Here is a 144,179-nt window from a genome sequence, read left to right as displayed (position 1 = left end):
TCCGGTTCAAGAAATCTTTGAACCTGAACCGAACCGCCCAAGGCCGGTTTGGGACGGTTCGGTTCCGGTTCCGGTTCCGGTTCGTGCCGGTTCGGTCAACGGTTTGGACCGGTTCGGTCAACGGTTTGAGCCAGTTCGGTCAACGGTTCCGGTTCCGGTTCAAACCGAATTTTTTTAATTTTTTTTAAATATTGTTGTATTCAATTTTGGTCCTTGTTCCGTTGTTCGGTTCGGTTTGGTTTCGATTTTTAATTGTTAAATGTAATTGTAAATATAAATATTCTCAACCATATTTTTAATAAAAAAACACTACTAAAAATTGAAGAAATATAAGTAATAATTTCATTAAAAATAATTAAAACAACTAAACAAGTATGTAATATAAGTAATTAATTTTTACAAATGTGAAAAATAAAAAATAAAAAATAGAATTAGACTTAATTTCATTAAAAAATAATTACAACAAAAATGTAATACAAGTAATTAATTTTTACAAATGTGAAAAAAAATAAAATATGGACTTGGATCCTACGCATCTTCATTGGAGTCGGAAGTCGCCGTTGCTGAACCATCATTAACCCATTCGTCAGATGATGATGAATGGATAAGTTCTTCTTGACGTCGCATGTTAGCTCTTTCCCAATCATCGAGGCAAACTTGAGCTTCCAATGATTCTGGAGCCAATCTTGATCTTCTTTCGTCCAAAATGTTGCCTCCACTACTGAATGTTTGTTCAACGGCTACAGTTGAAGCTGGAACTGCAAGAAGTTGACTTGCAATAATTGCAAGAGTTGGAAATGTCTCCTTGTGCCTTTTCCACCACTCCAAAATTTCAAAATTTAAACCTGTATCATCACCAAACTCAAAAACTGTGGTTAGATAAGTTTCGAGCTCCGAATGTGAGCTCGATCTAGGTTTTTTCCTCCTTTGATCTAAAAATTTATGACCCCATTTCATTGGTTGGGAGGAAGAGGAATGCGGAGCCATGGATGAAAATGATTCTTCACTACTAGGAGCAATAACATATGCTTCATATAATTGATTGCATAAAGTTCTAACCTTAGAAATTATAATATTCACATCAATTTCTTCATTATTTTCTAATCCTAACAACGAATAATAGTTAGACAAACACTCAATTAAACCATCAAATTTACACCTAGGATCAAATACCATAGTAACAAGAAAAATTTCAGGAATAAATTGATAATAACGTAACCATTTTTCTCTCATTTCTAAAACAGCATGACAAATTTCTTCAACATTAATTCCTTCCATTAATACACCGGCCACATTCATTGCTTCTATTAAAAATTGATGTGAAGTTGGTTTATAAACACTACTAAGTGTATGAGTAGCATCATTAAAAATTCGTAAAATATTCAAAATTGAACTACAAACATTCCACATAGTTGGAAAAATAGGATATTGTGGAATATAATTTGCTGCAAAAGAACACAATAAATCTTTATATTCAAAAGATTGATTAAGTAATTTAAAAGTTGAGTTCCAACGAGTAGGGACATCTTTTGAAAAACGTTTTGGGGTTTGACCATTGGAGGTGCAAAAATGTGCCCATGCTTTTGCAGTTCGAGGGTGTACCCAAATATAAGAAATAACATTTCTAATTGGATCTAAATAAGAATTAAGTGACTTAATACCATCTTGAACACATAAATTTAAAACATGACATGCACATCTAACATGAAAAAATCTTCCACCAAAATTTGGTTGGCAAATTCTTTTCAATTCATTAATAGAAGCAGTATTAGCCGATGCATTATCAAAAGAAATTGAAAAAATTCTATTAACTAATCTATATTCTTGTTAAATTTGTTGAATTAATCTACAAATATTTTCAGCATTATGACTTTCATCAAAACATCGATACGCAAGAATTCTTTTTTGTAAAACATAATTTTCATCAACCCAATGACAAGTAATACCCATATATGAATGAGTTTGCCAATGATCACTCCAAATATCACTACAAATAGAAACATTAATATTATTGTTTTGAAAATATGTTATCAATTCAATTTTTGAGTTTTTAAACAATTTTAACAAATTCCTTTTCAAAGTATTTCTAGGAATTGATTTAAAACTAGGATTAACAAAGTTTTGACAAAATCGAGTAAAACCTAATTTTTCACCAAAACTAAAAGATAAATGATCAATTACTACCATTTCAGCTAAACCAGACCTACAATTAGCTTCATTATAATGAAATAATTGAGGAGAGTTTGAAGAGGTAGCAAACCCGGATATTTGTGTTTGATCGCGGCTCAATCCAACCTTGAGCGGGTGCTTTGTTTGCAAATGTCGGGCGAAAGTACCATATCCACCTCCTTGCTTGAATTTGTATACTTGATTACAATAATTACAAGATACATCAAATTTACCATCTCCTTTTGGTGTTTTCTTGAAATGAATATTAAAAATATCAGAAGTAGAAATTTTTCCACCTCCCTTTTGTTGAGTTTCACTCTCTTGTGTTTGAAAATTTTGAGCTTCAAACTCAACATTTTCAACATTTCTACCTTCACTTGCCATTTTTTTGAAAAAAGTATGATAATAAAAAAATATAATAATGATAAAATAATATAGTAACAAGTAATAAATAATTAACAATATAATTGAATAAATTGATAAATAACAAAATGAGAAGATTGAAGAAATTGAAATTAAAATATTAAATGAGAGACAAAATTGAGAGAATAATAGCTTGAGACTTGAGAGAGAGAGAGAGAGAGAGAGTGTGAAAAATGAGTGGGGGAGGGAGGGGTATATATAGATAGGAATTATAAAATTTAAAAAAAAAAAAAAAAAGTTGGGGGGGGGGTCCAACGGTCCAATCCAAATTGGACCGTTGGGGGGGGGGGGTGTCCAACGGTCCAATTTGGACCGTTGGGGGAGGGGAGGGGGGTCCAACGGTCCAATTTGGACCGTTGGGGGGGGGGGGGGAGGGGGGGTGCACCGTGCGCGGCGGCACGCGCACCGGGGGGGGGAGGGGAGGGGGGCCGGTTTCGCGGAACCGGAACCGGCGGTTCCGGTTCTCCAGAACCTTGAACCAGAACCGGACCGAATTTCGCCGGTTCGGTCCGGTTCCGGTTCCGGTTCCGGTTCGGCCGGTTCCGGGTCCGGTTCCGGTTCGAACCGCCGGTCCGGTTCAATTTTGGCCATGTCTATTTGTAGGTAGGCTTTTTTATTTTTTTTATTAATTTTTAATTAATTAATTATTAATTAAATTTGAATATTTTTTAAACTGTTTTTTTATAAAAAAAAATTTATAAGAAATATTATATTTTAAAATTTTAACAAAATATTAATACATATTTTATATTAAAAAATATTTTATTATTTTGAGAGTACCAGTGAGGGTAATAGGCTTGCAAGGGAGGGGGATGTGTTGCCTGGGAGGGAAAAAATTTTCGGGGGGCGGGGGGTTGGGTGCGGTTCATAATTTAGTACATATTTTAAGTTATGAAAATATTTCATTATTTTATTAATATTTTTTTATATATCTAAAACTTATTATAAAAATACTGTAATAAAATTAAAAAAAATATTCATATGCACACATTTTTCCTTTCATGTTTTATAAGAAATAAAATTTGATGGTTTATTATTTGTATTTATAAATAAATTAAAATTAAATAAATATTTGTAAATTATAAAAATTAAAATAACGTAATTTTGTAATTTAAGTATAACATTATAAATACATGGATACTCATACATATATAACATTTGTAATTATGTGTGGATAATTTATAAATAATTACTCACATATTTGTAACATTTGAAAAGTGTAATTTTATATGTTAAAAGGTAACATATTTAAAATATTATATATTGATATGTTATTTATTTATAAACTTATAACTTATTTATAGGCTTATTTAAAAATTACAATTTCTTAAATTTATTTTTTAAGTACACTATTCATATTATTATGAATAATAATTAAATATATGTGTTTGTTCTACTAATTGGATATAAATAAAAAGGATAATAATAGTATCAAAATTAACTGTCTAACTTGTTTGTTGAATTAATAAAAAATTAAAATATCAAAATACATTATTACATAAATGTACAAGCTGATTATGTTTGATATATATAAAGTATACTATTAATTCAAAATCTTAATACAACATTCAAAGTATATTGATATAAGATCAAAATATAAACACATGCACCTGAGGAAAAAAATATTAGAATAATTTTAAATTATAAAAATATTATATTAGGATAATAATATACTATAGTCAATCAATTAATTAAAATGCTATACTAAAAGAATAATATATATGTGCTATACTAGTATACAAATTGATATGAATAATTGAGAAATTTCATGAAATTAAGATCAATAATTTATATAATTAAATTACTGGATCAAATAAATCTGTTAAGTAACTAATTATAATCTTGTTGTACAGAAAAAATATAGTTATCATTCTATTTTCTAACGAATTATTTACTTTTTCTATTTCAATGACTAATAAGATTATTAAATAAATTATAATTAGGTTTAAATCGTTCCAATAGAATAAATCAACGAGTAGAGTGCTAGCCTAGCCTAATTAAATTGTTATGTAATCTTTTAATTCTATAATGTATAATATTTAATGATATTAGTTAAATATATTCAATATGAATTAAGTATTTATAATTAAAAAATTATTTTATTATTTTAGATATTAATTAAAATAAACATATATTAGTAATGTACCTCGACCATATGAATTTCATTTACTTATTGTTTAGGATTACTTCGAAACCAAATTATTCTAAAAGAATTTTTAAAAGAAAATTGATTAAACAAACAGAAATTATATTTAATATATTAATGTCATTCTATTATATAATTAAGTAAGACAAGTATATAATCAATTGACACCTTAAATGTTTATGTTTTATTTCATTTCAAATAAAACATTAATCAAGTACAATAAAGTCATGCATTAGTTGATTAATTTTAAGTCATAACGGAAGAACGAGTATCAATATATATATTTACTGGCTGCTTTTTATGCAAAAAAGAGAAAACGGGATGAAATTTCCACTCATAAGGAAGGAAGGTTAGATATCTTTGACAGGGTTGTATTTTTGATTGAAATGGGATGGTTTTCAAACTCCTGAAATGCAGTCTAGACAACGGGCCCTCCCCTTTCTGACTGGACTGACTTGGGGAAGGGTCAATCTCCTTCGGAGCATGCTTCACAGCCCGTCCTGACTAGAATCTATCTCTCAGCAATTCTTTTCTCCACATTTCACCCCTTCCCAACCAGCCCGCCTGTGTAAGATCGACTAATTCAAAGGGATTCATCTGGTTCGAAGTTGTCGGAACGAATCGTTTGCTTTATCGAACAAAACTTTATTAGGGGGTCTTGGTTGGCCCATATTTTTATCAACACAAATTAATGATATATTGATATTATTTAATAATATCAAGTTTGATTCTTTTATATTTTTTAAGATAAGGGATAAAATTATGGATCATTTTATTAATATATTTATAAAAAAATATATTCAAACTTATGAATTGTTTTCTTAATGTGGTTATAAAAAAATATATTTAAAATTATGTATAATTTGATGAGTAATCAAGATCATGCATGTTCGATATATACTACATAGACATTAATTTATAGGAAAATGTACAGTCTCATTATGTTTGTTTGATATATATATATATATATATTGTTAATCTTACTTTAAAATGTTATTACAAAATTCAAAATAAATACTAAAAATATATGCATGTAGTTTAAAAATAGAAACATATGCATGTAATTTAAAAATAGAAACATATGTATGTGAAGTGCTACTAAACTATAGTGGACGAAAAAATAAAAAACTAGTATTTCATATTTTTAAGCAAATGATTAATTAATTATGCCAAAACTCAAAGTTATTGAGTGAAATGACAAATATTAATTAATATATGCTAAATAAATACTTATGTAAAATTTAAAAAAATTATCATTAACTACTAAATCTATGTTAGAAATAGTTTTAAGTTTAAATATTATTAACAATAGATTATTTATTTTATATGTAAAATATATACAAATTATCTTTTAAACAATTACTTTATTTATTGAGTTTTATAATATTAAAATATAATTTTTTTTACATTTAATAAATATTACCGATAGTTAACTATTGCATAGTTCATATATTTTTTATTTTTTATACACATAAATATAAATTAATATTTTGGGTTCATCTTAACTTAATATATTTATATCAATTATTTATTTATTTATTTATATTTAATTTTTTTAACTTAATATATTGTTAATCTTAATATATATATATATATATATTAAATTTGTTATATATTTTGGAGTTTTTTAGTTTTGTAGTTTCTTTTATTTTGTCACTTAACATATTTTTTATATATTTTTAATTAGAGACGGATTTATAGAGGGAAAAAACTCCGTCTCTAATTTGAGACGGATTTAGAGAGGAAAAAAACTCCATCTCTAATTTGAGACGGATTTAGAGAGGGAAAAAATTCCATCTCTAATTTGAGACGGATTAATATCCGTGTCTAAATCTGTCTCAAAATTCGTCTCTAATTTAAGACGGATTTTGAGACGGAAATTAATCATTCTCTAATTAGAGACGGATTTTAATCCGTCTCTAAATCCGTCTCAAATTAGAGACGGATTTTCTTCCCTCTCTAAATTCGTCTCAAATTAGAGACGGATTAATTTTTGTCTCAAAGTCCGTTTCAAAATAATCCGTCTCAAATTTGAGACGGAAAAAATCCGTCTCAAAAATCCGTCTCTAAATTGTTGTTTTCTTGTAGTGAATTAGCGTCATTTTATTGTCGCTTCATTCCGCACTTCAGTAGCATTATGGCTCTTATTACTGACTGCATGAAGGGAGGCAAATTTCAGTGGACTGATGAAGCAAATAATGCATTCCACCAAATCAAGATGCGTCTTACTTCTGCCCCAATCTTGGTGCTGCCCGATTTCACACAACCTTTTGAGTTGCATTGTGATGCTTCTAAAGTAGGCATTGGAGCAGTTTTGAACCAAAATAGCCGACCTGTTGCATATTTTAGCGAGAAATTATTAGGTTCTAAGTTGTGGTATAGCACTTATGATGTGGAGTTCTATGCTGTGGTGCAAGCAGTCAAACATTGACGACATTACCTTTTCCAAAAGGAATTTATATTGTACACTGATCATGAGGCACTAAAACATTACATTGGCAGGATAAGGTGGCTCTGAGGCATGCTCCTTGGGTGGCATATTTGCAGCGTTTCACTTTTGTGGTGAAACATAAGGAAGTGGTGACTAATCGCGTTGCAGATGCATTGAGCCGTTGACGCAATTTGTTGACCACCATGCAAGTTGAGGTACCTGGGTTTGACTCATTTCGTGATTTACTTGTTTCTGATCCCTATTTTTCTGTTGTCATGGAAAAGATTCAAGCTGGAGAAAAATCAGATTTTATGGTCATGATAGGTTTTTATTTCGAGGCACCTAGCTTTGTATTCCAGATTGCAGTTTGCGATTGCAAATAATTAAGGAGTTGCATGGGGAAGGTCACGTGGGTAGAGACAAGACTTTGCAATTGGTTCAGGCTTCTTATTTCTGGCCTACTATTCGCAAAGAAGTGGAGCGGTATGTGAGTCACTGTCGGATTTGTCAAGTATCTAAGGGAACAGCCACAAACTCGGGGTTGTATATGCCTTTACCTATTCCTTCTCAACCTTGGACTGTTGTGAGCATGGACTTTGTGTTGGGTTGCCACGAACACAGCGAGGTAATGATTCCATCTTTGTTGTTGTTAATCGTTTTTCTAAGATGGTTCATTTTATTCCTTACAAAAAGACCACAGATGTTAATGTGGCACAATTGTTTTTTCGTGATGTATATTGTCTTCATGGACTGCCTACATCCATTGTGTCCGATAGAGATATTCAGTTCCTTAGTCATTTGTGGCACAGCTTGTGGAAGATGGTGGGTACTCAGCTTAATTTTAGTAGTGCTTACCTTCCTCAAACCGATGAGCAAACTGATGTGGTGAACCGTTCTTTGGGTAATTTGTTGCGATGCTTGGTTGGTGACCATGTGAAAAGTTGGGACCAGAAATTATGTCAAGAAGAATTTGCACATAATCATACTGTTCATCGTAGTTCTAGTTTTAGTCCTTTTCAAGTTGTATATTCTGTTGTTCCGAGAAGGCCATTGGATTTGCTTCCCTTGCCTAGCAAAACCAGAGTTCATGGGAAAGCTACAGATTTTGTTGTTGGATTGCAAGATGATCATCAGGTTGTTCATGATAATTTAGTGCAGGCATCTTCTCGGTATAAATAGGTGGTAGACAAGACGCGCAGGCATGTCGAGTTTGTTGTTGGTGATTTTGTTTGTGCTGTCCTCACCAAGGATTGATTTTCAGCTGGGGATTACAACAAACTGTCTACTAGGAAGATTGGTCCCGTGGAAATTATTGAAAAAATTAATCCTAATTCCTATCGCCTCAAGTTACCTAGTCATATTCGCACCGCTGATGTGTTCAATGTGGAAGCATCTCACTCCTTTTCATGGTGACTCATCTAATGACGATATTGCTGCCAATTTGAGGGTGAATTTTGTATTATCTCGAAATTTAAAAATAAATAATAATTATTCAAACTGGTGTTTGAGGACATTATTGAATATTTGGAAATTTAAGAGGAGGTATTTATTTATGTGGTTTTGAGGAAAATAAGGAATTAAAGATAATTAATTAAATTATTTGGAAATGGTTAATAATTATTAATTATTGTATTTGTGGTAATTATTGAATATTTGTGGGTTAAAAGGAAATATTAATTTATTTGGGTATTTGGAGAATTAAGAAAAAAGTTTATTTATGTAATTTTGAGGAAATAAGAAATTTAGGTATTTAATTAAATTATTTGGGAGATTTTTGGAAATTTCGGGGTGGAAGTGAAATAAACAGGAATGTTAAGCGGGGGTGTAAATGAAATTTCCAGAAGTTCTGGGGGACACTGGTGCCATTTCCAAAAGAGGACCGATGGCCCCTTAAATACAATCGCGCGCACTATATGGGTAAAGGTGAGCTCGGGCGTGGGCGGTCGCTCGCGAGGGCGGTGTGCGGCAGGTCACTGGGTTCGATTCCGCGTAGGGGCTACGTGTGCGAGGAAAATGGTTGAATTTTTCAACCAAAGGGGAGGGCCGAAACGACGTCGTTTTGGCCTAAGGCGGTGGTAGCCATGCGCGACTGCTGGCGTGCCACGTGGCGTACGCTGGGCCCTCCGATTGCCATTGCCGCTAAGCTTCGTTTTTACTTCATTTTAAGGCCAATTTTGGCCATTTTGATGTCCAAACAGAGAGCAAAATGAGAAGAAATAAAGGAGAAAAAAAAGGAGCTGCTTGGCAGCTGGAAAATGGAAGAAAAGAGAAGGAAATAAGAAAAATTAAGGGGATTTTGGGATTAATTGGTGTCTAAAATTTCTAGGTAAGTGGGTAAAATTAATATTAGTGTTATATGTTCAAATTATAGCTTTTATACGGTTAAATTATGAATTTTATGCGATTATATTAATTAAATTGAGCTGCCATGTTATTGCTTCCTATAGAACGTTTTACTTCGCATCGAGAGCGTAGAGTAGTCAAGAATCAACCTCTTTCAGGCAAACTCTTAACCCTCTCTTCATGTTCTTCATTTCCTATGAAAGTCTTCGTTATTTTTCATATTTTAAACTACCTCTCACCGTGATTCGGTTTCACGCATTAATAATAATAATCTGCGTGGTAACCACCCTATGACTTATATTTTATTAATGAGTTTATTGTTAGAGGAATAAACCAAGTAATGATGTCTTGGTGTTTTTCATTTCGACCATCATGGAGCTTCGTATCGCTCCGCTTTCCTTGGGAATGATGCCGAACCCGTTGGGGTTAGATTCTTAGAAAATGGCTATAGTCAAGATTATGGAGTTTATTAATAATTTATTATGGATGTGGAGATGGTTTCTTCTGTATGAGAATAGATGAGAACGTGAATGACATAATGAAGTCTATGTTGATATGGATAGAGTGTGCGAAATGATAAGTTTAAGTGACTAAGTTTAATGTCGTCTATGTGTGTCTAAGGGTATGGGGTACAAAGCCATTGACTGTCGATCGTGGGTCGTGGTAGTTGATGGTTGGATGTATGGGCGCCAGTCATCGGCTATTACGATAAGTGCTAGACGGGCCAGAAGAGCTAGTACTGCCAGATTTTTGCCTTAGTTTGTGCATATCATGATGTGTGCTACATAGGGCTTGGGTTGCATTCACTGTTGGGACATGCTTTGTGTGTGACGGAGTGTGTGAGCATTTGCATAACCCGGTCAGTCCAAGAGCCAACTTGGGTTCCCTAGGTGAGCCGGTGCATTTAGAGCATATTGCATGTGTGTATTCCTATGTGGGCGTAACATAGCCTGATGTTTGGTTTATGGGGGCCTTGTCATCACGTTTATGCTGCAAAAGCCGTTGCATTTCCTAATTGTTGCACTGCATGGTGAGAATGTGTGGCTATAGGTGATGAGTATGGGTGGTAGGTGTGGCCCACGGTAAGACCTTGGGAGTGAGACCCACAGCGGCGTAGCCCATGGAAAGACCTTGGTATGAGACCCACGGCGACAATAAGACCCTGGGGTGAGACCCACGACAACATAAAGATCTTGGGGTGAGACCCACTGCAACAGATTATGATGTGAGCGACAGAAATGGACATGTAAGGGAAATGGTATGGAGGTAGCTTATAAAAGACTGCTAACAAGTTTGTGTGTTGGACTTGGGTGCCAGTGTGTGTTTTATGTGGGCCCCAAGAACCGTTTATGTGAAATTTATTATATATTTGTGTATTTAGAAATAAGGAAGGTATTGGGCATGGCATGACATGACGTTGTTTTGGCATGAATTACATGGGGTGTTATGGGAATAGTCCTGTCTGTACCCTTCAGCCTTTCTTTCATGAGCTAGCTGAGTCTCGCGACTCACGTTTGCTTTCCATCATTCCAGGTAAGAATATCCTGAGATCGCAGGTACGCTCGGCAAAGTTGGGTCCATCATTCCAGGTAAGAATATCCTAAGATCGCAGGTACGCTCGGCAAAGTTGGGTCTAGATTATCGAGTCATGATAGCAAGTGTAGAGCTCTCCCGAGACTAGATCCTGGGTGGCGTGTGTCTGAGTCAGAGTAATGCTTTTATGTTTTTTGAGTCAAGTGTATGTTATATAAGCCCAGGTGAGCCTAAGTGGTGAATGGTTATGTAAAGATGATTAAGACATGATATAATAAAGAAAGAATATGATTTTAAAAAGGGTTGTGTGGGAGGAGTAGTTGTGTTATTATTTGATATCATTTTAGTAATGACCCTCTCACGGATTCTCTTGATGTACGAGGGTTTCGGGAGGCGGGCCGTTACAAATTTTCCTTCCTAGGGAGGAATGATGCAGGGCAGTAAGCAATGGAGAAAGAATTGGATTTCATGGAGCAATGGGATAGGAGGAATTTGGCATTATGGCTTTTGGTAATTAAATTCTTGTTATAACTTTTGCTAGGAAACTCAGATTAAGGCGCCATTTGTGGCATTCTTTTTGTATGAAAAGGTAGCCTGATTCTATTGCATTCATTTTGATTTTTTCCTTTTTTTGGCAATTAGGGCTGGATTTGGATTTCCTATATATATTCTATGTTTTGGAGTTTAGAGGGGGATGAATAAGATCTACCAGAGACTACTTTCTCTGTTTTGTCCAATTTTCGGCATTCTTTAAGAATCAACGAATTTTGGTTTTGTCCAATTTTTGGCATTCTTTAAGAATCAACGAATTTTGGTGCCTATTTTCCTGGTATTCATGCACGAATCAATAGGCTTATAGGTGGTCGTCTTACTGTTCATTGCAAGGTTTTTTGCCCCATAGCTTTTGCTACATCAAATTAATTTTTATATTTTTAAATAAAAATTATAATAGGTCAAAATCGGGTCAAGCTGTCAGGATTGAGTTAAAAAACGGGGTCAAGTAAAAGTTTTTCTGGGTCATTAAATCGGATCGGCTTTAGGTTAGGTCGGGCCTCGAAAGCCCTCGTCCTGGTACGTCTTCCCCGGCCAACACCGGTGGTTGTAGCAAGACCAAGGAAAAGAAGAATGAGATAATTAAAGGAAAACGAGAAATAAAAGGGTTTTCCTCAGTCAAATTAAAGTAAATAACAAGAGAAGGAAAAAGAAGCCACCTACGGCCGGCGAGATGATGGCCGACGTTACAAAGTTGATCCTATATATCCTCTCCGCTTCCTGTCTTCTTCCCATCTGCTGGTCCAATTTTAAAATTATTGCCCAAAATTCCAAATAGATCCTATGTGTAAGTAAATCCCTGATTAAGCTCACTTGCAATTATTGATTGCCTGGGCGAGACACTATTCAAGCCTCAATTTATCAAAATTTTATTTAACTCTCAGTCTCGGCTATTTATTAAAATTTTATATATAGATGCATTCACCGATGAATAAAAGTTTACGCTGTTGATGATCACTTATGTGTGTATATATCTGCTCATGGTTTTATTACAAATGTCGCCTGCTTAGCAGTGCCAAACATACATATATATGATAAAACTCAGTGAAATAGAGACGGAGGCGCTGGCGGCGGGGAAGGAGGGATGATGTCGGCCGCTCCTTGGCAGTACTCATCGAGAACGTGGCCTTCCTCGGCGGTGAAGCCAAGCCAGTCGAGCATGGAGGGCCTGCAGTCGTGGACTATGGTCTCAACAGCGGCGCAGCAGCCGGGGCCGATGTAAGTCTCGCCGTTGAGTAGCAGCATCACGATCTCGCCTATGCAGGAGTGGATCTCCAGCATGGAGCTCAAGCAGTTGGACGACTCCGCCAACTGCAGCCGCTCCGCCAGGCTCAGACTGGGGGGCGGCGGAGACGCCATTGACGGGAGGATCCCTGCAGCTGCTAGAAGAACAACTGTGAAGAATAAGAGCTTGGGAGCAAAAGCCATCGTGGAAGGCATTGATGGGAAGTATGGGTGGCAAATGTTTGATATATATATATATATATAGACAGACAAGTGTGAGAGTTTTCGTTCGTGCATGGGGGAATTCCGAGAGTTTTTGGGTGATTATTTATTCTTCATGTGATTTAATTATGGCAGTCATGATCATTCATCTCTTGAGTTGGAGACGTTTTCTTAAATTATCTTCAATGTCATATACATACATCTATTTATATATATTGATTTTGGGGAATTCAGAGAGTTTTCGGGTAACTATTTATGTTTCATGTGATTTAAGGCAGTCACTGATCCCACAGGTTGGAGATGAAGATGCCTTGTTAAATTCTATCTCCAATCTCACTTACATTTACTTGAGAATCAAAGGTTGCGCGGGTGAAAATCGTCAAAATATTTATAAAGATGATGTTAGAGTATGACAGAATTAGAGTTTGAATTATGGGAGATTTGAATTAGAATTATTATTTAATTAATTGTTATCTAGTTAATTATATTTATTTAGCTAGTTATAGCAAATGTATGGGTTAGTTTGAGTTAAAATTTTTATTAGTCTCAATTCAAACTAAATGATTTTTTTTTTTAAAGTTCAAACCAACCCAAATTAAAGTAAAAAACCAAACCCATCCACTAGTGGATTTTATGTGGGTTTTGTGGGGACAAAATGATCGATTTACATATAATTTGTTAATAGCAAGAGTAGTCAAGATTTTTCATATATATATATATATATAAGTAATCCATATGTGATAAAAACCATAATTTACATTTCTTATGTGACATCCTATTTTTTTGGCATGTTATTACACTGGAAATTAGGAAAAAAATTATTAAAAAATAATTAATTCAATTTTTACTATTAATTTCCTTCACCCTGGTCTCATTTAGTAAATTCATTTAAAAATCCAATCATTTATTCTGAAATTATGATTAAGGGTAATAGTTAGAGGTTTAACACATTTAAATGTGTACAATTCACTAAAAAATGATTTTAGAGATAAATTTTAAAGAGAATTTATTTTTATTTCTATTAGAGACGGAATTGTAAAAAATGTTATAGAAACAAATTTAGAGGCAAAAATTAGACATCTTTGCCTTACACTTTTGAAAGTCTACATTCTTTCTCTTCAATGCTACTATTGAAGGTTTCATTTTTGTTGTTGTATATTTTTCTTATTATTGATAAAAGGTTTATTTTTGAAATATTGGATCAAGTTTCAAGACATTGATTAAGAATTTCGAAACATGTGTTTTTTAGGCATGTTTTGAAACTTTTCTATGAATATGTCAAAACCTGTTGATGTGTTTAAGATGTTCCAAAACCTACTCTAAATGTTTTGAAAATATTATTAGAAAAAATAATAAAATTCTCCTAAAAGATTTTGTATAAATTTATTTATTTATCTAATTTTTAAATTTTAAAACAAAAACATACAAATTTAGGTATTTCTTTTTGGTTCGTGTAATTACATTAACGAGTGATTGACCAATCAAATCCTTACATGTCATCACTTGCTTCAAGCAAGACAATTTTAAAACATGTTTGTCAATGTTTCAAAACATATAACATAAAATTAGTTTATGTCATTTTCTTTCACTCCAAATGGCTAGTTTTACTCTTAATTGTTGTCAAAGCTTATAAATAACAATTTTTGAAGACTTTTTAAGAGGATGATGAAATTTCAATCTTAAAAACATTTTCTAAAGAATTAAAAGGAGAGATACAAGCTCTTCAAGCTCTTAATTTTTCAAAACTTCCCAAGAAGGGTCAACCATTGTTTCTTTCATCCAATTGGAAAAGTAAGATCCTACTTGAACACTCATCTTTTGGTGTGAGACTAAAAGGCTTGAAAGTGAGTGTTCAAGTGTTCCTTATTGTTGTTTATAAGGTCTCTTTGTCAACACATGACCCTTGGAGTGAGAGACAAGTGTTCATCAAGTTTGATATTCAAAAAAGTGATGAATTAGTTAAAAGAGGAGGCTTTATAAAAGAAAAGTAAGCATATTCTTTGAGAAAATTATGTGAAATTTTTAAAGAATATGAGTATAAAAATAAGTCATATGGATGATTATGGTTTCATTTCAAGTTATCAAGTGTAGATTAAAACATCTTTACAGAGAATTGAGATGATCTGGCAATTTTTGATTGACTATAAGAGATGCCTTCAGACATGTTTTTATTCATAAAGAAATAATAATGTCAAACTTCAATTGGTGAGCTCTAATCGATTGAACATGCTTTCAAAGTAATAAGCTAACATTCTAGTTAATTTCGATTGACTAATTGAGAGACACTAATTGATTAAACATGACTTCAAGGAAAAGGGCCAAGGTTTTGCATGGCTTCAGTTAACTAGTCTAGCAATACTAGTTGTTTGGGCACTCTAAAATTTGTTCTTCAAGACCTTTTTCAAACCACTTATTTTCTTTTGAATTTAGAAATTTTGGGACATCTTCGGAATATTTAAATGTTTTGCCATACGATTATGTTCCTAAAATATACTAAAAATATTGTTTTGTTATTATAAAAACGTGTATTTTACTCTTGAGTCTAGCAGAGAGTATTTTTTTCTTTACCCTAATAGGTGCAATGAGATGTCTTATACCTGTGCTAATCTTGTGATTAAAACAAAAGTTAAGATATTATTCTCAAAATTGAGGCAAGTTTATCATAAGCAAGTAAAATAGAAGTTTATTAAAAATTAATCAATTAATTAATAAATTATTTTTACCCGAACCCATTTATGCCTGAGCATATTTGGGTCGGGTTTAGGGTCAAGCCCACCCCATATGCCATCCCTTGCACTAACAGAACTATGATTAACAAATTTTATAAAGATAACAACATAAATTATAAATAGCAGTAGTGAGGAGATATTTCACTAAGGGTAAATTTACTCTACTACCCTTGGAGACTACCAGTCTGGTGCCGCCACGTGTCTATCTCAAGAAAGCATCACGCGTCCTCCGGATCTCCATCCTAGATTTGATTTGAATGAGAGAGACCCGGTCAATCGAGATTTTCTCCAATGTCCTCTTTCAGGGGTTATCTTATCTCTTTGGAGGGAGTTTTACGCCATCTACAAATGGAGGTCAACTTCTACAGGTATAGGCATCTGACTACTAAGTGACTTTCCATTTTAGGTATCTTTTTCTACTGATTTGAGTGTCAGAGTCCTTTTGGGGGATTAAAGCCCCGCCCTTGCAGGTACTTGGTTCGAGGCAGATCTCAGTGATCGGTCTAGTATCATCATTCGGTGCCTACTATGGGGTCGGTTGCTCTATCTACTCTTGTTCGTCAAGTACTTTGGATGAGCTCAAGTTCCCCCCATCCCCATTATGGCGACAAGAAGAAATCCACCATGAGCTACTAATACTCAACCTATCCCAGATCAGAGTCAACACCAACCATCGGAGAGTGGCCTCGTAGGGGGTCATCCCTCGAATCCCTCGCCACCACACGATCGCGTCGCCCAGTTAAAGGGACAGGTCCAACGCTTGACGGAATTGCTCAACACCTTTTTGACCCAACAACAGCCTCTAGAGGTGAGACAAGGGGAGCACTCCAACCATGACAGTCAGCACTAGGGGGACCGCCACTCTAGTCATAGAGAATTCTAAGGTGGAAGATCCCCCTGCGTTGGGAAGGAGTCCTACCGGGATGAGAGACGGAGTGGACCCTCCAGGCGTGGCGAGTATGAGAGGTCGAGCTCAGAGGAGGAGGAGGAGTCATCTAGTCCCGATTATGCCCGGGCACGAGGGGCTTGGCGAGAAAAACGTTTGTGACATTTGGAGAGGGAGGTTGAAGAGTTGGGACGGAGGGAGGAAGATCCACATGACATTGTTTCTAATAAGCCATTACGTCGAGAGATCATGGCAATTATTCCATCCGAGCGCCTTCGAATCCCAGCCATTAAGCCATATGGAGTCACAACCAACCCAGCTGACCACTTGAATCTTTTCGCCTCTCACATGATGGTCCAGGCGGCACCTGATGCTATGTGGTGTAGAGTTTTCCCGACCACTTTAGAATGACATGGACGGGACCGGTATTCAAGTCTAACACACTAGTTGATTGCTAACTTCGAACAGCTTCAGAACAAGTTCTTGGCTCATTTCACTCCCCTCCGAAGGTATCGAAGGTCAACCATGACCCTTGTGAATCTCAAGCAGAACCAAAGGGAGTCATTAAGAGATTTTGTGGCCAGATTTAATATGAAGGCATTGAGCATTGAGAATGTTGATCAGAGTATTGCTATGGTGGCTTTTCAGAATGCCTTGAGGGCTGGCCCTTTTACCCAGTCACTGGCTAAAAGGCCTCCCCAAATGTTCACGGAGATCTTAAGTCGAGCCACCAAGTACATTAATGCCGAGGAGGTAATGCGGGCCAAGAGAATTGAGTACTCGGATAAGAAAGAGAAGAAAAGTCAGAATAGGGAGCAGAAGCCTGAAGATAAACTGGGCCCACGGGGGGAAAGGTCGGGCCCCTATGGAGTCCGGTCAGGTTCACCCTACTTAATACCCCTCAGGCTGAGATCCTAGCTACAATTGAGAATAAGGATTATTTGAAAAAACTGAGACCTATGAAGGCCCCGGCTAACAAAAGGAGTAAAGACAAGTATTGTCAATTCCATTGAGATCATGGACATGACACGGAGGAGTGCCATCAACTGAAAGAAGAGATTCAGGAGCTCATCAATCGGGGTTTCCTGAGGAGGTTCGTAGCTAAGGATACTGAGCCACAAAGGGGCGAGCGCCAGAGATCAAGGAGCCCCATTCGTAGATGTGGTAGATCCCAAGAAAGGCACAGGACCAGAACCCCACCTAGGAGAGAGAGTTGCCAGGGGGAGGGGAGTCCCCTACAACATTTAATTTTTCATACTTTAGTGGCTGGGGTGGTACTAGGCAAAGAGTCAGGGGAAAGTTTTAATTTGCATCGAAACGCGGGAGTCAAGAGGGCTCGACCAGGGGACGTTATCTCCTTTACGGATGACAACTTACTTGGGTATCCAATTTCTAATGATCCACTAGTCATCACAGCAAAATTGGGAAAATGGGAGCTTCGGCGGATCCTCGTGGACCCTAAGAGCTCATTTGAGGTTTTATATCGACAGGCTTTCTTGGGCATGGGATACAAGATGGAACAGTTGAAGCCAGCTCGTGTCCCTTTGATTGGATTCGACGAGGAAGTGGTATTGCGGATGGTATGTTCTAGCTCTCATTAACTCTTGGAAAGGGTTCTCGGTTTGCCCAGGTCATGTTAGACATTTTGGTAGCAGAGGTCCCCTCGGCCTACAATATGATCCTGGGGAGATCAGGATTAAATGCTCTACGGGTTGTGCCAAGTACTTACCACATGATGCTTAAGTTCCCTACTGTAGTGAGCGTTAGAGAAGTCAGAGGAGACCTAAGGTCTGCCCGAGAGTGCTACATGGCATCCATTAATGTAGCTAGGGGTATCGTGCAAGAGCAGTCAGAACCCCAGGAAGATTCAGGACAGGGACAAGGCCCCAATGTGAAAGAGGTCGAAATTTTCCCTCCTGCCATTGTCAGTTTTTTGTTGGAGGGTCCAGAGGACCCGAAGATTGCTGAGCTGGTGGATGAGCTCGTAGAGGTACCATTGGACCTGGACCGTCTCGATAGATGCGTGAGGGTGAGCGCCCAATTGAAGGACCCTCTTTGGACCCGGATTGTATCCCTTCTTTGCCAATATGCAGATATTTTCGCATGGTCGGTCCAGACATTCCTAGCATAGACCCGGAAGTGATGACGCACCGTTTGGGAGTGATACAACAACTCTCATGTTGACGTGACAGAGGATACTATTCCAATTGGTTCCTTTTTATTAGGGGTGGTCCTTTGGGGTCACATCTATCCCCATTATTTTTAGCCTTCGTTAACTTCGATATGGAGGTAAGGCCTTAGGAGTCTCCTCCTAGACCCCTTAGGTCAGCCTCTTTGGGGGTCATTTCCACCCTCTTAGCCTTTCTTTCCTTTTTTATTTAGGGGTGGTCCCATGGGACCATATCTGGCCCATTGGTTTTCCCTTTTTTATTTAAGGGTGGTCCCTTGGGACCATATTTGGCCCATTACTTTTTCCTTTGACTTTCGTTCCCTTGGAAGGATCCCATATAATAAAAAGTTGCACATATAAAAAGAAACATAATGGGATTTTATTGAGAAAATATGTAACTCCAACATCCTTGGGGGTATCCCACTATTGATAAAATTTCCTCAAGTTTTGAATATTCCAAGTATTCTTTATAGGAATGTTGTCCATGGTCTCGAGATGGTATGCCCCGGGGCTGAGGGTCTCGGCAAGGCCTTCCCAAGTTGGCGACAACTTGTTAGAATCTCGAGGGTTGCTAACACTTGCTCGTCGAAGGACTAGATCACCAGGTAGGAAACTCCGAGCTTTCACCCTCCGGTTGTAGTACCTCTCAATCCGCTGATTATAAGCCTCTTGGTGAACCCTTGCCTCATCCCGAAACTCCTCCACTGTATCCAAGTTATTCCTTAAGCCTTACTCACTAGACTCCGGGTCAAAATGCTCAACTCTAAAAATTTGAATCCCAATCTCTACCCGAATAAGGGCTTCTAAGCTATAACATAAGCTGAATGGGGTCTTCCCGGTGGACCCCTTCCTTATGGTTTGATAAGACCAAAGGATGCTCGATAACTCATCCACCCAGCTTCCATCTACCTTGTCGACCCGGGCTTTCAATCCATGGAGCATAGTCCTATTGGCAAGCTCAATCTGTCTGTTAGCCTATGGATGAGCTACAGAGGTGAAGTGTTGCTTGATCCCCAACTCTTGACACCATTCTTTAACTATACGATCTATAAACTGGGTCCCATTGTCTGAAACAATCACCCGTGGGATCCCGAATCAACAATCCACGTTCTTGCATAAAAATTACTTCACTTTCCATGCAGTGATGGAGGCCAGTGGCTCAGCCTCTATCCATTTGGTGAATTAATCTATAACAGCGATCAAGTATTTAACTTGACCCACAGCAGGTGGGAATGGACCTAAAATATCAATCCCCCATTGGGTGAAAGGGCACGACTGAACCAGGTAGGTGAGCATGGCATTAGGAACATGGATTAGGTTGGAGACCCGTTGGCATCTTTCACATTTCTTGACCAGCTGCTCTGCATCAGACACTATAGTTGGCCAGTAATACCCTTGTCGAAGGGCCTTCTGATAAAGAGTCTGTGCTCCTATGTGACTTCCACATATTCCCTCATGGATCTTTCTCAAAATATAGTCAGCTTCATGTGACCTCACGCATTTCAAGAGTGGTTGGGTGAATGATCTCTTATACAACTCGTCATTGATTAGTATAAACTTCTGAGCCCTCATTTTCACCTCACGGGCCTCTAAGTCATTCTCCGGTAGCTCTCCGTCTTTCAAATAACTGACAAAAGGATCCAACAAACATGGTTCCAAGTTGAGACATAGCTACTCCACGACCTCGCCAATGCTTCTCTGGGGTAATGTCTCGATAAAAATCTATCGGGAATTGGTTGGGAAAGAGGCCGACGCAATCCTGGATAAGGTGTCTGCTTCCATATTCTGGGATCGAGGCACATGCTCTATATTCACAGATTTGAAATGACTCATCAATTCCTGAACAAAAACTAGATATTTGGACATATGGTCCTCCCTGTCATCATATTCTCCCTTCACTTGCTGAACCACCAGGTTAGAATCGGACTATACATTCAGATGTCTCGCACTGAGCTGTGTGGCGAGCCTCAAACCAACTATAAGAGCCTCATACTCTGCCTCATTGTTGGACACCCGGAACTCAAAATGCAAAGCATATAGACAGGACTAACCCTCGAGGCTCTTAATCATCAGCCTCGCTCCACCACCCCTAGAGTTTGAGCTGCCATCCATGGTCTTAGGCTGTCCTCTGGTGATCCTCCAAGCCTAAATCCTTCAGCAATGAAGTCTGCTAAAGCCTGGGCTTTAATAGCTGAACGAGGCCTATACTCTATGTTGAATGTTGTTAACTCCATCGACCACTTCATCATTCTCCCTGAGAGCTCCGACTTCCCCAAAACTTGCCTTAAAGGTTGGTCCATAAGCACGATGATAGAGTGTGCCTGGAAGTAAGGTCACAACTTCCTCACTACGACGACTAGGGCAAATGCTAATTTCTCCATGGGGGAATACCGAGCCTCTGCCACAGACAATCATTTACTCGTGTAGTATACTGGCCTCTGCTTCTTATTCTCTTCGAGCAACAGTACTAAGCTCATTGCCTCATTTGCTACGGTTAAGTAGAGGTATAACAGCTCGCCCATCCTTAGCTTGATGAGGACTGGTGGCGAGGCCAGACATTTCTTAAGCTCGTTGAAGGCCTCTTGACACTTGACGTCTTAGACAAACTCCTTGGTCATGGATAAGGCTTTGAAGAAAAGAAGACCATTTTCTGCCAGCTAGGAGAGAAATCTCCCTAAAGCTGCTATCTTTCCCATGAGCTACTAGACCTCCTTAATGCTTCTTGGGGTCGGCATTTCTAGTATCGCCTTAATCTTCTGGGGATTCACCTCGATCCCACGATGATGCATGACATACCCGAGGAACTTCCCTGTAGAGACACCAAAAGCGCACTTAGAGGGATTAAGCTTCAATTAGAACTTGCGCAAAGTTTTGAAACACTCTTCCAGATCTGTCGGATGCTCCTTTGCCAGCAGGCTCTTTACTAGCATGTCATCCACGTAAGCCTTCATGTTGCGACCTAACTGGTCTTGAAAGAGCCTATTTACAAGCCGCTGGTACGTAACCCCTGCATTCTTTAAGCCGAAAGGTATAACAGTATAGCAATAGGTGCCCCGGTCCATAATGAATGTCGTCTTCTCATGATCCTCTTTATGCAACGGGATCTGATGATATCCCTGAAAAACATCTAAAAAACTCATGAGGTGGCATCAGGTCGTGCCATCAATTAGGGCATCGATCCAGGGAAGTGGATAACTATCTTTTGGACAGGCCTTGTTAAGGTCAGTGAAATCAATACATAACCTCCACTTACCTTCTCCCTTGAGGACCAAAACCACATTGGCAAGCCACTCTGGATAATCGACCTCTCGAATATATCGTGCTGCCACCAATTTTTTCACCTCAGCCTCTATAGCCCTTGCCCTATCTAGGGTAAAATTCCTCTTCTTCTGTATGACAGGTCGGTACCCCATCTTTACTCCCAAATGGTGCATCATCACTTTCGGGTCTATGCCAGGAATGTCATAGACCGACCATGCGAAATATCTACATATTAGCGAAGAAGGGATACAATCCGGGTTCGAACAGGGTCTTTCAATTGGGCGCTCACCCTCACGCATCTATCGAGTCGGTCCGAGTCCAATGGTACCTCTACGAGCTCATCCACCGGCTCAGTAGTCTTTGGGTCCTCTTGACCCTCCAGCAGAAAACTAACAATGGTGGGAGGGGAAATTTTGACCTCCTCACATTGGGGCCCTGTCCCCATCCTAAATCTTCCTAGGGTTCTGACTGCTTTTGCACGATACCCCTAGTTGTATTGATGGATGCCATGTAGCATTCCTGGGCGGACTTTAGGTCTCCTCTAACTTTTTCAACCCCCGCAGTAGCAGGGAACTTAAGCACCATGTGGTAAGTACTTGGCACGGCCCGTAGAGCATTTAATCCCGATCTCCCCAGGATCATATTATAGGCCGAGGGGACCTCTGCTACCAAAATGTCTAACATGACCTGAGCAGACTGAGAACCTTTTCCAATAGTTAATGAGAGCTGGAACATACTGTCCATATATACCACTTCCCCCTTCGCCAGCAAGGCCAAGACCACTAGTCTCGGCCACAAAAAAAAGAAAAAAAAAAGGGGGGGGGGGGGGGGGGAGAGAAGCCTCTTACCTTTTACTCCACTCCAAAAATACATTCACTCCAATAATGCTTAGAATGAGGGGACCATGTCCATTCCCTTTTATAGAGTTCTTTGAGAGCCATGAGAAGTGTAAGGGGACATTGAGTTGGAAAGCGAGCCCAATAATTGAGATAATTAATCTTATTTTTTGCAAAACTCTTTTTTACAGGAGAGTAAGAAAGTTTGGATGACTGCTCCTTCAGCTGCACGAGCTACTCCTTTAGCTGCACGAGCTCCTTACCCGTACAGCTCAAGGAGTTGGGGGGGGGGGGAGGGCAAGTGGTGAGGAGATATTTCACTAAAGGCAAATTTACTCTACTACCCTCGGAGACTACTAGCTTGGTGCCGCCACATGTCTATCTCAGGAAAGCACCACGTGTCCTCCAGATCTCTAGGATCTCCATCCCAGATTTGATTTGAACAAGAGAGACCTGGTCAACCGAGATTTTTTTCAACGTCCTATTTCAGGGGTTATCTTATCTCTTTGGAGGGAGTTTTACGCCATCTATAAATGGAAGTCAACTTCTACAAGTATGTGCATCTGACTACTAAGTGACTTTTCATTTTTGGTATCTTCTTCTACTGACTTGAGTGTCGTCGGAGTCCTCCCAGAGGATTAAAACTCCGCTCTTGCAGGTACTTGGTTCGAGGTAAACCTCGATGATCGGTCTAGTATCATCAAGCAGCATACATTATGCAGGTTGAACAAAATCTAAAATGTTCTATATATAACAAAGTAGTAGCTAGTTATCACAAATAAACTAGCTATGCACAATAAGGTTTTTAAACACACCATATAATATAATAACAGGATTGAAGGCAAACACTCAAAGAGTGAGGACCCAATCTTTCTTCTTACTTTTAGGCAACTCTAAAAACACAACTCTCCAAAAAGGTTCACTCTTCAACTTATCCAAGGCTTTGGAGTAAGCTGCAGAATTAAGATTCTTAAATTTTTATAATGCATCAATGCACTCTCTTAAAAGGTAGCCTCCGTCATCTGTATTGTCAAGACTATTAGGAGTTTGCTCCGAACCATCTCCATGGTTAGTGTGGCTTGGGAAGCGCAGTAGAGATCTCGTTGCATATTTGTTCACCTAAGACAACCAAAAACACATATAATATTATTAATTTCTGGAATAAACATCTGAATCAATATTCATATTTTACAAAATTATTATATTAAAGATGAGACAACTTACATTGTCAAGTCTCACACAAAGATGATTAGGAGTTGTGACTGTGCTTGTTGGGATACGATTCCAACCAACATCAGTCCCTTTGAGTAATGGGTTCAACGGCTTGCAGTTGACTAGTTGAAACATGTCTTGGCTGGCTTGGCTACTTGGTTATGCATGAGGATGAAACAAAATCACATCTCATTAAAGACACAAATCCAGAGATTGGATTGAAAAGAGGTGAGTTTTTGAATGAAAAACAACACACAAATGTTCATATGAAGGAAATAAGCCATCATCAATCAAATTTGAACAATTTTTGTAACTTTTTTACCTCCCTCTCAACCCTACTAATTAATACTTGGATGAATTAGTTCAATCGACAGCTCCTAAATTTTTCTTCTAAGTTTTCTATTTTAAAAATTATAGAAAAAATTTAGTTGTTATTGTTGCTATTATATTTTCTTCTCATTTTGTTAATTATTTAATTCATTATTATAGTTGAAACAATCCTTCTCTTAAGTGAGATTTTGGTGATGTGAAGTAGATACAGGGTTGACATTTGACCAGAATAGGATCATTTAGAGCATGAAGAAAATTCTTTTTTTTTTTTTTTTTTGGCTCATCAAATACACATCGCGTAGACCATCAAAAGAAATGCACAAGAAAGGAGCGGATCTAGAAAATCTATACAGTGGAGGTTGATTTTTTTTTTTTTTTTTGTTGAGATATATAGTTGTACATCACAAATTTTAAGAGGATCTGTAATTTTTTTTTTGGACTGAGTTATTATTAAAAATTATTTTTTTATATTGAAAAATTAATTTTAATTATTTTTTTATACTAAAAAATTGATTTTAATAGTGGGCTGCGACTGACAAAATAAATGTGTAGGACCGATTGCATGAACATGCACATACACAGAAATTATTTTCTCTATTATCTTTTATAAATTCTTATGAAAAAAAATCGAAGACCAAATTTGGTGTTACCAACACACACAGATTAATTGCCTGCAATATTAACCACCTCAAAGCAGTAACCACTAAAAAACTGTCAAAAAATTATTTATATCTGTATAATTATTTATTTACTTACATAGTTACACAAAATTAACTATTTATTGTATTAAAAAAAAGATTAACTTAAAAAATCGGCTCAATTAAACGGAATTTGAAGTTTGGAAGAACACAGCAGCTGGGTTGAGGAGCCACAACCTCTGCAAACCAAGACCACTACAGACTTTGAAAGAGAAGACTAATATGTGTGTGTGTGTGTGTGTGTGAGAGAGAGAGAGAGAGAGAGAGAGCATACCTGAGTTGAGGCGATGGAAACTCTGCAAAATCTGAGAGTGCAACAAACTCTGAAGGAGAAGACTAATACATATAGATATGGGAGAGGGAGAGGGAGAGGCCTTTTTAGTCAATGTTATTTTATGAGTCAACAAAGTCAATTATATATACGTAGAATAACCATTAGTACTGTATGATATTTATAAATAGTTTAAATATATATATTATCGAAATTCATTCATTCATAAATTTATTAAAAAATAACTCATATTCACGTGAGTATTGAATCTTTGAACACCATTTTCAAATCAAAGAAGAGAGGATTTTTTTTTTGGGTTAAAAAAATAAGTTCTTTTTAGTCAATGTTATTTTATAAATCCACAAGGTCAACTATATATGCATAGAATAACCACTATTGCATAGAAATTCATGAATAGTTTAAATATATATATATTAAGAAAGTCAATTTATTCATAAATTTATTAAAAAATGACCCATATTCACGTGAGTATTGAATGTTTGGAAACCTTTCTTAAATTAAAGAAGTCTTTTTTATCTTTATTATATTTTTTAGTTGTCATAAAAAGTTAATAATTTTATTATTTAATATTATATTTTATTTGATGTGTGAATATATTATTTAAAATTATTTTTCTTTTTTGTTTGGTATGATGTATAATAATATCTTAATTATAATAATAAATTTACCAAATTGCCCTCACTGTATTGCCTCCGCACCAATTCCTCCTCAATACCCGCCAGGCCACCACCGACTTGGAAAAGTCAACAACATTTGCAAATAATAAAATAAAAGATCAATTCTAACTTGTCTTCTTACCAGAATCCACAATTAGTCTTAGCATATTTAGCGTGAAGTATAATCTTTGAGATGGTTCTCTATTTAGGATCTGTTTTATATTTTTTACACAATTTTTATTTAGCCTGATCCACAATTTTTAGGATAGTTTCCTAATTAGAATCTCTTTTATATTTTTGAATAAAATTGTTCTTGTTGCGGAAAATCTCTTCAAAACAGAAAGGATTAGTGCAATAAAACGAATCAAAATATAGATAAAAAACAAAACGTAAAGTAAACAAATACAAACTCCCTATTTTAACCGTTCCAGGCTCAAATCTGAAAGACCAGTTATCCCTCTTGGTAACACCAACGAATAGGAACCACAAGCCCCTAATGAAGCTCTCAAACCATAAGCCCAGAAAAGCCCCAATACCTCTCGGCCAAACTAGCAAAGTAAACCCTCTATCTCGCTCAAACGATCACAACCACACACACAATAGGTAGATCGGTCACAAAGATAGCAAGATCAAGGCTCAAAACGAGGAGAATCACTTACCCGAAAGAAAAAACCCAGATCTAAATAAATAGGGTGCTCTCAGCAACATCAAAGGGACCGCCTCCCTCACAAAAGGAAAGGCGGTTGAATCCCCCAAAGGAAACAGCATCCATAGAAGGCAAGAGTGCCTTCATCGTTATTGGATGAACAAGGACTGAAGCGATGAAGCAATCGACCAAGATAGGAAACACGAGAGAGAGAAAGAGAGAGAGAGAGAAAGAGAGAGAAACTAGGGCTCGGCCGAAAAAGATAAGAGACGCCAGCAGAAGAGACAAAAGTCTCTTTTATACGTGGGCCAAAGAAGATATGGGCTAAGCTTGAGTGGGCTTCACCCCCATTTGAGCAAATGGGCTGAGGCCCATTTCTCCTCTAAAATGGGGAGTGGGCTTGTGGCCCGACTTCTAAAATGAATTGCCTAAAGAGGACGATAACGGTCTTGGGTCCTTCAATCTTGGGTCGAAGCCTATGAAGACCCATCCGAAAAAATCGTCATTGCCTTAGGTCTTATTAGGGAACAAAAAATAACAAATCTCCACCTTGTTTCCTAATAAGACCAGCAAACAAAAAATAGTAAAATAACATACAGCAGAAAGCATAATCAGTAGGTAAAAGAAGACCTTACTAATTCTCACGTAACTTTACCAATGCTTAGGAGTTCTAGGCACCTTTTGAATTTTTCAACAGTAAGAACCTTTGTTCCCATATTAGAGGGGTTAAAATCTAAATGCACTTTTTCAAGTTTAATAATATCTTGAGATATAATATCACGAATAAAATACAATCTTACATCAATGTGTTTAGTGCGTTCGTGAAAAACAGGGTTTTTACACAAGTGTATAGCTGATTGGCTATCAAAAAAGACAATAACATTTTCTGTTAGAACACACAGTTCACTAAGCAAACCTTTAAGCCACAATGCTTCTTTAATTGCTTCTGTAGCAGCTATATATTCAGATTCAGTAGTGGACAAAGCAACAATATGTTGGAGTTGAGACTTCCAACTAATACATGAATTACATAAAGTAAACACATAGGATGATGTTGATTTTCTATTGTCTCTATCACCTGCATAATCTGAATCTGTAAACCCCATTAAACTCATTTTATCTGAATGATATTTATACACTAATCCTACATTGGAAGTACCCCTCAAATACCTAATTAACCATTTCAAAGCTTCCCAATGGACAAGACCTTGGTTTGTCATAAATCTACTTAATGTGCTAACTGCATGGGCTAGGTCTGGTCTAGTACACACCATGAGGTACATAACCGATCCTATTGCATTTGAATAAGGGACTTTACTCATGTACTCCTCTTCTTCTTTGTTAGCTGGAGATTTTTCTTTTGACAGAATGAAATGGGCTCCTAAAGGTAAAGAAACTGATTTGCTTTCATGCATGCTAAATCTTTTTAGAATTTTTAACACATATGAAGTTTGATGCAAGAATAACATGGAATTTGACCTATCTCTTATAATTTCCATACCTAGGATTCTTTTAGCCATACCTAGGTCTTTCATATCAAATTCTCCACCTAAAGCAGATTTTATGTTATTAATCTTTTTAACATCAGGGCCAATAAGAAGCATGTCATCAACATAAAGTAAAAGAAATACACAATCATCTTTATTTTTATGCTAAAAATATAGGCAATGATCAAAATCACTCATTTTAAAACCAATTGATTTAACAAATGAATCAAAACGTTTATACCATTGCCTAGGACATTGCTTTAAACCATATAAATATTTTTTCAAGAAACATACAAAATCTGATTTTTTCTTATCTTCAAAACCTTTGGGTTGAAACATATAGATTTTTTCATCTAAATCACCATGGAAAAAAACAGTTTTAACATCAAGTTGTTCAAGTTCCCAGTCAAAATATGCAACAAAAGCAAGCATGACACGAATGGTGGTATACTTAACAACTGGTGAAAAAATCTCATTATAATCTACCCCTTCCTTTTGTGTGAAACCTTTGGCTACTAACCTAGCCTTAAATCTTATGAGGTCTTTTTCACTTGTACCTTCTTTAACCTTAAAGATCCACTTACAGCCCACAATTGACTTATCTTTAGGTCTAGGTACTAATTCCCATGTATGGTTTTTATTTAAAGAACTCATCTCCTCTCCCATTGCTTCTTTCCAATTTTTAGAACACTCATTTCTAATGGCTTCTTCATATGTTTTTGGCTCTTTATCGGCTAGATCTTGATAACTAGCAAAAGCTAAATCAAAATCAGATTCTAGCCTTTGAGGAATCCTATGAGATCTCCTCTCCCTATCTCGGGCTAATTGATAGTTTGATAGTGGTAGCTGTTCTATAGGAGACTGTTCTTCTACTATCTCATTTTCCTCATTTTCTTCAGTTTGGTTTTGTATCTCCACCTCACTTGAGGTGGTGGGAATGTTGGTGCTGATATTCTTAGACTCTTCTAGGGAATCCTCACCCGCACTGTCTTGCTGATTGTTATTGTTTGATTGTAAACAAGGCATTTTAGCTTCATTAAATGTGACATTTCTACTTACAATTATTTTTACTCCCTTTTGACTTCTATCCCAAAGCCTATAGCCCTTTACTCCTTCAGGATACCCTAAGAAAATACATTTTCTTGATCTAGGTTCCAATTTGCCTTCATTCTGATGAGAATAGGCAGCACAGCCGAAGGTTCTAAGGGTGGAATAATCTGCACATTTTCCATGCCATTTCTCATAAGGAGTGTCACCATTTAATGTGGCTGATGGGGTTAAGTTAACCAGGTAACAAGCAGTCATCACTGCTTCTTCCCAAAAGGATTTAGGTATATTAGAACTAATCATCATACACCTAACCTTATCTAGGAGAGTTCTATTCATTTTTTCAGCCACCCCATTTTGCTGTGGGGTGTGAGGGACAGTTCTATGCCTTGTTACACCATATTCTTTACACAAATCATCAAAATCCTTGTTGCAAGACTCTAGACCATTATCAGTCCTTAAATACTTTATTGTCTTGCCTGTTTGATTTTCTATTTGAGTTTTCCAAGTTTTGAAACTTTTAAAGGTTCCTATTTTGTCTTTTAAGAGAAAGACCCACACTCTCCTAGAAAAATCATCTATAATAGACAAAAAATATCTATTCCCACCAAATGTAGGATTTGATGCTGGTCCCCATAAATCTGAATGGATATACTCTAAAACCCTTGAGGCTCTATGCACATTTGAAGAAAAGGATAATCTATGATGTTTGCCTAACACACAATGGTCACAAAAGGGGATATCAGACACACAGTCCTTACCAAAGACTTCCTTATCATTTAGGAACTTAAGACCTTTAATACTAACATGAGCTAACCTGTTGTGCCATTTTTGAGTGACATCATAATTGATTGAATCAATGTGAGAGCCTGAGCTACTCATTACCTCAGCAGTTAAGGCATATATCCCATTTCTTCTAACTCCCTTACACACCATCATTTCCCCTTTAAACATTTTAATCATTTCATTTTCTATTTTTCCTGTAAATCCATTCTTTTCTAATTCTCCTACTGAAATTAAGTTTCTAGCCATTTCAGGAATGAATCTAACACCTCTCAATTTTAGGACATATCCTGATTCTAACTTAAGAGTGATGTCTCCAATCCCTACAACCTTATAGGCTATATTGCTACAAACTATGGCATGACCACCTACGGATTCGCGCATATTTTCAAACCAATGTCTTTGGGATGTGACATGGAATGATGCACCTGAGTCAAGAATCCATTCTTGCCCATGTGCCCTAAGTGTAGCATTAATTTCAGCAATGTCAGAATCTATAAGCATGTAAACTTCACTAGGGTCGTAAGAGGTTATTGCATTTGCTTCTTCTTGATCCTTTAGTTTCTTTTTGCTTATTTTTCTCAGCATAACAGTCTTTAATATAATGTCCGATTTTCCCACAACCAAAATACTTACCTTTCCCCTTTCCTTTGGTCTTAGACTTAGACCTACTCCTACCTTTCTTTTTACCACCTCCCTCATATCCTCTAGATTGAGACCTATCTCTCATCAAATGGACCTCTCCATGTCTTTTCTCACTTTTTAACTCCATATCTTTGCTCCTAAGGGAATCTATGACTATTTCAGGTGTCAAGGTGTCTCTACCATACTTAATGACATTTTTAACTTCCTTATATGCATCTGGAATTGCATTTAAAAGAATTATGACTTTGTATTCTTCAGTTACCTTTTCACCACAATTAGTTATATCTTGCACCAACTTATTAAAGATATCTAGGTTGTCATCAAGATCCCTAGAGGAGTCTATCTTAAAACTAAAGAAGCTTTCAAGCAAGAAAAGTTTGTTAGGTGTGGATTTTTTCACATAGAGTTTTTCCAATTTTTCCCATAACTCTTTTGTAGAATCAAGTTTTCCTACCTTTCTTAGAACAGAATCAGAAAGATGTAAAATGATAGAAGTATAAGCTAATTCATCAGCCTCAGTTTTTTGTTCAACAGTATATGATTCAGGGTATTTGCCATCTAAGGCTTTAGAAACTTTCTGTTGTACCAAAATTCTCCTCATTTTTTGTTGCCAAATTGAGAAATCCCCCTTCCCATTGAAAACCCCCAATTCAAAATTATGTGCAGACATGTTCACACAACAGAATATGCTTAACACACACAAATATAAAAATTGTAGGGTTTTAATTTCAACCTAACAGATAGAAATAATTAGGGCAGATTTCACACAAAACACAATAACACTGATTTTCTAAACAAGACTTAACCGTACCAAAACAATTTATGCTAGCGCAAGAAAAACACAGATAACCCTAAGTCTAGCAACAAGCAATGGTTATCACCACAAGATAACCCCCAAACCTAATGGTCACCCCCACACAATGACTTGCTAATTGCTAGAAAGGGAAAAACAGAGAAGTTACTAGTACAGATCTCAAGGCTGAGATCTGTGAAAGATGCAAGCACAGATCTGGAACAAATGAGGGGCACCCCGGCCTCCACGCATTGCCGCCTACACGCTCACGCGCCGCTGGTCGGCAAGCTAGTGAGCAGCCACGTGCTGCTCGGAGAGAATCCCCACGACTTGCTAGATCCAGATCTGGGGTCCTCGCAACCCAACTCACAGCCTACAAGGGTCAATCGAAAAAATTGAGATAAGATCTAATAGGAACAAACTTACCGTAAGACCGGATTTGAAAAACGATAGGGCTTTTCGGATCTGATTCAAACAAAGCACTACCCAGGAGCCATACAAGGCTCTGATACCATTTGTTGCGGAAAATCTCTTCAAAACAGAAAAGGTTAGTGCAATAGAACGAATCAAAATATAGATAAAAAAATAGAACATAAAGTAAACAAATACAAACTCCCTGTTTTAACCGTTCAAGGCTCAGATCTGAAAGACTAGTTATCCCTCTCGGTAACACCGACGAATAGGAACCACAAGCCCCTAATGAAGCTCTCAAACCGTAAGCCCAGAAAAGCCCCAATACCTCTCGGCCAAACCAGCAAAGTAAACCCTCTCTCTCGCTCAAACGATCACAGCCACACACACAATAGGTAGATCGGTCACAAAGACAGCAAGATCAAGGCTCAAAACGAGGAGAATCACTTACCCAAAAGAAAGAACCCAGATCTGAATAAATAGGGTGCTCTCAGCGACATCAAAGGGACCGCCTTCCTCACAAAAGGAAAGGCGGCTGAATCCCCCAAAGGAAACAACATCCATAGAAGGCAAGAGTGCCTTCATTGCTATCGGATGAACAAGGACTAAAGCGATGAAGTAATCGGCCAAGATAGGAAACACGAGAGAGAGAGAAAGAGAGAGAGAGAAACTAGGGCTCGACCGAAAAAGATAAGAAACGCAGCAGAAGAGACAAAAGTCTCTTTTATATGTGGGCCAAAGAAGATATGGGCTAAGCTTGAGTAGGCTTCACCCCCATTTGAGCAAATGGGCTGAGGCCCATTTCTCCTCTAAAATGGGGAGTGGGCTTGTGGCCCGACTTCTAAAATGGGCTGCCTAAAGAGGACAGTAACGGTCTTGGGTACTTCAATCTTGGGCCGAAGCCTATGAAGACCCATCTGAAAAAATTGTCATTGCCTTGGGTCTTATTAGGGAACAAAAAACAACAGTTCTATTTGTTGTTTTCAATCTGTTTTGAGTTTTCAGTTTTTCAAAATACTGAAAACTTGTTCTCTCTATTATTTTCAAAAACGCATTTTTGAAAACAAGAAAAAAAATTGTAAAGGAAATGGAAAATAACAAAAAACCGTTTTGGCTGTTTTTAGCCAAAACACGATACAAAATGAAAAACACGAAAAACAGTCATTTTCCTTCTCCCTTGCAGACATCGACCCTTTCTCCCTTGCAGACTCCATCTCTCTTTCCTCTCATTTCCTACAACACCCAAATCGGACTCCCTTGCACTCATTATTCCTCCTCTTTTCCAAGCTCCCATTTCTCTCTTCCAGATCCGAGTCCATCTCTTCCGTGTTGGCCATCGCAACGCCTGCCACCTCCATCACCGTCGCCGTACGTCGTTCGCCTACACCTTCCATGATCGCCGTCGCACGTCTTTTGCCTTTCTAGATCCACCATGCCTCGCCATTCTATCTTCTAGATCCGCCGCACGTGGTTCACCTACACCGTCCATTGTTGCCGACGCACGTGGTTTGCCTATGTTGTCCGCCTTTCCAGAGCCACCGCACCTAGCTATCTACCTACGTCGTCCTTGATGTTTGTCATTTCCTTCTACGGTTCTTGTTTTAGGTTGAACCCTTTGTTTCTAATTTTGATTTTGTATTATGATTTTGTAATTTTGTATTCTGATTTTGTCATTTCTAATTTTGTTAAACCCTTAAATCTGGATCTATGTTTGTAATTTTGGGATCTATGAATATGTTCTCTAAATAGGATTTCAGATTTAAAAAGTGTGATGAGTTCTTTTAAAAATTTCTTGAATGGTTGTTGGGTTGATTGAGTTTGTTTGGTGATTGTTGGTATGATTGTTGGTTGTTATTGATTGAGTTAATGCTGCAGAGGTTCTTTTTTCATGTAATTTTGTGTCTTTAATTTGGAAAGATGGCCGTGGCCCAAATTCTTTATAAGTGATTAGAAGGTACTTGTTATGAATAGACACACAAAAATTTTATATGCACAAGAAGATTATAACTAATTACTATCTTTAATACTGTGTCTTTGTGTGTGTCAAATGAATAGATGCACAAAATGTATATATTATTAATAATATATTAACATCAAATTGTTTTAATTTAATTAATAATCAAATTCATTGAATAAAATATTATAAAATAATTTTTTTTTCAAAATTTTAAAGTGAATGCATTTTTGAGTTTTTAATTTTGAAAAATAGTTTTTTAGAATGATAAAAAATGCATTTTCAGCAATTTCAAAACAAACACTCAAAACACAAAACTGAAAATGAATTCAAAATTGAAAACTGAAAACTGAAACACAAAGAGAACACTAATAGAGTCTGTTTACTTGAAAAATTGGAGTAATTTTTCAAAAAATAAAATTTAAAACTATGTTCAAAATGATTTTTTTTTTTAAAATTGGAGAATAGAAAATAAAATTTTACAAATGTTATAGGTAGCCTTTTGAGAAAAAAATAAAAGTATAAACACTAATGAGAAGAATGAAAACAATTGTGAGATATTATCACTTCATTAGCCTCTCTAGTGCATCATTGACTATTATTTATAGACTTCTCTCGAACTTAAATTAACTAGCTGTTATTTGGAGTCCTTAGAGACTTTTAAAGCATGCAAAAAATAGCTGTTAAACATGTTAGTGAAGAAATGATCAACAATTTTACCAAACCGATTGAAAGTTTTAACAGACTGAGCGACAGTTTTTCTTAGCTTCGACAACCCACAACTTAATGGCACAAAACAGTTGATAATTTATCCAACAATGTCGACAATTTTGTCTTACACCTTTAAAAGGAGTGTATGATTCAAAAATACGTTTAATTTCAAAATAAATATAAAAGATTTTGTATACATTAAAAGCATATTATATCATTTGACATTGATTTAATTGATCATTTCCAAAATTTTAAAGATGAAATATAATTTATTTTAAAATATCAAATATATAAAGTTTTTCATCATAAAACATCATCAAATTAATGCAAAACAATGACCATTTGTTACTGTGATAACAAGCACAATCAACATCTTCTCTTGCCGTTCTCATCATTACCACTGCAATGTGGGTAGCTGCACAGAAGATGACCCCCCTTCTCCCTCTCTTTCTCTCTATCTCTTGCGAGCCGTAGTCCCATATCTGCGTGAATCTTGAACGATCATGGGGGCGAGTGACGGCGAAGACGAGGACGAGGACAATGAGGAAGAAGGCCATGGCAAATAGGTAGAGGGCATTGGGGCGAGGAAGGACTGCTTGTTCCAACAAGCACCGACGAGGTCGGCCAGGACACCAGGAGGATGGTGAGGCTGATGAAGACTGTAAGGGCCCACTCTCGAATATTCCCGCTAGCATAGGATATTCGAAAGGAGGTCATCATAGAAATGATATAGAACAAACCATAAATAAATAGACAACTCATTTCATTCACTAGCAGCGGAAACTAAATTTAAGTTCAATTACACTTCCAACAGCTCAAGAGTTCGGGCTCGACGGCCATACAAAATCGATAAGAGACTCTAATGTTAACTAACAAAATAAGAATCATTTCATCTCAAGCCTCACCAAAATGCTAAACAGGATCTTCAAGTTAAGAAGCGTCCCCGTATACTACTATCCTTAGCCCTTAGTCCCACTGGACTCACCCCCAATAATAGCTTTCCCTTTACCTGGAATGACAAAGAAGATCAAGTGAGCCACAAGGCTCAGCAAGTTCTAGGACAATAAACAATGAACAGGAATCAAGAATAAGGTGACACCAAAAGAGAGTAATCCAGAACACGACAGTTGTATACAAGTTTCACGATTTAAGACTTGATCAATTCCAAGTTAAATGTATCATGCCACCATGTACTATTATGCAAATGTGCATATAGATTTAATATCAGTATCAAATCTCATAGCTTGCAAGACATCAATCAACACATTCCAAAGTGTATCACATAAACAACCTCACAATAAATATGGAGCCAACCTGTCGGGCTATGGCCACCTCGTCCCGCGCCAAGTGCTCCAGGGTACCTTTTCTCTCTGCGTAAAATATTAGGTGCGCAAAGATAAATAATACTATGCCTCATAATATGATCATACTGAATGTGTATGAAACGTGTCATGCATTCACTTCCACATAAATATAAACATCATGAATCTCATCTCACAAGCTGTTGCCATACTTATATATATATATATATATTTTATGCCCATCTCACAATACTGGATAGATTTTCACTCATATCAAGTGTTGTTTGCTTAAATGAAAACTAAATTATTTTCATTCTTATATATATATGAAGAGCTTCAAAGACATTTAAAGAATCTCCTAAAGTGAATTCCAAAAATTAGCTTTGAAATTGTTGGTCGAAATATACTTAGAATTTTTCTAAGGCTCAGGACCAAGTAGAACATTTTTTGTAAATGTCTTCCTTTTGAAAAACGAACTCCTGGTATTTTGATAACCAACATTCATTGTTGTAAAAATGATTTTTAATGAATTTTTCAAGAAACAGAAGCTATGTATTTCGAGGGTGGTAAAATCATAATTTCCTGAGTTTGTACTAAAACCAAAATTCTATCTTTTTATTGTTATGGATTTTAATTTTTTTGATATTTTTATTGAATCCAAATTGGGGCTACTTTCTTATTTACATTTATGTATTAAAGTAAATGAAAGGTAAAATATAAATTAAAGAAAATGCAAATATTTTCTTAAGTTAAGGAAAGGTAAATAGGTAGGTGTGAGTAGATAGCTCCCATTCAAAGGCTTATGGGACGAGCTCACTGGCAAAGGCTCACAAAAGGAGCTCGAGAGAGCTTGCGGTCAAGGCTTATGGGACGAGCTCGAGGTCATGAATGGCTTACGAAGAGAGAGCTCGAGGTCAGGAGGTGCACAGGAGTTTGCTGAATGAGCTCGCGGTCAAAGGGGTTGAGCAAGAGCTTGTTGGGCGAGCTCGCGCCATAAGCCTAAGGAATGAGCTCGCGGCTAAGGATTACGGAGAGAGCTCAGAGGGAGCTCGCAGAAAAAACTGGAGGAAAGAGCTCGCTGGAACAAAAACGAAGCTGAACATGTATATATATATAGGTGGGTTGGCCGAACAGAATAGGGGCATTCGAACGACTGTTTAAGCATGAATAAGGTGGATTAGCTAGGCAGGGCATGGCTCGGACAAGCTTTTCAAATCAGTGAAAGGTAACAGCTCGTTATGCATTTATGTACATGCATATTTATAAATGGGTCTCATATATAGGCGAACAGTATATATATATATATATATATATACAATTGAGGCTTTTGTTGTTTGCGTAAGACCTCCATATATCTCAATGAAATCATTCAATTGTGACTTAGCATTTTACATTCAGACTCAACACTTATATATATATATATATATATATAAGAGGCATTTGGATGGACAAGGAACATTCAGCTATGGGTGAGAGCTTCCAAATATGATGCAACATGTACATATATAAATGCCTGAATAGAGAGCAATGAGCTAAACAAAACCCCATTGTAAGTAAGAAGAAAAGCCATTCACTGAACAAATATTAGGGTGAATCAAACCCCGCTTGAGACATCAAATGGACTTCACAGCAACTAGGGCATTTATACACAAAATAAGCAATAAGCAACAGTTTGCAAATCAAGGAAGCTTGCATTGTAATATAGAATATATCTAAGAGAGAGCTCGCACTGAAAGATAACGTGGAAGTGCAGAAGAACTTGCCTGTCGAGAATGAAAAAATTAGAGAGAAGTTCCACCCGCGCACAGGAAGTAAACAACAGCAGTGAATAGAAGTGAGTGAATAGGATGGAGAAGGTGAAGAAGAAGAAGAACACAGAGAGGGACTAAAGGAGCAATAGAACAATGCATTCAAAAGGTGGGGATACGCATTGCACTAAAATAGGAGATTTACGTAGAGAGGTTGCTGGGAAAAAAAAGTGCGTACAGGTCTGCACGCCAGCTCCAGAATTTACTGAAATGCCCTACTTTTCATATTACAAACAAAAATATCCAGGGGCTTGATTGACAAATGCTACTTAATTTATTTTCTTTTCCCTATTTTCTTATTACAGCATCAAACCCATTATTTCTAAATTATTTCTCACCATGGGCCTAAGCCCAAATCACATGTATCCCATATACATATATTCCAAGCCCACCAGGCTTAATTTTCTACTTGGGTTACACATCCCATTAACTATTTAATTGAGGCCCTTTCACTTAATTTTTGATTTCATGCACCATAAAATAAAATTATGTAATCTAAAATTATTTATGCGTCACCAAGGAAATTTATCATTAAGTATAAAAAAAAAAAAAAAAAACTTAGACCTACATTTTAATTGCTATTACCCTGACGTCAAGTATTAAAACATCTAGACCCACTTTAGGGTCGTTACAAAGATGACGGGCCATCGAAGCCAATTGAGGCACTCGTTATCCAACTTGGAGGCCAGCCAGATCCCAGAGGCAATGATGCGAATAGAGCACATGAAGGCTATGAAGTTCAACACCGACATGATGTTGCTCACTTCTATGGCGATGGCAACGTTTGAGAGAGAGGGAAGGAAAGAGAGAGAGAGAGAGAGAGAGAGAGAGAAAGAGGTGGATGAGATGGTGACAGTGACTGGGTGAGGGAAGACTCTGCCCAGCAATTTTTTGGGACCTCCTCCCCCCCCCCCCTCTTTTTTGGGGGGACCTCATCATAGGCACTAAGGCTTATGCCTTAAGCCGACTTTGACCACCCGTGCCTTTTTCACAGCTCATCAAAATAGAACCCATATTCATTTGAGTGTTGAATGGTTGGGTTCTGTTCTCAAATCAAAAAAAGCTATAAAAGACTTGCTTTGAGGTCAACTCTTAAAGAGGTTTTTTCACACTTACTACACTTTGATTTGGGAGATAGATTAGTTGTGGTAAAAAGTTAATAATGAGATTATGTAATGTTATATTTTATTTGATATGTGAAGATATTATTTAAGAATATTTATTTCTTATTTGCTATGATGTATAATAATATCTTAATTATAATCATAAATTTACCAAATTACCCTCACTTTATTGCCTCCACGCCAGATCTTCTTTGAGCTTCCAGCATGGAGCTCAGGCAGTTGGATGACTAGTACACCACCAACTGCAACCGCTTCGCCAGGCTCAGACTGGGAGGCGGTGGGCCGATGGCAACGCCATTGACAGGAGAATCCTTACTGCTAGAAGAACAACTATGAAGAAGTAGAGCTTGGGAGCAAAAGCCAACGTTAGAAGACATTGATGGGAAGTATGGGTGGACAGACAAGGGAAGCAAGGCTCCCAAAGGTCCAACCCACAACACTAATTAAAGCCCGCCTCAATTACAATTCTAGTCCAAACATTACGGTTGCGTTCTTTTTGTTATTTTCAAGTCATTTTTAGTTTTCAATTTTTTAAAATAGTAAAAACACGTTCTCTTTTCTATTTTTAAAAATGCATTTCTGAAAACAAAAAAAAAATTATAAAGAAAACTCAAAACAACAAAAAGTTGTTTTGAGTGTTTTCATCCAAAACAAACTCAAAACTCAAAACACATTTATTTACTTATTTATTCATATTTTATTATTATAATAGAAAAAATATTACAAAATTCATTAACTTTGAAATATAGATATTTTTTTTAATAATTTATAAACATTAAATATTTTTAATTTATTGAATAATTAAATTTATTGAATAAAATATAATTAAAATATTATTTTCAAAATTTCAAAGAGAACGCATTTTCAATTTTCTAAAAATAAACTATCAAGACAGAAAACTAAAAATTGAAAAGTAAAGAGAATGCAGCCTACATGTTTGGGCTTATTTTTTGCCAAGAAGCCCATTATGAAAACCTGCCCACTTCAAACCATCCACACAAATATGGGGCTGCTTCATAAACCATATAGAGCTTGTACTCAAAACTAAGGTAGTGCATAAGAACATCAGCTAATATGAGCCAAAAAAAACATGAAACCTGTAATGTGGTCAAAACCCTTTTTTTTTTTTCTTTTGTTTGACAATGATGAAAGTTATTCATGCTACGTCATGTACCAAAGAGTTACCACGTGTTGATGGAGATATAGAAAGCCATAATTGTACACTTGAAGCTCAAATCAAAAGATACAAATGAGTGTCCTCTCACACAGTGTTTGGACAGAAAACTATTTATCCAGTAAAATTGATATTTTTATAAATTGTTTATATTTTACTAAAGTAGGGGTCTTTTTTTTTTTAATTTAATATTTCAAGTCTCAACTTTTACATTGTTACACATTCCCATCTTGCAAGTACAAATTCTTTTATTAGCGAGTTGTAAGAGCACAGTATAGAATTAGTACCTCCAACTGCAAAGTAATGTGTTATAGTTAACACTCATAAACTATTGGTTGAGCTGGATTATTCAAAGAGGTCACATTACTTGCCATTTGGGGCTCGAAAAGGGAATCTTGGGCCTTGAGTTCAAATCCAAAACATGCCTACATCTGTCACACGCTATAAGTTTTTATATTTTTTCATATTTTATGGTTGCAATCTACAAGGAATGGTATAGAAGACTGTAAACTTCTCTGCCCCTGCATTTCATTTGAATCAATTCCTATTTTCCTTATTTTTCTTAAAAGTAGCAGAAATTTGATATTTTATATAATATTTATTAATAATTTTCTTAACAATTAATATTAAGTGTCACATGAGACTCTTTGAGTAGCATTTTTACGTATTTTCTTGAGTTGAGTTATGAGGACTCCCAACAATAGCAAGAACCCAAAGAAAGATGAAAAAAAAAGAGGGGGGAAATTAGTGAAGAGAAGACAATCTTCCATCAAGATGACCCATAGAAGAGATTGGAAGCATGCCATTTTATGAAATAGTCATTTAATATTTAATGTAAAAAATTTGCCTCTCTTCGGTGATGCTCTGTGGCGAACTCCAAAGAAATGTGTGGATCCAGTGCCTTCTCAGTGGCTGTCGTCGGTGAGAATGCAGGGTCGTAGTTGGTTCTTCCTTGGCTAGAGTGGGGGTGGCATCTCAATGCAGAATGGCCGCTCCAGATCTTGGCCACAGGGATCTAGGCACCCTGTTGGTGATAGAGAAGAAGCAGGTAGTCGAGTTTTGAGGGTGAATTCGTGGTTGGATCGATCAAATCTAGGGCAACTTTGATCGATTGAAGGAGTTTCCAATGGTGGTTTTGTGTCTCCAATTGCAGTTGGATCTGGTGATGAAGGCGACAGTAGGTCGAGCAGGGATCTCAAGGTGGATGTGCAGCAACTAAAGTTGGAATATTCTCGTCAACTGGGAGAGGTTTTGATTTCGAAGTTTAGGGAGTTTGGGATTTCCTATGTTCTGGATAATCCCAAACTAGAGATCTCCCTTGAAGAACGACAACTTATCCGTCTTGTCCATTGTCGTGCTCGGGCCAAGGTGTTAGAAAGGGGTTCTACACGTGCTGGGTGCAACAACAGAACAACGATTTAAGGTTTGGAAGTGTCCGTTTAAAAATCCAAGTGTTCATTTAAAAATGTTGTTTTTACATCTATCTGATGATGTTCAAGATCAAAGTGTGTCACTAGTACCATAATAATTCCAAAGGAATCTTTAAAGAAAACAAGTGAAAAGGTTTCATTGTAATCAATTCTTTCTTTTGAGGAAAAATCTTAGCCACTAGTCTCTCTTTGTACCATTCAACATTGCCTTTTGATTTTTTCTTAGCCTTGAACACCCATTTGCAACCTATGGACTTAACTCCTTTAAGTTGTTCAACTAGTTCCCCAAACATCGTTGTGTGCCATAGATTTCATCTCATCATTCATGGCTTGTAACCATTTATCAGAATAAGTACTTGAAATAGCTTGGTTATATGAGACTAGATCTACAACATGACTAACATTATAGTCATTTTCACAAGGTGCATCACATAATCATCTAATACAGCAAATCTTCTTTCTCTCTGAGAGCACCTAATATGTACTGGAACATCTCTTTGTTGTGATACTTCTTCTGTTTGATTTGGTTGAAACACAACCATTTCTGGTACAATTGGAATTGGTATTATCACAATTTCCTCTTCCAAGTTAACAGCTCATACATGAGAACATGAGCACTAAACTACATCATTCTCCAAAAATTTAGCAATGATAGAATCTACAACCTTTGTGCTTCAACTAGGGTAATAAAATCTATATCCCTTAGAATTGTCAAGATAACCAATAAAGTAACAACACGTAGTCTTAGCATCTAATTTACTCATAGAAGGATTGTAGATCCTTACTTCAGCAGGGCAACCCCAAACACGAAAAATGATTTAGGCTCGACTTTCAACCAACCTAAAGTTCGAAAAGAGTCACAGGAACAGATTTATTGGGAAATCTATTCAAAATGTACATTGCAGTCTTTATGGCTTTACCCCAAATAGACATAAGTAGATTACAACTACTCATCATCGTTCTCACCATATCTTTTAATGTGTGATATCTTCTTTTAGCTACTCCATTTTCATCTGGTGTGTCAGGTATGGTATATTGAACAACAATTCCACATTCTTGTAAGTACATGGCAAAATGACCTATACATTACCCACTAGGTTCATGCCTACCGTAGTATTCTCCACCCCTGTCAGATCTCACAACCTTTATACTTTTCTCTTGCTACTTTTCAACCTCAATTTTGAAAATCTTGAACTTTTCAAGTGCTTGAGATTTATTTGCAATATGATATACATATCCATAGGGAGAAAAGTCATCGATGAAGGTGAGAAAATACTTGTTCCCACATATCATAGAGATATAAGGTCCACTAATATCAATGTGAATAACTTTTAGAAACTCATTACTACGAGTTGCACCCTTTTTCTTGGTCTTGGTAAGCTTTCCTTTTATATAATCAATACAAATCCCAAAATCATTAAAGTCAACAATAGGTAGAATACCATTTTTAACAAGTCTTTCTATCATTTCTTTAGAAAAATGACCCAACCACCTATACCATAAAGTTGAAGAGTTTTCATTAATCAAGGTTCTTTTAGCACCAACATTCTCAACATTCAAGGAAGCAGCCATGGAAGAAGAGTTTAATTTATATAACCCATCACACAAGATTGCAGTGCCAACAATAATTGAATTAAAAACCAAATTCAAACTTCCATTACAAATACCAAAAAAACTATCTCGGATGATCCATCCTAGAAATAGAAATCAAATTTTGCCTAAAGGACGGTACATAAGCAATGTCATTCAAAACAATAATATAACCAGTCTCTAATTTAAACTCTACTATTCATATAGCTTCAACTTGAACTCGAATATCGTTTCCAACCACCAACATTCTCTCATGATCACTTGGCTTTCGTTGTCTCTTGAACTCTTGCAAGGTATTAGCCACATGAACAGTTGCCTTAGAATCAAATCACCAAGTATTCAATGGAACATCTATCAAATTGGATTCAAACCAAACAAAAGTAAATGGGTGACCTCCACTTTTGTTCTTTGTTAACCTAGCCTTATGCTTGTGACAATCAACCTTCTTATGACCATTTTTCTTACAAAACTAGCAACTAATCTTTTTCTCGATAGTAGACTTAGGGCCATTACTATTCTGGTCATTGTTCTTGTTGCCACTTTTGTTATTTTGCGGTAATTGTGGTTCCTGAAAGATCCTTTTAGATTTGTCTGATTCACAAAATTCACACTACCACCAAAACCTCTAAGGATCCTCTTTTCTTCTTGATCACAGATGGAGATGAGTTCATTAGTATTCCATTTGTCCTTTTGTGCATTATAGGAAGTCTTCAATTGGTCAAACTATGAAGGCAAGGAATTAAAAGCATGAAGAACAAGGAACGAATCAACAATAGGGATCTTAAGCTCAATTGACTTAGCAGTTATGTTAACCATCTTCATAATGTCCTCTCTAACACCACCCATGCCATCATATTTCATCCATGTCAACATGTTCATAAGCTCTCCAACATCTTCCTTTTCAGACAATTTGTATTTCTCAGCTATATCATCAAAAAATTTCTTAACCTTTTAGCACTAATGAGATTGTGGAAAATTGACCTTTTCATTATCATCAAACGAGCGATTTTTCCTTCCCCATTTCTCATACTTAGCTTTCTCATCAATAGAACTCGCTTCAGTTGGCTTAGGAGGCTCATCCTCACATAAATCTTTGTTAAGATCCATCAAATTGAGTTGAATTTCAATATTCTCTTTCCATCTCTTAAAGTTGGTTCTAGTTAGAATGCTTCTAGCCTTTGCCTCTCACATGAAATTCATGTTGTATCAAATGGATGTGAAGAGTGCTTTCCTAAATGGCTACATAAATGAAGAGGTGTATGTTGAACAACCTCCCGGCTTTGAAGATCCTCATTTCGAGGACTACGTTTTCAAGCTAAGGAAAACCTTGTATGATCTAAAACAAGCTCGTAGAGCTTGGTATGAAAGATTAAGCAAATTTCTTTTAGACCAAGGTTTTTCTAGAGGGAAAGTTGATACTACACTTTTCATAAAGAAAGTAGAATCAAATATCCTCGTAATTCAAGTTTATGTAGATGATATAGTTTTTGGAGGGTCAAGTGAAAAGTTGTGCAAAGAATTTGCAAATATAATGCAAAGTGAGTTTGAAATGAGCTTAGTGGAAGAATTAAATTATTTCTTAGGATTGCAAGTTAAATAGTCAAAAGAAGGTATTTTTGTAAATTAATCCAAATATCTAAAGGATATGCTAAAAAAATTTAGGATGAAAAATTCTAAAATTGTTGGCACACCTATGAGTTCTTCCACCAAGCTTGAGAAAGATGATAAAGGCATTAGTGTGGATCAGAAACTATATAGGAGCATGATAGGCTCTCTACTTTATCTAACGACAAGTAGACCTGACATCATGTTTAGTGTTTGTCTATGTGCTTGTTTCCAATCAAATCCCAAGCAATCTTGCACTCTAGAATGAAGCATATAGAAGTACGACACCATTTTCTCCGGGACCATGTGCAAAATCATGAGATTGCTCTTGAGTTTGTCCCAATAACAAAATTTTAATTAGCCGATATCTTCACAAAACCACTCCCCGAAGAGCGTTCTAATTTTATTCGTAGAGAATTAGGAATCATTGCTCATCCGTAATCTTCCTAAATAAATCTTCATCATAATCTTCAATCATTTCATGACAATATATCTCCAAAATCAAATTTTTTGTTCATCAAAAGCATTATGTTGTTTCTAGTTTTGCAATCTCTAGTTGACTCTAGCTCAAGGGAAGTCGACTCTTGTTTTGAGGTTGACTAATGTTTTCACAATCGACTCCTTATTCCAAGTCGACTTCCTGTTCATCATAGTTGACTCTAACATCTCAGTCGACTGACGGTCCATAATAGTTAACTTCCATTCAATCGGCAGTCGACTCCCCGACGTCAGTCATGTTTAAACTGACGGTTTCTCTCATTCTCTCTCATTTTCTCTCTTATTCTCTCAAACCCTAGTACTCATCATTTGCATTTTCAACGCTCTATCAATCATTCTAAGGTAATCTCTCATTTTTGCTCTATTTGTTTTTTTTTTGTTATTTTCTTTGTTTTATTTAGTTTCTCTCAATGGATTATATTTCATATTGATTAACATTTATGTTTTTATTTGCGTTTGCTATATTTGTTTGTGTGGTGATATTGGCAATGCATTTGGTACATTAATCTCTACTATTCAAATAACTTTTTTTCTTTTCTTTTCGTAAATTTTTTTTTCCAACAGTTGACTTTGTTCATCCCATAGTCGACTTTGTTCTTCCAAAAGTCAACTAGCACTCATCCGAAGTCGACTTTTCATCCTTTCCAGCCTACTCTCAAACACCCCAACCATATTTTAAACATGTCATCTCATAAACGCCACCAGTCATTATCATCTTCCTCTCGTCAACCTCCCTCGAAACCACCCATTCAACCTAGCATTTTCCAAATCAAAAACTCAATTTCTTTGGGCACTCATCCCCGTCTTATTAACCTTCCTGGCCTTATCGCCAATCACATCCATAGTGTTATTGCTCGTAGCTCCTCATCGCTTCCCTATGGACGCCTTTTCACTTTCACTTTTACCATTCTCAACATCGACCTTCCTTCTCGACTCTCCGAGCCTCCCACTCGTTTCATGACAATAAATGTGATATTTTACTCTTAGTAATAAAATGGTTTTGATAATGACTATATGAAAATCAATCTCTACTATATGGATTATATGAATGAGAAAATAAATTTGTAATATATGAATTTTGAAGCAAGGTATGAAAACCTATAGAAGAAATATTGAGTATGGTTGAGTGAGGTTTGTTTCAAAATATACTTTTGATAATCTCAACTTGCTTTCAAAAAGATCAAAATGAGGGTTTGTTAAGTTTTCAATGTTTTCAAAAGGATAGTCGACTATGTGGTTTAATGCTGTTGACTATGCCTAAAAATAGTCGACTATGTTATAAGGATAATCAACTATGCTAGTTTGATCTGTCGACTATTTAAGGCATCTGTCAACTAGTTTTGGATCTGTCAACTATCATATAAGGATAGTCGACTATGGGCTTTCATCTGTCGACTATTTTTGTTCTTAAAATTTAAAATCCTCTTTATATTTTTACATCTGTCGACTATGGGATTTTTGTGTTAAAAATAATCGACTGTCATTTTATGTCTGTCAACTATGCTTAGCTTTATTTGATGAAATAGTCAACTAACCTATTTTCTCTGTCGACTATGTGTTTCACAGAAACTTATAACGGCTAGTTTTTGGCGCATTAAATGCTTGCCCAACTACCCACAACGGTCCAAATTTTGAACTTGCCCACCATCAACTATAAATAGGTGGTTGAAGACGCATTGAAGGCTGTTAGAAAATATTGAATGTCTTGAACTATCGTGCCTTCATTGTTACATCAAGCTTTTAACTTTTTCTCTCTGTATTTTCATTTAAGAGGCTTTGATATCTTACTGTTCTATTACTTTTAAGCCTCGATCATTCATTTAAAGAGAGAGCTTGTAACTAAGAGTTGTACTCTTAGATTCTCTACTTCATTTTCTGTATTTTTCCTAGCAGTAGCTAGAAGGCCCATTAAATTGGGAGGTTGTACACTGCCTAGTCAAGGACTAGAGGACCTGCTTATATTGAGTAGGGGGTTTGATAGTGATATTGGTTTTAAAATCCTTAGTGGATAGCTAAGGTAGTGGACTAAGCTTGGAAGGCTGAACCACTATAAATCTGTGTCTTCACTGCTCTTTATCTTTTCTCTTTTACGTTTGCATCCTTGCTCTATTGACTTTGCTTATTCATTGATAAGATTTCATTTTTATTTTTCACCATACGAAAGTATTTTCACTTCTCAACAGAATTTTTTTTAATTATACCAATTCACCCCCCTCTTGGTGTATGCCATATCAGTTCAATTATATCAAAATGAAGCTACAGTAAAAAGAATGGGATGTTGACTTCAAAACAAGGTCTGGGTCTACCAAGTTAAAGCCCGACCTCGTGCTCCCTCACCCATCCCATCGCCATCAGATTCTAAGGATGATCCGACACAGACTCCTATCCATCATTCCCATATCTGGTCTAGCTACACCATACAGGGTATTAGAGAACGTTTGGAGCTTGTTGTCGCCAACATAGCAAAGCTAAAGGCTTTTGTGCGGACCCTGTAGGATCAGCAAACAGTTGAGTTTGCTGCCCTCCTTGAGATGCTTCAGCATCTTTTTCTGTCTCCCGCTTAGCTTGAGGTACCGTCGCCATTTTCGGATCCGCCCTCCGATTTACCTGCTAGGGATGTCTAGGGTTATTTGTTGTATTTTAAACTACTTCTTCAGATATGTTTTTTTTTTTTTTTTTTTTACAACATCTACTATTTAGGCTATTCATCTTTATCATTATGTTGTCTCTTATATTTCATGTTTTGTTTCTTATCTCCACTTACCATTTCTTTTTTATCATGACAAAAAGGGGGAGAACAAGATCACAAAAGTATCAGGGAGTTCAATTCTAGTATTGAAACGTTTTTTTTTTTTTTTTTGTATCTTGGCATGTATGTTTATATCTTTTTGGCTGTTGGCATATTAAGCTTTTAAGGTGGTCCAAATTGTTTTTTCAATTTTTTTAATGTATACTATAAGTCCTTTAAATAAGGGGAGATTTTCTCTTTCGAAAATCATAATAATAATAATAATTAATTTTAGATAATATTTCAAGGGTTTTTACCATCATCAAAAAGGGAGAGAATGTTGAGCCAACTTGCTCCATTCAACCAAATACTAGTTTTGATGGTTAACAAAAACACATGCTTGTATTAAAAATATTATTTGATGCCCCTAAATGATATCTAATTAATTTATAAGTTTTTATCTAAGTTTTATATATATGCTAAATTTAGTTTCTTATTATAGTAGTGTTATAAAGGTTGTATAGTTTTGTTAAAGTGTTTCAAAATTTTCTGGACCAAAAGTCGACTCCCATATAGGAGAAGTCGATTTCTCTCGTGTCAGTCTACTGGGGCTTACCCACAATCGATATAGTCAAGCTCAAGTAGTTATACAGAGTCAACATAGATGAGAGCTATGTTTCGATAGTCGACTCCTTTCAAAGGGAAGTCAACTCTAGATCTCCTTAGAGTCGACTCTTTTCAAGTTGTAGTTGACTCTTGGATAGGACAGTCGATTGTCCTGGTCCAATGTTTGGATTTTTAACTCAATTTTTTGCTCGTTTCTTCCACCATATATAAGCATGCTTTTCAAGAGAAAAACAATATACAAGGTGTCTGTACTCTCTCAAGAACTATCTCTCTAAAAGCAAGAAAGTGATCAAAGCTCTCAAGCCCACTCAAGAAGCACTGAAGCTCATGGATTTACATTGTGCAACCATCTTCGAAGCTCTTGCAATCAAGAAACGATAAGGTACATTGTAAATCCGCTTGAAGGTTAATTGTATATTTGATCTAATTTGGGTATCTTGTATTTATAGTTGCTTTCTTGTAATTTCTTGTGCTTTACTGTTTTTTTGTCCAACGGTGGATATTGTTGTAAAATCTATAAACTCTATCAGTGTGGTTGTTGGTTGGTTTCCTAGAACTATTACAAAATCTAGGTGTAATAGTTTCCGAGGTAAGCTACGGGAAAATCTCGTGGTGTTTAAGAATAGTGGAACCCTAAGTGTAGTTGATACCTTAGGAGAGTGGTTTAGGTATGGGATCGCCGAACCACTATATGTCTTGTGTGCCTCGTTGCTTTATTTCTTGGAATCTTATGCAACCTAATCATTATCTCAAAGTAATCAAAATATACAAACATATATTAAAGTATTTTTAATAACAAAAATTAATCAAGAGGTTTCAAAGAAATTGAAATTAGGTTAAATTTTTGTAACTCAATTCACCCCCCTCTTGAGTTGTTGTTGTATTGCATCAAGGGACCAACAAAATCAACTTTAGGCAAAAAATATAATACACAACTTAAATTCTCAAATAAGTAAATCAATGAAAAACATGTAACTTAGAAACAATCTCATTTGGGATAAAAGTTACAAGTCACAATGTATTTTCACATTTACATCATGTTATCTAAATTAAAATACACAATTAACACCTTTAGTCAGAAAATTATGTACCTCAATTTAAACAACACACATCCCAAAATACACTACGGGAAACTGTAGATTTCAGTTTATGGGCCACTTTGGCAGCTACCACTCACTTTAATCTATAGTTCAACAACCAAGATATCATAATTCATGCCCATAAGAGAATCATATGTTCCAAACAATTAAATGAAACTACTAATAATAATCATCTCAAATTTTGAATTTTTTTTAATGGGAAAACTTATTATTAGGTCTTGGATTTGAATAGGATCAAGCTAAACCAAATCAACGCGAATTTTCTCATTAATGGATTGGGTTGACCCAATCCAGATCTGCTCATGGGTAGCCTAATGGATTCGATTGAAATGGCCCAAATCTGACCCAATGGCCTATCATCTTACCCATCTTCTTCAAGCTTCAATTAGGGATTCTTCTTACCAAAACGGTCACCACCGCTGTTGTGCCTTCCTCTCGCCCTTCCATCACAACTTTATTGCTAGTGAAATCGTTGACGACATAAGATCGAGTAAAGCTACCATCGACCAGCCATCATGTCGGTGTTCCTTAATGTGGCCTTCAATCTTTATGAACAGGAAGAGAGCATCCGAGTGATCGACAGTGTTTTTGCCATGACAAGGAAGACCAATCGATCAATGACGATAGAAAACCCATAAGGCCATGATCGATTGGACCATCGATGACGTGCGCGATGAAGAAAAGGATCTGTAACTGTCATTGACTAATGTTATGGCAGAAAAAATGACCCACGACCGGCATCCATGTAAGGCAATCAAAAAATCGTGACTGGAGTGACCATAACAAATAGCGAACAGTGCTGTCACTATGACCCACGGCTGGTTGTTCCATCCCATCGGTCGCCGAAGATGCAAATGACCTCTATCGACCACTACATATATATATATATATATATAGGAAAAGTGAAGGATAACATTAAGCTTCACGTTATTATTGGACCATCTCGTGTTAGGGTTCTATATGAATATGTGTTTGCTCTGATACCAAATGTTAGATAAATTTTCCATGAAATCCACATATCATATAAAACACCAAGAGATTAAGGAAGAAGAATACCTCTCAAATCCATGATTGGTGATAAAAACATGATTGAACAGCAAGCGCAATTGCACAAGCCACAAGCCAAATCTTCCTCTCATTCTCTTTTATCGTGCTAAAGCCGCTTCTTAATGGGTAGAAAATGGTGTGATATATTGATTGAGAGAATAAAAGACCTAGCCTTCAATTTATAATGTCAATAGAATTCTACCCATCATAAAACTTTATTAGGCCTACACATATTCCACAAATCAAGATAAATGGGTCTAAGCCCATTAAGGTGAACTAATGGATGACAAAATAATTGAGGTAAGTGGAATTTATAGGAGTGTGCTGGAAGACCAATGGATGACGAAAAAAATCACCATGAGGGTAATAACTAACCTCGTTCCAATGTTCCTTAACACCATCCCTTGTTTGGCAGTAAATTTTGAAATTTTCCTACTCTTCCAATTTACTTAAAGGCAAAAAAGAAGTGGGGGGAAATTTTTGTACCGTAAGAAAACTATAAGGAGAAAATGGAGGATTTCTTAAAGCAAAAATGATATTGAAGTTTGCAGCAATGTTCTTTAAGGATATTAATTCCCTAGCTAAGAAAGCTTGCGGTAGTGTGCTCTAGGGCACACCAAAAAAAGGCCTTGCGGCTTGAGGCATGACTGATCCTCTTGACACTTGCTCATTGCATGGAAATCCTTGAGGCAAAGGCCTTGTCATGGCCAAGTACTTGCGGCTAATTATTCTTGCAACGCCATAAACCTTACGATAAAAGCTTCCTCTAGGCAAGGCCAAGACTCCCACTCAACAACTGACACGTGTCAACACCTAGCATTGTTGGGAATCACGCCCTATAAATATCCAGCTACAAGACACTAAAACAGACTTCCTGATTCACTAAATTTTGACACATTGACTACATTTTTACTTTTTTTTATGAATAACTATCTACATTTGGTATTAACTTAGGCATTGGAGGGTCATTGCAGATGAAGATTCTCGCGAGTCTTCTAACCCATTTTCGAGTATCAACGGGGGAACGAGACATCTCTCGCAACAAAAATCCTTGCGACGACATCCTTGCGACGACATCTCTTGCGGCAAGATCCTTCCAGCAACCTCTCTTGTGGCCACATCCTTGCGGTGACATCTCTTGCGACACGATCCTTGCGACAACATCCCTCACTCTTGTGGCAACCTTGTTTCACTAAACACCAAGCTCAAGTACCTACAACAATTGGTCGCATGCCATAAAATCTAATTGCACTACAAAAAAAATGGTATTTAGCGACAATTTTTTTTGCATTTAGCGACGGTTAAAAACCGCCACTATATTAGCCGTTGCGAAGCATTTAGCGACGATTTTCAGCAACCGCTGGAATAACCGTCGTTAAGTCGTATTTTTTGCGGCGATTTCAAAACCACCACAAAATAAGTAATTTAGCGGCGATTTTTAAAATATTTAGCGACGGTTTCAAAACTGCCGTAAAAAATTCTAAAATATTAAATTTGCAAAATTTTGAAAAAATTAATTTTAGCGGCAATTTCAAAACTGCCGCAAAAATTCAAAAAATTTTGAAATTCAAAAAAAAATTGAATTTCTAAAACCTCGAGCGCGCGGCTTGGCCGTGCGCCCATCCGCCCACCAACGTGGCCTTGCGCGCGCACACAAGCGCGCCTGGCCCCCCTACGCCACGTGGCGATGCTCCTTCCCCCCTTCCCCAGAACCTTCCTTGAACGCATACGCGTGCAAAACTAGATGAGCTGCGAAGCCTTGTTATTAAATCTTCACTCATATAAATTATATTCTAATATACAACCACTATTTTTCAGAATTATAATTTATATTCTTTACTATAAATTGAAAAAAAAATAAATTAATTGATTATTTTTTAAAAGAATAATGGAATAAAATAAAAATAAATTAATTGAATTAAATTAAATTAATTAATTGATTAAAAAATAAAAAGAAGATTTTATATATTTTTTAAAATTTCTTTTTAAAATTATTAAAATTTTATATATTAAAATTTTGTTAAATTTCTTTTTATTTTCTTAAAATTAAATTTTTTAATAAATTTTGCAGTAATTTTTCAAAATCGCTGCAAATGTTATTTAATTTTATTTGTAAATTATTTAATTTTTTTTTCTAAATTTAGGGGTGGTTTTTTGAAAATCACTGCAAATGTTATTTAATATTAATTTTTAATTATTAAATTATTTTTTGAATTTAGCGACGGTTTGCAAAAAACTGTCGCTAAATTAATTTTTTTAATGAATTTTGCGGCGATTTTTCGAAACTGCCGCAAATGTTAAAATATTTTTATTTTTAATTATTAAATTATTTTCTAAATTTAGCAGCGATTTCTAAAAAACCGCCGAAAAATTTAATTTTAATTTTTAATTAGTAAATTAGTTTTTGAATTTAGCGGCGATTTTGGAAAACCACCGCAAAATGTTAAAAAAATCACCGCAAAAAATGTTTTTTGCTACGATTTGTAAACCACCGCAAAATACCGTGTTGTGGAGCCATTTTTAAAACTGTCGCAAAAAAACCACTGCAAAAAATCAAATTTTTTGTAGTGTTGTATTTTTGGCAAGAACAAATATCGTGAATGATGGACAGGGAATTATGATTTCGTTTCAGGTAGTTCATTCATTTTTACATTTTTTATTCATACTTCTAATTCATAATGTTCTCAACTATTCCTTTGTATAAACTTGATGCTCCTTGTGGCTTACTTTGTTTACTTTATGTCATTCTAGATAATGGTAAAGCTAAAGAGGGAGCTGGGCCTAGCGGTACATGAGTTTTAAGGGTAGGTTGTGTATAGAATCGTCCTAGCCAGAAGATTCCTGGGTGTTGATTTTGAGGGCTTGCGGAGTAGAGTTTGCTTTGTGATATGTTTGCATTTTCCTTTTATTTTGTTGTATAGGCTGTTGAGCCCTAACCAGACTGTTTGGTGAGCAGTGTGCTATGTATACATTTGTGAGCCTTGTTAAATAAATGGGATGTATATGGTTGTTTATGGTCGTTTAAGTTTAAATTTGTTCTGTACAGTTCCTTTTATAACCCTCTCATGGATTTACTTCACTAGCAGGAGCTCCGGGAGGTGGGCCGTGACAAATACATTTTTCATAGAGATTATTCCAAACATATTTCAAACATAGAATATGTATAAAAAGGTAGTTGGATTTGAAAAGAGAAATAAGAAAATTGTTATGTTGGCAACAATAATTTTTGTTTTCACTTCTAAATTTTAATCTTCAAATCTCGCAGAAAATATATGAATTTGAGAAGTATGCATAAAAGCAATGATGTTCAAAATCTTTTATGTTTGCAATGAAAACTAGAACTATTATGCTTGAAACTAATGAGCTGAATTCAAATGAGAAAACATTGAGTGGCAAATGAAAAACAATACTATAAAAACATAAGAAGCAATCCACAAGACACAACAGTTTAAAATGGTTCGGCTAACAAGCCTAGTCCACTATCTTAGCTCCTCACTAAGGATATTAAAACATCCACTAAGGGATTTAGCTTTTAAGGGATCAACTACAACACATACACAGTTTTTACAGGTTTAACTAAAATCTCATTTTTTTCATGGGCTAAGTAGGAACCCAAACTTTTATAGAAATAGTTGTAACCTCTTCCTTCCCAGCCTAAGCAATAACCTCTGCTTTTAATGAAAAAGCAGCATAAATACTTACCTTTTATGGGCTAAGGTAGAACCTTTTACAAACATTTTTTGAAAATGAGATAGATATTAAGCTCACAACAAGAATTTCCCTCAAAGAATAAGAAGCACAGCATATGAGGGAATAGACAAGAGATGTAAAAAGAATATAAATGGTAAGGCACTCAACTTTCTTGTTTTTAATTTCTGGTTCAAAAAGATCTTCATGAGCCTTGACCAAATAATGGCTTGAGGTGAAAGAATATGAACATAAAAGACTAACTCAAGTAATATAGTATGGCTTGAAAATGAATTCGACTTGGTTGTGTCTCGGTTTAGGTTAACTCGGCATTGTTGGACAATAACATTTGATCTCGTGCCGCACTTGGCCTTTTATAGAAGTTTTGAGAGTTGAATTTAGCACATGTTATATACACATACTCACAGCTTCTTTTGATTTAACTAATAACCACCAAATTAGTCAATAAAAATATGCATGATTTTAAGATAGAGCATTTTGCACACCATACATAAGCATATTTATCATTTTGTTAGAAGAGAACATAATCAGACTTGGAATAATGAAATGAAGCTCAAACGATCAAAAATGTTCTCTCTAACATCTCTGAGTACTGGTTATAAAATTCAAAACCAGACAAAAAAAACTTGAATATATTTTAGGCTTACTCAACTAATTTTGATCCTTACTCGATTAGATGTATTATGTAATCGATTATATTTCATGCTTACTCGAGTATGAGGACCATTAGTCAATTTTTTTTAAGCCACGAAAAAATACATTGATTACTCAATTACACGACAATGTTTACTTAAATAAATATGATCCTTACTCGAGTACAAAGATTATTACTCAATTAAATGTTAAGTTGAGAGACTTAGTCAATTTTCAGCCTATCTTTACTCGAGTATAAAGAACATTAGTTGATTACAAAAATATTTTACTCGAGTAAAAAAATGCCCAGAAACTATGACTTAAGATCAATCGATTACAAAGCAAAATCAGTACTTGAGTATAAAAGATAATTACTTGATTACAAAACACCTTACTTGATAAATTTAAGATGACAAAAAATTGCATATCACACTTGAGTATAGGGATCTTGTCACTTGAGTATATCATATATTTACTTGATCATACTTATATAGGTAATCGATTATTTTAAAAAATAACTAAGCATTACTAGATTTCTCTCAAGACTAGATTGATTTTTCACAAAAACTTTCATATGCTTACTCAATTTTCACAAAAGGTTTGCTCGATTGGCTCTCACATGCTTGATAAAATACTGTATTATTTTGATTAAATACTCGATTATTTGAACTTTATACTTGATTAAAGGTTTGTCAAACTCAAGAATACTTCAAACGGTTTTGGCATCATCAATGAATCAAATTTACTAAAAAATATTTTCTCATTCAAATTAACCAAAAAATATTTTCTCATAAAATAAAAAATACAAATTCCTCAACAATATATATATATTATATATATATCCCCATATTATTAAGTAATTCTGAAAAAATAATATACCAAATCTCAACGCTCTCAAAAGTTATCTTGTGCATATTCATTACTAAGGGTTCAAAAATTTTTGAGTTCAATTAGTTGAGTATTAAAATCAAACTCTATGAGTTCTAGTTCCTGTACTTACAATCTGATAATCTTTATTTTAAAATTGTTTTTAAACTACACTAAGTCAAAAACTTGATTTCAAAACCTTATTACTATATTTCAAAAACAAGAGAGTTGAAGTTTTGAAAGTAAACATAGAAATGCCAAAATTACTTAAGAAGTTTCAGAACATTGTTCTATAAGTTTTGAAATATGTTGAAAAAGATGACACTTTTTGTTATTTCCCAGTTAGTCCCCCCTCCCCCTCCCTCTCCCCTCTTATGTGAAATATCCAGCTCTAACATATTATAGATGATATTTTCTACCTTATGGCAAGGGCTAGAAACCTCACTACAACCCCTTTTCAATCAATGACTAAGTTTATGGCAAGTAAAGAAATCTTAATAGTAAATATGAGATTCCCCTCACTCTAATGGTGAGTAAAATAACAAAAATAAATTAATTATAGAGCTTTTGAAGTAGTAAATACAAAAAAAAAAAAAAAAAAATTGGAACACAAGAGGTTTCAACACATTCAATGCTCTAGCATCATTGAGAACAGTACTCATCTTTTGGTGCGAGACTAGAAGGCTTGAAAGTGAGCATTCAATGTTCCTTATTGTTGTTTATAAGGTCTCTTTGTCAACACATGACCATTGGAGTGAGAGACAAGTGTCCAGCAAGTTTGATATTCAAAAAAGTGATGAACACGGTTATTTTTAGTTAAAAGGAAAGTAAACATATTCTTTGAGAAAATTATGTGAACTTTTTAAAGAATATGAGTATAAAAAAAAGTCATATGGATGATGATGAGTTCATTTCAAGTTATCAAGTGCAGATTAAAACATCCTTACAAAAAATTGAGATGATGCTCTAACAATCTTTGATTGACTATAAGAGACGCCTTCTTCGATTAGACATGTTTTTATTCATAAAGAAATAATAATATCAAAGTTCAACTGATTAGTTGTAGAGCTCTAATCGATTGAATATGCTTTCAGAGTAATAAGCTAACACTATACCAAATTTTGATTGACTAGCTGAGAGACACTAATTGATTAAACATGTTTTCAACAAAAAGGGCCAAGGTTTTGCATGGCTTCAGTTATCTAGTCTAGAAATACTAGTTGCTTGGGCAGGAATTTGTTCTTCAAGACCTTGTCAAACCACTTATTTTCTTTTGAATTTAGAAATTTTGGGACATCTTGGAACTATTTAAATGATTTGCCATACGATTATGTTCCTAAAATATACTAAAAATATTATTTCGTTATTATTAAAACGTGTATTTTACTCTTGAGTCTAACAAGGAGTATTTTTTAACCCTAATAGAGGCAATGAGATGTCTTATACCTGGGCTAATCTTGCAATTAAAACAAAAGCTAAGGTTATTCTCAAAATTGGGGCAAGTTTATCATAAGCAAGCAAAATACAAGTTTCTTGAAGATTAATGAGTTAATTAATGCTCATTTTTACCCAAACCCATTTAGGCCTAATTAAAAGACTTACATTGAATAAATGTGGGTCGAGTCAGACTCAACCCCGCTTGATATGCCATCCCTTGCACTAACACAACTATGGTTAACAAATTTTATAAAGATAACAACATAAATTATATATAGTAACATACATTATGCAGGAGTGAGGACCCACACATTATACATTAAGGTTTTTAAACAAACTAGTTATGCACAATAAGGTTTTTAAACAAACAAACTAGCTATGCATAACAAGGTTTTTAAACACACCACACACAATATATATAACAGGATTGAAGGCAAACACTCAAAGAGTGAGGACCCAATCTTTCTTCCTATAATTAGGCAACTCTAAAAACACAACTCTCCAATAAGGTTCGCTCTTCAACTTGTCCAAGGCTTTGGAGTAGGCTGCATGATTAAGATTCTCAATTTCATGTAATGCCTCAATGCACTTTCTTAAAAGGTAGCCTCCATCACCTGTATTGTCAAGAATATCAGGGGTTCGCTCCGAACCATATCCATGGTTAATGTGGGGTCGTAGGCTGAATAGAGGTCTCATTGCATATTTGTTCACCTAAGACAACCAAAAACACATAATATTATTAATTTCTAGAATAAACATTAGTATCAATATTCATATTTTACAAAATTATGTATTAAAGATGAGACAACTTACATTGTCAAGTCTCACACAAAGATGATTAGGAGTTGTGACTCTGCTTGTTGGGATACGATTCCAACCAACATCAGTCCCCTTGAGTAATGGGTTCAACGGCTTGCAGTTGACTAGTTGAAACATGTCTTGGCTGGCTTGGCTTCTTGGTTATGCATGAGGATCAAACAAAATCACATCTCATTAAAGACACAAATCAAGAGATTAGATAGAAAGGAGGTGAGTTTTTGAATGAAAAACAACATAAAAATGTTTGTATCGTGGAAATAAGCCATTATCAATATTTGAACAATTTTGTAACTTTTTTACCTCCCTCTAAACCTTATTAATTAATAACTTTGGATGAATTAGTTCAATCAACTCCTAAATTTTACTTCTAAGTTTTTTTAATTTTAAAAAATAAAAAAAAAACGTTGTTATTGTTGTTATTATATTTCCTTCTCATTTTGTTAATTGTTATTTATTATTATAGTTGAAACAGCCATTCTCTTAAGTGAGATTTTGGTGATGTGAAGTACATAATGATTTGATCATGACAATAATAATTTATTTTAAAAATACTTCACAACCTTATTCAAAAATTATTTGCTTTATTTTATAGTAATAGATTAAAATATTAAAAAACTGAGTGCTCCTAAAAATTACAAGATGATTAAAATATTAATCACCTCAAACGGTCAATAACCACCCAAAAACTGTCAAAAAGTTATTTATATCTGTATAATTATTTATTTACTTCCATAGTTACACAAAATTAACTATTTATTGTATTAAAAACAAAAAAAAAGAGTAACATAAAAAATCAGCTCAATTAAACGGAATTTGAAGTTTGGAAGAACATAGCAGCTGGGTTGAGGAGCCACAATCTCCGCAAACCAAGACCACTACAGACTTTGAAAGAGAAGACTAATGTGTGTGTGTGTGTGTGTGTGAGAGAGAGAGAGAGAGAGAGAGCATACCTGAGTTGAGGCGATGGAAACTCTGCAAAATCTGAGAGTGCAACAAACTCTGAAGGAGAAGACTAATATATATAGATATGAGAGAGGGAAGGAGGGAGAGGGAGAGGGCTTTTTCGGATTAAAAAAGTAAGGTCTTTTTTTCAATGTAATTTTATGAGTCAACAAGGTAAACTATACATAGAATAACTACCACCGCATCAAGATTCATAAATAGTTTAAATATATGAGTAATATTATTTATCTAAACTAGAGATAAAACTCTAGCTTAATTTGATAAATTTTTTAATAGAAAAGAAAATGATGCATGAATTCATGTTTACATTGCACCTTTTCCTTTTCCAACGAAAATGTGTTATATCTATAATCTAAATAAATAGCATTACTCTAAATACATATATTAGTAAAGTCAATTTATTCATAAATTCATTAGAGTGATGGAGCTCAAATGATACCTATGCATCAAAAAAGGGCTCACATTCATGTGAGCATTGAATGCTTGGGCACCTTCTCAAATCAAAGAAAGTGATAAATAAATAGCATTACTCTAAATATATATATATATATATATATTAGTAAAGTCAATTCATTCATAAATTCATTAGAGCTCGATGGAACTCAAATGATACCTGCCCATCAGAAAAGGGCCCATATTCACGTGAGTATTGAATTCTTGGGCACCCTTCTCAAATCAAAGAAAGCGATAAAATACTTGTTTTGAGATCAACTTTAAAAAGTCCTTTACATTTACTACACTTTTGATTTGGAAGATAGATTAATTGTGGTAAAAAGTTAACAATATATAATCTTATATTTTATTTAATGTGTGAATATATTATTTAAAATTATTTGTTTTTTGTTTGGTGTGATGTATAATAATATCTTAATTATAATAATAAATATATCAAATTGCCCTTACTTTATTGCCGCCACACCAACATGTGGTGATCCCATGAGAGAGAAAGACAGAGAAATAGAGAGAAAATGAGAGAAAGGGGAGAGAGAGAGAAGCAAACACAAGGGCTATCTGCCATTGGACATATGGCGCGACCTTATTGGCCCGGTCCACGAGTGGTGCTAGACGATTGGCTCCAGTATAGAATTTTCCCAAATGAAGAGAGAAACACATAGGGCTTGTTTGTCACAAGACACGTGATATGCCCCTATTAGTTGATCCATGAGTAGAGCTAATGGACCGAGTCCAACATAGAATTTCTCTGCTTACTCAATACATGCCACGCCACCACCATCTTAAAAAATCAACAGCATTTCAAAATAATAAAATAAAAAATCAATTATAAATTGTCTTATTAGCATAATTAACACGATCCACAATTAATCTTAGCATATTTAGAGCCATTCATAATCTTTGGGATAGTTTTCTACTTAAGATCTCTTTTATATTTTTGTACAAAATTTTTATTTAGTGCAATCCATAATCTTTAGGATAGTTTCCTAATTAGGATCTCTTTTATATTTTTGCACATAATTTTAGAGCAAGTTTACTTATGGAAAACTAGAGTAGTTTTCTAAAAAATATCTCCACAAAGATAGAAAATTGGAAATTTTTAAAGTAATTTTTTTTTTTCTAAAATGGAGAATATAAAACAATTTTTTTGTTTTCTAAACTTGTTTAAAAAACATCTTAAAGCTGTTCCCTATAGAAAAATTTTAAAGATATTTCTAAGAAAAACACATTCTTTTCTAATTTGAGCCCCCACTTCGAATATCCTATCAACAATATTTTTTTTTTCCTTTTGTTTCTCTTTTACTTCTCGTTTTCCTCGTGTTCCATTCACACTTACCCACCCACTCACCATGCCTTCCTCTCCACTTCCACACAACCCTTTGCCACTATGATGATGAGCATAATTGGCCTCTTCTCTTGCTATTCCCATCCTTGCCACTACGATGACAACAAGAAGCACCGCCAATGCCATTTTCACTACCCATAAAAAAAGGCCCATATTCAAGTGAGCATTGAATGGTTGGGCTCCCTTCTAAATCAAAGGAAGTGATAAAAGACTTGCTTTGATGTCAACTCTAAAAAGGCTTTTTTACACTTACTACACTTTTGAGATTATGTAATCTTATATTTTATTTGATATGTGAAGATATTATTTAAGATTATTTATTTTTAATTTGGTATGATGTATAATAATATCTTAATTATAATAATAAATTTATCAAATTGCCCTCACTTTATTGCTACCACACCAAATGTTGGTGATTCGATGAGAGAGAAAGACAAATATATATATATATATATATATATATATAGATAGATAGAGAGAGAGAGAGAGAGAGGGGGGGAGAGAGAAAAGTATAGGAAGAGAGAGAAAGATAGGGCATGTCTGGCACAGGACACAAAAAATAAGATAGGGGAAAAATTAAGTATTTCTAGAAAATATCTCCACAAAAATAGAAAATTAGAAATTATGTTCAAAACATTTTTTACTAAATTGGAGAATAAAAAAAAATTGTTTTCTAAAATTGTATGAGACTTTAGAAAATATTTTGAAAATATTCTCTTTAGAAAAAATCTTGAAGATGTTTTATAAGAAAAACACGATTTTCTAATTTGAGCCCCCACTTCAAATATCCTATCAATAATAATTTTTTTTTTTTTGTTTTGTTTCTCTTTTACTTCTCTTTTTCTTAGTGTTTCATTCACATCCACCCACACCTCATCTTTTCTTCCCCACAGCCCTTTGCCACTACGACAATGAGCATAACCAACCACTTCTCTTGCCATTCTCATCCTTATCACTGTGATGACAACAACGAGCACCACAAGCGCCCATTTCACAGCCCATCAAAAAAGGGCCCATATTCATGTAAGCATTGAATGGTTGGGCTCCTTTCTAAAATCAAAGAAAGCAATAAAAGACTTGTTTTGAGATCAACTCTAAAAAGGCTTTTTCACACTTACTACACTTTTGATTCGAGAGATAGATTAGCTGTGGTAAAAAGTTAATATTGAGATTATGTAATTTTATATTTTATTTGATATGTGAAAATATTATTTAAGATTATTCATTTTTATTTGATATGATGTATAATAATATTTTAATTATAATAATAAATTCATCAAATTCTCCTTACTTTATTGCCTCCACACCAATTCCTTACTCAGTACCCACTAGGTCACCACCAACTTGGAAAAGTCAACAAAATTCGCTAATAATAAAATAAAAGATCAATTCTAATTTGTCTTCTTAGGATAATTAACATGATCCACAATTACTCTTGGCATATTTAGCATGATTTATAACCTTTGAGATAGTTGTCTAATTAGGATCTCTTTTATATTTGTGAACAAAATTTTTATTTAGCGCGATCCACAATCTTTAGAATAGTTTCCTAATTAGAATCTCTTTTATATTTTTATACAGAATTTTAGAGCCTGCTTACTTATGGAAAATTAGAGTAGTTTTTTAGAAAATATTTCCATAAAGATAGAAAATTAAACACTATGTTTTTAAAATGATTTTTTTTTTTTTTTGTAAATTGGAGAATAGAAAATAATTTTTTATTTTCTAAAATTTTACTAAACTTTAGAAAACATTTTGAAAGATGTTCTCTTTAGAAAAAAATATTAAAGATGTTATCTAAGGAAAATACATTTTGCTAATTTGAGCCCCTACTTCGAATCCTGTCAATAATTTTTTTTTTTTCCTTTTGCTTTTCTTCTTCCTAGTGTTTCATTCACCCACCCACTATGCTTTCCTCTCTTCTTCCCCATAGCCCTTTGCCACCGCAATGACGAGCACAACCAACCTCTTCTCCTACCACTTTCTGCAATGACCCTAAAGTGGGTCTAGGTGTTTTAATACTTAACGTCAATTTAATGACATTTTAAATGTGGATCTAAGTATTTTTAATATTTAATGATAAATTGATTTGATGCCACATAAATAATTTTAGATTGTATAATTTTATTTTATGGTTCATGAGATCATGAATTTAAGTGAATGGGCCTCAATTAATTACTTAGTGTGGTCACGGGTTTGACCCAAGTAGAAATTAAGCCTGGTGGGCTTCATATATATATGGGGTATATGTGGTTTGGGCTTGGGCCCATGGTAATAAATAATTTGAAAATATTGGAATTGGTGGTGTAATAAAAAGAATGAAAAAAATAAATAAATAAATTAAGTTAGCATTTGTCAATAGAGCCTTGGATATTTTTGTCTATAATATGAAGGGAACGCCATTTAGGGTAATTGCTGGAGTTGGCGTGCAAATCTATACGCATTTCCTTTTTCCACCAACCCTCCATCTATTGACGCTATGTGCAATCTCCTATTTCAAGTCATATCTTCTCTTTTTCATTTCATTGTTCCATTGCTCCTTTTTCATTTCTCTCCGTGCCCTACTTCTACTTCCTCTTCTTCTTCTTCTCCCTTTTTCTTGTTAGTAACCAGAGCCTCAGTGGAAGAGTTTCAACTGTTCTTCTATTGGGACATCTCCTTAGGTAAGTTCTTTTTGTACTCCCTTTCTATTTTCAGTGCAAGTTCTGTTGTTATTTCTTGTTCTCATGCGAGTCTCCTTATTAGCCTTTTCATTTGTCACTATGAGGGATTATTATGTATATATGTATGTATATGTATATATGATGTATATGTCTATTCTGTATGTGGTTTCCGTCTATTGTTGTGTCCTTAGATTTCTCTACTTGATTTCTCGTGGTCTCATTGATGTCTCTTTGGGTTTACATCACCCCCTATTCCTTTCTAGTGAATGGAATTAGCAGTAGATAAGGGTACTAAACTTCACTCATTTTGCATCTGAAGAAGTCGAGATTTATACACACACATATATAGTCTTTTAATGAAAAATGCATATTCTGGACATATTTGACATCCTTTTAAATTTTTGGTATAACTCTCTCGTATGAGCTCTGATTAAGGTGATTCAAGATGATATAGAATGAAAAGTGAAATATCTAAAACTTTCATGTTTTGAGATTTGAGATATTCGGATTGCATCATGGTCAAAATCGAGCTTTAATGGGATAACCGCACATTGGAAACTCCCCAATCCTAATCACTCACTCCCTAATCCGAATCACTCCCCTGCCATTCGAATCACTCTCACCAAAAATTCAAGAAGCCATCTGAATGAGCTATTGTTGCATTTGAATGACCCTGCCACCACTTTCCTCCTATCCGAATGCTTTTTTGCTCCATCCGAATGTAGCAAGTCTAACTATGCTTCATTCTTTTTGGGTATATCTCCTTGTGATGATATCCGATTTAAGATCCGTTTGATGTGTTGGAAACTAGACTCCATAGGTTTCGATTTGATGTATTATTCGAATGACTTTTTTACGTTTTGAGCCTGTAACAACCCGATTAATTTCTGCCAAGAAATTCATAGCTTACTATTTTCGTGTAGTTTGACCACCTGGTCTTTTTTGGCTTATAACTTTCTATTCCCGTCTCCGAATTGAGATCTGTTTGTTAGGATGTAAATTAGACATCTTAGGATTCTTTTTGATATATTACTCGCATTATTTGTCTTTATATTGAGTCCGTAATGGCCCCGTCAATCTTGGCCAATAATATGGAATTTACTGCTTTGAATCACCTATATATATATATACATATATACATGCCCGATTTGAACTGCCTTAGACTGATCCGAATCACCCTTACATGATTTGGATAACCCTTATGCATACCCACTATTCCATTTGAATAGCCCCTTACATGATTCTGATAACCCCTATTGCATACTCACTGTTTGATTCGAATAGCATTCTTATATATATATATATATATATATATGATTCGAATAGCCAATATATACATACCATGATTGATTTGAATACCCTCCATATATTTACATGAATGATTTGGATAGCTTATATATATATATATATATAATACACATGATTCGAATAGCCCTTATTTATATACCCCCTGATTCGAATAGTCCTTATTTATATACCCTCACTCATTCGAATAACGCTATGCATGCCTATTTAGAATCACCCCACACCCTATTTGAATAGCCCTGGTTGATCCGAATCACAACCCTCATAAACACATATGTTCATTTGAATGGCCCAGATTGATTCGAATCACTCACCATCCATATGCCATTCGAATGCCCTCTGGACCCATCCGAATCATACCCCTTATATATATATATATATATATACACAAATACACAACCGATGTGAATTGCCTCTTGACCCATCCGAATGACCTTCCTATATATATATATATATTTGCAAGCTTATTCAAATTGCTATAAGTAATACTCTTGTTCATCAAACCAAAGCCAGTTATAATAGCAAGTAAGAATATATAAACGCGAGTATGTATATTGAATGCATGATTTATCCATTTTAAATGATCCCAAATATATCCAAATTATGAAATGCCTTAGTGAAATGCGCTACTTATATCAAATTTCCCCTATACTTCTAAATATTCATCAGAATATGGTTATTAAATTAAATACCCACTGAGTGTTCAAATCAATACAAATTTAGCAATGAACTAATGTGGTTGACGTGGTTATGTTAATTATATGTAAACTTCAAATCAAATTGAAATTTTAATAGAGATATGTTCATCATCAGTACGTGGGTTTAAAGCATGTGGATAGTTATATATGCAATTGGCTACTTGGCATTAATGTTGGTGGTCTAGCTTGAATTTCATATGTTCCATGACACGTATATGATACATTCTTATTATTATGAATTTTACCACCTATTATTTTGGGCGGAGGGAAAGGGTACCCTAGAGAACCTGGCGCGGGACAAAATGGCCATAGCCCGACAGGTTGACTTTATATTTATTTGTGAGATTCTATTGAAATAATGCACTTTTGCATGTGTTGATTGATGGCTTGCGAGCCTGCGAGATTTGATATTGACATTGAAATTTTATGCACAATTGCATAGTGGTACATGGTGGCACGAAATATTTAAATTTGAATTGATAAATTCATAAACTATGAATCTTATACGTAACTGTTGAATCCTTGATTACTCTTTTTGGTGTCACTATGTTCTTGGATCTTATTAATTATTTATTATTTCTCGAACTTGCTGAGCCTTTTGGCTCACTTGATCTTCCTTGCCATTCCAGGTAAAGGAAAGGTCGTTATTAGGGGCAAGTCTAGTGGGACTAAGGCCCAGGGTGTACGGAGACATGTCCTACCTCGAAGATCCTTATAGTAGCATTTTGGAGAGGCTTGTAATGAAATGAGTTTTATTCTGTTAATTCACACTAGAGCCTCTATTTATTTTGTATGGCCTTTGAGCCTAGACTTATGAGGTATTAGAAGTGTAATTGAACCTTAATTTAGTTTCGTTGCTAGTAATGAAATGAGGTGTTTATTTTAATATGGTTTGTTTTTATATCATCACTGTGATGACCTCCTTTCGAATATCTTATGCTAGCGGGAATATTCAAGAGTATGTCCTTACATTCTCATCCTTTTATCATTACAATGACAACAATAAGCACCACAAGTGCCCTTTTCATTACCCCTCAAAAAAGGCCCCCTACTCACATGAGCATTGAATGATTGGGCTCCCTTCTGAAATCAAAGAAAGCAATAAAAACTTGCTTTGAAATCAATTCTAAAAATGTTTTTTCACACTTACTACACTTTTGATTTGAGAGATAGATTAGTTGTGGTAAAAAATTAATAATGAGAATACCTAATCTTATATTTTATTTGATATATGAAGATATTATTGATGTATAATCTTATCTTAATTATAATAATAAATTTATCATACTGCCCTCACTTTATTGCCTCCACACCAATTCCTTACTAAATACCCGCCAGCCACCACCAACTTGGAAAAGTCAACAACATTTGCAAATAATAAAATAAAAGGTTAACGCTTATTTGTCTTCTTAGCATAATTAACATGATCCACAATTAGTCTTAGTATATTTAGGGTGACTTATAATCTTTGAGATAGTTTTCTATTTAGGATCTCTTTCATATTTGTGTACAAAATTTTTATTTAGCGTGATCTACAGTCTTTAGGATAGTTTCCTAATTATAATCTCTTTTATATTTTTGTACAGAATTCTAGAGTCTGTTTACTTGTGAAAAACTAGAGTAGTTTTTTTTAGAAAATATCTCTATTAAAATGGAAAATTAAAAACTATGTTCAAAGTGATTTTTTTTAAATTAGAGAATAGAAAATAAATTTATTTTCTAAAGTTGTACTAAATTTTATGAAACATCTTAAATGTAACGACTCGTTAGGGGGTCTAGGTATTTTAAGGTATTTTAGTATCTACTCAAAATTTTTGCTTTAATTAATTGAGGGTTGAATATATATATATTTTTTTAGAATAGAGTGTAAGTGGAAATAAGAATTTGGTAGCCATCCCAATGGGATTTAAAAATGTGAGAAAAGTCCAAATGAATTAGGCCATTGAATTATGAATGGGCTTAAATGTTGAGAATTATTTGGATCAATGAGTTGGGCCATGGAATGGCCCACGGTATGGGCTGAGCCCAATTGAGAAATGAGATTTGAAATTTTAAAAAAAAAAATCATAATAAAATAAATTGGTCATCAAATGTCAATAGTGCCCTTGGTCTTCCTTTTGACCATTGTAAAGATGAAGGGCAATTAGGTCATTTCGACCAAGTTGCAGGTGCAGATTGTTGCATTTCCCTCTTTGTGTTGCGCCTGCATCGGAGACCTTTCTCTTATGCGTACTCGCCTTTCCCATCTGTGACTTCTTCTTTCTATTTCTTCTTTCCTTCCTGCCTCCTCGTCTCATTTTCGTTTTAACTGAGAGGAGGAGTCTGTGTAGCAAAATCATCAAGCAAGTTCTTCTTGCACTTCCACTTTATTTTCAATGCGAACTCTCTTATACATTCTATATTTCAATGCAAGTTTCTTCTTGCACTCTCCTTGTAATTATAGTGCAAGTTCTCCTATACATTATTATGTCTTATATTCTTATGCAAGTTCCCGTTGCACCATCTTTTGTTTTTGTGCTAGCTCTTCTGTATCTTCTTTCTACTGTTATGATTGTTGTGTTCATTTTAGCTTACTATATTCATTTTAGTTCATTTTAGCTAACTGTGTTCAACTTCTCTGTTTTTGTATCTCTTTATGGGTCTCTTTGTGGTTTCAAAATAGGGTTTGTTTCCACCCCAAGTTTCCTTCAGTGAATGGTAATTTATTTGTTTAGATATAGATACGAGGCTCTGTTCGCTTTGGTATCTTCTTGAGCTTAATCATGTATACATGGCCAAATGCACCTCGCAGAAGCTTAAATGACGCATCCGAATAGGCATAAACCATCCGAATGACATCTCCCACCTATGAATGTTAGATCCAGAATACTCACAGACATATATAAGTCCCATTCGAATGCCTTTAAATCATCCGAATGATACCCATATAATATTATAGCCATTTGAATGCCTCTTGCCTCATCTGAATGTCACTTTGAATATGTGTTTGGCACCATATCTGTATATATATTGTAATAGTAGAAACCTTGAACCCTTGCTGTGAGCTCCTTTCTCAAGCTCTTTTGCAAACCCTTGTCTCAAGCTTTTCCTGAGCTCTTGCTGTAGTCCTTTGCTGCGAGCTCATGCCTATATGCCTTCTTACCTCAAGCCTCATTGTTGCGGGCTCTTGCATGAGCTCTTACCCCAAACCCTTGGTCTCAAACTTTCTCTGCGAGCTCTTACCTCAAGCCCTTTTTGCTAGCTCTTCTTGCAAGCCCTCACTTCGGACTTTCTACAAGCTCTCCTGCGAGCTCTTGCTTCAAGCCCTTTTCTATGAACTCTTCCCTTTAGCCTTGGCCGTGAACTCTTTCCACGAGTTCTTGTTGCGATACCTTGTTGTGAGCTCTTGCATGAGCTCTCACCATAAGCCCTTGGCCGCGAGTTCTTCCTACGAGCTCTTGCCTCGAACACTTGTTGCGATCCTTTGAAGCGAGCTCATGCTATGAACCCTTGGCTGCGAGCTCCAACCTTGTCTCAGGCCCCCACCTCGGTCATCTTTTGGAAAGAAAATTGCCTTGAACAATACTCTCCTTTAACAAACCAAAGTCGATTCTGATAGTAAATAAGAATATACAAGCGTGACTATTGTAAGCATATTGAAAGGACGATATATCTATTTTAAATGATCTCAAATATGTTCAAGTTATGAGATGCCTCATTGAAATTCCTTCTAAATATTCCTCAGAATGTGGTCATTAAATTTAACACCCACTGTTTGTGTAAAAGATCAATACTGGCCTGTCAATGAAAAAACCCTCGTGATGTGGACATTCTAATTGCATGGGAACTAATTATGAATTTGAGCTATGAGCACGAATGCAAGTAAATGCATACTGACACTAGTTAAATGAATTCACAAAAATCATATGATGGGAAAAATAGTTATTAAATCTATAATACTCCTCAACTAGCGAATCAAGATTTAATCTTAAATAGCATCTGTCAAAATTATTCATGTATTATAATTTGCATCAATCATTTCTGTGTCATGAATTACATCTTGAATGTGATAAATGTCATGAAGTAAGAAACATTGAATCTATCTGATAATGGTAAATACTCGATATGAGTAAGTGATGTTGAAAGTATGAATATTAAGGAAACAATAATTTAAATGCATGTGGTTGGAAAATGCATACTTGATGCATACATATGCATGTTATATATATATATATATATTTTGCACACCTATTATTTTGCGCGGAGGGAGAAAGGGTACCCTAGAGCACTTGGTGCAGGACGAGGTGGCCATAGCCGAGCAGGTTGACTCCATATTTATTTGTGAGGTTTTATTGAAATTATGCATTTTTTCATGCATTGATTGATGGCTTGAGAGCCAGGGAGATTGATATTGATAATGAAATGATGCACTCTTGCATATGTTGAATGATGGCTTTTGAGCCTGTGAAAATTGATAATAACATTGAAAGTTTATGCTTATTTGCATAGTGATACATGGTGACATGATATATTAAATTGAATTGATAAATTCATCAATTATGAATCTTGTATATAATTGTGGAGTCCTTGATTTCTCTTCTTGGTGTCATCATGTTATTGGATTCTATATATTGTTCCTTATTTCTCGAACTTGTTGAGCCTTGTGGCTCACTTGATCTTCTTTGCCATTCCAGGTAAAGGAAAGACTGTTATTGGGGGGCGAGTCCAGTAGGACTACAACCAGGGATGGTGGTGCACGGAGACGCGTCCTAACTTCAAAGATTCTAGATAGTGATTTGATGAGGTTTATAGTGATGAAAATTTGCTGTGTTTATCGGTGTTTGAGCCTCTTATTATTTTGTATAGCCATCGAGCCTAGAGTTATGAGATACTGAAAATGTAATTGAACCTTAATTTAAATTTCAACAGCTAGAAATGAAATGAGTTGTTATTTGAGTTCAATTTTGTTCTATATCATCTATGTAATGACCTTCTTTCAAATATCCTATGCTAAGCGGAAATATTCAGAAGCAGGCCTTATAACGCCCCGATTCTTAGGCGCGTTATAACTTGGGACAATTCTGAGACAATAATTTTTTTTTCTTTCAAACTAATGCTAAACCACATCATTCCTTGAATCCGTCCCAAAATTCCCATTCATTTTTCTTGAAAAAGAATCATTTTACACATTAAATGCGGAAGCAAGGATCGAAACTTGATATCTTAACATTGATCATAAATCAATTCTTACATCTTCATTAACCATAAGGATATACATCAATATTCCTCAAAACGTTCAGAATTCAAAGTAGCAGAACTTAAATACATGGGCTACATAACATACATTTCATTCCTCATGCACTCTGCTAGGTGCCATTTCATGCCTCGTTTATCCTCGTTTCTACTACAATCTCCATCTGGAACGTTTGAATATTCCAGGGGCAAAGCCCAAGTTAGATGATGAATCATCTAAGTAAGGGTACAAAAAACATATTCCATGGATGAATGCAATGTCTTACTCATCCTGAGCATCAACTACACCCTTCATGCTACTCACTATTTTTGCGGCCACCTCTTTCGAAGCCGGGGTGTATGGGTGCACCCTTGGTAAAGCAACGGTGCCAGTTCGTATTCCTTACGGCCACAATGCACGTGATCAGTGATATCAATGTGTACATATGCATTTCATCGCATGTCATGTATGCAGTCTACGTGACAGATACATATCAAAGCATGTCAATATGATGAAAGCATCCCCGAAGAAAGGAGTTTGAAATATAAATCACCTACAACCAATCATTTTCCATAAAACTAAATCCAGTTGGGAAGTACCACTTACCTTCTGAAGCTTATCGGGTTACCTCGATATCCATGTCTTGCCTTAAAATACGTACATCACCTCGATTTGCGTGTCAATCTCAAAATTCGTGCAAGTCACTTCAACTTTAAGCCTCAAAGAACCCTAATCATCATATAAGCATTAAAACCTATTTTCACAATTTCTTGCATTTTTTTTATTTTTCTCTCTATTTCTTTCTATTTTTCCTTAATAAATCCAAACTAAATATCTCTCAAATATTTTACTATGATAATTCATAAAATAATATTCTTGAATTTCTAGAATTTTCTAAGAAATTTTACTCACCTTGATTTAGCCCCTCAGGCTTTCTCGGTATGCGTACCACATCGTTGAAATGAGGGCCCAAACCATTTTCTAGCCCAAAATTTAATAAATCTCTAAATCCTATTTTTCAATATTTTTTGGAATTTTTTGGCATTTTTTTCCTTTTTCTTTTCCTTTTTTTTCCTTTTCGATTTCTTTTTTTCTTTTCTTTTCTTCCCCTCTTCTTCCTCCCTTCTTCTTCCTCCCTTGCCTCTTGCTACACACGCTCCCATGTGCGCGCATGGCCTAGCTCCGCAGCCCCTCGCTTGGGCCTTCTTCCACATTCGTCGGCCTCGCCGACCACCGCCTTGGCCGCCACCGATCTCCCCCGCGTGCTGCCCAACTCCGCTAAGCTTGGTGCCCGCGGCCATGGTCGCGCCTGGCTATTGCAACAATAGCCTCGCGACTGCCATGGCCACACCTCCGGCCTCTTCATCCACCACACCGACCTCTACCAGCCTCCTCCGAACACCTCCAAGCCCCGCTACTGCTGCCTTGCTGCTTCGACCCATTGCCCGTGCCGCCCAGCTCGCTACTGCGGCTGCCATGGCCGCGACCCACCTCCTTTCCAGCTCTCTCTCCCCCTTGCTTTGATGCCCTCGGCCACAACTTGCGGCCAAGCTCTCTCTCAAACTCTCTCTTGCCACTTCTCAATCTGCCACAACCACTCCCAATTTATAGGCGTTGCTGCTTGCTCTCCACAGCTGTGTATATTTATATATATTACGTATCACACAATCTCGCAATCTCTCAAATTCGACTGCCATTTCCTCAAATCTTGCTGTCATATCCCTCCCTAAAATTCTGCTGAAATCTCCATCATTCTTGCACAAATCTCGGCCATTAAATTTTGCTGGGCATGGCCTCCACGCACTCACAGCCACGAACAAATACATATATATATAATTACATATTATAATAGAAAAATTATACATTTAAATCCCACTTTTTGTCTTTATTTTACTTAGGTAATTCCCTAATTGCAATTACATCCTTAAATGCTGAATTAAATTGCATTCTGATACTAAAAATTCAAAATTAATAACTCGAAGTTTAGTTGATAAGGACGATTTTGCCCTAGTGTCCTCACCGGGCTATTGTTTCATCTCGAAACCACTAAAGGGTTGATCCTTACGCAAAATTGGAGCCCCCCTAGGGTTCCGTTGATTTTTCGAGAGCCTTCTACAACGATTCGATTTTATAGCTTAAATGACAGTTGCATTTTAGCTATATCGAAAACCGTTCCTGATTCGATTTCTTTCGATATCATAAATCCTACCTCAAAACACTCATCAAGACCATGTCATTTTCCTTAAACAATTTCACTCTGAGGTATCCCCTATAACCGATTCGGTACTTATAACTGCTATCAAACCAATTTTTTTTCGATATTCTAAACTTATCGAAATTACGTGACAACCTCATACGAACATGGGTATTACATTCTCCCCTCCTTACAAAAATTTTATTCTCGAAATTTGTCACATATTCTAAATCTCAAAATTTCATCCTTGAAATTAACATCTGACTAATCGAATAATTAGGGAAGATCCTATCTCATTACCTTATCTCAAATAATCCGGCTAAAGCTCTTTACAACGATCTTATCTCTAGAACAACTATGCCATCTATAATCGTCTCTTAATCACCAAACCTCTAGCACGTATATCTAATATCCTTGCATCGTTTGCTCATAACCCTCGTTACTTAGTTGTCACCCTAATATTTATTCTCCCATACCCATAACTCAAATAAGTCATTGCACTTTTCAAATAACATTTTATATCATCAAATTAACCATTTGATCCTCAAATTTGCTTGGACTAATCCTCGAGTAATAACGTCTCATATCAACTAACTCTACTCTTGCTCAATCCTTAAGGCACCATCTCATGCCAACCATACTTTATCATATGGAAATCATCTAATTTCTTTCCTTGCATTTGACCGTCGGCTCTTTTGACTTCCAGTTAATCGTAGCACAAGTTCACTTACCAACTCACAATCTCCAGACTTACTCATCAACTCTATTGTCTACTTGTCTTGGTAATAGTGCTATTAACTTTATTCGTACTATTTTAGCCTCTTAGTCCACACAATCTATAACATCATTATCATCCAATCAAAATCTCGGGACCATTTACCCTCAAGCATCACAATGAAGAGCGTCACACATAACCTTAATATTACAAGGTTTTACTTTACTCCTCAATCGCGTATCAATCCTAGAAAATATCATATATAGTCTCTTGCAGCTGTTTAATAATTCATCAAGTTCAAGGTAAAGATATTGACTCTTAATTATCTCATTTTTCAAAGCTCGATAATTTACGTCTTCAATCAAACCACTTATAGCTAAGCATCTAATAACCTCAAGCTATTATTGGCAATCATCACTAGGAAATAATCCCGATAAATCTTCCGAGAATATCTCCTGATATTTTCCACTTTTCTTACAGCTTTTCACTAACTTCAAATGCCTGTACCATATATCAACATGCTCATTATAATCATAACTTACTGACATCACTTAGCAATACATCTCCCAATTTGCTCACTAGATTAAGTAGACTAACCGTCTAACCCTATGAGTTCTATTCTCCAAAATTGAAAATCTCATATTTCTAATCGATCTAAGTCTACACCTTTTCCTACTACGACCCGTTATCTTGGCACATTTTCCATCACTTGATTCTCTCGATCACGCCCAAAGATTTGAACAATCTTCAGTATGACAGTCCATAATTACACTGCCAGTTAAAGTAGGTAGATACTTTCGTCACCCACGGTACTCCAATCCTCGCTGGATTTCTTTTTGAAAACTCTAAAGTTCCCTCATGAATCCTTAGATCCTCAATCAATTCTTTCAAGAAATTCCTCAAGAATCTCAAACTGATTTATCTCCAAAAATCTCGAATCAAGTCACAATATCTAGTTCCAATCATCTTCCGTGAACTCTATTTCCTTGCAACTATTGCTCTCAATCCACCATTCATCATGGTGATTCTGAGTTCTCCTAGCCAAGTTGACCACCGACAACTTTACTTGATTCCGCGGGTTTATATGGCACACTGAATAGTAGTCACAACCTCTGTTGACTAGGTTTCTCATCATCCTTCCTTAGGGTCAATACTACCTACAAGCAACTATTGCCTTTTAAGTACCAGATCTCTTCCTCGAACAGAGATTACCATCTCACAACTCATCGTTAAGGCCTTGAACCGGCTATGCTCTACTACCCGAAATCTCGAATGTCAAGAATCCACTGACTCTCGCATTTCGCTCTTTAGATCTAGCTGACTATCAGCACACGACCATTCATGATCCCATTCCCATACTAGATACCGAGGTATTCTACCCCTCGAGCCTCACAACGCTCGTTGTGTCACCAACTCCTAAGATGACCACGAACCTAGATGCAATTCTTTAAATAGGACATTCAGTCCATACTCAATCCATTTCATTTTGGGTTGATTCTCCAGCCTCGATCAATCACAGCTGGTGGTACACCTCGCTCCTAGACCATTGGGACTTAAACCCATACAAGGTACAGACCTTACTAGGCTATCCCAGATCTTCAGCATCTGATCGTCTCCCAAGCAGTCTGCTATGATGCTTCGATCAACGGGCTTCCCGTACCTTATCGCAAGCCATCCATCAACCATCTGCACGTGGGTCCCTAGATCCAGATTTGTCACAGCGAACACCGAACCGATAGTGTCATCACACTGCAAGGGTTCCTTATCCCATCTCTGCAAGTCAAATCGATTGTACAATCTTCACCTCATCAATTGGCGCAACTCATACACCATCATTTGGCCATATTCGGCCTCTTGCTTGACCCAATCCGTTGGATCCCTAATCTTTATATCTCATTTTCGAGACACTAAATGATCCTCGAAACATATTTATCATTTGATCTTAACTCTTTACCTGAACCATGTCACATCAAACTAATCATTTTTTATTTTGATCATCCTTGATAACCCTCAGTTATCTTATCTTTCATTATCCGAATTCTGACTAATGACCTCAAATCAACAGTCTCTAAATCTCTCGAATCCAAAATTATGGTTACTGAGTCAACCTTACACCCGAATCTAACTTCAATAGCTAGATTGTTCTGCCTGTACTAGCCCCCATCAGGATTTTACTATTCATCAAGAATAGTAATCGTATACTTGAATAGTGTATGTACGTGAATAATACACCAGGTAAGTTCCCGGGAAAGAGAGGTGGGTCACAAATGGACACACTTAAATACCAAGTCTTTCCTTAGCCAGAATTTTTCTAGACATGCACTTCAACTACATAACACTTAAATCCAATAACCTCTAAGTCTTAACCTGACAACCCCTAAATCTCCAAATATGAATTTCGTATTACGAACCTTTAGTCTCTTTCCCCTAAGCCTCCAATTGGGGTTCCTACTAACTGATTCTATCAATATCGGATCTTCTAAAGTCTCCAAGCTGATATTCCCTAATCTTCAAATAGGGCTTAACTCTGATATCAACTACATCAGAGTTACTTAAGTCTTCCATTAAACTTAAGCTCCGATACCAACTGTAACGCCTTGATTCTCAAGCGCGTTATAACTTGGGACAATAATTTTTTTTTTCTTTCAAACTAATGCTAAACCACATCATTCCTCGAATCCGTCCCAGAATTTCCATTCATTTTTCTCAAAAGAGAATCATTATACACATCAAATGCGGAAGCAAGGATCGAAACCTAATATCTTAACAATGATCATAAATCAATTCTTACATATTCATTAACCATAAGGATATACATCAATATTCCTTAAAACGTTCAGAATTCAAAGTAGTAGAACTTAAATACATGGGCTACATAACATCCATTTTACTCCTCATGCACTCTGCTAGGTGTCATTTCATGCCTCGTTTATCCTCGTATCTGCTACAATCTCTATCTGGAACGTTTGAATATTTCAGGGGCAAAGCCCAAGTTAGATGAGGAATCATCTAAGTAAGGGTACAGAAAACATATTTCGTGCATGAATGCAATGTTTTACTCATCCCTAAGGGTCAACTGCACCCTTCATGCTACTCACCATTTTTGCGGCCACCTCTTTCGAAACCGGGGTGTATGGGTACACCCTTGGTAAAGCAGCAGTGCCAGTTGGTACTCCTTACGGCCACAATGCACGTGATCAGTGATATCAATGTGTACATATGCATGTCATGTATGCAGTCTATATGACGGATACGTATCAAAGCATGTCAATATGATGAAAGAATCCCTAAAGATCGGAGTTTGAAATATAAATCACCTACAACCAATCATTTTCCATAAAACTAAATTCAGTTGGAAAATACCACTTACCTTCTCAAGCTTATCGGGTTACCTCGATATCCATGCCTTGCCTTAAAATACGTGTATCACCTCGATTTGTGTGCCAACCTCAAAATTCGCACAAGTCACTTCAACTTTAAGTCTCAAAGCACCCTAATCATCATATAAGCATTAAAACTTATTTTCATAATTTCTTGCATTTTCTTTATTTTTCTCTCTATTTCTTTCTATTTTTCCTCAATAAATCCAAATTAAATATTTCTCAAATATTTTACTATGACAATTCATAAAATAATATTCTTGAATTTTTTTGAATTTTCTAAAAAATTTTACTCACCTTGATTTAGCCCCTCAAGCTTTCTCGGTATGCGTGCCACATCCTCGAAACGCAAGCCCGAACCATTTTCTAGCCCAAAAACTCCAAAATATTAATAAATCTTCAAATCCTATTTTTCAAGATTTTTTGGAATTTTTTGGCATTTTTTCCCATTTTCTTTTCCTTTCTTTTTCTTTTTTTTTTTTTTTTTTGTTTTCTTTTCTTCCCTTCTCCTTCCTCCCATGCTTCCTGCTACGCGTGCTGCCATACGCGCGCACAGTCCAGCTCTGTGTCCCCTCGCTTGGGCCTTCTTTTGCCGTGGTCGACCTCAACAACCACCTCCTTGGACGCCACCGACCTCCCCCGCGTGCTGCCCAGCTCCGCCGAGCTTACTGCCCGCGGCCATGGCCGCACCTCCGACCTCTTTGGCAGCCACACCGACCTCCACCTGCCTCCTTCGCACACTTCCTAGCCCCGCTGCTGCTGCCTTGCTGCTTCGACCCATTGCCCGCGCCGCCCAACTCGCTACTATAGCTGCCATGGCCGCGGCCCACCTCCCTTCCAACTCTCTCTCTCTCTATCTTTCTCTCTCCTCCTTGATTTGATGCTCTCGGCCACAACTTGCAGCCAAGCTCTCTCTCAAACTCTCTTTCTACTTCTCAATTGGCCACAACCGCTCCCAATTTATAGGCGTTCCTGCTTGCTCTCCACGGCTGTGTATACATATATATTACGTATCACACAATCATGCAATCTCTCAAATCCAGCTGCCATTTCCTCAAATCTTGCTGCCATATCCCTCCCTAAAATTCTGCTGAAATCTCCTTCATTCTTGCGCAAATCTCGACCATGAAATTTTGGAGGGCATGGCCTCCACGCACTCACAACCACGAAGAAATACATATATATATAATTACATATTATAATAGAAAAATTATACATTTAAATCCCACTTTTCATCTTTATTTTACTTCGGTAATTCCCTAATTGCAATTACATTCTCAAACGCTGAAATAAATTGCATTCTGATACTGAAAATTCAAAATTAAGAACTTGAAGTTTACTCGATAATTACGATTTTTCCCCAGTGTCCTCACTGGGCTATTGTTTCATCTCGAAACCACTGAAGGGTTGATCCTTACGTAAAATCGGAGCCCCCCTAGGGTTTCGTTGATTTTTCAGGAGCCTCCTACAACGATTTGGTTTTATAGCCTAAATGATAGTTGCATTTTAGCTGTACCGAAAACCGTTCCTGATTCAATTTCTTTCGATACCATAAATCCTATCTTGAAACGCTCATCGAGACCATGTCATTTTCCTTCAACAATTTCACTCCGAGGTATCCCCTGCAGCTGATTCGTTACTTATAACTGCTATCAAACCAATTTTTTTCGATATTCTAAACTCATCGAAATTACATGGTTACAGGCCTTATATTAAAGATGTTATCTTTTGAAAAAAAATATTAAAGATGTTCTCTAAGGAAAATACAATTTTTTAATTTGTGCCCCACTTCAAATTATGTCAATAATAATTTTTTCACTTTTACTTATCTTTTTCCTAGTGTTTCATTCCCACCACCCACTCACCATGCCTTCCTCTCCTCTTCCCCACAGCCCTTGTTAGGTTTGTGTAATCAATGGCATCTCACACTCAAGAGGAGTGAATTGGATGTTTATGATTTTTAAAAATTTGTAAAGATTTTCAAAGATAAATAACAAAACAATGAAATATAACCAAAAGAATCAATCAAAATATGCTAGACATAACAACATATCACATTTGAATTTATGGTAATTGCTTAACTTAGAATATCTCGTATCATATATGGAGATTACTAGACAAGAATTATCATTATCTTGAAATGTATCTAATGGCAAAACCTCAAGCTTAGTTCAGACCTATGTTACCATTTTTCTATCTATTTGGGAAATAATTGGATTGACACTGAAATTATCTTGACCCAAGATTACATATATTCAGTATAAGTTTAATTCATTTCTTGAATTCAGATTATTCCAACATATTCTACTCAACCCAAGTGTTCTGGTACGTTCATTTTCTTCCATAAACAATCTCCCAATGAATCGACCTGGAATTATCTAGAAAATTAAATTGTGTTACACGTACACTCGTACACTGGCGAGTATAAATGTTTTACTCCTATTTTGATGAATAAGTTTACAGGGTGAGTGGTACAGCAGTGGGCCATTGCCCACCCTGAATTTTTATTTATTTTTTAGGTTAGTTAAAAATTAATTATTAAAAAAATTAAAAATAATAGACACTATCTCCTCCTATTTTGTGTGTATATTCATACATTATTGCTTGTCTCCAATGAGATAATATATATATATATATATATATATAATATTAAAAGAAGCTTCTCAGATAAGGTTCGACATGACATAAGAAAAAATTTAAAAAAAGGGAACGCTTCTTGTGAGAAAGACTGAAAGAGAGAGATGGGGGATTGAGTCTTTGATTTTTTTGAAAATTGTTGGTTATTGTAGTCCTTCTTCTTCAATCCTCATCTTCTTAGTTTTCCAAAAACTACAACAAGCGGGTTATTTTTTCTGCTCTTTATTCATTTCTTCGATTTCTGAATCTTTGTTTTCTGTCAGAATCAAATGATATATCATTTCTATAATTTGATTCTTGACTCTTGAGACAGTTTAATATCGAGTTTAAGTTTCAATTTCCTCATTTATGAGCTGCTTTTTTGTTTTATAGGATATAGTATCAATTTATATTTACCAATATACGGATTAAAAACTAACTAAAATGCTTGTGATGAATGGACTATGCAATCAGTTGCTATTTCCCAACTTTGATAGTATTTAGTATTTACTTAAACACATAAACCAAAATAGTTATTTTTTAGGGTTCCATCATATCTCAACTCCCACATCTATTAAGAGTAGACACTCAAGAAATTATTTTTCTTCCCTAATTGTAGTAATTGTCTTTAAACTCAACATAAGAGAGAGTATTAAACTTTAAATGCAGCATTGGGAAAATTTATATGTTCAAATAAACATACCAAATGGACTATAGTTGGATAAATAAATAAAAAATTCCCACGAGTCTTAACGACAGGTGTCTCAAAAAGCAAAGATATTTAAAAAAGAGAGATACTTCAAAATGTGTCCAACAGTTATGGAGAGATATTTCAAAAGGACTACTCCATTTTCTATTAAAGAGCAAAATGTTAATAGAAAGAAATCTAATGTTGCTAAAGATTAAAGTGAAGTTGATATTGTTCGAAAAGAAAGCGATATTTTCATAGAAGTAATGGTGCTTGGGATCAAAGTGAAATTTATGATTAAGGAGATATTCATGTTGAAATAGATGTTCGGGGTGAAGATATTTAGAATAGAATTTATGTTACTCAACTTCCTAGAGATCTTGGACTACGAAGTCCAATTATAGAATATGATGTTTATGTCTGAGATGAAATTCGAAGAGCATACATACAATTGGGTACTTGCCAACCTCGTAAGCATAAATTTTCAAAGAAAAAAATTGGAAAATCATCATTGAGACATTTCCAAGCTTCTTGGTTGGAATATAGCATAAAGAATGATGTAGCATTTTGCTTATATTATTATCTTTTCCAACCAAGTGTGGAACGAGGAGGTAGTGTCACTTTTGCAGAGAAGGGGTTCTCAAATTGGAAAATTAAAGAAAAACTTCAAGAACATGTTGGAAGTCACAATAGTCCACACAATAAAGCTCGAATTAAGTTCAAAGCCTTTACGAATCAAGAGAAAAATATTCAGATAATTTTGTTGAAACAATCACACCAAACACAAAATGACTACCGAATTCGTTTGGGTGCATCAATAGATTGTGTTCGATTTATTTTACAATGGGGACTTACATTTCATGCACATGATGAATCTGAAGATTCAAATAATCAAGAGAATTTTCTCAAACTATTGCACTTTTTGGCAGATCATAATGATGAGATTAAAGTCGTTACTTTCAAGAATGCTCCTAAAAATCTCAAACTAACATCACCTGACATTCAAAAAGATATTGTAAGTGTTGTTGCTTTTTAAACAATAAATGTCATTATCAACGAGATTGGTGATAGGTTATTTTCTATTCTAGTTGATCAATCTCGTGACATCTCAGTTAAGGAACAAAATGTCTATTGTTTTGTGTTATGTGAACAATAAGGGATGTGTAGTTGAACATTTTGTAGGTATCGAGTATGTTTCGAGTACCACAGCTCTCTCACTTAAGGATGTTATTCATCATTTGTTCTTTGGATACGAATTGAGTATATCTAGTTTGAGAGGTCGAGGTTATGATGGGCTAGCAATATGCAAGGTGAGTTTTGATGGTCTCAAAACACTTATTTTAAAGGATTACCCACGTGTTTTTTATATTCATTGCTTTGCTCATCAACTTCAAATAGCTCTTGTAGCCATAGCAAACAAGCATATAGAGATTGAAGCATTCTTTGATTTAGTTGACAAGGTTGTGAATGTTGTTAGAGGATCGGCTAAACGGTGCAATCATCTTAGAGAAAAACAAAGACTCCAAATTCTTAAAGCACTCAATCCTAGTGAAATATCAAGTGAACGAGGCCTTAATCAACAAACTACTCTTAAGTGTTCCGATGATACACATTGGGGCTCTCACTATAGTTCTTTATTGAACTTGATTCACATTTTTCACCTACAATTGATATCCTTCAAATGATTGCTAATGATGTTCCAAGCTCTGGAAAAAGAGGTGAAGCATGTAATTTGTTGGGCTTGATACTAACATTTAACTTTGCATTTAGTCTATATCTCAAGAAAAATATTTTAGGAATGTTAAATGAATTGTCAAATGGACTACAAAAGAAAATTCAAGATATTGCCAATTCCATGAGATTGGTGAAAAATTTGTAAAGAACAACTTCAAACAATGAGGGATAGTGGATGATATTCTATTTTGGAAACAGTTTATTCTTTCTATCAAAAGCACAGTATTGATGTTCCCAACATGGATGGGATTCTATATACCTCCAGGTCGTTCACTGTGTAGCACTCCAAAAATAACTAATTTGCATCACTTACGGGTGGATTTCTTTTATGTAGTCATTGATATGCAATTTAAGGAGTTGAATGATCATTTTTCTGAGATAAATAGTAACCTGTGCCTTTGTGTAGCATGCTTTTGTCTAGATGATTCATTATCTCCTTTTGACAAGAACAAATTAATTCAACTTGGTGAGTATTATTTTAAAGATTTTTCACCAATAAATCTCTTAGCGCTTGATGATATACTTGAAACATATATTATTGATGTGTGTACTAACAAGAATTTTGAAGGACTACGAGGACTTAGTAATCTTGTAATGAAATTGGTAGCAACGAAGAAAAATTATGTGTATCCATAAGTTTACAGACTTATGACACTAGCATTAATTCTTCATGTTGCTACTACTACAAGAGAAAGAGTATTTTCTACCATGAAGCTTGTCAAGACCCGATTGTGCAATCGAATTGGAGATCAATGGTTGAATGACAGTTTAGTTGTTTATATTTAAAATTATATATTTAATGAAATTGATAATAATGTCATTATGCAACGTTATCAAAATATGAAAATGCATCGAGAACAATTGTAGTAATTTATCGATATATTTTCTTTAGTATTATGTTATTTTAAATTTTCTTTTGCTATTTACTTTTTGCCCACCAAGTTAAAAACTTCTGGCTCCTCCACTGTCAACAAGTTGTCGATATTTTCACCAAGTCAGTCGATGTTTCATAATTTCATTTCTTACATTCCAAATTGGGCATTTGTAACCTTCATGCCCCAACTTGAGCGGGAATGTTAGCATAATTAGTGTGATCTACAATTAGTGTTAGCATAATTAGCGTGATCCATGATCTTTGTGATAGTTTATAGTTATGATCTCTTTTATATTTTTCTACATAATTTTTAATTATCATGATCCACAATTAATGTTAGCATAATTAGTGTGATCCACAATCTTTGGGATAATTAGCGTTTTTTTTTAATATTGTTTCTCTTGTACATAATCTTATGAAGACGTTATTATCAATACAAGTAAGGGAAATTTCTTTTTTTTCATGTGAATACCAATTTCTAGGGGATCACTAAATAAAAATTAGTCAGAATAAATATGAAGTCACATGGGAAACACCCCTTGCCTTTATATATATGTGTAGCATTTAATTGCTCACCAACCAATCAATATTTCTTCGTGCATCTGCTAAATGGGTTGGCTCTAAAACTGTATTAGAAACCCATTCTTGGTACTTCACTAAGAAGTTTAAGCTTTTGGATGAGTGTATTGCTTACGTTTCATATTAGTTTTATAATACATCAATCTAGCTAATCTCTTAATCATACGGTGTGGATAAAACCATATCCTAAAGACTAGGGATAACTACCTGCCCATTCAAACTATTTCAAATATATATCACATGGCTAAATATAATTTGTTATCCAAACATCCCACTGCAAACTCTACTGGGTGGGACACATAGTAAGTTTGGACTGTAGCAACTTGAAATGACCCATGTTGAGAGCCTTAGTGAAGATGTTAGCAGTCTGATCAACTGAAGTTATATACCGAACAACAAGGTCATGGCGATGAACTTTCTCATGAACAAAATGATAGTCGACCTGGATTTGCTTTGAGCGCTGATGAAAGACTTGATTCTAGGTCATATAACCAGCGCTAATGTTATCACAGAATAGCACCGGGGCAGAGGAGAGAGAAATACCAAGTTCTTGAAGCATCTGTTGGAGCCAAACAAATTTCTCCGTTATGGAAAAACCAAGACCACGATACTTGGCCTCAGTATTAGAACGGGCAATAACAGATTGCTTTCGGGATGACCAACTGATGAGGTTGCCACCATAAAATACGGCATATCCATAAGTGGAGCAATGATCGTTAGGACTACCAGCCCAATCAACATTAGAGAAAGCGGTAAGGACTGAGTGAGATGTTCGACGAAGTAATAAGCCATGAGACATAGTTTCACAAAGATAGCAAAACATCATCTTTATTGTTTTCAAATGATTATGCATGGGGCGATGCATGAACTAACAAACCGGATTCACTACAAAGGATATATCGGGCCAAGTAATAGTAACATATTGTGGGGCACCAACAACACTACGAAATAAAGTTGGATCAGACATGGATTTGCCACGTTCTAAAAGTTGAGATGTAGTCTCAGCAGGAGAAGGAACAGGTTTAGCATTATGCATTTTATATTTCTCTAGAAGATCCTGGTATTAGTGTAGGTGCTCTAGACCCAATCAAATTGGGCATGTTGTACACTGACAATTGCAATCATATTTATTATTAAATAAAGAGTTATTCAAATTCATAAGAAGTCATTCTATTAGTTTCTTGTTATTATTGTAATGACCGGATGAAACTAGATAGAAGTCCGTATGATGTATGCTATGATTAATCTATAAAGATGTGAGATGATGTATCATAGTTTCTAGACATTATTAAATTTCCCAAGTCATAGTAATGTCAAGAATGAACATTGACAATTACAATAAGACTTGTATGTGTTATGTTTTTGCTATGTGATAGCAATGGGGCTCTCACACCCATAGGCATGGGGATGCCTAGATAAGTACATAGGTGACCAATGTTGGAGAACATGTCACTGGACATGACTCACCATGAGAATCTATTTTGGTTATATGTTGATGGAATTCTCATACGAGATGGGTGTAACTAATCCTTGGACCTGAGGTTGTCATGATCATCTCATAAGAAGACTGGTATGCTTTGATATCATTTCGATGGGCCTAGATAAAGGCTGCACATGGGTGATCATTGGGCATATCATGAGGCTTGTGGAGATGGGTGCATAACCAAGATGGGACTCGTCTATCCCTTGATAGAGGATGATGTATCTACGGTGCCTTTGGAGGATATTCACTATAAATCTATGGCCATGGTGAAAGAGATCAATAAGGAGTTATTGATTCACTTTCGATTGAGTGAGGATATCCGAAGGATCGAAGAAAACTCATGTAATCTTAATCAAGCAACACATCGCCAGACTTGAGATCACATAAGATACATTAACAAAAGAAATGAATTACATGGTAACCAAGCTCATGAAATGTTGTTTGCGGATTATGAATCCTGTTGAATAATTGGGTAGGCATGACTCCTTACCTCCAATCTTGTCTTATGTGTTCATATAGACACATTGTCAACATATTCGAAAGCCTAATAAGTCATACGCAATAGGTACGATCACTAGCTTAAATCAGGAGAGCAGACGTATGGTTAAGTGGAACACGTCGACAAAAAGTTGTGTCGCCGTAGGTTCTCATGAAAAAAGAACAAATAGACGTAATGACGTCAATATGATGAGGGTCATCATAAAAGAAAGAGTTTTCTAAAATAATAATTGATTAAATTAGAAAGAACTTTCTAATTTAATAATTTTCTATTTGTTGAAGTGACAAATAGAAAATAATATATATTTGGGCTAAATAAAGTATTTGGGCTAAATATTAAATTAAATATTATATTTGGGCTAAATTAGATTTGAGTCAAATATTAAATTAAATATTATATTTGGGTTAAATTAGATTTGGACCAAATATTTTGTTTAAACTTATAATTAGATTTGGGTCACTTAATTAATTACTAGTTGGACTAGAATAAATGGGCCGGCCCATATCCACTAGGGTTTTCGAAACCCTAAGAGGTTTTGCTCCTCTATAAATACCCCTTTATGGATTGCTCAAATTGAATGAATGATTTTGTGATTTTTTCAAGAGTTGAAAAAAAAAATTGCCATTCACTCTCTCCCGTTTCTTTTTAAGGGAGGGATGTAATACCCCAGATTTTTTAACTCAAAAATGATGTAATACCTGAGATTATTAGATTCTAATACTTGAGGAAATAGATTCTTTTAAGGGATTATAAAAGCCTTGAGACAAAGGTTCAGTTTCTGATCCAATGGCAAAATCGTAAATATAGAAGTTAGGGTAAAAGTGTAATTTACCTAAAACTTTGGGTATTAGCGTAATTTATCCTTTCTTCAGGGGCTAAAATGTAATTAAAAAATAGCCCGGGGACCAAGTTGCAAGGGGTTTAAGTGCAATTACCTGAAAATTTTGGGCCAATGTGTAATTTTTAGAACTTCGCAACTAGATCATTAGGGTAATGAACTAAGCCATTTGGGGGTCATAATTGTGGATTCCAAACTTATTCCAATCTAGTTAAGTTATGATTGCGGATCTCAAATAACATTTAATCCACCTTTAGATCATTTTGAAATCCAAGATTTAGACTCCAAAATCTCCAAACCTTATCCTCAAGGACACATGGCAAACAACTATTGGGCACTTGGAAGATAAGATAAGGTCACTTGATGGCTCATAATGACCCCCCTAAGGTGGCACCGCGTGATTAGCTAGAAAAGCTTACTTAGCCTCCAAGTTTGTTAAAGTCTCCAAATCTTATCTTTAAGGATATGTGGCAAGCATTCATTGGCCACTTGGAGATAGGATTTGAAGTCTCATGATGACTTCGCAAGGTGGCGACGTGTGATTGGCCTAGGAAGTCTATAAATAAAGCCATGGGTTTATTCACAAATCATTCCAAGCATTTCTAAAGAGAATCTCTTCTAAATTGAGGGAAGTAAATGGAAGGGTGTTGTCCTTGAGAAAGAGGGGAGAGTTCTACAAAAAGAAGGAAGAAAATCAGTGGAGAATTGAGGGAGAACGGGCCTCGCAGGAGTTTTTGGGGTCTTTCTCAAAATTCGTGTCAATGGTCAAAAAAACTGCAAAAAAACTCATTCCCTCTCGTTGTAAACCATGCTTTCTAAGGTAATCTATCAAGGTGAGTGGTTATTGCATGCTTCTTGCTTCCTCTTGAGCATTTGTTGCTTCACTTGTGCTCCTGAGCATTTGCTGCTTCACTTATACTCTTGAGTATTTGTTGCTTCACTTGTACATTGAGCATTTGTTGTGGTTCTTACATGTTTTGGTGACACCTTGAGCATTTGTTGCTTCATTTGTGCATGGTTGTTAACTTGGATATTATGCTTTTGTGGCTTACATATCATATTTCTCTTGGTTTATGCATATTCCTTCTGCTTTGTCATACATCATGTTCATTGAGGTGACTGTGGCTAGTTGTTGGGACATCATAGGTGATCTCGTGCTCTTACGGTGAGCTAAGGAGTAACTATGATGACCGTGGGGGTGATTGCAACACCTTGGCATTGCTATCAAAAGGGTTGATTTCATAATGGCATTATTGCATTTGCACGCATGTGCTTTCCTTTTCTAAGTCACCTACTTAGATGTCATTATCTAACTCGGGTGTTTCATACCCCTGGGACACTCAACATCCCAGGTATATTAGACGTGTTAGGTGATCCAGGTTCCAGTTTGAGCAAGGGCAGAGAAATGGTGCTGGACTAGCTCTGGGTTTTGCAGCCAGCTTTGGCTTTATTTCATTTTATACCCTTGTAAACCAAGTGATGCATTTGAAATAGCAATTAGGACAATCAAGGTTGTAAGAGGTGTGTATAGGTGTCCTACAGTTGTTCTTATGTATATGTACAACAAGATGTACCTTGGTAATACCATAGATTGGTGGGTATACAGGGTATGTGGTACTGTTGTGGTAGTCATGGTGCCTGTGTTTAAAAGACGTATGTCAAAACCATTATGTGCATATCTCGATTGATGCACTTTGGACGTTGTTTGGGGAAGCTGCCATGATAAGGTTTTACTGTTTATTTGGGTGTGTTACAGTTGTTCCTGCAGTGATGTGTTGTGTTTTTAGCGTATTGAAAGCCATGTACATTAATTATGCTTGTAAAGGATAATCTAGCGGAAACCCCATTTATTTAGCTTTGGTTAAGCTTTCAGGTTCGATCCAATGCTTCTGTTAGTAAGGATTTTCATAATGCCCGTAGGTGATGTCTTCTTATATTTCAGGTTATTGTGTATTTGGAAAAGCAGGGCGTTACAGGGACAATCTTAGTTCGTGTGTGGGGGTTCAGCCTTTGTCTACTAGTTTTTAGATATGGAGGAGAGGGCTATTAGGGAAAGTGATGAGGAAAGTTCAACAGGGTCAGATTCATCAGATAAGGGTGAAGAGACCTTTGATAAGGACATAGAGTGATCAGTGATGGGTTGTGGGTATCAAGGCTTCGATCAAAAGGTTTGTAAAGGTGTGATGGGTCAGTCAGAAGGCCTTAAAGCCTCGACATTATTAGAAGGAAGGGATGATACTTCAAAGGCGGCATTTTCTGAGGAGAGGGATCGGCTGGAGGGTCAGTCACAGTCTGGCATGGCTGGGCCGATGAATTTAGAAGAGGTTCCACCGGTGAAAGCTAGTGATCTGACGATTGTGCTAAGGATCTCGGTGAGAAATCAGAGGGTTTGTTGTCCCCCATCATACGGGTTTCCAGAGGAGAGTGGGGGACATGAGGTGATGCCTCAATCAGATCGGGGGGCCCGTATCTTGCTTGATGGATTGAAGAGTCATGGGCATACTGAGCACGTGATGACTGATAAAGGTTTGGGCCATTCAAATCATGTAGGTAAAGCAGCTTCTAGGCCTTAGGGGACTGACAGAAATGTGGATTTATATCCAAATGGTGATATGGGCCAGCCTATGTGTTTGCATGCCTAAAGAACGCAGCCCAACGAGAATAGTAATGTTTCTTGGGCTGGTTTGGTTAGGTCTCCTAGCGTAAGGATGCCCAAGAAATTAAAATATTATTTTCCAATTAATTCTTTTGAGAATGGGCTTGTAATATGATTTTTAGAGGATGTTATAAATGAGGGGGTGAAGCATTGTCATAATACACTGATTAGCTACTTTGTCGACAAGTCTCTTTCATTCCAAGTGGTGCAGTCTATTGCTTGTCACTTATGGTAGCGTTTTGGTCTGATTGAGGTTCTGTCTAACAACTCTGGGTGTTTTTTATTTCATTTTGATAATGAAAAAAACATGCTAAGAGTCTTTGGTGGTGGACCTTGGCATTTTGCAAAGCGTACATTAGTTTTGAAAATTTGGGAGGTGGGTTTGGATCTATCTAAGGAAGCTCACTTCTCGTTACCAATATGGGTTAAAATTTATAATATCATTGTTGCGAGTGCTCTTGGACGTCCCATTCATGCGGATTTCACGACTAAAGACCGCTCTAGAATGGGATTTGTACGGGTGTGTATTGAGATGGATGTTTCTTCATATTTTCCCAAATTTGTTACTCTAGATTAGGGTTGTGATAAAGGTTTAGGGGAGCCTAAAATCTTGAGGTGTAACACCCCCTCCCCCAAGTTACCCTATCCTCGAGGCAACCTAGAAGAGAGAGCGCTACGAATCATGAAAGGAGTGATAGCCATCCACAAGCAAACATACATCTCATATCCTCCATAAAACCCACATCAAAATAAAAGACCTTAAGGTTTACAAACACTACATCACTTAGGATACATCATACAAAATAAATGCTATGCAAATATTATCACACATTCCCAAGACCTTTGCTGTGAGAGTAGACTCGCGCACACATATTCCTACCCGTCTCTCCTGCTCGACTCCTCGCTAGCTATATTCTTATCTTTACCTGGAATGGAGGAGAGTAGAAAGTGAGCTACAAAGCTCAACAAGTATAAGAAACAGGAAGGAAAAATAGGGCAAATAATAATGTGATATAGGTATGGTGGGTGGTATTCAATAAGCATATAAATGTGGATGATAGATTATAACACAGGGACCACACACCCACCCATAATGATAATGTCAAGCATAACACACATAAAAGCTAGTAAGCACATAACTGGCTAATGGTCTCACATAACAGTATAAAATGCATCATAATACATATTGGTCTGTAGCTGATACCTGCAACCAGAAAAGCTGTGATATCATGCAGACCATAGGTCCTATCTCATATACTCGGTTATAGCCATACATATATATAATCTCGCCCAAGGTCATCACCCCTGGGTATGCCCCTCAATCATCACCGCATGAGTGTAACCCCAGTCAAGCTAATGCCTACTGGTATTGGGGGATATATCACAGCGGTACACAACTGCAGCGCGCATAATCATCTCTAACATTTCCAATGCATATGCAACACGTAGGGTGGCCACACTCAATGCTCATGCTACAGTAATTATCTTTGCTCCATGAGTGTAACGACCCACTCCCACCTACAGGTGCTACCAATGAATAATCAATCGGATTACTCACACGACAAACCAATAACTAAAGGGTTGGACTATGTTTCAACCAGAAACGCCCTAGGTGGGCACTAGGTTTCGTCTTTCCCTTCGCTCCAAACAAGGAAACACAATGGAACGGGACTTGAAACCTAAGTGAGCTTTATATTTCTTCAGCTTGACACACAACGAGCCAAAGGTGACTCAGGTACAAAACTAGCACATCAAATATCTTCTGAGTACTGTGGATTTATGGGAACATACCTTTCGATCCTTACCTAATCCAAAACTCGGCTCCACCAACTAAAGCCATATACCTTAATCAATCTCACAATCACCCATCACACTATGATGATCACAACAACTAGATACATCTAGCGCTCAACAACATTTACATTCAATCACATGAATACATAGATGATAAATGCATAACATACAACTCGGGAAACTCCGCTAGTTGCAACATCATCCTCTCGACACCATCCCTGCTTGCATCCGGACTTGCAAGATCTACAACATGAGGTAAAACCTCATGAGTCATAAAGACTCAATAACGGTGCAATGCATAAGTAAATGAAGAATGAGAGAGCATGTAATGCAAAAATGCAATGCAAATGGGTAGTCTTCCATGCCCTCATAACCTCCATAGGTTAAGGCATCAACCAACCCTTCCCACAACACTAGTCCTCCATATGGCCATAGGTACACTAGAACTCATATCATGCAAATGTTAACCACTACATGCAACTCATAAAGAAAAATATTTACAAATGTATGCAAGACCACCACCCTTGGGGTCATTTCTTACCTGACTCGAAATCTCTTCACCCAAAAGCAAGAACACCCCCCTAAACTCCGAGGTATTCTAGGATCACCGCCTCTTCGATCGAACCTAGATGCAACCACACAAACCCAACCATCTCATAAATTAGACCAATGCCTATGTTTTTTCCCATCCACCGTAAAAACTACCCATCAATAATTTCCAACAACCTCAACCAAGGGAATAATCCAACCAACTCTTCACATTACATTATTCCACAACATCCCACATAAAGAATTTAACTTGAAAAGAAACTATTAATTTACCTTTACCCATCTGGAGGAGAAATTTGGAAAACGCCCACACTAGCGACGCCTCCTAAGCTGCCACCTAGCGCCCCAAATTTCCATTTTTGAGCATGTAACACCCCTAACTTTAAAATAACAAATTTATGGGTTATATGTAATTTTTATTATATAATGAATTATATAAATTATATAAGTGTAAAATATATATATATGTATGGCGGTGCATGTGCTTGGAGGCCAAGCATCAAAAACTAGATATTTCCTCTTACATTGAGAGCTTTAGCCGAGAAGCAGAGAGAGGCTTGGAGAGTGAGAGGTCACGAGAGAAGAGAGAAGTAGAGACTGGGAGATCGAGTGGGAGAGAGGCCGCGAGGGTGGCCGAAGGCAGCGCTAGAAGCTGCCATGGCTGATGGGGCAATAACTCGCGGGGGAGGCAGTAGCAGCTGTGGTGGCTCGCGTGGAGGTGCACGGCGGTGGCTAGTGGAAGGAAGCGACAACTGAGACAGTGTGGCAGGGGCCAAGGGCAGCAGGGGCCATGGCCACTGCGAGAGGTGGCCGAGCAACAGTGCGTTGCTGTGCGCAGGGGGCTGTGGTCGATGGTGGCCGGTGGCGACCCAGAGCTGCGATTGATGGCCGGCAGTGATGGAAGAGGCCAGTGGCTGGAGATGCGCGGGAGGCCAGTGGCGGTGGCTCGGGTGATGGCAGGTGCGGCCGAACCAGTGCACGTGCAGGAGGAAGTAGAAGGAGAGGGAAGAAAGAAAAGAAAAAGGAAAAAAAGAAATAAAAGAAAATTGGAAAAATAACTAGAAATTCCTAAAAAATTGGGAAAAATTCTAGAAGTTAATTTGGGGCTCGAGGAACGTGCCAAAGGCTCGAAAATAGGAATTCGGACACAAGATGACAGTTTAGAAAGCAACGCCAAGTGGATGTTTTCCCGATTTCTTCTCCGAATTAATTGAAGTAAGGTTCAATATGATTTGCGTGTAAATTTATTTTGGCATGGCTTATATTAGACTGTGGGAGAAGTGTCTAGGCATGGGGCTATAGATTTGGGCCTTGTGAGTCTCAAGATAGGGTCCTAAATGAAATCAGTGGGGTCACCAAAATTCGGATTAGGGTGGGGTGGACAAGCCTGCATGCATGATACACTTCACATTATTCTATAATTGTCATGAATTTTAATTTATTGCAACTCACATTACCATAACTGAGTCCCTGGACTCACCCCTATATTTTTTCCACTAACCCAACAGGTTGCTCGGTATTCAAGAAGGGAAAGGTTGTGCTAATAGATGACCCGCCAATTACTAGTGACCGTTAACAGTGAGGGTATGGGTTAACCCCAAATGTTAATAATGTAATATATCTATTGTGTGTTAATTATGAGTGACGGTTATGGTTTAACTAGAAGTAGATTGGAACCAAGTTAAGGTTCCCACTATGAGTAAACCCAGTAGGTGCAGGGAACTTGTACCGATCCGCTACGGCCGGAATCTAAGATATGTTTAAATATGTTTGGTGGTTGGGATAATTTATTGTGCATGTTGGTATTTGTTTATTTGAAATTGGATTTATACTCCAAAGGCCTAATCAAGTACGAGACTCGGGTGAGTTTCCGCTGCTTACGCATTTTACTCCCGAGTTCTTGACCGGCCGAAGGCGGCAAAGCCTGGACCCCACCCAGGGCGCCTATATTATTTTAATACTTTATATTGGTAGGGGCATAATCGTCCTTTGTAATAGGTCGGGGTTGTAATGCGAGTTATGGTGGCACCCGATAGTGGGGTCAAGGCATCACAGAGCCTTTAGCACGCTCCTCACGGCCCAATTGAATTTCTAGAACTTTCCCAAATTTTTCTAGAATTTTCTGGCTATTTTTCCCTTTTTTTCTCATTTTCCAAATTTTCTTTTTTTTTTCTATAATTCTTCTTTTTTTTCCCCTGTTCTTCTTCCCTACGCCTTTTTCCAGCACTACCGAGCAGCCTCGCTCACAATCGCCCGCTGGCCATTGGCTACCGCCTGGCCTCGCGCCAGCCACCACTCCGGCCGACTCTGTCACCGCTGCTCGCCACAACCCCACTACTGGTCACCCCTAGCCATTCACAGTCGCTGCCGCCATGGCTGATCGCCTCACAAGCCACTACGGCCACCCCGTGCAACCTTCACCGCTGCTACTACAACGATCACTCCTAGCCAAGACGACCCCTATCGTCACCTCAACCGCAATCACCGCCTCCGACCGTTGCCGCCACCATCTCCCCCATGCAGAGCCATTGGCCGGCCTCACCCGCACGCTGCTGTTGTCGCTACAACCCCCTGTCGATCGCCGCCGCTTCCACTAACCAGCCCACAATCAGCCAGTCACTACTCTCTTTCGATCCCTTTTTCTCTCTCCCGAGCTCTTCTTCTCTAATTTCTCTCAAAGAAAATAGGCACTGAAGAATGCTTTGGCCCCAAGTCTCAACATATATATATATCACATTTAACCCTCAATAATCCTCCTTATTCCACTTAAGGATTTATCAATTTCACTTAGAAATTTTTTATAATTGCACTTGGACCCTCCAAGCCTTGAATAATTATCATCAAGCAAATCTCAAGCTCAATTTCTTCGAAAATTAATATCTGGCTTTTACTCGATAAAGTTGATTTCATCTCTGCGCCTGCAGGAGACCTGTACTCCACCCGAAAACACTTTAGGGTTGCCTTATTCACAAAATCGGACCACCCCTAGGGTCCCCTCAACTTCCCGAAGGTCCCTCATGACCATTCGGTACCGACACCCATTCGGGCTTATACAGAAATTATTCTAGAAATTATTCTCGATCTAACTGCTTCCAGCGTCATTAACCTCATCTTGAGATGCTCACCAATCGCATGCCCTCTTCCTTAGACATACAAGTCCCGAGGCATTCTCTACCATCGATCCGACCACTTTTATTAATTAATTTCTCAAAATCAATTTTGGGCCTTCCCGAACCACCCAAGGTCCTTTCAAAATAACTAAAAATTATATCTTTTCCATCACCATGCAATATCGAGTATTACAATCAGAACGCATGAAATGAGAAGTTAAATGGTCACACACAATAACATGCCCATGATGCACAAATATCACACAGTCAACAGATGCCATGATAGGGGGTATCATACTCAGCTTAAAATTATAAAAACTTCACAAACATGACCACCACAGTGAGGAAATAGCACTAAAAGATGGAACACACCACAATTGGGCCTCAGGGACAAAACATGGTATCTTATTGGGCGTTCAAGGCAGTAGCAATGTAACACCCCCTCTCCTAAAATTGCCTGAGAAGAGGTGCTACTGGGATAATAAAATAAACTAGCTGATAAACTAAAATCTGATACCATGACTGAACATCTCAATCAACTGGAATAAAAACTCTGAGTCAATACAAATTAAAAACCATAAACTCTGTCTAAGGGACAATCCCTCAACTGAAATATAAAATAGATCTAAACTAAAAAAACACTATAAAACTTAACAAACTCCCAAACATCTTTTATCTTGAGCGGCTCCACATACACACTACTGAATACTGATGCTAGGCCCCACATCTGATACTCCCCTGCTAGAACCTGGAGGCATGAAGAGTACAAGGTGAGCTACAAAAGCTCAGCAAGTAATAAGCTGGAAAGAATACTGAAGCTGAATCGAAGAATATCGATATTGATAAATAACTCACTGAACTTGTACTGTATAATCACTGTCTGTTTGCATTAATAAAAATGTAATGCACATAAACTGTAAATTAAATGCAAGTATACAACTTTAGCTCATAAGCCCACATAATCTGATAATACATACCTGTATGATCTGAAACCTGCATACATAAAAACTATAAGCACATACTGTGGGCAAAGCCCCTAGCCCCTTGGTTGCCACCAGGCGAGCAACTCATAAACTGAGCTGAAACTGAAACTGATGGGATCCCCGCTGACTAAGCCGCCTAGCGCGCATAATGCAATGCAATGCTCACATAAATGACACACGATTTGTAGTGCTCCATATAAAGTCATGCTCAATGCTCATACCAAAATGTATGCACATAATCTCACAAAATAATGATGATCATGTTATAATAATGCTGAACATGATATGATCTTCATCTATATGTTAGAATACAAAGATTCAATGAACTATGATTTAGGGTATGGGTATGATTAACTTGTCATGTTCTGGCTTATGAATTCAATGTTAGAAGGTATTGAATACATTAATTGAATTAAACTTGAATTAGGACTCACTGGAAGCTAAATTGGACTTCTGGAAAAGTCATCCGAATATCAGGAAGGATATCCCGATATGATGAAAGACATTCGGATATGAAGAAGGCTCATCCGGATACACTGACATTCAAAGCAGAAGCTATTCGAATATGCTGGGATGTATTCGGATATGAACTAAGACATCCAGATATGATTCTGGTCACCCGGATATTTCACTGATGCATTCGAATATAACTGGGGACTATTCGAATGCAAAATTCAACTTTTGAGGGAGGCATCCAGATATCAGGCGAGACATCCGGATATTATCTTGACCTTTTCGGATGTATAAACAAACCATCCGGATATCATACTCGAAGAACTTTTAGATACATTCAGATACGATACAAGGTATCCGGATATTAGAACTTAGAGTAATAGAACTTGCAATCCAAAATGGATAAGGATTAATAGAACTTGCAATCCAAAATGGATAAGGATTAATAGAACTTGCAATCCAAAATAGATAAGGATTAATGGAATTTGCAATCCAAAATGGATGAGGATTAATAGAACTTGCAATCCAAAATGGATGAGGATTAATGGAACTTGCAATCCAAAATGGATGAGCATTAATAGAACTTGCAATCCAAAATGGATAAGGATTAATGGAACTTGCAATCCAAAATGGATGAGGATTAATGGAACTTGTAATCCAAAATGGATGAGCATTAATAGAACTTGCAATCCAAAATGGATAAGGATTAATGGAACTTACAATCCAAAATGGATGAGGATTAATAGAACTTGCAATCCAAAATGGATAAGGATTAATGGAACTTGCAATCCAAAATGGATAAGGGGTAATAGAACTTACTCATAACTTCACTGTTATACGCATATATATATATATGCCTCTGCTTACTGATATAAATCTGAAAACTACAACGAAGAACTAGAATAATCTGAAATCAAAACTGATATGAACCTGTAATGGAAGAGATTACAGGAAGAATACTTGTCTGATAGAACTCTCTGATCGAACCCTGGAGCGATCCTGAAGACTCTAGCAAGCCTCTGCTATCTCTTGGCCTTTATGTTCTTCACACGGCATGAAGAAAAGCTAAGCTAATGGGCTCTATATATAGACATAAAGTCCTAGATCTCTTTCCTTTTATAACTTGGAATCCCTCTCCCAATTGAACTTGGAGACTCTCAAAATCTTCTCCTATTGGGACTAGGAGACTCTTAATCCAAATCCATCTCATACATGGATTCTCATTCTCCTTTAAATACATAATCTCACTTGATTAATAATAATACAAAAATTATTATTAACACTCTCAATTAATAATAAAACTCCAAAATTACCTTCATGCCCTTGCATTTAATTTCCACAAAATAAATTTCATTTAAATGCTATTTAAATACTATTCTCTGAATTAAAAATCTAAATTGCCACCTTAGCAAATTCCTTTAGGAAGAGTAGAGAGGAACTTTCATTCTTAAGCCTTCTTCAATGCTTAATTGCGACTAGAGACTCCTCATATGGTAGGGTTTGGCTCAATGTTGAAGAAAAGAAAAGGGTTTGAGAAGTTACAGAGACACGTACGAGAGAAAGAGCTCTATTCGAATGATATTAATTTCCCATAAACTCTTCTTTTTGTATTTTCTTCATAAGTCATGTTTATCGATTCCTTTATTTTCCTAAATTCCTTTATTATTTCCCAATCTGGAATCTTCTATATGTTTCTTGAATCAATGGAGTTTCGAGTGATATATATATATATATGTGTGTGTGTGTGTGTGTGTGTGTGAATCACTGAGGGAGACATTTGAATATAGCTTAAGGCATTCAGATGATATATATATAGGTTGTTGTATGAAAGACATTCGGATGAGCTAGGCACATTCGAATGGGTTTTGAGACATTTGATAAATGAATTAAGAAAATGCAAAAGACATTCGAATGCTACAATGGGGCATTCGAATGAATTGAAACAATTGGATGGAATGCTGAAAAAAAGATAAGGCCATTCAAATGCTACAGTGGCCTCATTCGGATGGAAGGGTGGTCATTCGGATATGAGGGTTTAATTTACGAGGAAAAAAAAAAGAAGGATTTTGGGTAGTTTCAACACCTCTTCAAACTTTGGGTATAACTCTCTCGTCCGAACTCCGATTGAGGTGATTAAACATGCTATGGAACGACAAGAGAAATATCTACAATTTTTATGTTTTGAGTTTTGATAGATTCAAATTAAATCAAGGTCAAAATCGGATAAAAATGGAAATCCCACACACAGGAACATAGGCCATCCGAATTACTTAGCTCCTATCCCAATGCCTAAACGCTCATTCGAATACCCAAGCCTACATTCGAATATCTAAGCTACCATTTCCACATACATTCGATTACAACACCAAAAATCTAGCTTAGTCACTTAGCTTACACACTTAACCCTTATCCAACACTTAGAAAACTATCACCACCAACAACATATTAAACATCAAGAATAACCCACTCAATCCTCAAGGCATGGCACAAGAATAACTAAATTCGGGTCATTACATGAGGTTACCGGTGGAGTATCAGCGGGTTCCACCAAGTTGTAGTCAATGTAAGGTTTTCGATCATTCCTTTGATTGATGCCCAAAGAACCCTGATAAGGTAAGTTAGAATCCAGCTAGGGGTCAGGTGATGAAGAGAGTAATGGTAGTGAAATGAGTCGAGAGAGGGCTAAGCCAAGTAGGTCGCTAATCAAGATTGTCGAGCAGGCAAACACTACTTGTCCCAGTGCTCCGAGAAGTGCTAGTGATCCTGTGGTGACACGCTTTAGTCCTATTTTTATGGAACAAATGGATATCTTGTTTACTGGGGACTTGCCTTATCCGAATGATGCAAGGATTGTGGCTAAGAAGGATATGGTGGGTAAGGGGTCGTCTATGCGGGCCCGCAATAACGAGGGTGATGTCCAGTCTTCTCAATCGACAGACTCTAGCTCTCACTACATACTAGTTAAGTCAAAGTCTCGGAAGAAGCAAGAGAGAAAGAAGAAAATTGCGCGTGTTAAGGCAAATCAGGTTATAAGGGTCTGTCGGCCTATGATTACAGATCCGGCTTGAGTCTGTTTTGTTTCCTTGAGCGTTAAATCCTTGTTGATTTTTGTTTCCCTCCTTTAATAAGGGTGTGTTTTCCTTATGGGTTATTTGGTGCGGAGTATGCCCTGCCTCAAGTTGTAGGATTTTCTTTTTTTCTATTAATACAAATTTTACTTAAAGTAAAAAAGACAATGGCAAGAACCCACAACCAATTCCACATTATAATTATAGAGATGTTATTAGATAAATTTTCCATGAAATCCACATATCATATAAAACATCAAGAGATTAAGGAAGAAGAATACATCTCAAATCTATGATTGGTGATAAAAACCTAATTGAACAGTAAGCACAATTGCACAAGCCACAAGCCAAATCTTCCTCTCCTACTCTTCTATCGTGCCAAAGCCACTTCTCAATGGGTAGAAAATGGTGTGATAGATTGATTGAGAGAAGATGGGACCTAACCTCCAATTTATAATGTCAATAGAATTCTACCTATCATAGAATTCTATTAAGCCTACACTTATTCCACAAATCAAGACAAATAGGTCTAAGCCCATAAAGGTGCACCCAATCCAACATACCAATTATGATCACATATAACCTATTAGGCCTCCAAGCAATGTTAAGTTGAAGTCCAATTAGTTTTCTCAAAATAAAACCCAATTAATATTGCACACATTATAAAAATTCTAATGTTCTCCCACTTGTGCAATATTGGTTGGTGTCTTGAATTTTTTTTTCTTTGTTTGAAATTAACTATCCAATTGGACAACAAAAAATTTAAAAAAAAAAAAAAACCTTGAGTGGCCACATTAAAAAAATATATATACCTTAATAGATAATCACTTTTAAACATGTTCCGTTTAAACTAATTACCAAAATCAAATCATAGCTGTCAAAATGTATTTATTTACATAAATTCACACTATGGTCATAATCTTGGCAATTAAATCAACATAAACACAATATGATTTGAAAATGTAGTATAGACAATAACATGTACCTTGTGATCTTTATGCCAAGTCTATATCAGTTCTTTAACCATCACTACTCATGAAAGTTGAATCTAGATGCCTTCAATAGTGATAAAAGAAACAAGCATAACAGCTCCAATGTATACAACGATATCACCAATATCATATCATGAAGTGATACGTCAACGTGCATATACCTTTAAAATTTAACATAGATCCATGAAGGAAAATAATCGAGTTCATTATAAAAAAGTAACTAAAACTAATAAACCAATAAAATAACAACTCCCACTAACCAAGCACATCAAAAGACTCTAAAATCCCCATATTTGTTAGTGTAGGTGCTCTAGACCCAATCAGACACTACAGGAAAAAGGGGCATTGGCGGCGAAGTTTTCCCGGCGGTTTTAATAATCATCAGGAAAACACCAAAATTACCGGCGGTTTAACAACCGCTGGTGTTTTTCGAAGCATAACCAGCGGTTTAACAAAACCGCCGGTTGTGTTTACCTATCCTCGGCGGTTTTAAAACCGCCGGGGATAGGATTATATAAGGCCCGCGCGCACCAAACCCCATTCTCCCCCGCGCGCACCCGGCCCAATTCTTCCCCTCACCCCCTTCGATCTCTTCCAAAATCCCCCGTTGCAAACCCTAACATTCTCTAGCTCGCGCCTCGCTGCCTCCCTCGATCACCCTCGCTCGCTCGCCTCGCCCTCCCTCGCTCACTTTCAGTCGCTCTCGCCCTCCCTCGCTCGCTCGTCTCGCCATCGCTCACACTCAGTCGCTCTCGCCATCACTCACACTCAGTGGCTCTCGCCATCGCTCACCCTCAGTCACTCTCAGTCTCGCTCGCTCGTTCTCGCCATCGCTCACGCTCAGTCACTCTCAGTCTCGCTCGCTCGTTCTCGCCCTCGCTGCTCGCTCAGTCGCGGTCGGCGTCGCTGCCTGCATACTGCCTCTGTGTCACTCTCGCCCTCGCCCTCTTTGAATCATCAGGTAAGTTTCTGTCTCTCTCGCCCTCTTTGAATCAAATTTTTAAAATTTCAATTCAATTAAATTCTATTTTATGCATACAAAGTCGATTACATCATCAAATTACCTTATAATCAAACAAATAATTAATTAAACTGTTGATGGGCCGTTGAATCAGTTATTATTATTATTCACCTAATTCATAAGAATCTGTAAAAGCACCAAAATGGCCAACCCTACACATTGAATGTCAATCAATTTATCATGTTGAAACTGTTAGCCTGGGCTCAAAATGTAAAGCAAGGAAGGGTCGTAAAAGAGACATGGCATATTAAGACAGAAGGATGAACATGGTATTAAAATAATGGGTGAACTGGAATGTTCTAACAGTTTATCTTTATATGGTGTCAAGTCATAAACCTGGTGGTCAACATATGCATGGCCCCTTCGTATTAGCTCCACAGCAAGTTCATAAAGGTGTTGGAAATAATCGCTTGTATAAGTTATCTATAAAAATAGAATACGTATCAAATGTGCCACCCAACATGATATGCTATTTATGTGAACAGAAAAACTTACCTTGAAAGGTTTCCAGCCCATCCATTGTATTTATTAACAATGAAGTCAATACATTGTTGTTTCAAAACTGTAGTTTTATGTTTTGATTTGTTATTTTTGTTTAACCTAAATTGATATGCTAACAGATGGCACCTAAGAGGCAGACTCGTTGGCCAATTGGATCCATGTCACGTAGTACAGATTCACACCACAATGATTCACAATCAGTTTCATCCCATCATCCAACCCCAAACCCAGTCCCGTCACATCCCCAGCATCCTGAAGAGGACTTGATCCACTCACAATCCAACCCCCAAGACTCACATAATCAGCAAGGTAAATACCAAAAATTTATTCAATATGCATAAATTATTATTATTTTCTAATTCAATGTGAATTTATTGTGTTATTATGTTTTAGCAAGTACAAGCTCCATGTCATCTACTGCCAAGAAAGGAAGAGGAATATCAAGACAAATTTCAAAGTGGGGAAAGGAAAAGATTCATATTGAATTTGATGCTGAAGGACAACCAATTGGAGAGATGGCAATTAAGTTGGAAACCCAATTAGGTGTGATGGTAAGGAGTATTGCTCCCCTTACATTTACTGATTGGAGATCACCAGGGATGGAACCATATAAGGAGCGTATCTGGAAAGAGGTCTTGGTGAGTAAATAACGTCTCTGATTCTTATCTATTTGACCCTAAACTTTTATACTCTAATAAGTGTATCATTGCAGGATAACACTGATGTGCCCACAACATGGAGATCAATTTGCTTGCAACATGCTTCCAAGAAGTGGAGAGAGTACAAAGCCACCTTGAAGAGGCATTATGATTGCCATGAGACAGATGCGGCTCGTCTATCAAAAATACCGCCTGGGGTGGACCCGGAACAATGGAAGGTTCTTGTGGAGTATTGGGGATGTGAGCAAGCACAGGTATGTATGATTTATGTATGGTAGATATATCAAATGGATTCTCTATACCTAGTTCTAATATCATATTACAAGTAGGAACGTAGTGTGACAAATCGTGCCAATCGAGATAAGCAAAAGATGGGTCACACCAGTGGTAGGCGATCACATCCTCAGGTTAGACACCAGGTAAGAATAGAATGGATATTAGTTATATATATTTATTGATAATTTAATTAGTAATGCCTAAACTTTAAACATTTAATATATTTCATATCTTATATATGTTTTTAGATGACTATTGAAAGTGGAGATGAGCCAGATAGAATCAAGATTTTTAAACAGACACACACCAAAAAGAGCGGAGAGATAGTAGACTCTACATCTTCATATATAATCGTATGTATTTCTAAAATTTGAAAGTTGTAGATATATTTTATTTCTTTTACTTGTCGATTTATGTAATTAACTTGTGAAATGTTTCTTGAGGAACAAATGGATGAAAGGTTGTCACAAATACCTGCTGATGAACAAACCCCAGATTCGCTAGAGGATGTCTTTACTCAAATACTAGGCAAAGATGGGCATGGCAGGGTACGGATGGGAGGACTTGGAACATGCCCAACTAAGGTAAGACAAAGACAACAGTATCAAGTGCCCCAAGAACAGTATGACGAAATGCGTGAGCAAATTACTGCCGAACTAGAAGAAAAATTTCAAGCTCAAATCCAAAGTCAAGTTCAAATGCAAGTTCGTGCAATACTTGAGGCAATGGGACATACACCACCGGCTCGAGACAATACACCACAACCGAGACAGGTATGTCATTCCATTAGTGCATTTCGTGATTTAAAATTACATGTTTACTATATATATTAACTAAATTATTTTGAAATATAGCCATCCTCATATGCTAGTGCTTCTGCTGCACATACAAGCACACCATCACCCGAAGCTGAATGCGCTGGATTATCAACACCAGAATGTGATCATCATTTAGGTAATTACAATTGTGTTTAAAGCAAGGAGTGAATGGTTGTGTTTGGTGTACCTTTCTCTCCTTGCTCCCTCTCTGGTTGCGATATGAAGTAAAATATGGGGTTTGATAGTTTTATTAATTAAGCATCCTTAAATTGTTGAGATCTTTCCATGTTGGCTTGCTTAACTTGTTACTGGGTACCGCCTGATAGTATTGAAGTAGCTTCACTATCTGTTGCCATCATTGAGGTCCTCTAAAATTCCCTATTACCTTGTCCTGCTCTAAACCTTTTGCATGATTGTTTTCTAAGTTAAAACCTTGAGTAGTCGATGAAGTTGTAGTCTTTTTTTTCTTATTTTTATATTGCACAGGTTTAAGACAAGCGATTAGCAAAAGAGATAGAGAAGACTAAGAAAAACTTGGTGAACGACTCTTAGGTGTGAATATGGGTTATAAGGGCCTTAGAGATGATAAGGCCATAGATAGAAATGATTGGAGAGCTAGATTTTTTGTAGCTGACCCCACATAGTATGATTAAGACACACATTGTTGTTTTTAGATTACATACTTTAGGAGGAACAAGATGTCAATCAATGTTGTTTTCATGAGTAAGAGCGTGTTCCTGGATCAAACATTGGATATGCTTATGTTGAGTAGCCTTATACATAAATATATATAGGAAAATTCTGTATAAGTCTGAATATAGAGTTGAGTAGCCTTATACATAATTCGAATATAGAGTTGTTCCTTAACTACCAGACTCCAACATGTGAGCTAACTAGTGCTGTATATATATCTAATCATCATAGTACCAATCTCATGGGATTGCTGTAGATGTTCAAATGCGAATCTTCAAGAAAGCTAGAAAACTAAAACAATATTTCCAAGCTAGCAGAGGGTATGAAGCCTAATATAAATTATGCCAAATGTTCCCAATTTCTTGACAAAAATGAACCCAAATTATGGGTACCATAAGGTTATAAAATCACTTAATATTGGCCACCAATACTATATATCTCCTATGCTAGTTATTGCTTGGAGCTGGAATTTTTTTAAAAAAAATTGAATTTAAAAAAATCATATTCATCCCTACGAAGATACAAGGCAATTTGATTTACTTCAAGTTTCTTGTTCTTTCCTAACATGGTAGTTGCAAACATACCTAGTAAGAGTAGGTATAATCCGAAGAGGCAAACAACTAGGTTATGTATATAGATATGCACCAAAAGTTGCCAACTAGATATGCACCAACAGCTGGGTCTGGTTGTTGAAGCTCTGGCAAAGCTTTGGCTCTTCAGACATAAATTAAATCAGTTTTCTTCCCCCCTTCTCTTCCTTAATTGCTTCAATTTTTCTGTACGGCTCCAGAAGAATCACTTTCTCAACAGCCGCTTGTATATAAATTGTAGTTTAGTTTAGTTGGTGAAATCCCCTTCTGGGTGGACTGGCAGATGAAGAAAGTTAAGGAAAAAACAATGTATGCTCGGTTTGACAAGATTTCTCTGTCATGCCTGGCATGTTTGGTTTGAAAGAATTTGAATGATAACTCCTATTTGAAATTAGAATTTAAAAATCTGTACTGCATACACACACACATGTATATGAATCAACTACGGGAATTCTTATTAGTGAGTCATTTATATATTAAATATATATCTTATGTGTACATCAATATATCTATATGGTCCCCATCTGTGTCTCTAGATTTTATAAGAGGAGAGAGATCTGCAAATGAGGCAGATCATTTAACATTGTATCAAAGTCAAGTGTCCACCAAACTGGGCTCCAACAGCATGTGAGATTGGTGAATTTCTACGCAACAATCACAACAATTAGTTGGTAAAGATACATCTCACAAAGTAAAATGCTTCCAGATAGCCCTAGTCCTATTTGGTACTTTCCCAATTTAATGGCATTTCTGGGTAAAACATCAGTGAGAACATCATTTTCCATTGACAACAAGAAGGTAAGAAAAGGAGAGGAAAAAAAAAAGGGGATAAAAAAACTGTGAAGAGAAAGGTGGGTGGTGGATTCATATTTGGACAAAATGATTTTGTCAAAATGGCCAACTCTGCTTTCTCTATATCTCACCCTCTCTATATGCAGAATTTAGTTCAGTCATCGTTTCTTTCTAAAAATAAACAAAAAGACTTCTCTTTTGGGAATAGTATATATACCCATTAAAAGAAGAGTTGATCCAGTAGTAATCGGCTCTTTTTCACTTTCCCAAAAAGAGGCAATTTAATTTGTGGCTTTCTCAAGGAAAAGAGAAAATGGTTGAAGCAATTGAGCATCCACAGCAACCCTCTTTCAGCGAGCAGTGAGAATCATAGGCTAAAGGAAAAGTTTAAAAGGACTTCAAAGCCGGCAAAAATTTCATCTTTGGATTTGGAGTTTTAAAAATTTCATTTTAAAGGAAAAGTTTAAAATGTCATACAAACCATATAAACAAAATAAATTATTTCAAAAATACTAATTATAAGAGTTTTAGAGTTCTCTATTTCTGAGTGGGTCACATGAGGCAGGGACTGCCTGGTAAAGTGAAGCAAAGGAGGAGGCAATAAGCCATTTCGTTTTAGAGTTCTCTCTCGGAACTGGTGTCTCTCATGCTATTATTGTAATTGTTTGAATATTATTAAAGCCATTTCGTTTTTTTCTTTTGTGCATGTGATAGGTATTTACAATTTTAACTGGTGTCTCTCATCCTGTTTTTTGTTGGCTCCAAAAAAATCAAAATTATGTTGCTTGAAAGAAATGGTTTTGTCTTGTTGTCATGCAAAATTCATACCAAAAGATACCAAATTAATATGAAAAAATTAGTGAATTTGTTATCATTCTCATGGATACTCATGATATTATATACTAAGTAATTCTTATTATTCTGTATGATATGACAGATTAGTGAATTTGTACACTTGATGAATAGACGAATACCTCGCCACATTGTTGCTGAGGCAATCATTGTGTCCATTGATCCGACCAAGTCTGTAGGGGGAGTAGAGCTAGGTAATGAATTTGTTGACATTAGTATTCAGAAAGTATTGAAACCTTTATATCCATTGCCTCGACAATTTTCTGGGATGCGTGTCTTGAGGGATGCTAATAACAGTAAAACTACGATACCATGGAGGGTCTCAGATGTAAGTGTTTTTGTATATAGTTGTTATGCAATTTTGAACATGTTTTATGCAATTTCATAGTTAATGTACATACTTATAGATCTATTGTTTTTCAATGCAGATTGAAAAAATATGATATGCAATTTTGGTTGAAGCAGCATGGTGGTAATCAAGGGTTATCTGAGGTCACTTGGATGTGTTTTAGTTTAGGGTTGATTTGTATGTGCAAAAATGTTATTGTGTAATGAGATGAGTCAAGATTGATCTTTTAAAATTGTAATGGTATTTAAATAGATTTATTATATACAATTATTATAAGTATTGTGTGTAGTGGGTGAATCTTTTAAAATTGTTGGTAGTTTTTTGTTATACCGGTTTTGATTGCATTTGATTAATGTTATACAGGTACAGGTTGTCAAAAAAAAAAATTTAGCTGATGTGTTTTGGCTTTCTGTGGCGGTTCACCTTTACCGGCGGTTTTGAAACCGTCGGTAATAATCTTATTTCCGGCGGTTTTAAAACCGCCGGTAATGATGTTATTACCGGCGGTTTTAAACCGCCGGAAATGTTTTTATTTTGCCGGCGGTTTAAAACCGTCGGTAATAATATAATTACCGGCGGTTTTAAAACCGCCGAAAATTTTTTCGCTTTACCGGCGGATTGAGTAACCGCCGGGAATTCTTATTTTTACCGGCGGTTCAACAAAACTGTCGGTAAATTTTTTTTCCCGGCGGTTGAAAACTGCCGGTAATATTTTCCGACGGACGTATTTCCGGCAGAATAAATTACCGCCGGTAAAATTTTTTCCGGCGGTTTTTTAACCGCCAGAAAAAATCAATCCTCTTGTAGTGAGATTGGGCATGTTGTACACTGACATTTGTAATCATGTTGATTATATGAATAAGGAGTTGTTCAAATTCACAAGAAGTCATTCTATTAGTTTCTTGTTATTATTGTAATAACCAAATGAAACTAGATATAAGTCCATATGATGTATACTGTGATTAATCTATAAAGATGTGAGATGATGCATCACAGTTTCTAGACATCATTAAACGTTCCAAGTCGTAGCAATGTCAAGAATGGATATTGAAAATTGCGGTAGGACTTGTATGTGTTATGTTTTTGCTATATGATAGCAATGGGGTCTCACACCCATAGGCATGGGGATGCCTAGACAAGTACATAGGTGACCAATGTTGGAGAACGTGTCACTGGACATGACTCATCATGAGAATCCATTTTGGTTATATGTTGATGGTATTCTCAAACGAGATGGGTGTAACTAATCCTTGGACCTAAGGTTGTCACGGTCATCTCATAAAAAACTGGTATGCTTTGACATCGTTTCGATGGGCCTAGACAAAGGCTACACGTGGGCGATCGTTGGGTATATCGTGAGGCTTATGGAGATGGGTGCATAGCCAAGATGGGACTCGTCTATCCCTTAATAGAGGATGATGTATCTAAGGTGCCTTCGGTGGATATTCACTTTAAATCCATGGCCATGATGAAAGAGATCAATAAGGAGTTATTGATTTACTTTCTAATTAAGTGAAGATATCCGGAAGACCGAAGAAAACTCATGTGATCGTTATCAAGAAACGCATCACCATACTTGAGATCACATAAGATACATTGACGAGAGGATCGAATTACATGGTAACCATGCTCGTGCAAGGTTATTTGCGGATTATGAATCCTTCTGAATAATTGGGTAGGCATGATGCCTTGCTAGAGGCCAATCTTGTCTTATGTGTTTGTACCGACACATTGCCAACATATTTGGAAGCCTAATGAGTCATACGTAATAGGCACGGTCCCTGGCTTAAACCAAGAGAGTGGACGTATGGTTAAGTGGGACACTTCGGCAAGAAGTTGTGCCGTCGTAGGTTCTCACGAAAAAAAGACAAATAAACGTAATGACGTCGATATGACGAGGAGTCGTCATAATGGAAATAGTTTCCTAAAATGGCAATTGATTAAATTAGGAAGGAGTTTCTAATTTAATAATTTTCTATTTGTTGGAGTGGAAAATAGGAAATAAAATATATTTGGGCTTAAGTTAATATTTGGACTAAATTAGATTTGGGCCAAATATTAAATATTATATTTGGACTAAATTAGATTTGGGACAAATATTAAAATAAATATTATATTTGGGTTTGAATTAGATTTGGGCCAAAATATTATATTTAAACCTATAAAAGGATTGGGCCATTTAATTATATTTCTAGTTAGACTAGAATAAGCCCACTTAAGATTCTAATTAAATTAGAATTAGTGGGCTAGCCCAATCCATTAGGGTTTTAGAAACCCTAGGATATTTCACTATAAATATCCTTTTATGGGTTGCCCAATAAATAAAAAGGAGTTTTTGGTGTCATTTTTCAAGAGTTGAAAAACGTATTTCCGTTCACTCTTCCCCGTTTCTTTTTGGCATCGATTTGAAACGTGGGCGTTCTTTTCCATCCATACACAAGTAGCGAAAAGGAGAAGGATCTAGCACTCCTATTCCGCTCTCCTTGCTAACGGACGCGTGCCGCGTATTACGAGTTAGAGGCCGGACGCTTGAACGGCTCGAATCCGTGAACGACTCGATAATCTAAAGGTTAGATTTATTTATTTGTATGTGAATGATTTGATTTCGACGTTGATCAAATCGCCGGGATCGGGATAAGTTCAAAAATTTTGAACTACGCTGTTTGCCCCGTAGCAATCATTGTTTACTTTCAATATTGACAACATATCTTTTAAAATCAATAGGTTTAAATCCTTTGGTTAAAGGATTAGCAACCATAATCTGTGTATTTATGTGCTCCACAACAATATCACATTTCTTAGCCATATCTCTAACTAAAAGATACTTAATCTCTATGTGTTTGGAACCACTAGAACTTTTTTTTTTTTTAGCTAAGAAAATTGTTGCACTATTGTCACAATAAATTTTGATTAGCCTTTAGATGAAATCGATAACTAAAAGCCTAGAAATAAAGTTCTTCAACCACATAGCATGTGTTTCAACTCCATAACAAACTACAAACTCTGCTTGCATAGTAGATGAAGCTACAAGTGTCTGTTTTGTACTTTTCTATGAAACTACCCCACATGAAAACATATCCAATAGTAGATTTTCTTTCATTAGGACACCCTGCAAAATATGTATATTTTTACCCAACCACCTCAAGGTGATTAACTTTTCTATACACAAGCATAAAGTCATTTCTTATTTGTAGATATCTTATAACTTTCTTTGTTAACATTCAATACTCAAACCCAGGATTAAAAGAAAATCTTCCTAACATACTAACTGCAAAAACAATATCGGGCCTAGTACAAACTTGAGCATACATCAAACTTCCAATAACACTAGTGTAGGGCACATTTTCCATCTTTTGTTACTCTATTACATTTTTGGGATAATTTTTCTTACTAAGCAATTCCCCTTTGGTAATAAGCACCTCCCCAGCTCTACAATCTTGCATATTAAAATGCTTGAGAACACGATCCATATATAACATCTGAGAAAGTCCCAACAAACCTTGAATCATGTCCCTGTTAATTTTAATACTAAAAACAAAAGATCCTTCACCAAGATATTTCATGTCAAAAGTCTTGGAAAACATCTGCTTAGTATCATGAACCATATTCAAATCATTACTCACAAGGAGAATATCATCAACATATAGCACAAGAAAAACAAATCTACTCCCACTAATCTTGAGATATATACACTAGTTTATCTTATTTTCAACAAATCCAAAAAAAGTAATCACCTCATCAAACTTTAAGTACCATTGTCGAGAAGCTTACTTTAAACCATAAATAGATTTCTTTAACCTACACACCAAATGTTCTTTGCCACTTTCTTTGAAGCCTTTAGACTGTTACATATATACTTCTTCATGCAAGTGTCCATTTAAAAATGTTATTTTTACATCCATCTGATGAAGTTCAAGATCAAAGTGTGCCACTAGTGCCATAATACTTCTAAAGGAATCTTTAGAGAAAATAGTTGAAAAGGTTTCATTGCAATGAATTACTTTATTTTAGTAAAACCCTTAACCATTAGTCTCTCCTTGTACCTTTCAACATTACCTTTCAATTTTTTTCTTACTCTTGAACACCCATTTGCAACCTATGGACTTAACTCATTTAGCATGTTCAACTAGTTCCCACACATCATTCTGTGCCATAGATTTCATCTTATCATTCATGGCTTCTAACCATTTATCAGAATAAGTACTTGAAATAGCTTGGCTATATGAGACTAGATCTACAGCATGACTAGCATCATAGTCATTTTCACCAAGGTACACCACATAATCATCTTATACAACAAATTTTTTTTCTCTTTAAGAGTGCCTAATGGGAACTTTAGGATGTGGAATATGTACTAGAACATCTCCTTGTTGTGATACTTTTTTTTTTTTTTATTTGGATGAAACATCATCATTTCCTGTATAACCGGAATTGGCATTATCACAATTTCCTCTTCCAAGTTAACATCTCATACACGAGAACATGAGCACTAAACAACCTCATTCTCTAAAATTTAGTAGTGATAGAATCTACAACCTTTGTGCTTCGACTAAGGCAATAAAATTTGTATCCCTTAGAATTGTCAAGATAACCAATAAAGTAACAATGCGTAGTCTTAGGATTTAATTTACTCTCAAAAGGATTATAGATCCTTACTTCAGCAGGGCAACCCCAAACACGAAAATGATTTAGGCTCGGCTTTCGACCAACACAAAGTTCAAAAGGAGTCATAGGAACAGATTTACTGGGAACTCTATTCAAAATGTACATTATAGTCTTTATGGCTTCACCCCAAAGAGACATAAGTAGATTACAACTACTCATTATCGTTCTCATCATATCTTTTAGTGTGTGATTTCTTCTTCAGCTACTCCATTTTGATCTGGTGTGTTAGGCATGGTATATTGAACAACAATCCCACATTCTTGTAAGTACATGGCCAAAGGACCCATACATTGCCCACTGGGTCCATACCTACCATAGTATTCTCCACCCCTGTCAAATCTCACAACCTTTATACTTTTCTCTTGTTGCTTTTCAACCTCAATTTTGAGAATCTTAAACTTTTCAAGTGCTTGAGATTTATTTTCAATATGATATTCATATCCATAGCAAGAAAAGTCATCGATGAAGGTGAGAAAATATTTGTTCCCACATATCGTAAAGATATAAGGTCCACTAATATCAATGTGAATAACTTTCAAAAGCTCATTACTATGAGTTGCACTCTTTTTCTTGGTCTTGGTAAGCTTTCCCTTTATACAATCAACACAAATCCCAAAATCATTAAAGTCAACGTAGGCAGAATACCATTTCTAACAAGTCTTTCTATCCTTTCTTTAAAAAAATGACCCAACTGCCTATGCCATAAAGTTGAAGAGTTTTCATTAATCAAGGTTCTTTTAGCACCAATATTCTGAACATTCAATGAAGCAGCCATGGAAGAAAAGTTTAATTTATATAACCCATCACACAAGACTATAGTGCCAACAGTAATTGAATTAAAAACCAAATTCAAACTTCCATTACCAATACCAAAAAAATATCTTGAACGATCCATCCTAGAAATAGAAATCAAATTTTGCCTAAAGGATGATACAAAAGTAATGTCATTCAAAACAAGAATATAACCAGTCTCTAATTTAAATTCTACTACTCATATAGCTTCAACTTGAACACAAATGCCATTTCCAACCACCAACATTCTCTCATGATCACTTGGCTTTCGTTCGCTCCTTGAACACCTACAAGGTAATAGCCACATGAACAGTAGCCTTAGAATCAAACCACCAAGTTTTCAATGGAATATTTATCAAATTGGATTCAAACCAAACAAAAGTAAATGGGTTACCTCTACTTTTGTTTTTTGTTAACCTAACCTTATACTTGTGACAATCAACCTTCTTATGACCATTTTTCTTACAAAACCAACAACTAAGATCTTTCTCGATAGAAGATATAGGGCCATTATTCTTCTAGTTGTTGTTCTTGTTACCACCTTTGTAATTTTGCGGTAATTATGGTTCTAGGAAGATCTTTTTGGATTTGGCTAACTCACAAAATTCACACTACCACCAGAACCTCTAAGGATCCTCTTTTCTTCTTGATCATAGATGGAGATGAGTTCATGAGTATTCCATTTGTCCTTCTTAGCATATAGGAAGTCTTCAATTGGTCAAACTGTGAAGGCAAGGAATTAAGAGCATGATGAAAAATGAACGAATCAGCAATAGGGATCTTAAGCTTTGTCAACTTAGCAGTTCTGTTAACCATCTTCATAATGTACTCTCTAACACCACCCATGCCATCATAATTCATCCTTGTCAACATGTCCATAAGCTCTCCAACAACTACCTTTTCAGATAATTTGTATTTCTCAACTATATCATCAAAAAATTTATTAGCCTTTTGTCTTGGGTATAACACCAATGAGATTGTGGGAAATAGACATTTTTATTATCATCAAACACAAACGATTTTCCCTTCCCCATTTCTCATACTTAGCTTTCTCATCAATAGAACTCGCTTTAGTTGGCTTAGGAGGCTCATTCTCACATAAAGCTATGTCGAGATCTATCAAACTTAGTTGAATTGCAATATCCTATTTCCATCTCTTAAAGTTGGTTCTAATTAGAGTCTCAATGGTTGAAGTCTAATTACCAACACTGAAGGTGAAGGGGGTTGCATAATTAAATATTCGCAATTAAATATGGGCAAAAGATAAATAAGAATAAGTCTTAAACCTTTATGGCATTATTCTCACAGGAACTCGAGATGCACATTATAAAATCACCTTTTGGCAAAAAATATATTATACAACTTAAATTCTCAAATAAGTAAATCAATGAAAAACATGTAACTTAGAAACAATCTCCTTTGGGATAAAAGTTACAAATCACAATGTATTTTCACATTTACATCATGTTCTCTAAATTAAAATACACAATTAACACCTTTAGATAAAAAATTGTGTACCTCAATTTAAACAACACATATCCTGAAATACACTATGGGAAACTACAGATTTTAGTTTATGGGCCACTTTAACGGCTACCACTCACTTTAATCTATAGTTCAACAACTAAGATATCATAATTCATACCCGTAAGAGAATCATATGTGCTAAACAATTAAATAAAACTACTAATAATAATCATCTCAAATTCTATTTTTTTTTTAATGGGAAAACTTCTTATTGGGTCTTGAATTTGAATCGAATCGACCTAAACCAGATCAACGTGGCTCTTCTCATTAATGGGTTCAGTTGGCCCAATCCAGATCTGTTCATGGGTTGCCAAATGCATCGGGTTGAAATGGCCCAAATTCAATCAAATGGCCTATCATTTTACCCATCTTCTTCAAGCTTTAGTTTGGGTTTCTTCTTGCCAAAATGGTTGTCATCGCCATTGTGCCTTCCTCTCCCCCCTTCCGTCTAGCTTTGTTGCCAGTGAAATAGTCGACGACATAAGATCAAGTAGAGCCACCCTCGACCATCCATCATTTTGGTGTTCCTTGATGAGACATTCAATCTTTGCAAACAAGAAAAGAGCATCCAAGCGATCAACGATGCATTCTCCATGACACGGAAGACCAATCAATCAATGAAGACAAAAAACCCATAAGGTCATGATGGATTGGACCATCGATGATGCTCGCGATGAAGAAAAGGATCTCTGAATGTCACAGGCTAATGTTATGGTAGAAAAAATCACCCATGAACGGCATCTACGTAAGGCAATCAAAAAATCGCAATTGGAGCAGCCACTGTAAATAGGGAACAGTGTCGGTCATTGAGACCCACGACTGGTCGTTCCATCCCACCGACTGTCGGAGATGCAAACAACCTCTATCGACTGCTACATATATATATATATATATATAGGAAAAGTGAAGGATAATAGCAAGCTTCGCATAAGTATTGGACCATCTCATGTTTCTATATGAATATCTGTTTGCTCTAATACCAAATGTTAGATAAATTTTCTATGAAATCCACATATCATATAAAACGAACAAGAGATTAAGGAAGAAGAATACCTCTCAAATCCATGATTGGTGATAAAAACATGATTGAATAGCAAGCACAATTGCACAAGCCACAAGCCAAATCTTCCTCTCATTCTCTTCTATCGTGCCAAAGTCACTTCTCAATGGGTAGAAAATGGTGTGATAGATTGAGAGAAAAGGAGACCTAACCTTCAATTTATAATGTCAATAGAATTCTACCCATTATAAAACTTTATTAGGCCTACACTTATTCCACAAATCAAGAGAAACGGGTCTAAGTCCACAAAGGTGCACTAATAGACGACGAAATAACTGAGGTAAGTGGAATTTAAAGGAGTGTGCCAGAAGACTAATAGGTGACAAAACAAATTACCCCGAGAGTAATAACCGACCTCGTGGTAGTGTGCCTTAACACCATCATTTGTTTGGCAGTAAATTTTGAAATTTTCCTACTCTTCCATTTTACCTAAAGGCAAAAAAGAAGAATGGGGGGTAATTGTTGTATCGTAAGAAAACTATAAGGAGAAAATGGAGGATTTTTTAAAGAAAAAATGATATTGAAGTTTGTGGTAGTGAGGCACACCAAACGAAGGCCTTACAGCTTATGACCAAGGGCTTACAACAAGAAGGCTCGCGGTAGAGGGCTTGCGGCATGGTCGGTCTTCGCAACACCTACTCTCCACGTGGTGATCCTCATGGCAAGGGTCTTGTCACAACCAAGTGCTTGCGACCAATTATTCTTGTGGCGCCATAGACCTTGCAGCAAAAGCCTCATCTCGACAAACCAAGACTTCCACTCAACAACTAACACGTGTCAACACCTAGCATCCTTGGGAATCACAACCTATAAATACGCAGCTACAGGACACTAAAAAGGACTTCCCTATTCGATAAAATTTTGACACATTGACTACATTTGTACTATTTTTTATGAACAACTATCTACATCCGGTATTGACTTAGGCATCGGAGGGTCATCTCGGGCAAAGATTTTCGTGAGCCTTCTAACCCATTTTAGAGTATCAACAAAGGAATGAGACATTTGTCACAGCGAATATCCTTGCAACAACTTTCCTTGCGGTGACATCCTTGTGGCGACATCTCTTGCGGTAACATCCTTGCGAAGACATCTCTTGTGGCAAGATCCTTGTGGAAAATATCCTTATAGCAGCCTCTCTTGTGACAACATCCTTGCGACAACATCTCTTACGACAAGATTCGTGTGGCAAATATCCATGCAACAACCTCACTTGTGGCAACATCCTTGTGGTGACATCTCTTACGACAAGATCCTTGTGGTGAACATCCTTGCGGCAACAATCCTTAAGGAAATCTCACTCTTGTGGAAACCTTGTTTCACTAGACACTAAGCTCAAGTACCTAGGATAGTTGGTCCCACATCATAAAATATAATTGTCATATTTTTTGCAATAACAAATATGGTGAATAATGGACAGGGAATTATGCGTTTGATTCAAGTAGTTCATTCATTTTTACATTTTAAATTCATGCTTCTAATTCATGATGTTCTCAACTATTCCTTTATATAAACTTGATAGGCCTTGTGGCTTACTTTGTTTACTCTGTGTCATTCCAAATAAAGGTAAAGCTAAGGAAAGAGCTGGGCCTAGCAGTGCATGAGTTTTCGGGGTTAGGTTGTGTACAAATTCGTCCCAACCAAAAGATTCCTGGGTGTTGATTTTGAGGGCTTGCGGAGTAGAGTTTGCTTTGTGATGTGTTTACATTGTCCTTTTATTTTGTTGTATGGGTTGTTAAGCTGTTGAGCCCAAACCAAACTGTTTAGTGAGCAGTGTGTTATGTATATATTTGTGAGCCTTGTTAAATAAATGGGGATGTATAGTGTTGTTTATGGTCGTTTAAATTTAAATTTGTTATGTACCGTTCCTTTTATGACCTCCTCGCGAATCTCCTTTGCTAGCGGGAGCTTCGGGAGATGGGCCGTGACAAAAACATTTTTCATAGAGATTATCCCAAACATATTTCAAACATAGAATATGTATAAAAAGGTAGCTGCATTTGGAAAGAGAAGTAAGAAAATTGTTTTGCTGGCAATAGCAATAATATTTTGTTTTCACTTTTAAATTTTAATCTTCAAATCTCATAGAAAACATATGAATTTGAGAAGTAATAAGCTAACATTCTACCAAATTTTGATTGACTAGCTGAGAGACACTAATTGATTAAACATGTTTTCAAGAATAACGGCCAAGGGTTTGCATAGCTTCAGTTATCAAGTCTAAAAATAATAGTTGATTGGGCATGAATGTGACGCCTCGCTCCCACTTAAGGATGTCACTCGTGAAAAATCATTCGAATTGCTCACATGCCCGATCAAATGTGAAGAGCGAACTATGTTTCAACACGAAATGCCCTAGGTGGGAACTAGGTTTCGTCCATCCTTTCCCTTATTCCCATAATTGACTAGCAAATTGAGCTTTATGAATTCCACACTTTTCAAATTAAATTCCAATTAACTTGTCCAATCACCCTTTTTATTATTATTTCTTTTTCTTTCCAAGAATTCCATCAGACTCCATATAATTCAAAATTCCAAACAACCCATTGATTTTTCCAATTTCAAGGAAAACTCATAAATTTTAATTTTCTAAAAATTTGGCATTTATCTCCAAAAATGCCCAAAAAATCTTTTTATTTTGAAAATTCCTCCAGAACCCAAAATTAATCTAGGAATGCCCCAAAATCTCAAATTTCCAAAAATTTAAAAAAAACAATTGGCCGGCGAGGTCTGCTGACACGCCCGGGGCCTGAACGAGGCCCTAGCAGCGTGGGCTGGCCACGGCCTGAGCGCGCCTGCCCACACTCCCGCACCTACCTGCTAGCCCAGCTGCTTCCAGCTTCCCTCCTTTACTTTATTTTTTTTCCTTGGGCTTCTTAGCCCAAATTTTTCAGATTTAAAATACCACAAATATACATCAAAATCTTACCACTTTACACTCCCATTTCAACTCTTTGGCCTTCAAAGCCTTACAAAAATTTTTATTCATTTGAGCCACCAATATAAACAATGGGCCTAACCCAAATACACATGGCAACAGCACCACACTTAAACAACATTCATAATCCAAAAATTACAACATGTGCCTTAGGCTTCAACAAGTCATAAACTAACAAAATAAATTTACATCTTAAAGCTTCCAAACTTCAAGCTTGCAACTTCCCATTTCTCTTGGCACATAAAAGTCTTACAAGGTGAGGATGAAAACCTCATGAGCCGTAAAGCTCAGTAAATGTGCAATGCATAAGTAAATGAAGAATGAGAAAACATGTAATGCAAAAATGCAATGCAAAATGGGTAGTCTTTCATGCCCTCATAGCCTCCATAGGTTAAGACATCAACCAACTCTTCCGACACACTAGTCCTCCATATGGCCATAGGTACACTAGAACTCATATCATGCAAATGTTAACCATTACATATAGCTCATAAGAAAAACATTTACAAATGCATGCAAGACCACCCCCTTGGGGTCATCCCTTACCTTTTGATACTTAATGCTTCCCCAAAGACTTCTTCTCCATAACAACCTTGAAATAAAATTTAAAGAGACTAAGCTGTTAGAACGAGAGGTGCTATGGCACACACCAAGAGGGGGGGTGAATTGGATATTTTAAAAATCTTGATAGAACTTGAAAACTTTTTGACCCAATTGAGGTTTTAGTGATTTAAAACATAGAACATATAAAATGACAAATGTAAAGCGAGAAGAATAAATGAGACAAAGGATTTATAGTGATTCGGCTTAAACCAAGCCTAATCCACTACCTTAGCTCCCACTAAGGATTTTAAACCAATTCACTAAAACCTCCTACTTACACAAGTAGGCCCTCTAGCTACACAAGCTAGGAAATACAACCTCCTACTTAAACCAAGTAGGCCCTCTAGCTACACAAGTTAGGAAAAACAAGAAGTATACAATTGGAGAGAATCTAATAGATGAATCTCTTAGTTACAATGTCTCTCAAAAATGATACAAGGCTTGAAATGAATAATTACAAGTGAAGATCAAAGCCTTGAAGAGAGAAAATTAAAGCACAGTCAATATAAATACAAATGTGTATATGATGTAAGCTCAAATAATTTTCTTTCCATCCATTAGTCTTCTCTTGATCATCCATGACTTGTATTTATAGGCTTCTCAAAAGATTGAAAAGAAATGTAGCCGTTTGTGACCGTTGGAGTTGAAAAACTAGCCGTTGGAAGCTTTCTGTAAAAGATATAATCGACAGAAGAAAATGCATAGTTGACTATTTTTACAAATAAAACAGAACATAGTCGACAGACAAAAACGCATAGTCGACTATCTTATAACACAAAAATCCCATAGTCGACAGATACATATGCACAGTTGACTATTGCAAAAATGTGAAGAAAAATTTGAATTTTATGAACAAAAATAGTCGATAGATGAAAAGCTATAGTCGACTATCCTTACTTGATAGTCGACAGATGAAAAAATAGTTGACAGAAGCCTTGGATTTTCTTTTGAGAGATCAAAGCTTAACCATTGGATCTACTTTTGAGATGAAATCTCATCCACACAAATAACACAATACATGCCATTTTGGAGACTTTAATATGCACCCTTGGATTCCTTTGCCTTTTCTAAGACTCAATCTCCACCACATAAGAAAACACAATCCATGTGCTTTAAAGAGCTCGAATCTCAACCATTCATACTTTAATATTTGGCAATCCATATGCCTCTTCTTAAATCTCAATCCTTTATTGAGATTGGAGATTCAATCTCCACCTTCCAAAGAAGCACAATCAATGCCACTTTGAGACTTTTAATACAAGCCTTTGATTTTCTCCCATCTTATATTCAAGACAAATTCTCCACCATTTGATCACTTTGTCTTCAAATCCCAAAATTAGCCATTTTCCCATTTATATAATTTTGACTAATTTCAACACATCACATGAGAGACATAACTCCTTTCTTTTTACATTAAATAAATCCCACATTTTCTCACATTCAATGGGAGACTAATTTCCATTTTCTTTATTTCTCCCATAATCATTCATTCCATAAATGCTAGAATGACTAATTCTCATTTCTTTTTTATTGAATTAAATCATTCATTTCTCTTGGACAAGAGTTTACCAAGTGTCACTCTTAGACACCACCCTTGGCTTCCAAACTTTGATCCAAGCCATCCATGTGTCTCTACCATATTTATTCTCCCTTTTAGGGAAAATAGATTTCTCCTCACATATTAATAAACTATAATTAATTTTTCTCTTTAATAATTTAATTCCATCATGGAATTATACTCTGAATTACCAAAATGCCCTTAAGAATTAACAATCCCATCAATCTCCATACAATTGCACAAATAAGGATAATTCCCAACACATTCTCATTCCAACAAGGGAATAATTTCTAAATTTTTCAATTAGCCTTTATTGGGTCTCGTGACACTCCCAATTCACCAAAATGCCCCTCCCCAAAGGGACCATTATTCACATAGATCCACTTATCTCAAAGGGCACTTTTTTGAAAGTTTCATTCAATCTTCTAAATTTTCTAACACCACTAACCCCGGGTGTTACAATGAAGTTGTTCTTCAAGACCTTTGTCAAACCACTTATTTTCTTTTGAATTTAGAAAGTTTGGGACATCTTGGGAATATTTAAATGATTTTCCATATGATTATGTTTCTAAACTATACTAAAAATATTATTTCATTATTATAAAAACGTGTATTTTACTCTTGAGTCTAACAAGGAGTATTTTTTAACCCTAATAGAGGCAATGAGATGTCTTATGCCTGGGCTAATCTTGCAATTAAAACAAAAGCTAAGGTTATTCTCAAAATTGAGGCAAGTTTATCATAAGGAAGTAAAATACTAGTTTCTTGAAGATTAATCAGTTAATTAATGCTCATTTTAGGCCTAATTAAAAGACTTACATCGAATAAATTTAGGTCGGGTCAGACTCAACCCCACGTGATATGCCATCCCTTGCACTAACACAACTATGGTTAACAAATTTTATAAAGATAACAACATAAATTATATATAGTAACATACATTATGCAGAAGTGAGGACCCACATATTATACATTAAGGTTTTTAAACAAACTAGCTATGCACAATAAGGTTTTTAAACACACCACACACAATATTTATAACAGGATTGAAGGCAAACACTCAAAGAGTGAGGACCCAATCTTTCTTTCTATTATTAGGCAACTCTAAAAACACAACTCTCCAAGAAGGTTCACTCTTCAACTTGTCCATAGCTTTGGAGTAGGCTGCATGATTAAGATTCTCAATTTCATGTAATGCCTCGATGCACTCTCTTAAAAGGTAGGCTTTGGAATAGGCTGCATGATTAAGATTCCGAATTTCATGTAATGCCTCAATGCACTTTCTTATAAGGGACCCTCCATCAACTGTATTGTCAAGAATATCAGGAGTTCGCTCCGATCCGTATCCATGGTTAGTGTGGGGTCGCAGGCTGAATAGAGGTCTCATTGCATATTTGTTCCCCTAAGACAACCAAAAGCACATATAATATTATTAATTTCTAGAATAAACATTAGTATCAATATTCATATTTTACAAAATTATGTATTAAAGATTTGACAACTTACATTGTCAAGTCTCACACAAAGATGATTAGGAGTTGTGACTGTGCTTGTTGGGATACGATACCAACCAACATCAGTCCCCTTGAGTAATGGGTTGAACGGCTTGCAGTTGACTAGTTGAAACATGTCTTGTCTTGGCTGGCTTGGCTACTTGGTTATGCATGAGGATCAAACAAAATCACATCTCATTAAAGACACAAATCCAGAGATTAGATAGAAAGGAGGTGAGTTTTTGAATGAAAAACAGCATAAAAATGTTCGTATCGTGGAAATAAGCCATTATCAATATTTGAACAATTTTGTAACTTTTTTACCTCCCTCTAAACCTTACTAATTAATAACTTGGATGAATTAGTTCAATCAACAACTCCTAAATTTTACTTCTAAGTTTTTTTTATTTTAAAAAATATATAAAAAAACGTTGTTATTGTTGTTATTATATTTCCTTCTCATTTTGTTAATTGTTATTTATTATTATAGTTGAAACAGCCATTCTCTTAAGTGAGATTTTGGTGATGTGAAGTACATAATGATTTGATCATGACAATAATAATTTATTTTAAAAATACTTCACAACCTTATTCAAAAATTATTTGCTTTATTTTATAGTAATAGATTAAAATATTAAAAAACTGAGTGCTCCTAAAAATTACAAGATGATTAAAATATTAATCACCTCAAACGGTCAATAACCACCCAAAAACTGTCAAAAAGTTATTTATATCTGTATAATTATTTATTTACTTCCATAGTTACACAAAATTAACTATTTATTGTATTAAAAACAAAAAAAAAGAGTAACATAAAAAATCAGCTCAATTAAACGGAATTTGAAGTTTGGAAGAACATAGCAGCTGGGTTGAGGAGCCACAATCTCCGCAAACCAAGACCACTACAGACTTTGAAAGAGAAGACTAATGTGTGTGTGTGTGTGTGTGTGTGAGAGAGAGAGAGAGAGAGAGCATACCTGAGTTGAGGCGATGGAAACTCTGCAAAATCTGAGAGTGCAACAAACTCTGAAGGAGAAGACTAATATATATAGATATGAGAGAGGGAAGGAGGGAGAGGGAGAGGGCTTTTTCGGATTAAAAAAGTAAGGTCTTTTTTTCAATGTAATTTTATGAGTCAACAAGGTAAACTATACATAGAATAACTACCACCGCATCAAGATTCATAAATAGTTTAAATATATGAGTAATATTATTTATCTAAACTAGAGATAAAACTCTAGCTTAATTTGATAAATTTTTTAATAGAAAAGAAAATGATGCATGAATTCATGTTTACATTGCACCTTTTCCTTTTCCAACGAAAATGTGTTATATCTATAATCTAAATAAATAGCATTACTCTAAATACATATATTAGTAAAGTCAATTTATTCATAAATTCATTAGAGTGATGGAGCTCAAATGATACCTATGCATCAAAAAAGGGCTCACATTCATGTGAGCATTGAATGCTTGGGCACCTTCTCAAATCAAAGAAAGTGATAAATAAATAGCATTACTCTAAATATATATATATATATATATATATTAGTAAAGTCAATTCATTCATAAATTCATTAGAGCTCGATGGAACTCAAATGATACCTGCCCATCAGAAAAGGGCCCATATTCACGTGAGTATTGAATTCTTGGGCACCCTTCTCAAATCAAAGAAAGCGATAAAATACTTGTTTTGAGATCAACTTTAAAAAGTCCTTTACATTTACTACACTTTTGATTTGGAAGATAGATTAATTGTGGTAAAAAGTTAACAATATATAATCTTATATTTTATTTAATGTGTGAATATATTATTTAAAATTATTTGTTTTTTGTTTGGTGTGATGTATAATAATATCTTATTTATAATAATAAATATATCAAATTGCCCTTACTTTATTGTCGCCACACCAACATGTGGTGATCCCATGAGAGAGAAAGACAAAGAGATAGAGAGAAAAGGGGGAGAGAGAGAAACAAACGCAAGGGCTATCTGCCACTGGACATATGGCACGACCTTATTGGCCCAATCCACGAGTGGTGCTAGTCGATTGGCTCCAGTATAGAATTTTCCCAAATAAGGAGAGAAACACATAGGGCTTGTCTGTCACAAGACACGTGATATGCCCCTATTAGCCGATCCATGAGTGGAGCTAATGGATCGGGTCCAACATAGAATTTCCCTCCTTACTCAATACATGCCACGCCACCACCATCTTAAAAAAATCAACAGCATTTCAAAATAATAAAATAAAAAATCAATTATAAATTGTCTTATTAGCATAATTAACACAATCTACAATTAATCTTAGCATATTTAGAGCCATTCATAATCTTTGGGATAGTTTTCTACTTAAGATCTATTTTATATTTTTGTACAAAATTTTTATTTAGTGCAATCCATAATCTTTAGGATAGTTTCCTAGTTAGGATCTCTTTTATATTTTTGCTCATAATTTTAGAGCAAGTTTACTTATGGAAAACTAGAGTAGTTTTCTAAAAAATATCTCCACAAAGATAGAAAATTGGAAATTTTTAAAGTAATTTTTTTTTCTAAATTGGAGAATATAAAACAATTTTTTTGTTTTCTAAACTTGTTTAAAAAACATCTTAAAGTTGTTCCCTATAGAAAAATTTTAAAGATATTTCTAAGAAAAACACATTCTTTTCTAATTTGAGCCCCCACTTCGAATATCCTATCAACAATATTTTTTTCCCCTTTTGTTTCTCTTTTACTTCTCATTTTCCTCATGTTCCATTCACACTTACCCACCCACTCACCACACCTCATCTTCTCTTCCCCACAGCCCTTTGCCACTACGTCAATAAGCATAACCAACCACTTCTCTTGCCATTCTCATCCTTATCACTGTGATGACAACAACGAGCACCACAAGCGCCCATTTCACAGCCCATCAAAAAAGGGCCCATATTCATGTAAGCATTGAATGGTTGGGCTCCTTTCTAAAATCAAAGAAAGCAATAAAAGACTTGTTTTGAGATCAACTCTAAAAAGGCTTTTTCACACTTACTACACTTTTGATTCGAGAGATAGATTAGCTGTGGTAAAAAGTTAATATTGAGATTATGTAATTTTATATTTTATTTGATATGTGAAAATATTATTTAAGATTATTCATTTTTATTTGATATGATGTATAATAATATTTTAATTATAATAATAAATTCATCAAATTGTCCTTACTTTATTGCCTCCGCACCAATTCCTTACTCAGTACCCACTAGGTCACCACCAACTTGGAAAAGTCAACAAAATTTGCTAATAATAAAATAAAAGATCAATTCTAATTTGTCTTCTTAGGATAATTAACATGATCCACAATTAGTCTTGGCATATTTAGCATGATTTATAACCTTTGAGATAGTTGTCTAATTAGGATCTCTTTTATATTTGTGAACAAAATTTTTATTTAGCGTGATCCACAATCTTTAGAATAGTTTCCTAATTAGAATCTCTTTTATATTTTTATACAGAATTTTAGGGCCTGCTTACTTGTGGAAAATTAGAGTAGTTTTTTAGAAAATATTTCCATAAAGATAGAAAATTAAACACTATGTTTTCAAAATGATTTCTTTTTTTGTAAATTGGAGAATATAAAATAATTTTTTATTTTCTAAAATTTTACTAAACTTTAGAAAACATTTTGAAAGATGTTCTCTTTAGAAAAAATATTAAAGATGTTATCTAAGGAAAATACATTTTGCTAATTTGAGCCCCCACTTCGAATCCTGTCAATAATTTTTTTTTTTCCTTTTGCTTTTCTTTTTCCTAGTGTTTCATTCACCCACCCACTATGCTTTCCTCTCTTCTTCCCCATAGCCCTTTGCCACCGCAATGACAAGCACAACCAACCTCTTCTCCTACCACTCTCTGCAATGACCCTAAAGTGGGTCTAGGTGTTTTAATACTTAATGTTAGTTTAATTACATTTTAAATGTGGATCTAAGTATTTTTAATATTTAATGATAAATTGATTTGATGGCACATAAATAATTTTAGATTGAATAATTTTATTTTATGGTTCATGAGATCATGAATTTAAGTGAATGGGCCTCAACTAATTAGTTAATGTGATCACGGGTTTGACCCAAGTGGAAATTAAGCCTGGTGGGCTTCATATATATATGGAGTATATGTGGTTTGGGCTTGGGCCCATGGTGATAAATAATTTGAAAATATTGGAATTGGTGGTGTAATAAAAAGAATGAAAAAAATAAATAAATTAATTAAATTAGCATTTGTCAATAGAGCCTTGGATATTTTTGTCTATAATATGAAGGGAACGACATTTAGGGTAATTGCTGGAGTTGGCGTGCAGATCTATACGCACTTCCTTTTTCCACCAACCCTCCATATGTTGACGCTATGTGCAATCTCCTATTTCAGGCCATATCTTCTCTTTTTCATTTCATTGTTCCATTGCTCATTCTTCATTATTCTCCGTGCCCTACTTCTACTTCCTCTTCTTCTTCTTCTCCCTTTTTCCTGTTAGTAACCAGAGCCTCAGTGGAAGAGTTTCAATTGTTCTTCTGTTGGGACATCTCCTTAGGCAAGTTCTTCTTATACTCCCTTTCTATTTTCAGTGCAAGTTCTGTTGTTATTTCTTGTTCTCGTGCGAGTCTGCCTATTAGCCTTTTCATTTGTCACTATGAGGGATTATTATGTATATATGTATGTATATGTCTATTATGTATGTGGTTTCCGTCTATTGTTGTGTCCTTAGATTTCTCTACTTGATTTCTCGTGGTCTCATTGATGTCTCTTTGGGGTTTGCATCACCCCCTATTCCTTTCTAATGAATGGAATTAGCAGTAGATAAGGGTACTAAACTTCACTCATTTTCTATCTGAAGAAGTCAAGATTTATAGAGATTTATACACACACACATATATAGTCTTTTAATAAAAAATGCATATTCTGGACAGATTTGACATCCTTTTAAGTTTTTGGCATAACTCTCTCTTATGAGCTCCGATTAAGGTGATTCAAGATGATATAGAATGAAAAGAGAAATATCTACAACTTTCATGTTTTGAGATTTGAGATATTCGGATTGCATCATGGTCAAAATTGGGCTTTAATGGGATAATTGCACATTGGAAACTCCCCAATCCTAATCACTCACTCCCTAATCCGAATCACTCCCCTGCCATTCGAATCACTCTCACCAAAAATTCAAGAAGCCATCTGAATGAGCTATTGTTGCATCTAAATGACCCTGCCACCACTTTCCTCATATCCAAATGCTTTTATGCTCCATCCCAATGTAGCAAGTCTAACTATGCTTCATTCTTTTTGGGTATATCTCCTTGTGATGATATCCAATTTAAGATCCGTTTGATGTGTTTGAAACTAGACTCCATAGGTTTCAATTTGATGTATTATTCGAATGACTTTTTTTACGTTTTGAGCCTGTAACAACCCGATTAATTTCTGCCAAGAAATTCATAGCTTACTATTTTTGTGTAGTCTGACCACCTGGTGTTCTTTAACTTATAACTTTCTATTCCCATCTCTGAATTGAGATCTGTTTGTTTGGATGTAAATTAGACATCTTAGAATTCGTTTTGATATATTACTCACATTATTTGTCTTTATATTGAGTCCGTAATGGCCCCGTCAATCTTAGCCAATAATATGGAATTTACTGCTTTGAATCACCTATATATATACATATACACATGCCCGATTTGAACTGCCTTGGACTGATCTGAATCACCCTTACATGATTTGGATAGCCCTTATGCATAGCCACTATTCCATTCGAATAGCCCCTTACATGATTTTGATAACCCCTATTGCATACTCACTGTTTGATTCGAATAGCATTCTTATATATATATATACATGATTCGAATAGCCAATATATACATACCATGATTGATTTGAATAGCCTCCATATATTTACATGAATGATTTGGATAGCTTATATATATAGATATATATAATACACATGATTCGAATAGCCCTTGTTTATATACCCCCTGATTCGAATAGTCCCTATTTATATACCCTCACTCATTCGAATAACGCTATGCATGCCTATTTAGAATCACCCTACGCCCTATTTGAATAGCCCTGGTTGATCTGAATCACAACCCCCATAAACACATATGTTCATTTGAATGGCCCAGACTGATTCGAATCACTCACCATCCATATGTCATTCGAATGCGAATTGGACCCATCCATATGCCTTGGACCCATCCGAATCATACCCCTTATATATATATATATATATATATATACACAAATACACAACCGATGTGAATTGCCTCTTGACCCATCCAAATGACCTTCCTATATATATATATATATATATTTGCAATCTTATTCAAATTGCCATAAGTAATACTCTCGTTCATCAAACCAAAGCCAGTTATAATAGCAAGTAAGAATATATAAACGCGAGTATGTATATTGAATGCATGATTTATCCATTTTAAATGATCCCAAATATATCCAAATTATGAAATGCCTTCGTGAAATGCCCTACTTATATCAAATTTCCCCTATACTTCTAAATATTCATCAGAATATGGTTATTAAATTAAATACCCACTAAGTGTTTAAATCAATAATAATTTAGCAATGAACTATTGTGGTTGACGTGGTTCTGTTAATTATATGTAAACTTCAAACGATCGAATTAAAATTTTAATAGAGATATGTTCATCATCAGTACGTGGGTTTAAAGCATGTGGACAGTTATATATGCAATTCGTTGCTTGGCATTAATGTTGGTGGTCTAGCTTGAATTTCATATGTTCCATGACACGTATATGATACATTCTTATTATTATGAATTTTGTCACCTATTATTTTGTGTGGAGGGAAAGGGTACCCTAGAGCACTTGGCGCGGGACAAGATGGCCATAGCCCAACAGGTTGACTTCATATTTATTTGTGAGATTCTATTGAAATAATGCACTTTTGCATGTGTTGATTGATGGCTTGCGAGCCTGCAAGATTTGATATTGACATTGAAATTTTATGCACAATTGCATAGTGGTACATGGTGGCATGAAATATTTAAATTTGAATTGATAAATTCATAAACTATGAATCTTGTATGTAACTGTTGAGTCCTTAATTACTCTTTTTGGTGTCACTATGTTCTTGGATATTATTAATTATTTATTATTTCTCTAACTTGCTGAGCTTTGTGGCTCACTTGATCTTCCTTGCCATTCCAGGTAAAGGAAATGTCATTATTAGGGGCAAGTCCAGTGAGACTAAGGCCCAGGGTGTACGAAGACACGTCCTACCTCGAAGATCCTTATAGTAGCATTTTGGAGAGGTTTGTAATGAAATGAGTTTTATTCTGTTAATTCACACTAGAGCCTCTATTTATTTTGTATGGCCTTTGAGCCTAGACTTATGAGGTATTGGAAGTGTAATTGAACCTTAATTTAGTTCCATTGCTAGTAATGAAATGAGTTGTTTGTTTTAATATGGTTTGTTTTTATATCATCACTATGATGACCTCCTTTCGAATATCTTATGCTAGCGAAAATATTCAGGAGTGTGCCCTTACATTCTTATCCTTTTACCACTACAATGACAACAATAAGCACCACAAGTGCCCTTTTCATTGCCCTTCAAAAAAGGCCCTCTACTCACGAGCATTGAATGATTGGGCTCCCTTCTGAAATCAAAGAAAGCAATAAAAAACTTGCTTTGAAATCAACTCTAAAAATGTTTTTGCACACTTACTACACTTTTGATTTGAGAGATAGATTAGTTGTGGTAGAAAATTAATAATGAGATTACCTAATCTTATATTTTATTTGATATATGAAGATATTAATGATGTATAATCTTATCTTAATTATAATAATAAATTTATCAAATTGCCCTCACTTTATTGCCTCCACACCAATTCCTTACTAAATACCCGCCAGCCACCACCAACTTGGAAAAGTCAACAACATTTGCAAATAATAAAATAAAGGTCAATGCTTATTTGTCTTCTTAGCATAATTAACATGATCCACAATTAGTCTTAGTATATTTAGGGTGACTTATAATCTTTGAGATAGTTTTCTATTTAGGATCTCTTTTATATTTGTGTACAAAATTTTTATTTATCGTGATCTACAGTCTTTAGGATAGTTTCCTAATTATAATCTCTTTTATATTTTTGTACAGAATTTTAGAGTTTGTTTACTTGTGAAAAACTAGAGTAGTTTTTTTTAGAAAATATCTCTATTAAAATGGAAAATTATAAACTATGTTCAAAGTGATTTTTTTAAAATTAGAGAATAGAAAATAAATTTATTTTCTAAAGTTGTACTAAATTTTATGAAACATCTTAAATGTAACAAATCGTTAGGGGGTCTAGGTATTTTAGGGTATTTTAGTATCTACTCAAAATTTTTGCTTTAATTAATTGAGGGTTGAATATTTTTTTTTTTTTTAGAATAGTGTAAGTGGAAATAAGAATTTGGTAGCCATCCCAGTGGGATTTAAAAATGTGAGAAAAGTCCAAATGAATTGGGCCATTGAATTATGAATGGGCTTAGATGTTGAGAATTATTTGGATCAATGAGTTGGGCCATGGAATGGCCCACGGTATGGGCTGAGCCCAATTGAGAAATGAGATTTGAAATTTTAAAAAGAAAATCATAATAAAATAAATTGATCATCAAATGTCAATAATGCCCTTGGTCTTCCTTTTGACCATTGTAAAGATGAAGGGCAATTAGGTCATTTCGACCAAGTTGTGGGTGTAGACTGTTGCATTTCCCTCTTCGTGTTGCGCTTGCATCGGCGACCTTTCTCTTATGCGTACTCGCATTTCCCATCTGTGACTTCTTCTTTCTATTTCTTCTTTCCTTCCTGCCTCCTCGTCTCATTTTCGTTTTGACCGAAAAGAAGAGTCTGTGTAGCAAAATCATCAGGCAAGTTCTTCTTGCACTTCCACTTTATTTTTAGTGCGAACTCTCTTATACATTCTATATTTCAATGCAAGTTTCTTCTTGCACTCTCCAAGTAATTACAGTGCAAGTTCTCCTATACATTATTATGTCTTATATTCTTGTGCAAGTTCTCGTTGCACCATCTTTTGTTTTTGTGCTGGCTCTTCTATATCTTCTTTCTACTGTTACGATTATTGTGTTCATTTTAGCTTACTATATTTATTTTAGCTCACTGTGTTCAACTTCTCTATTTTTGTATCTCTTTGTGGGTCTTTTTGTGGTTTCAAAATGGGGTTTGTTTCCACCCCAAGTTTCCTTCAGTGAATGGTAATTTATTTGTTTAAATATAGATATGAGGCTTTGTTCGCTTTGGTATCTTCTTGAGCTTAATCATGTATACATGGCCAAATGCACCTTGCAGAAGCCTAAATGACTCATCCGAATAGGCATGAACCATCCGAATGAAATCTCCCACCTATGAATGTTAGATCCAGAATACTCACAGACATATATAAGTCCCATTCGAATGCCCTTAAATCATCCTAATGATACCCACATAATATTATAACCATTTGAATGCCTCTTGCCTCATCTGAATGTCACTTTGAATATGTGTTTGGCACTATATCTGTATATATATTGTAATAGTAGAAACCTTGAACCCTTGCTGTGAGCTCCTTTCTCAAGCTCTTTAGCAAACCCTTGTCTCAAGCTTTTCTTGAGCTCTTGCTGTAGTCCTTTGCTGCGAACTCATGCATATACGCCTTCTTACCTCAAGCCTCATTTTTGCGGGCTCTTGCATGAGCTGTTACCCCAAACCCTTGGTCTCAAACTTTCTCTGCGAGCTCTTGCCTCAAGCCCTTTTTGCTAGCTCTTCCTGCAAGCCCTCACTTCAGACTTTCTGCAAGCTCTCCTGCGAGCTCTTACTTCAAGCCATTTTCTATGAACTCTTCCCTTAAGCCTTGGCTGTGAACTCTTTCCACGAGTTCTTGTTGCGATTGTAACACCCCCTCTCCTAGAACTGCCCGAGAAGAGGTGTTACTGGGGATAATAAAATAAACCAACTGATAACTGAATCTTGATACCAATACTGTATATATCAATTAATTGTAATAAGACTCTGAGTCAACAAAAACTGAAATCATAATTGCATCTAAGGGAAATTCCCTAAACTGGAAATTAAAATGAATCTAAACTGATCAAGCACTAACTAACAACTAATAACTCCCAGACATCTTTGGTCTTGAGCGGCTCCACGTACACACACTACTGGACACTGCTGCTAGGCCCCACGTCTGGTACTCCCCCACTAAGACCTGGAATGGTGAAGAGTACAAGGTGAGCTACAAAGCTCAGCAAGTAATAAACTGGAAAGAATAACTGAAGCTGAATCGAAGAATATCGATACTGATAAAAATACTTACTGAACTTGTACTGAGAGATATAATAATCACTGGATGGCATTTATAAGATGAAATGCACATAAGCTATAAACTAAATGCAGGTATGCAACTTTAGCCCATAGGCCCACATAACTGTAACACATACCTGACTGATCTGAGTCCTGCAAACATAAAAACTGTAAGCACATACTTTGGGCAATATGCCCCTAGCTCCCTGGTCGACATCAGGCGAGCATCTCATAACTGAGATATAATTGTACTAATACTAGTGGGATCCCCGCGGACAAGCCGCCTGGCACGCATAATGCAATGCTCATATAAATGCTAGCACATGATATGTAATGCTCCACATAAGTCATGCTCAATGCTCATACAATGTGTATGCACATAATCTCACAAAATAATGCTGACCATGTCATAATGAACTGCTAAACATGGTATATGATTTTTACTAGAAATATTGAGATTCAAATATTCTGAAATTTCTAAGTATAGGCATGGCATATTGGATTTGATGATATCTTGGCATAAAAATTCAATATTTGAATAATTGAATATTCATATTAAATTTAAAACTTGAATCAAGAATTTATTGGAAGCTATTTGGATGCCATTTGATACTATTTGGATGATTGAGAAAGTCTAAGGAAGCAATTTGAATGAAAAGCAGCTCATTCGAATGAAAAAAATGGATTTCAGCAAGCTCATTCGAATGGCAGAAAACTCATTCGAATGACAGAGACTCATTCGAATGACAGAAGGCTCATTCGAATGACTGATGATATTCAAAGGCTATTCGGATCTGATCTGGGACTCATTCGAATGACTCTCAAATTCATTCGAATGAATTTTGAAAATTTTCAACTTTTGAACTGGCAAAAAGCGACTCATTCGAATGCAACAGTAACCTTATTCGAATCAATTTGAAGATCATTCGAATGACAAGAAGGCTCATTCGAATGCTAAGCTATACAAAGCAACAACTTACTCACATCTTCAAGGGCTCATTCGAATAACAACAAGGCTCATTCGAATGACAGTCTAAAAACCTCAAAAATTCATACGAATGATATGATAACACATGACTCATTCGAATGACCAAGAATTCATTCGAATGACTGGAATATTACAAGGGAAAAGCTTACGATAACACTGAAACTTATTCGGATGCTTTGAAACTCATTCGAATGACACAAGACTTATTCGAATGACTGGAATCTTATCAGATATACAGCTTACGATAACAGAGATCATAACTTGAATCAAAACTTATCTTCACTACACCATTCCAAAAGAAATCTTGGGAGAACAATCCCAATTGATATATAAACAACTTGAGGGATGAGTTACTGATCATAACTAATGTAAACATTGCAAGGAATATGCATGAACTGGCTGGTACTCACTGTACGCATGTAAATACATATATAAACATGCACTGAACTGAAATAACTCACTGTAACGCACATATATGAATATACATGCACTGAAATTGATTCAATTATGGAGATCTGATATCCAACTCAATCAAGACCTGTAAGAAAGGATTACAGGGGAAGGATACTTGCCTTATGATCTTCTTGATCGACTTAATGATCTCACGAGAGCCTCCTATGCAAGACTTGAACTCACTGCTCGTGCCTATATATATATATACACTGACTGTAACATAAATCTAAAACTTAAATGAAGAACTGCTGGAACTGATGATCGAATGCTAATATACGATCTCGTAAGAAAAGTTTACGGGGAGAATAACTTGCCTTTCAAACTCTCTGATCGAACCAATGATCTAACAGAAGCCTCCAACGCAAAGCCTTTAATTCACTGTTGAAGCTTCTTCTTCTCTCTGTTGTTCTTCACACGGCGAAGACAACATGGCTAATGACTATTATATATATACATATACTTAAGAGAAACCCTAATGCCATCTCTCTCTCCTAATATAACTAGGAGTCTTTCAAACCAAATCCTTCTCACGGCTGGGTTAATTAATCCCTTAATCACACTAATTCTGTTTAACAATTAAACTCTAATATCAAATCCTTAAATGACCAACACGTCCTTGCATTTAATCTTCTCAATAATTAAACATAATTAAATGCTATTTTCTCAATTAAATCTCTAAATTGCCACATTAACAATTAATTGGCAAAAATTCTCCAAACAAAACTAATTAAGAAATTCAATAATTTCTAAATAAAAATCTAAACTCTCTAATGGGTCGTTACAGCGATACCTTGTTATGAGCTCTTGCACGAGCTCTCACCATAAGCCCTTAACCGCGAGTTCTTCCTATGAGCTCTTGCCTCGAACACTTATCGCGATCCTTTGACGCGAGCTCATGCTACGAACCCTTGGCTACGAGCTCCAACCTTGTCGCAGGCCCCCACCTCAGTCATCTTTTCGAAAGAAAATTGCCTTGAACAATACTCTCCTTTAACAAACCAAAGTCGATTCTGATAGTAAATAAGAATATATAAGCGTGACAATTGTAAGCATATTGAAAAGACGATATATCTATTTTAAATGATATCAAATATGTTCAAGTTATGAGATGCCTCATTGAAATTCCTTCTAAATATTCCTCAGAATGTGGTCATTAAATTGAACACCCACTATTTGTGTAAAAGATCAATACTGGCCTGTCAATGAAAAAACCCGCATGGTGTGGTCATTTTAATTGCATGGGAACTAATTATGAATTTGAGCAATGAGCACGAATGCAAGTAAAGGCATACTGACACTAGTTAAATGAATTCACAAAAATCATATGATGGGAAAAATAGTTATTAAATCTATAATACTCCTCAACTAGCGAATCAAGATTTAATCTTAAATAGAATCTGTCAAAATTATTCATGTATTATAATTTGCATCAATCATTTTTGTGTCATGAATTACATCTTGAATGTGATAAATGTCATGAAGTAAGAAACATTGAATCTATCTGATGATGGTAAATACCCGATATGAGTAAGTGGTGTTGAAAGTATGAATATTAAGGAAATAAGAATTTAAATGCATGTGGTTGGCAAATGCATACATGATGCATACATATACATGTTATATATATATATATATATATTTTGCACACCTATTATCTTGCGTGGAGGGAGAGAAAGGGTACCCTAGAGCACTTAGTGCAGGACGAGGTGGCCATAGCCAAGCAGGTTGGCTCCAAATTTATTTGTGAGGTTTTATTGAAATTATGCATTTTTGCATGCATTGATTGATGGCTTGAGAGCCAGGGAGATTGATATTGATAATGAAATGATGCACTCTTGCATATGTTGAATGATGGCTTTCTAGCCTGTGAAAATTGATAATGACATTGAAAGTTTATGCTTATTTGCATAGTGATACATGGTGACATGATATATTAAATTGAATTGATAAATTCATCAATTATGAATCTTGTATATAATTGTGGAGTCCTTGATTTCTCTTCTTAGTGTCATCATGTTATTGCATTCTATATATTGTTCCTTGTTTCTCGAACTTGTTGAGCCTTGTGGCTCACTTGATCTTCTTTGCCATTCTAGGTAAAGGAAAGACTGTTATTAGGGGGCGAGTCTAGTAAGACTACAACCAGGGATAGTGGTGCACAGAGACACGTCCTAACTTTAAAGATTCTAGATAGTGATTTGATGAGGTTTATAGTAATGAGAATTTGCTATGATTATTGGTGTTTGAGCCTCTTATTATTTTGTATGGCCATCAAGCCTAGAGTTATGAGATACTAGAAATGTAACTGAACCTTAATTTAAATTTCAACAGCTAGAAATGAAATGAGTTGTTATTTGAGTTCAATTTTGTTCTATATCATCTCTGTAATGACCTTCTTTCAAATATCCTATGCTAAGCGGGAATATTCAGAAGCAGGCCTTGCAACGCCCCGATTCTCGGGCGCGTTATAACTTGGGACAATTCTGGGACAATAATTTTTTTTTCTTTCAAACTAATGCTAAACCACATCATTCCTCGAATCTGTCCCAAAATTCCCATTCATTTTTCTCGAAAGAGAATCATTATACACATCAAATGCGGAAGCAATGATCGAAACTTGATATCTTAACATTGATCATAAATCAATTCTTACATCTTCATTAACCATAAGGATATACATCAATATTTCTCAAAACATTCAGAATTCAAAGTAGCAGAACTTAAATACATGGGCTACATAACATACATTTCATTCCTCATGCACTCTACTAGGTGCCATTTCATGCCTCGTTTATCCTCGTTTCAACTACAATCTCCATCTGGAACGTTTGAATATTCCAGGGGCAAAGCCCAAGTTAGATGATGAATCATCTAAGTAAGGGTACAGAAAACATATTTCGTTGATGAATGCAATGTCTTACTCATCCTAAGGGTCAACTGCACCCTTCATGCTACTCACTATTTTTGCGGCCACCTCTTTCGAAGCCAGGGTGTATGGGTGCACCCTTGGTAAAGCAACGGTGTCAGTTCGTACTCCTTACGTCCACAATGCGCGTGATCAGTGATATCAATGTGTACATATGCATTTCATCGCGTGTCATGTATGTAGTCTACGTGACAGATACATATCAAAGCATATCAATATGATGAAAGCATCCCTGAAGATAGGAGTTTGAAATATAAATCACCTACAACCATTCATTTTCCATAAAACTAAATCCAGTTGGGAAGTACCACTTACCTTCTCAAGCTTATCAGGCTACCTCGATATCCATGCCTTGCCTTGAAATACATACATCACCTCGATTTGCGTGTCAATCTCAAAATTCGCACAAGTCACTTCAACTTTAAGCCTCAAAGCACCCTAATCATCATATAAGCATTAAAACCTATTTTCAAAATTTCTTGCATTTTCTTTATTTTTCTCTCGATTTCTTTCTATTTTTCCTCAATAAATCCAAACTAAATACCTCTCAAATATTTTACTATGACAATTCATAAAATACTATTCTTGAATTTCTAGAATTTTCTAGAAAAATTTACTCACCTTGATTTAGCCCCTCAGGTTTTCTCGATATGTGTGCCACATCCTCGAAACGAGGGCCCAAACCATTTTGTCGCCCAAAATTTTCAAAATATTAATAAATCTCTAAATCCTATTTTTTAAGATTTTTTTGGCACTTTTTTCCATTTTCTTTTCTTTTTTTTTTCCTTTTCTTTTCCTTTCTTTTTCTTTTTTTCTTTTCTTCCCCTCTTCTTCCTCCCTTTTTCTTTTCTTGGCCACCACCGACCTCCCCCGCGTGCTGCCCAACTCCGCCGAGCTTGGTGCCCGCGGCCATGGCCATGCCTGGCTAATGCAACAGTAGCTTCGTGACTGCCATGGCCATGCCTCTTCAGCCGCCGCATTGACCTCTACCAACCTCCTCTGAACACCTTCGAGCCCCGCTACTGCTGCCTTACTGCTTCGACCCATTGGCCGCGCCGCCCAGCTCGCTACTGCGGCTACCATGGCCTCGGCCCACCTCCCTTCCAGCTCTCTCTCCCCCTTGCTTTGATGCTCTCGGCCACAATTTGCGGCCAAGCTCTCTCTCAAACTCTCTCTTGTCGCTTCTCAATCGGCCACAACCATTCCCAATTTATAAGCGTTGCTGCTTGCTCTCCACGGCTGTGTATATATATATATATATATTACGTATCACACAATCACGCAATCTCTCAAATTCAGCTGCCATTTCCTCAAATCTTGCTGTCATATCCCTCCCTAAAATTCTGCTGAAATCTCCTTCATTCTTGCGCAAATCTCGACCATTAAATTTGGCAGGGCATGGCCTCCACGCACTCACAGCCACGAACAAATACATATATATATATATAATTACATATTATAATAGAAAAATTATACATTTAAATCCCACTTTTTGTCTTTATTTTACTTAGGTAATTCCCTAATTGTAATTACATCCTCAAACACTGAATTAAATTGCATTCTGATACTGAAAATTCAAAATTAATAACTCGAAGTTTACTCGATAAGGACGATTTTGCCCTAGTGTCCTCACTGGGCTATTGTTTCATCTCGAAACCACTAAAGGGTTGATCCTTACGCAAAACCGGAGCCCCCCTAGGGTTCTATTGATTTTTCGAGAGTCTCCTACAACGATTTGGTTTTATAGCCTAAATGACAGTTGCATTTTAACTGTATCGAAAACCGTTCCTGATTCGATTTCTTTCAATATCATAAATCCTATCTTGAAACGTTCGTCAAGACCATGTCATTTTCCTTAGACAATTTCACTCTGAGGTATCCCCTGCAGCCGATTCTGTACTTATAACTGCTATCAAACCAAAAAAATTTCAGTATTCTAAACTTATCGAAATTATGTGGCAACCTCATACGAACATGGGGTATTATAATCTCCCCTAAAAAAAATTTCATTCTCGAAATTTGTCACCTATATTCTAAATCTCATAATCTCATCCTTGAAATTAATATCCGACTAATCGAATAATTAGGGAAGATCCTACCTCATTACCTTATCTCAAATAATCTTGCTAAAGCTCTTTACAACGATCTTATCTCTAGAACAACTATACCGTCTATAATTGTCTCTTAATCACCAGACCTCTAGCATGTATATCTTATTCGAAACTTAAGAATACCATCACACATATAAACCATAACCCTTGGGCTGGCCATGCTCATTAATCCCTAGACAAGTACATTTGTCCGCCATGCATGCCTTTCAAATTTCTCTTTGAAAACTCACAACCGCATATCCCCATCCTTGGGCCATGAGTCTCAGCTTGAGCTCCTATCCACGTTGGTACACATATCGTCGTAATGAGCCCGCAACTCTCATATCCACGTTATTAATTTTCAATTTGCTTTTCACTAAGTCATCCAATCAATATCCTTAATCACGACACTTCTCTAATTCCGATTTCCTACGACGTCATTTATCTTGAACTAATCAATCATGCTTTGATAATCTTCCAACCTTAAAACAAGAGTCCCTGATCTCGATACATCTTGACTTTTATCAAATCGATCCTCAAAGAAATATTTTCATGTCATGAAACTATTTCATGTACCCTTGGATCCAAAAACATCACAAATATACGTCATCACATATCCTCGAAACTAACTATGCCTTACCTTAGGTCATCTCAAACTTAGTCATTGCTTAATCTTTACTTGTGCTAATCTATTCGAGATTTCTATTGTTTCCTCATTCTTGTAGGTATTAATCTCCCGATATAATCTCAAGTTTTTGCCAATTGACCACAATCATCTTCTAATCATATCATGTAACTATTTTCTCAAGAAATCTTTATTAATAGATAGGTTATGTCTCCAAATCTTCATTTCGTAACTTAACTTTTAATATCAATTGAAATCTATCATTGTCTTCCAAGTCTAGCAATACTAATATCCTTGCATCGTTTGCTCATAATCCTCGTTACTTAGTTGTCACCCTAATATTTATTCTCCCATACCCATAACTCAAATAAGTCCTCACACTTTTTAAATAACACTTTATATCATCAAATTAACCATTTGATCCTCAAATTTGCTTGGATTAATCCTCGAGTAATAACGTCTCATATCAACTAAGTCTACTCTTGCTCAATCCTTAAGGCACCATCTCATGCCAACCATACTTTATCATACAGAACTCATCTAATTTCTTTCCTCGCATTTGACTGTCGGCTCTTTTGACTTCCAATTAATCGTAGCACAGGTTCACTTACCAACTCACAATCTCCAGACTTGCTCATCGACTCTATTGTCTACTTGTCTTGGTAATAGTGCTATTAACTTTATTCGAACTATTTTAGCCTCTTAGTCCACACAATCTATAACATCATTATCATCCAATCAAAATCTCAGGACCATTTACCCTCAAGCATCACAATGAAGAGCATCACACATAACCTTAATATTACAAGGGTTTACTTTACTCCTCAATCGCATATCAATCCTAGAAAATATCATATATAATCTCTTGCAGCTGTTTAATAATTCATCAAGTGCAAGGTAAACATATCGACTCTTAATTATCACCTTTTTCAATGCTCAATAATTTATGTCCTCAATCGAACCACTTATAGCTAAGCATCTACTAACCTCAAGCTATTATTAGCAATCATCATCAGGAAATAATCTCGATAAATCTTCCGAGAATATCTCCTGATATTTTCCATTTTTCTTACGGCTTTTAACTAACTTCAAATGCCTGTACCACAGATCAACATGCTCATTATAATCATAACTTGCTGACATCACTTAGCAATACATCTCCCAATTTGCTCACCAGATTAACTAGACTAACCGTCTAACCCTATGAGTTCTATTCTCCAAAATCGAAAATCTTAGATTTCTAATCGATCTAAGTCTGCACCTTTTCCTACTACGACCCGTTATCCTGGCACATTTGCCATCACTTGATTCTCTCGATCATGCCCAATGATTTGAACAATCTTCAATATGACAATCCATAATTACACTGCCAGTTAAAGTAGGTAGGTACTTTCATCACCTACGGTACTCCAATCCTCGCTAGATTTCTTTCTGAAAACTCTAAAGTTCCCTCATGAATCCTTAGATCCTCAATCAATTCTTTCAAGAAATTCCTCAAGAATCTCAAACTAATTTATCTCTAAAATCTCGAATCAAGTCACGATATCTGGTTCCAATCATCTTCCATGAACTCTATTTCCTTGCAACTATTGCTCTCAATCCACCATTCATCATGGTGCTTCCGAGTTCTCCTAGCCGGGTTGACCACCGATAACTTTACCTGATTCCGCAGGTTTATGTGGCACACTAAAATGTAGTCACAACCTCTGTTCACTAGGTTTTCTCATCATCCTTCCTTAGGGTCAATACTACCTACAAGCAACTCTTGCCTTTTAGGTACCTGATCTCTTCCTCGAACTAAGATTTCCATCTCACAACTCATCGTCAAGGCCTTGAACCGACTATGCTCTACTACCCGAAATCTCGATTATCAAGAATCCACTAACTCTCGCATTTCCCTCTTTAGATCTAGTTGACTATCAGCACATGACCATTCATGATCCCATTGCCATACTAGATACTGAGGTATTCTACCCCTTGAGCCTCACAATGCTTGTCGTGTCACCAACTCCCAAGATGACCATGAACCCAGACGCAATTCTTTAAATAGGACACTCAGTCCATACTCAATCCATTTCATTTTGGGTTGATTCTCCAGCCTCGATCAATCACAGCTGGTGGTACACCTCGCTCCTAGACCATTGGGACTTAGACCCATACAAAGTCCAGACCTTATTGGGTTGTTCCAAATCTTCAACATCTGATTGTCTCCCAAGCAGTCTGCTATGATGTTTCGATCGACGGGCTTTCCGTACCTTATAGCAAGCCATCCATCAACCATCTGCACGTGGTTCCCTAGATCCAGATTTGTCAATGCGAACACCGAACTGGTAGTGTCATCACACTGCTAGGGTTCCTTATCCCATCTCTGCAAGTCACATCGATTGTACCATCGTCACCTCATCAATTGGCGGAACTCATATGCCATCATTTGGCCATCTTCGGCCTCTTGCTTGACCCAATCCGTTGGATCCCTGATCTTTACATCTCATTTTCAAGAGACTAAATGATCCTCGAAAAATATTTATCATTTGATCGTAACTCTTTACCTAAGCCATGTCACATCAGACTAATCATTCTTGATTTTGATCATCCTTGATAACCCTTAGTTATCTTATCTTTCATTGTACAAATTCTGACTAATGACCTCAAATCAACAGTCTCTAAATCTCTCGAATCCAAAATTATGGTTTCTGAGTCAACCTTACACCCGAATCTAACTTCAATAGCTAGATCGCTCTGCCTGTACTAGCCCGCATCAGGCTTTTACTATTCATCGAGAATAGTAATCGTATACTTGAATAGTGTCTATACGTGAATAATACACCAGGTAAGTTCCCAGGAAAGAGAGGTGGGTCATAAATGGACACACTTAAATACCAAGTCTTTCCTTAGCCAAAATTTTTCTAGACATGCACTTCCACTACATAACACTTAAATCCAATAACCTCTAAGCCTTAACATGACAATCCCTAAATCTCCAAATATGAATTTCGTCTTACGAACCCTTAGTCTCTTTCCCCTAAGCCTCCAATTGGGGTACCTACTAACTGATTCTATCAAAATCGGATCCTCTAAAGTCTCCAAGCTGATATTCCCTAATCTTCAAATAGGGCTTAACTCTGATATCAACTACATTAGAGTCACTTAAGTCTTCCATTAAACTTAATCTACGATACCAACTGTAACGCCCTGATTCTCAAGCGCGTTATAACTTGGGACAATAATTTTTTTTCTTTCAAACTAATGCTAAACCACATCATTCCTCGAATCCGTCCCAAAATTTTCATTCATTTTTCTCAAAAGAGAATCATTATACACATCAAATAGGGAAGCAAGGATCGAAACCTAATATCTTAACAATGATTATAAATCAATTCCTACATCTTCATTAACCATAAGGATATACATCAGTATTCCTCAAAATGTTCAGAATTCAAAGTAGTAGAACTTAAATACATGGGCTACATAACATCCATTTTACTCCTCATGCACTCTACTAGGTGCCATTTCATGCCTCGTTTATCCTCGTATCTGCTAGAATCTCTATCTAGAACATTTGAATATTCTAGGGGCAAAGCCCAAGTTAGATGATGAATCATCTAAGTAAGGGTACAGAAAACATATTTCGTGCATGAATGCAATGTCTTACTCATCCTAAGAGTCAACTACACCCTTCATACTACTCACCATTTTTGCGACCACCTCTTTCGAAATCGGGGTGTATGGGTGCACCCTTAGTAAAGCAACGGTGCCAGTTGGTACTCCTTACGACCACAATGCGCATGATCAGTGATATCAACGTGTACATATGCATTTCATAGCATGTCATGTATGCAGTTTACGTGACAGATACATATCAAAGCATGTCAATATGATGAAAGCATCCCTAAAGATCGGAGTTTGAAATATAAATCACCTATAACCAATCATTTTCTATAAAACTAAATTCAGTTGGGAACTACCACTTACCTTCTCAAGCTTATTGGGCTATCTCGATATACATGCCTTGCCTTGAAATACGTGCATGATCACCTCGATTTGCGTGCCAACCTCAAAATTCGCACAAATCACTTCAACTTTAAGTCTCAAAGCACCCTAATCATCATATAAGCATTAAAACCTATTTTCATATTTTCTTGCATTTTCTTTATTTTTCTCTCTATTTCTTTCTATTTTTCCTCAATAAATTCAAACTAAATATTTATCAAATATTTTACTATGACAATTCATAAAATAATATTCTTGAATTTCTAGAATTTTCTAGAAAATTTTACTCACCTTGATTTAGCCCCTCGGGCTTTCTCGGTATGCGTGTCACATCCTCGAAACACGGGCCCAAACCATTTTCTAGCCCAAAAACCCTGAAATATTAATAAATCTCCAAATCTTTCAAGATTTTCTGGAATTTTTTAGCATTTTATGAGTCAACAAGGTAAACTATACATAGAATAACTACCACCGCATCAAGATTCATAAATAGTTTAAATATATGAGTAATATTATTTATCTAAACTAGAGATAAAACTCTAGTTTAATTTGATAATTTTTTTACTAGAAAAGAAAATGATGCAGGTATTCATGTTTACATTGCACCTTTTCCTTTTCCAACAAAAATGTGTTACATCTATAATCTAAATAAATAGCATTACTTTAAATACATATATTAGTAAAGTCAATTCATTCATAAATTCATTAGAGTGATGGAGCTCAAATGATACCTACGCATCAAAAAAGGGCTCACATTCATGTGAGCATTGAATGCTTGGGCACCCTTCTCAAATCAAAGAAAGTGATAAATAAATAGCATTACTCTAAATATATATATATATATTAGTAAAGTCAATTTATTCATAAATTCATTAGAGCTCGATGGAGTTCAAATGATACCTGCCCATCAGAAAAGGGCCCATATTCATGTGAGTATTGAATTCTTGGGCACCCTTCTCAAATCAAAGAAAGCGATAAAAGACTTGTTTAGAGATCAACTTTAAAAAGTCCTTTACATTTACTACACTTTTGATTTGGAAGATAGATTAGTTGTGGTAAAAAGTTAACAATGAGATATGTAATCTTATATTTTATTTAAAGTGTGGATATATTATTTAAAATTATTTATTTTTCGTTTGGTATGATGTATAATAATATCTTAATTATAATAATAAATTTATCAAATTGCCCTTACTTTATTGCCGCAACACCAACATGTGGCGATCCCATGAGAGAGAGACAAAAAGAGATAGAGAGAAAAAGAGAGAAAGGGGGAGAGAGAGAAGTAAAGAAAGAGAGAAGTAGACGCAAGGGTTGTCTGCCACAGGACACATTGCGCAGCCCTATTAGCCCAGTCCATGAGTGGTGCTTGTAATGCCCCATTTTTCGGGCGCGTCATAATTTAGGATAATTTTGGGATAATAAATTTTTTCTTTCAAACTTAAAGCTAAATCATATCATTTCTCATATCTATTCCAAAATTTTCATATATTTATCTCGAAAGAGAATTATCATACACATCTATTGCGGAAGCTAGAATCGAACATAATATCTTAACATTAATCGAAATTTAGTTCTTACATCATTTCTCCTCAACATAACTTAATACATAGCATAAGTTCTCAACTAACATTAA

The 144,179-nt window shown here is 36.0% G+C and overlaps 2 protein-coding genes and 1 long non-coding RNA gene across 9 annotated transcripts; all 3 read right to left on the bottom strand.

Annotated features, from left to right (window-relative positions):
• Positions 1-12,638: 12,638 nt before the first annotated feature.
• Positions 12,639-13,025, bottom strand: LOC127799709 (egg cell-secreted protein 1.1-like). The gene has a single exon (XM_052333931.1). The coding sequence runs from the start codon at positions 13,023-13,025 to the stop codon at positions 12,639-12,641; it is 387 nt and encodes a 128-aa protein (XP_052189891.1).
• A 10,624-nt stretch (positions 13,026-23,649) lies between these two features.
• On the bottom strand, positions 23,650-25,488 carry LOC127799029 (uncharacterized). Of its 2 annotated transcripts, none has more exons than XR_008022521.1 (3): positions 25,440-25,488; positions 24,150-24,291; positions 23,650-24,044 (listed from the first exon to the last, which is right to left on the bottom strand). It is a non-coding gene; the product is annotated as an uncharacterized LOC127799029 (long non-coding RNA). The 2 variants fall into 2 exon arrangements; XR_008022520.1 differs by having other exon boundaries at positions 24,150-24,288; positions 25,440-25,471.
• A 32,017-nt stretch (positions 25,489-57,505) lies between these two features.
• On the bottom strand, positions 57,506-122,230 carry LOC127799028 (uncharacterized). 6 transcript variants are annotated; one of them, XR_008022517.1, is made up of 3 exons: positions 122,095-122,230; positions 58,081-58,219; positions 57,506-57,978 (listed from the first exon to the last, which is right to left on the bottom strand). XR_008022517.1 is itself a non-coding variant. In XM_052332722.1 (2 exons), the coding sequence occupies exons 1-2, from the start codon at positions 121,251-121,253 to the stop codon at positions 57,709-57,711; spliced, it is 393 nt and encodes a 130-aa protein (XP_052188682.1). In that variant the 5' UTR covers positions 121,254-121,290; the 3' UTR covers positions 57,506-57,708. The 6 variants fall into 6 exon arrangements, 2 of the variants coding, with proteins under 2 accessions (XP_052188682.1, XP_052188681.1); XR_008022519.1 differs by having other exon boundaries at positions 58,081-58,222; positions 122,095-122,193; XR_008022516.1 differs by lacking the exon at positions 122,095-122,230 and adding an exon at positions 59,037-59,172.
• Positions 122,231-144,179: the final 21,949 nt, after the last annotated feature.

This window comes from Diospyros lotus, chromosome 4 (genome assembly GCF_014633365.1).
Source record: "Diospyros lotus cultivar Yz01 chromosome 4, ASM1463336v1, whole genome shotgun sequence".
Lineage (NCBI taxonomy): Eukaryota > Viridiplantae > Streptophyta > Magnoliopsida > Ericales > Ebenaceae > Diospyros > Diospyros lotus.
The sequence above is the reverse complement of the archived record's forward strand: the minus strand, read 5'-3'. Positions and strand labels throughout refer to the sequence as shown.

Bases quoted from the DNA above. Each gene is read 5' to 3' on its own strand.
- LOC127799709 (XM_052333931.1), bottom strand. From the start codon at position 13,025: ATGGCTTTTGCTCCCAAGCTCTTATTCTTCACAGTTGTTCTTCTAGCA.
- LOC127799028 (XM_052332721.1), bottom strand. From the start codon at position 121,253: ATGTTTCAACTAGTCAACTGCAAGCCGTTCAACCCATTACTCAAGGGG. The intron at 121,027-121,130 runs GTAAGTTGTCAA...TGGTTGTCTTAG, and splicing joins TTTGTGTGAGACTTGACAAT to GGGAACAAATATGCAATGAG.